The sequence below is a fragment of the Urocampus carinirostris genome, chromosome 3 (assembly GCF_059441175.1).
Source record: "Urocampus carinirostris isolate Australia breed hairy pipefish chromosome 3, RoL_Ucar_1.0, whole genome shotgun sequence".
In the NCBI taxonomy this organism is placed as follows: domain Eukaryota; kingdom Metazoa; phylum Chordata; class Actinopteri; order Syngnathiformes; family Syngnathidae; genus Urocampus; species Urocampus carinirostris.
The window spans coordinates 57,127,857-57,272,035 of record NC_142351.1 but is presented as its reverse complement, the minus strand read 5'-3'; the positions used below and the strand labels follow the sequence as shown (position 1 = coordinate 57,272,035).

Here is a 144,179-nt window from a genome sequence, read left to right as displayed (position 1 = left end):
GTCCATGGCAGCGAATGAGTTAAATAACACCCCCACAAATGTGCTGCTAAGGATAAGCCCAAAAAACAAAAACATTGTGAAAAACTGGGCAGTTTGGCACATTGAGTTTCTGTAGTTTGTGTTGTTCCTCATGCTTTCTAGCACTAATTTTTGGCTGTGATACACAAAACAGAGACATCTAGTGGTCTAATATTAAGGTGTCCCTCGTTGTGTCCCAAATATTACAGTGTCCTAGTGAATTCAATTCACTGCAGGTCTTGCTCAAATGGGTCTCTAATGTTTATACACATTGACATCAGGCTAGCTAAAATACATCTTTATAATGATAGCTGTCTGCAGCAATCGAACTAGAACGGATCTTTGATGTGTATAGCAGTCTATGGCAGCCTAGCGAAAGTAGATCTGTGATGGGTATACTGCCCATGGCAGCGAATAAGTTAAATATCCCTCCGCAAAATGTAAAAACCAAACCACTTGTTCACCAGCCACACTATTTTCTCCTAAGTAGTATTACAGCCACTTTAAATTGAAGATGAGTGTCATGACACAAATTTTAATTTGATAATCACTCACTCTTACTGTAGAGTGCAAGCTAAGCTATGAGCACGAGCCAAGCTAGCAGCGGGATTTAATGGAAGCTAAAATGATGCAATTATGGCATTAGAAGTTATATGGAATCGTTAATAGTCTAAAAAGGAAAACCTGTTCATTTCTAAGTACCAATGTGTACTTTTTCTACCTTCTATTCCTAAAATAGTCTCATCATGGTAAAATTGTTTTGGTGAATATTTTGAGAAAGAAAATATCTCTGATAAAGTTTGCAATATCGCCAAAATGTACAGTATGTCAGAAAGGTGAGTACACCCCTCACATTTATGCAGAGATTTCATCATAATGTTTAATTGAACATCACTGAAGAAACATAACTTTGACACAATAAAGGTAGTCTGTGTAAAGCTTATATAGGAGTGTAAATATATGTTTCCCCTCAAAAACTCAAATTATAGCCATTAGTACCGTATTTTCCGCACTATAAGGCGCACCTAAAAGCCTTTATTTTTTTCAAAAGCTGACCATGCGCCTTATAATACAATGCGCCTTATTTATGGATCAACATTAAGTTTTCCAACTAACTTGCAGCCGCCGACTCGATTTTCCCCCGAACGCCAAGTAGTACGCGGTGGATGGTGGGATTTATTTACCGGCGTTTCATTGGCTAACCAATGTGTCAATCATCAGTTGAATCGATCACTATTGGCTAAAGTTATTCGGAGGTCAAGAGGCGGATCCTTTTTATCATTTACAGACTGCCATTGGCTCAAACGGCAAACAAAGCCTGCAATTGGCCGAAAAAGATGTGTCAATCATCAGTTGAATCGATCACTATTGGCTTAAGTTATTCGGAGGTCAAGAGGCGGATCCTTTTTATAATGTACAGGCTGCCATTGGCTTAAACAGCGAAACAAAGCCTGCAATTGGCCGAAAAAGATGAATGCGTATAGCATGTGGCCGATGGCATAGAGAAAGCATTTTTTTCTATTCTGTATTTGTAAATATTGTATTCTCCTGGATTTACTACCCTCACGGATATAAGAGGACATTGCCTGCACATTATTATGAACACAATGACTTTGGTGAGCTATTCCCGGTTTTATATTGTCTTGTTTCAGACTGAACTCGATGTTTCTGTGATAAGCGGTGCAGCTAATGGATGGAATGGAGTGTCTATTTTTAAATTCAACTCAATTCCAAGTGTTTATTGTCATATGCACAGTAAAGTTGCGAGCGAAAAAGAAAATAGATACGAAGGAATGGTTATCATTTCTTGAATCCCAAGACTTTAACCTTCCGAATGATGGAACGATGCATTTGAGTGACATCTTACGGACACCGCATTCGCACGTGTTCTCGACACGTATTTGCGTCTTTGCAAGCTTTCGGAATGTTAAGGGGGTAATAAGTTGGACTGAACTATCTGACTGTTTTGTCCACGTTCCCATTGTAGCGCCTTATAATCCGGTGCGTCTTATATATGTCAAAAATAGGACCAAAAACTATTTTTTCGGGGTGCGCCCTATAACCCGGTGCGCCTTATAGTGCGGAAAATACGGTAGCTAAACCCCTGGTAACAAAAGTTAGTGTACCCTTAAGTAAAAGTTCCTGAAGCTCAATATTACCGGTAAGTGTGGCCACCATGATTTTGAAGAGCCACTTTTATCCTCCTGGCTCTTTCACCAGAGCCTCAAGGATTGCAACTGAAATAATCTTCCACTCCTCCATGACAACTTGACAGAGCTGGAAGATTTTCGATAACTTGTGCTTCTCCACCTTCCGCTTGAGGATGCCCCAAATATGTTCTATTGGATATATATCTGGAGAGGTGCTTGGCCAGTTCATCCCCTTTACCTTTAGCCCCTTTAGAAAACCATTTGTCATTTTAGAAGTGTTTTTAGAGTCATAATTAGGCTGAAATATGCCTTGTGACCCAGTTTCTGGCGGAATGGGATTACAGTACATGCTTGAGTTCATGGTTTTCCTCAATGAAATTCATTTCCCGAACTCCAGTTGCACTCATGCAGCCCCAAACCATGACATTCCAAAAACAATGCTCGACCTAAAGCACAACTCATACATGTTTGTACTCCTCACCTGGTCGCGCAACACATGCTTCACACAGTCTGAGCCAAATAAATTCATCTTTGTCTCATCAAACCAGAGAATGTCTTTCCAGTAAGTCGTTGCCTTTCTTGTCATACTTCTTTTTGTTGTCAAGGCAATGTTTCTTCAGTGATGTTTTATTCAACATTATAATTAAATCTGTAGAAATGTGAGGAGAGTACTCGCTTTTGTGTCATACTGTATATAATATTACTAGTGATGCGCAGTAAGGGCTGTGTCTGGTTAGGCACAGTCAGATTTACAAAGAAATGAACTTACATCTTATTCATCATCTGATTGGCATAGCAACAAATGTATAAACTGTAGCATACAAGAAACAATTTATTGTTCTACCTTTACTTATAAATAAGCTCAATGTTCTGCTCCTTTTGAATAAGAGCATCAAGTGATCCTTCTTTATAGAAAAAAGTCCACGCAACAAGAAATAAATTACTGGAGAGCTTCACTTGCTGATAGCCTTCTAATACTATTGCTAAATCGATTGTTTGGGGCTTAGGTGTCCACCCAATCAAAATTCCTAATCTTACTATTGCCCTCTGCCATAAGCCAAATTAAATCCCTGCCTTACTCTGCATCTGTAGTCACTCAGGACAGTAATCCGTTACATACTACTACTCCTACTAATGCTACTAATATTATTCGTAATGCATTAACTTAAACAGTTTTGATAAAGAAAACTTTAAAAATGTGAAGTTAAATAAGAAAGAACTTAAACATTGAATAAATACAACAAATTAATGTTTTATTGTATATTTCCATTAAGACAGTTGAGGCTGTGCCTCGCCTGACTCCCATGACTGAACATTACTGAATAGCAGGCCACAAACAAGCCCTCAGTTAGCAGTTTGGACACCCCTGCAGAATAAAAAGACAAAAACCTTTTTCTAGCATTTTTAACATCAGATGTTAAAAATGCTAGAAACATGTTTAAAAATGTAATTCAATGTGAATAGTGTGCAAACAAAACTGGTCAATCGATTGTGAGAAGCTTGTCAATATTGTGTCAGCTTCAGAAAACAAGTGAGACCTGCTTGAAGTCAACTTTGACCTCAATTATGAGGTGAATATTAAAGCGACTGCCTGGGGATGATTGGCCTTTGCTGCTTTGTTTGTGTTTTGCATATGCCGCATTACTCTGAATACAAAGTGGTTAAAACATGTCTGGGTTGACTTCCCGTTTAAGAGATTGCGTGACAGTGCGTTTATAAGTCGTCAGTCCAGTTTTTTAAAATGTGATTTTTTTTTTAAACGAGTTATTACAAAGACACACAGTACGTGTATTGTTTGTGCAGTAGCTTTAATGATACTGTGTTCACATTCTAATCTTCAGGTAACATTTGTAGTTACCCAGGTTTTCGAAATGTGTTAGCTTGACAAGATCTTTCCCTTTAAACCCATTTTTCGTTTTTAAAGATAAATACAATTGTGTTGGTTGTTTCCTAGGAGATGCACAATAGCAAAACATATTGTGATCTCCATAGGTTTGAATAAGAAATTCTACATGTAGGTGTTGATAAGGGATCCAAACAGAAGAAAATCCTGATCTTGATGATTGACTTTCTGAATAACCATGTATCATTTGTGTTGTGTAAATGATACTTTTGTTGTTTGTTAAATATAAATTAGGAAGTAAATGTACAAAATGTCATATAATGGTGTCAATAAATTAAAAGAATTATATCTTACAATTTCTGTTGAATGCACCACTCAAACACTTATCCAGAACATTGAATAAAAAGGTTTGAGTCATCAGTGTGACTGCAAGAGGTACTATCTTTCTACACTCAATTGAAGTAAGAATAACTCATCCCGGGATTTACGTTTGTTCTTCGTGACCTTTACAAGCCACTCATCCATACCACCTCTATCGCCCTGCAATCTACTACAAAGTGGTCTTGAAGGTCTCCTTCAGTGCACCAGCAAAGAAATCCCAGCACCATGCACCTGGACTTTTGAGTGTTGTTGGATAAGTTTGAGTTTGCTCTTCTGTGATATTATACACACAACAACACAAACAAATGCAAACAACTTTATTTGCGAAGAAGGCACAGACATATTGTTTCAATCATAAGAATTGCATTATAGGAAAATTGAAGCTAATGAGACTGACTTCTTTCCCGATCTGCAATATCAACAATGAAGCTGCTCAGTCCATGAGCAGTTCCCTTCCATTTTCTAATATTCTTCCCCGTCTTCGTCCTCTTGGTCCAGAGAGTCGACACCCACCTCTTCGTAGTCCTTCTCCAGGGCAGCCATGTCCTCCCTGGCTTCGGAGAATTCCCCCTCCTCCATGCCTTCGCCCACATACCAGTGCACAAAGGCTCTCTTGGCGTACATCAGGTCAAACTTGTGATCTAGGCGGGCCCAGGCCTCAGCGATGGCAGTGGTATTGCTAAGCATGCACACGGCTCTTTGGACCTTTGCCAGGTCCCCTCCCGGAACCACGGTGGGAGGCTGGTAGTTGATGCCCACCTTGAAGCCGGTGGGGCACCAGTCCACAAATTGGATGGAGCGCTTGGTTTTGATGGTGCTGATGGCTACGTTCACATCTTTGGGAACCACATCCCCGCGGTAAAGCAGGCAGCAGGCCATGTACTTGCCATGCCGAGGGTCGCATTTCACCATCTGATTAGATGGCTCGAAGCAAGAGCTGGTGATCTCGGCCACAGTGAGCTGCTCATGGTAGGCCTTCTCCGCCGAGATGACTGGGGCGTAGGTGGCCAGAGGGAAATGGATGCGGGGATAGGGCACCAAGTTGGTCTGAAATTCGGTCAGGTCCACATTCAGGGCTCCATCGAAGCGCAGAGAAGCGGTGATGGAGGAGACAATTTGGCTGATGAGTCGATTCAGGTTTGTGTACGACGGACGGTCTATGTCCAGGTTCCTGCGGCAGATGTCGTAGATGGCCTCGTTGTCAACCATGAAGGCACAGTCTGAATGCTCCAAGGTGGTGTGTGTGGTGAGGATGGAGTTATACGGCTCCACCACAGCCGTGGACACCTGAGGAGCCGGATAGATGGCGAACTCCAGCTTGGATTTCTTGCCAAAGTCCACTGATAGGCGCTCCATCAGCAGAGAAGTGAAACCAGAACCGGTACCCCCTCCAAAAGAATGGAACACCAGAAAACCTTGGAGGCCAGTGCACTGGTCGGACTGAAATACAACAATCGATGTCCTTTAGATATTTGTTAATGATAAGTTTATTTTCAGTAACAGGGACATACAATTGACTTTTGATGAATACTATAAAATCTAGGTATGTTCAATACCACATTTTTTCAGGTACCACAAACTGTGTTTGTGATGTGCAAGCTTATCTGGAAATTGAACTGTGAATGTGAAGTGCAATGGGTTTTATTTATTAGGACACACATTTGGACAAGCTGGTGATTTTGTTCCTTGGAACCAAAATGACTATCTGACTATATGTCGCTCTAGGCTACAAAACGCTCCAGTCTGTAAATCGTGTTTTTTTTTTTCATTTTCAAAAAAGATCATGTTGAGGGTAGACCAGAAGATGCTTGTATTAAGTGTAATGTAGGTTTGAGATCAGGGGCTGTTGTATCTACCATTGTAGGCTTGTGCAGCCTTTTGGGCCTCAAGAAATCACCAAGGATTTGAGGGCTCTTGAAGCACAGCGTAATGCAACACGCGTGAAAAATCTTTTATTCATGGTAGGCACAAGAAAAACTGAATGGAGCTTTGAAGTTCGAAGCCAGTGGTTCCTCCAACCAGGAAAAACAAATTGCTTTATTGGTACTTTTTTACTGTTTTACTGTAGGAATCTTTTGTCTGTTTTCAAAATGCATCACATACATCTTCAGAATATTGGTGTGAAACAATATTTTTTACTGTGTCTACATTGAAGAAACTACCAATCTAGGAAACAACTTTCGTTTGCAAAATACTGTAATTCCCCTTAGACAGATTTCTTTTTCAATTAATTTCCTTGGGATATTTAAATTCACCCTCTCATAATTATACCGCGGAAAAATGAGACAGTTAAAGTGCCAATGGCAGCAAATTAGGCCGTTATAGTCCGTGGAAAAATGGTTCAAATAAAACCATTAACAGGAAGTGCCTAATGCCGACCTAACAATCTTTTCTGCCGCTACTATTAATAGTAATTAATTGGATTTAGATTTCAATTTTCTGTAAAATCTCATCCAATGTTACACTCACTTGCCTACTAGCCTATTTTGATTCCCATATGCCAAACAACGTCGAGAATCATTCGCTATACCAGAAGTCACCAACGTGGTGGCCATGGGCACCAAGGAGCCCCTTGACAACACCGGAGATTCCTTTAGACCGGTTCTAAAAAAAGTAATTGGTCATTGTGATTTTTGAGGAAAATGTACATTTTGGTATCTGACTGATCATATTGGGTAACATAAAGTCTTGTATTAAAACACATATCCAACCTAGTAGCCCTTCAGTCTAATTAGTAACTAAAAGTAACTCTTCACTAAAAAAGATTGGCGACTTTTGGTCTGCGCAGAATCAATCACAGTTTTGGATACTATGTCGGATATTAAAGAAGGGAATTGTAAATTGGTTTCGAATAATATATGGTATACGATATATGGAAAAGTGAAAAATCATATACGGTACATGTATCCTTCTTTATGTCCATTATGAACAGAAAATATGTACAATTTAAAAGACACAGAGCCTTAGAAATATAGTGCAAAAAGTAACGGTCAGAACCCATTTGGAATTGCTTTGCCAGTTCTCACCAGCTTACGGATCCGGGCCAGCACATTGTCAATATGCTCTTTTCCAACCGTGTAATGGCCACGGGCGTAGTTGTTGGCAGCGTCCTCCTTCCCGGAGATGAGCTGCTCAGGATGGAAGAGCTGACGATATGTACCTGTGCGAACCTCATCTGCGAGGAGGTAGAGAAGCAGGAAAAGACATATTACAATAAAGCCACTCTGGGAACAACAAATACAGAATTTAGATGGTCAGGTGAAGAGAACGGCAGATTTGTTAATAGATCATAAGATGGTTGTGTGTTCTTCTTGATGGTGGGGGCTTTAGAGTTTCTGCATATTGGCATTGAACGGATATTTATGATGTGAATTTCGCGTTGGATGCCTCCTTTGTAAGATCTTCTGGGTACATACCTTATTGCAAGGTGTTGCCTCAGGACATTCCAGGAGAAACTAAAGGGGCTATGTCCGTTGGCTCTGCATTGCGTTAAAGGGTGGCATATGATGTGGCTTGGGATACTTAATACATTAATCCCTGGTGAGATATCCCACTGCAAGGTAGCCCTCAGAAGATCTCTCTTGGCTGTCCTGTGAACACTTTTGGAACCTCTTAGATACACTAAGGTTGAAGTGGCTTGGGAGATGAATATTTGCGATTCCCTGCTAAAATATAAGTGCGAGAAAATGATAGCTTACCAATGACGGTGGGCTCCAGGTCGACGAATATGGCCCGGGGCACATACTTGCCTGTCCCTGTCTCACTAAAAAAAGTGGTAAAAGAATCATCAGAGCCTCCCGCCTTCCTGCTTTCTGGCATTTGGCCATCGGGCTGGATGCCGTGCTCTAAGCAGTACAGTTCCCAGCAGGTGTTGCCCATTTGGACGCCAGCCTGGCCAACATGGATGGAGATACACTCGCGCTGCAAGAGATTTAAGATGGTAAACTTTTTAAAAGGTTCACAAATCAAAGCATAACAACGCGATGTGTAGCCTAGCAAGCCGGAAGTATATAAACAAGCAGCTAGTGAGGGTGACGCTTCCTTCCACACCCTGTTCTGGAATTTGGAAGTTTTTTGAAAGATAGTTTAGAGGAGCGAAGGGGAGGTCTGGGCATGCAAAGACATAACAAGTTAGTTCTCATTTGTAGTCTGGCCTCCAGCAGTCAACTAGAACTTCGCAAACAGTTTCGAAATCATCAACTGTAGCATTACATTTGAAAGCAACTTTCTGTCAAAATGAGGTGCTAACAACAACTTAGTGACGGTTTTGGTGCTGGACTTCATTCTCCTCTAGAGGGGGATGGGACATGGCGCATGGAAATGTTTGTGTTGTTGTGAAATTCCAATCTGTGAAATTCCAGGCTCTCTCTCTCTCTCTCTTTCTCTCGCTCTCTCTCTTTGTAGATAGCCAGGCCTCAAACGAGTTCACAACGAATCTCTTGTGTTTTTCCATTGAAGCCACAACTTGTAAGATGGCGTTTCAGTCTGCCTGCTGTGCATAAAAACTAGGAGAGAACTACCAAATCCCTTTCTGCCAATTTTATATATTTCCTAACATTGACAACTCGCTCGATCATGTACTGCTAATACATAAGTAAATCTAATTTCACATCCCATATGGATTCCATTATCACCAACAAAGACGCACAACATCTGACAAAATGAATCATCACTAAAGATATTATGAAGAATAAACTTGTAGATTATAATGTACACTGTTGTCACTTTAAAGTAGTCTTTTCCTTGAATATACTTAAAATTTTGTTATTTTGTTGAAAAAAATACAGTGACAAAATTAATATTTTTTTTTCTATGGAAAATATTCGGAAATAAAATCCTGTATTTAAATACCTTGAATTTGGGTTTTGTGTATTAGATATTATTTATTCTGAAAACTCCAACAACCCCACCTGAAGAATTGGTCATTTAATTGTAACGACCTATAAGATTGGGTCCGCACAACAACAACAAAATGGGTCATCAGTTAAAATCAACCCAAAAGGTGTTTTGCTGCACAACCCTAAAAATGGTTCTATTTTTACTAAAGAAAAAAAAAGTAAAGCTACAGTTTATTTAGTTTAAAACAACACAAAATATTGCACAAACACCAAATAAAATTGATCTAAATAGTAAAAGACACCACCTTTTACTTAATTTGGGTTTATTTTGACCCAAACTGATTTTAGAAGCCATGAAATTGCGCAATAAAATAGAAAGTACAGACTCATAGATTTGTTGATCCGAATTGGGTATGAACTTCGATCTAATGTCCGCTATGCTGAAAACAATGTTCTTGTCTCCACATCAGGCTGAAGTTTACAATTCCATGCCAAAAAGACATGAGGGTTGTTATCGTTCCCATGAATGTTATGTCTTGAATGGTTGAACAGGAAGTGTCATCCAATGAAGTTGTACTACGCACTGTAAATGTTTCAACACACCCATCCCGCCTGAATTTGAGGTCAATGCATTACTCAACTAATACGCAACAAAAAACTAAGACTCGACACAACTGACTACAACCGGATATACCACTTTAGCCAAGGTTCTTTCTATGAAACCAATTTTATCAGGTAAAAATCTCATATAGAAGTCGTCAAGGAAAGCTCATGGGCCTCCCCTGGGCAGGAAGGCAAACACGTAGGCCCTCCCGCCAAACAGGCCTCAAGCCCCCACATGGAAAGTGTTAACCTTCACTGAAGCCGCAGTCACATGCCTGGAGGCGCCTTTCCACCACTGTGCTTCCTCTCATTTCTGCTTTATGCACTCGCTTGCATTCCTTAGCCGAGCTGATGTGGCTCGATCACAAAAAAACAAACATCGATAATAGCAATCTTGAGAAGAAACTCACCATTTTTGTCCTTTATAGTGTTGAATGTCTTGCAAAAAGTTTCAACCGGATGGTCCTCACAGTGTACCTATGATGAGATCTCTGTGAGTGAAGTCCCATCAGAGTGTCTCACTTGTATACTTTTATGACTGACACAGTGGGAGGAGGCAGAGGTGGAGCCACCAGTCGTGTTTCCACCCATTTTGGCCAACAGTTTGAAACAACACTTCCTGGATTTACTCTTCCGACTTAAAGTGGCTAAATGTGTTGATTCATTTGATTAGGAAACCTTTAACTGTTTTGGCACCGTACTTGAATAGTAGTAGGCATATGCCAACATTGCGATACTGGGAATTGATATAGGCTTCGGACCGGGACATAGGGGCATATCAGATCTGAAAGATAAGAGGGAGCAAGTCCATGTATGATTTTGTATAATACTAAGAGAACCTTGAAATCACATCTAAGGCTAACTGGGAGCCAATGCAGGTTAGCCAAAATCGGTGTTATGTGATCGTACTTTTTTGTCCTAGTTAAAAGCCTCGCTGCGGCATTTTGTACCAGCTGAGGGCTCTTGATTTTGGACTTCGGGAGACCGGAGAGTAGTGCATTACAGTAATCGAGACGAGAGGTAACAAACGCATGAATTATAATTTCCGCATCCGACGGAGACAGTATTGAACGGATTTTAGCAATGTTATGAAGATGGAAGAAAGCGGTTCTAGTAATTTTCTTTACATGCATTTCAAAGGATAGATCAGGGTCAAATACAGGGGTGGCCAACCATTCAGCGACTAAGAGCCAATTTTTCGTCTGTGTTACTACAAAGAGCCACATCATAGTTGTTAACGGGGGCGAGTTGATTATTTTTTTTTCTTTGTTACTAAAAAGCCACATTATACACATAAACATCTTTTAATCATGTACGCACGCATACACAAATCTCTACTCGACTAGATCTGATGAAAATAACCACACCAACATGATAATATCAATAATTTTCAACAGTTAACATTGTGAGCACTGTTCCAGATCCATTATCGACTTGAGGTCTGAGAGCTTGGGATAGTCCTTGTCCTTCTCTTCCATGAAATTTCACTGGATCCAAAAGCTCAAAGAAGCGAGATAGTACCTGGCTTTTTGACAGCCACCTCACAGTGCAGTGCAGCGGCAGGTCACCTGGAAGTCCTTGGTCCAGTTCAGCGATGATATTCCTGAATATCCTCCGGTTAAGCGCATGTCACAGCATATCCCATGTTGTAACAATGACAATAAAGGCATATTCTATTCTATTCTATGCAGGGATCAGAATGGAGATTTTCATTTTCAGCTGAAATAGCCAGGGTCCAGGAATACAGCAGGGCGGAGCACGTTCAATAAAATAATATAAACTCTCCTATTCTGGCAAAAACGTCCTGTGTTCTTCTTCATATTTTAGTCTGGCTGTGCCTTTTTACCTGCCATTTCAAGAGGTAATTTCACATAAATTGACTACAATACATTTTGTCAAACAAATATTTTCTCGTCGCTCGTTTTACGTCACTAAAACAGACATTCATTGTCGGAGTGCCATCTAGCTGTAGGGAAGGCAAATTACAGTGCCGGCTAAACATTCTTGAGGTATGTCATGTTACAGCTTCGAAAGAGCCGCATTAAACTAGTTCAAGAGCCGCATGCGGCTCGAGAGCCGCGGGTTGGCCACCCCTGGTCAAATATGACACCTAAATGTTTAACTGAGTCACTCTGTGTGATGTGACATTTGTCAATGTTCACAGCAGTTTTTGAGAATAAGTCAAGGCATTTAGATGGACCAAAGACTAACATTTTGGTCTTTTCAGAGTTAAGACGCAAGAAATTGAGTGGCATCCACTCTTTTATCTCAATGAGGCAGGCCTCCAAATTTCCAGTTTCGACAGATTCCTCCAAGTAAATACAGTGTAGTATCGATCTATACTTATCCGATACCGATACTCATCAGGATCATAGAATAATTGAACCCCTCTCCCTTCGAGAGGATTTGGAATTATTTGCTAAGTATTGTTGGACACAATATAATTGCCATCATATGATTACAATATATTTCAGGTCAGCTGAGAAGGCCTTGCAGGACCTCACGGCCCACCACTGGAAATTAAAAATACTGCTTAGCAGGGGTCTCAAACTCCTGTCCCAGTGGCCAATAGCGGCCTTCAAGGATATAACTTGAGGCCCCCGCCTTAATATGAAAGTTAAAACGAGTGCTACAAACCACAGAGACTCTGTGACTTAACTGCACCATTTTCTTACTCATTTATTTGCCCAGCCTTTAAAAGAAAAAGCAAGCAAGAAAGAAGGGAATATAGTAGGAAAAAAGATAGGGTATTAAAAATATTTTAGAACAGTGCACAGCCCTTGGAGACTTCTTGTGATTAAGGGCTATTCAAATAAACATGATTTGACTTGGAATGTTTTTATCTGAACTGTTTTGTGGAAAACGAGGTTTCCTCCAACCTCAAACAGACCTTAGCCGAGGCGTCCCCTAGTCAATTGAGTTTAAGACCCTTGCTGTATAACAATGTGAACAAGACAACTAAAATACCTTCAAGTGCACAATTTTTTGAAAATAAAGTCAGGATTGCAAATACATTGGAAACATAATCGGATTGAATTTGAAAATTATTGTATAATCTAAAAAAACATAGTACTAATTGATCCAAGTGCTCGCTCACCATTGATAATTTTGATATTTTGATCGTCCACTCACCCTTAACATCTACCTCTGTCAGACATATCAATTCAGAACTGGAGGCTAGTTCAAGAAACAAGTTAATCATAAAACTGATTTAAATAACAGCATACAATAAACATGCGATTCGTAGCGCAGGTGTTGTCATAAAACCAGGAAATATCCGCCTAAAATGTAATCTCAGAACTACAAAGCAAACATATTGTTAATGATTTACCTGGTCCTATAAAAATTCAGCATTTGAAGTTCTCTAATTTGTATTTTGTATTATATTATATTATATTATATTATATTATGTTATATTATATCATATTATATATTTATGTAATATTGGGAGCATATCCACTTTGTTGGGAAAATCAATCCACCTCCAAGTGTGTAATATTACTGTAAAATGTTGGTAAAGTTTGACATTAAATTAACATTTATTATATATTACTAGAACAGCTTTCTTCCATCTTCGCAACATTGCTAAAATTCTTCCTATGCTGTCTCAGTCAGATGCGGAGATCATAATTCACGCGTTTGTTACCCCCCGTCTCGATTACTGTAATGCACTACTCTCTGGTCTCCCGAAGTCTAGAATCAAGTCTCTTCAGCTGGTACAAAATGCAGCAGCGAGGCTTTTAACTAGGACAAAAAAGTATGATCACATAACACCGAGTTTGGCTAACCTGCATTAGCTACCAGTTAGCCTTAGATGTGATTTCAAGGTTCTCTTAGTATTGTACAAAATCATACATGGACTTGCCCCCTCTTATCTTTCAGATCTGATTTGCCCCTACGTCCCGGTCCGAAGCCTACGATCTGAGAGTGCCGGTCTTCTGGTGATCCCAAGAGCAAAGAAGTGTTCTGCTGGTTCGAGAGCGTTCTCCATCCGGGCACCGGTGCTGTGGAATGCTCTTCCCCCTGAGATCCGATCTGCAACCTCAGTGGAAATGTTTAAATCTAAACTTAAAACTCACTTCTACTCCATAGCATATGAATAACCTACTCTTCTCGTCGGCTGAAAAATAGTCTGTGTAATATAGTGTAATAATCTGTGAAGCCCTTTGAGACTCTTTGTGATTTAGGGCTATACAAATAAAATTGACTTGACATGCACTACTCTCCGGTCTCCCGAAGTCCAAAATCAAGAGCCTTCAGCTGGTACAAAATGCTGCAGCGAGGCTTTTAACCAAGACAAGAAAGTTTGATCACATTACCCCGATTTTAGCTAACCTGCATTGGCTCCCTGTTAATGTAAGATGTGATTTTAAGGTTCTGTTGGTATTTTACAAAATCATTCATGGACTTGCTCCCTCATATCTTTCAGATTTAATTTCCCCCTATTTTCCGGTCTGGAGCCTTCGCTTTGAAAACGCTGGTCTACTAGTGATCCCAAGAGCCAAGAAGAGATCCGCAAGTTCGAGAGCGTTCTCCATCCGGGCCCCAGTGCTGTGGAATGCTCTTCCCCCTGAGATTCGATCTGCAACATCATTGGAAATGTTTAAATCTAATCTTCAAACACACTTCTACTCTATAGCACATGAATAACCTATACTTTATGTTGATAATATGTGTATCATTTGCCCTCATGTAGGTTTTAGATTAGGTGATGGTGTTAAAATAGTCTGCAATAATAGTTTGCTGTAGTCTTTCATCTGTGCAGCCCTTTGAGACTCTTTGTGATTAAGAGCTACAAATAAACATGACTTGACTAGACTTGACTTGACATTTTTAAATAGTATTACAATTGTGACTCTAGTGCACAGTATCAAACTGATGGCCCATGGTTCAACCATGGCCCACCACATCATTTTATGTGGTCCATGAGACAATGCCGAGATAAGCACAACTGCAATTTAAAATACGTCTACTGGATGTGACCAAAGACAAGCGCCACTCAGATAGCATCCAACGTAGCCGTATTTACTGACTACCACTGATCAACCAGAGAACATTGAGGAAACACATTGTGATATTATTTTACTTATGTAAAAGTCATGGACACACGGTTCAAGGGTCATACAAAAAAATACAAAATTATAAAACCAGTACCTCGGTGTCTTTGCAAAAGTTTTAAAGTAGCTTTAGCTCCTTTCTATAATTGTTATAAAATCAAGCTCCCTTATTCAGGTTAACATTTTTCATTAAAAAAAAAGTTTTTTTTTTTTTTTTTTTTACATATTTTTTTACACAGTCAATAAATATTAAAAAAATCTTTAAATTTCCAAAATAGAGTATAATAATACATGGTTCAACTTTTATCGTTCTCTTTTTAGCATTTACAAGTATATCCTAAAGCATTGAATGCAGTTTTTTGATTTAAATGCATTGAATGTAATGCTTCAGAATAGCGAATGGAAGTTTTTATCCTGACTACTCTAATGCGGTGTTTATATTGTCCATTGCCATTTGTAGAGGAGACACACAAGAAAAATCTGTTAAAGCAGTGTTTCTCAACTAGTCCAGCTTCAAGACCCACGATACCACCCTACTTGCAAGTTGCAACCAAATTCCGAATGAAAAAAAAGTCAAATTTATTGAATGGAAAGATTGTGAAGCTTGAAGCTGGCTACCATAACTTCAAAATATTGTATTTGCTGACGCTATCTTCTGGCTGAAATCATCATTGCAGTTGCTGTCAAGCCCCACTAGACGCTACAGCGGCATCTAGTGGAATAATAATACAGACATACTTTTTTATTGTAATCCCAAACGCTTCACTACAGTTGCTTCGTCTTCAATATAATAAAATCCATAGCACACGTATTTGCCACTGTATGTGCTTTTGGCCATGTTCAACATTTGCAAACCAACTTTAACAGTGTTTTTCTGCGATATGTAAACAGTGGGTGTCACCTCACATTTGCAGGGAAATATTGTTGTTTTGTTAAGGAGTTTAAATGACCTTCAGTTATTTTTTTTTCTTAGCATTATTTTGCCAAGGCAAATGCCTGCAACCCACTGAAAACCCACTAGTTAAGAACCACCGTGTTAAAGGATGTCTCAGTATATATATCAGTATCAGAAATTATTTCCCCCCCATTTTATTAACACTCCACTTATTGAAACATAAATATTTTGTTTGTTTGTTTGTACATGATTCAATTGTTTGTTTGTTTGTACATGATTCAAATTGAATCGTTTCTTGTACATGATTCAATTGTTTGTTTGTTTGTACATGATTCAAATTGAATCGTTTCTCCGGCGCCGTCACGAATGGCAGCCACTCCAGCAGCTCCCGTGTTATTTTCGATTGTTCTCAGCTCAGGGATGCTGCTGGAAAAGTGAATTTCCCTTCGGGGATGAATAAAGTATCTATCTATCTATCTATCTATCTATCTATCTATCTATCTATCTATCTATCTATCTATCTATCTATCTATCTATCTATCTATCTATCTATCTATATATATATATATATATATATATATATATATATATTATATATATATATATATATTATATATATATATATATATATAATATATATAATATATATATATATATATATATATATATATATATATATATATATATATATATATATATATATATATATATATATATATATATATATATCATACTTGATATAATCGCTTGTAGCAAAAAAAAAAAAAACAGCACAGAATCGATGCGAGACTGTTTTTTGTAATATTGCTCATAGCCAGCAGAGAGCGCCAACACTATTGTGTTCCGCTCTCCAATTGGCAGAACTGTAAGAGGAATTTAGAACAGGTTTACTGGGGTCTCTTAAAAGTTTTTTGTCTAGGTAAGAAGAAGTATTCCCTAATTAGTGTAGCAAAGTATTAATGATATCAAGTCGGCATGACGAGGTTCAGAAATGTAGGATTTGGCTTTTGACATTTTGTGGCCTGATGGAGCTTACTCAGATCTCCAGCTGTGAATGGAAACATCCTCATAATCCTCAAACAAAGTATGGTAGCCTCCAGACTTTATCCCCCGGATTCCTCTTCAGACGATTCCCGGGAAGCTCTTGGAAATAGCAGATGGTTTTGCGATAAGCACTTCGTTTGTTCCCCCTTATTTTTCAGATTCAGAGATTACTTTTCCCTTGTGAAGTATTTGTATCGCATCCTCCTTTAAAACGGTGAAGCAACAAATCCCTCCCGCACTGAAGTAATTACCACTCAGTGGTTTATTAGCTTGGGGTGTAAATTAAAGATTTGGGGATCTTGAGAGTCACTCTTGTGCATGCAGTTTATCTTTTGGGTGCTTGTGTGGATGTGTGTTTGCATAATGATCTGTTCTATTGATTGGAGTGTTTGGAACCCTGTTGACACACAGTTTCACGTGCGATTGAAATACTCTTTGAAGGATTATCCATTTAATATTTGGCCCTTATCAATTATTATTTCGGCATTCTTTGAGACACTTTACACTAGTGAGCTCTCAAAGAGAAATGCTACATTTTGATAACGAGATATCTTCCCTTGTTGTCAACTATGTTGGGGTACATGAGAAGCAGCGGCATGCAGTGAGGTTTGTGTCTGGAGAGGCAAAGTTAGATTTACAGCATTGTTGGAGATGGCATACCGAGGACCGAAAAAGAACTGTTCTAACAACATTAAACAATGGACTTGTGCCAAGTTTGCAGTCAAGGTTAAAACTTGAGATCGTATTAAAGTAAAGAAAGAAACACACTCTGAGACGGAGATTGATTTTGGGTAGCCCTTTCATCGGAGGCGCATTCCACCTGAGCTCTCCCCTAGATCTGCTTCCAAGATCGGCTCGGAGAGAAAAGACACCCATCCAATAACTACTAGCCCATTTATTCAAAACACAGGCGTAAAACAACACATCTGATTGGCTTAAACAAAATAAGATGAATACATGAAACAAATCTGATTGGCTTAAACAAAATCTCATGATTAAATGGAGCAATATAATGCTGGTCGCTAGATGGCTTCAGAGCATAATAAAATAACAGAAAGAAGGGAGGCAAGCTTGTGACTAGGCATCCCGGCACTAAAGTGAAGGACATCTTGATTAATAGTTAGCCGGCCCAAAGATGATACTATTGTTGTAAGAATACAAACTGCGCTTAGATATAATCTTTGGCTTCGTTAAGGTACTTTTGAGGATAAAATCATACGAAGGCACATTCAAACTATAATCAAACTATAATTTCCCTGACATTTGCCACGACCCAAAAAGAGACCAGGACCCGTAACAGTGGAGAAAGCTGTCCAGAGTTGCATCCAGGCGGTTAAGGGATCCGTGAAATTATATCTTATTGATCATTTGTCTGTGCTCTGCTACTTCTGAATAAAAGCACCAATAGATATGTAATGCTCCTTTATGAAAAATGAAATCCATTGAAAAATAAAAAAATACTGAATGGCTTGACGTGCTGTCAGCTCGCTTATTTTATCACTTATTCTATTGCTTGGAGCTGAGATTTGCTCTAAATCAGAATCCTTGGTCTCACTACTGCCCTCTGCCATGAGACAAGAGAATTGCATGCCTCACTCTGCAAACACTCAGCACAGTAGTATATTACAAACTAATTGTACTAATAATATTCATAATTAAATGTGAAAATTCCAAAATTACAGAGTTAAATGAAACATAACTTTTACACTAAATAAATACAACCATCTATTTGATTTTTTATTTACATGATGACTGGTGAGGCACAGCCTCACCTCCGCTGCCTGCAATTCACTTAATAGGAGAGGGCAATGCAGCCCAAAAATATGTCTTGATTCAAAAAATGTAGAAGTTATTATCGTTAATAAAATTAATGTATGGTAATCGCAACTTCAAACAAGATGAGAAAAATGCTATTCGAGATTTAAGTGTAAGACACCCACAACAAAAAAAAAATGGAGACACTTCCTTTTAGCAAGCAAGTGGTCTTCGGACCATGTCATTACCATAATGACGAGTCTCAACAAGTTAAGAAGATAATCATTTTTGCTCTCTTAATTACACGATTCCTCTTTGAAATTGGTAGTAGTTTTTGTATTAAAGATAATTTGCATGCATCTGAACTCATAATACAGGTTTTGCATGGCAGGGGTTATCCACGCAGATCCACCTGCTGCTGTGCAGTTGCAAGCATCCAATTAAGCAAAGCAAACCTCAAAGTAGACACCCTAATTGCTTATTTTCTTCACTCTCCACTATCAAAGCTATTGGACTTGCCTCTAGCTTGTTCAGATTCTAACATCTACTTCTCACCATGTTAAAAAATGACCTCCCATTTCCCTAATTTTACAATCATTTGGCTAACAGTTTGTTGTACAATTGACTGTATAATATGACTGATCGCTTCTAAAGAACAGTGTTAAATTTGGATAAGTCTGCCACAGCAGATATATACGGTAGGTGGCCGAATTATAGCCTGTTCCTAAGTTGTGGTTTAAAACTGAAGCTAACTGAATGATATGCACCTCTGCTTGGTAGATTACACTGACAAACAAAACAAAAATCAGCAACATAAATCCGTCCATCCATTATATGCAGCGCTTATCCTCAGTGGGGTCGCGGGGGTGCTGCAGCCGATCCCAGCTGTCTTCGGGCAGTGGGCAGGGGACACCCTGAACCAGTTGCCAGCCAGTCGCAGGGCACACAGAGACAGACAAGTCACTCGCTCATTCACACCGAGAGACAATTTGGACCGGCCAATTAACCTGACGTGCATGTTTTTGGAATGTGGGAGGAAACCGGAGTTCCCGGAGGAACCCCACGCAAGCACGGGGAGAACATGCAAACTCCACACAGGAGAACCGATCTCATGACCTCAGAACTGTGCTGCACACGCGCTAACCACTGCGCTGCCGTGCTGCCCATGCAACATAAATTAATTATATAAAATAACAATATATCCAATATTTTTTGATACTAATTCCTTCTTCAAATTCGATTGTTTTGGGTTTTTTATTTTTCTATTTTTATTTATTTATTTATTTTTGAATAATTTATCAGATGAACTAGATTTTATTGTAATCGCTGTATGTGAAGACCGAACATTATTTTTTTGTGAAAAACACACGTTTCAGAAAATAGAGAACAGATGATCCCTTCCAGAATAAGACAGATACCTGCCTTCAGGCAAAAAATAATACCTTTTAATGAAATCCTGACAGCAGTCAATCGTTTAACACCCAAAAGTGTGGGCTGAGCAATATCTACGATTTTAAATTGTGCCAATATTTGTGATTTTCATTTATCAAAAACGCAAAAAGTAATTGTTGAAATTTATTAAAATCTATGGATTTGAAGAGGATTTGTATTCCATATAAAAGGGATGTTCTATGTCTTCCTGTCTGAATTGTGAAGACTTACCAACAATTCAGTTTTTCCCTAAATCAGCATTGAATGACCTATGTAGAGTACGGTAAATTTAATTCAAAATCTAATTCAGTGGTTACTGATTTAGCCAGCGGGTAGTGCCAGCGGTTTTCCACCGGAGTTAATTCTACAAAGCCTCGTATTGGCTCTAACAATTATCATGAAGGAAGCAAAACTCTTAAACATATTTCGATTTTAGCTTAAATAATTTATTTTTTAGTTCATTCATATGGATAATGATTGATCAGTCGAGAAGGAAATTAGTAAAGACACACAAAGAAATAATGTACGTGTTTGATACTAACAAGCTCAATTTATTTACATGACAAAGGAGAACTGCTGTGGGCCTTGGCATGGGAGCTGGTGTTGAGCGTGATCGCCAGTCAGAAGCAAGAGAGAATTTGGAGCATGCGTGGTGTGTTATTGGTGGGAGGCGGGGGTCTGACTTCAACATAAGTGGTTGACCCTGGGCCAACTCATCCCTTGAGGAGGGTTGAGTCACCTTCTGTAAATGAAGTCGGCTGGCAGCATTTCTCTTACACCAACATTGTAATATGATTATCATTTGTAGAATAGAATAGAATATACCTTTATTATCATTGTTACAAAATGGGTTGAACATATTGTGACAACGAAATTGGACATGGCACTCCAGTGTGACATTTTACTGAGAGAATAAAAAAATAAAAAAAGATCAAATATAATTTAAACAATATTTACACAAGAAAGTGTGGGCATATAGAGGCAGAAGATATTTACATTAGGTGTTTACATTCAGTTTTTGGGATCGTATTAGTGCGAAGTAAGCATAGGCATGAATACAATTTTACATGTGTATGAGGTAGTGTGTTTGCAAGAGTTTCATTTTTTGTGCAGTGTGTGTTAAGGGTGGTGATGGCTTTGGGGAAGGAATAGAATAGAATAGAATAGAATAGAGTCTGTCTCCGAGTCTGTTTGCTTTTTATTTGTGTGACCTGTAGCGTCTGCCGGAAGGCAGCAGGTCAAAAAGGTGGTGGCCGGGGTGAAAAGAGTCCTTGATGATGTTTTTTGCTCTGCTGAGGTATCGAGAGCAGGCAATGTCCTCCAGACTGGGCAAGCACCTGTTTGTCAGTCAACATACTCAAGCATCTTTGCACCTGATCAGTAATTGGTTTTAATCTTTGAAAGATTACATGTTGGAAGTCAGTGGGGTTCCGAGCCTATTGACCTGTGGTGGAGGTGCTATGCTCGGGGGGCTCTGTGCCAGTGCTGATAAGGCTTAAAGCCGTATTGATGCCGGATGGGTGCAGAGATGAAAGTGAGCTCTTACAAACTGATGAAATATTTGATGTTAAATTGCGGCCACAGGGGGGCCTGGAAGCTGGGAGGACTCGAGCATCCCAGAGGTCAAGAAAAACTTTTTTCAGACTTCCTGGAAAGGGCGAGGTCTGGAAAGCGCATCAGTAGCACTCTGATGCAACCAGTACCCAAGAATGTGGTACACACAGGTAGGTAAATCCCTACCTAGGCCCAAGTTGACTCATATATACCAGCTCAGTAGCCTAGATGGTAGGGCGCCCGCTTTGAGACTGGGAGGTCGCTGGTTCGCGCCTCGGCCGAGTCATACCTAAGACTTATAACATTGGTAAAATGGCGGCGCCCTCTGTTGGCTGCGGCTGCATCGGCTCGCTACAACGGGTCAGGTGTATCGACATTTCGTTCTTACAAAGAATGACAATACAAAGGAAATTATTATTATTATTATTATCTTAATGGCCCAGCTTTCATATCACTCAAATATTATTCCTTAATAATAAGGGAAAAAGCCCACATTAAACACCCCCACACCCCCTACATTGCATATTACCGAATTTTATTGCAATATGTATTCTGTGTAGCACTATTTAGATATTCTATATAACACGCTGCAGCGGGCATTTGCACGTCACATTGGGTATTTTTATATTGTATTCTTTTTGCTTTATTATTGTATTGTTCTCAGCTCAGGGATGCTGCTGGAAATGTGAATTTCCCTGCGGGGATGAATAAAGTATCTATCTATCTATCTATCTATCTATCTATCTATCTATCTATCTATCTATCTATCTATCTATCTATCTATCTATCTATCTATCTATCTATCTATCTATCTATCTATCTATCTATCTATCTATCTATCTATCTATCTATCTATCTATCTATCTATCTATCTATCTATCTATCTATCTATCTATCTATCTATCTATCTATCTATCTATCTATCTATCTATCCATCCATCCACCTATCTATCTATCTATCTATCTATCTATCTATCTATCTATCTATCTATCTATCTATCTATCTATCTATCTATCTATCTATCTATCTATCTATCTATCTATCTATCTATCTATCTATCTATCTATCTATCTATCTATCTATCTATCTATCTATCTATCTATCTATCTATCTATCTATCTATCTATCTATCTATCTATCTATCTATCTATCTAATGAAAACAACACAACTTCAAGCTTTTGTGTCCTGCTCTTTTATATAACATGATACACATTTATTGGAAAATACCTTGCACAAACACATAAAACTAAATGATAGCACCTATACAGACAAATCACATTTGTTGGAAAATTTGCCGTATTTAAGGATTGCTATTTTTTATTTTACTATATTAAAAAAAAAATACTTTTTCTTATTTTTACTACATTTTTTCAATTTTTTTCCCCCAATTTTTCAGTTTTTTCCATTTTTTTACATGTAATCATTTTACATTATGGCGGGAAAATACAGTAAAATAATCACAAATAGTAAATGTATCAAAACAAGAAATAATTCTCGTAAGCAGTGATCACTTTTATTACTGATTAGCGCAAAGGGCCACCTGTTTGATATGTATTTCTAAAATAGCATACTACTACTATGTTGTTACTGTGTTATCACTAGGTTATTATCAGGTAGTAATTATTAGAGGTTAGGATCAGTCAACCACTAAACATCATACCACTAAGAGATCAATTTTTTTAGAAAATAACAATGACCTATGATATATTTTTATCCAATGAGGGCTACTCAGGTGGTTTTAGAAGCCCCACGTTGGAGACCCCAATTTTAAAAGGACACTGTATTTTTTTTACCAAAAGATGTCACTGTATTGTGTTGTGCATTTGAAAGCAAGTTTAAACTACAGAGACTCAAAGCGACCACACTTTTCTCATGTTTTTTGCTCGGCCTTTTATTTTTTGGGGGGTACTTGTAGCAGCAAGACGACATACAATGATGTCAGCTCCCTCTAGGCTCATAACATGTAAAACAAATGTACATTTATCAGCCTATGAGTAATAAAAAAAGATGTTTATATGATTCTAATGTATTTTTTTTTCTTATGTAAATCATTAGTGTTTTTTTAATGAAACTGTGTTTTGTCTGCCATAATGATACACAAAATAATACACTCGGTCCCTTTGGATCAGATAATCTGATAATTTATATATCAACAGAATTTAAACTGTCAGTTTTCATTTGATTTTACTATGGTTTTCATCCATCCATCCATCCATTTATCAGGCTTAAAAGGGAAGCCCAGACGTCCGTATCCCCAGCTACAACCTCCAGCTCATCCGACGGGATCCCAAGGCGTTCCCATGTCAGCCGAGAGACATAGTCCCCTGGGGCCTCCTGCCAGTGGGACATGCCCGGAACACCTCCCGAGGGAGGCGTCCAGGAGGCATCCTTATCAGATGCCCGAGCCACCTCAACTGGATCATCTCAATGCGGAGGAGCAGTGGCTCGACACAGAGTCCCTCCCGGATGACACCTCACCTTATCTCCAAGGGAGAACACTATGGTTTTCATGGCTTGTTTATTCTTTTCAGATTTTAAAGAAAATCTGCTTAATGATTGTGATAGTGAAGGGTACAGAGGGCTGAGTATTTTTGCCCTTAATAGTCAATCAGAGGATGGAAATATAGTGAAGACCTTGTAAGAATACGTAGCCCAAAAAACAAAGGCATAGTTGGACTACACTGGAAAACATGGATCCTGAAAGCCCTGGGCAGACTAAAACGATAGGCATTACTCATCTATAGCTAAAGCTGTCATTGACACTGAAATATTTAACTAGGAGGCCTAAAAAATTACTTGACTTTAATCTGTACTTATTTTTTAGATCACAAAAATCCAGTCAGCAATGTCCCCTTTTCAAAAACTATTTTAAAAGAAATTTGATCTGTTACTTAATCTGGCAACTAGCTTGGGTCCAAAACACAGGTGGGCAAAATGCATATATGAAGACAAAAAACAACCTGGCTTTGGTTAACAGATATTCTCTAATTGGCTTTGTGAAACGATGAGACATTGGCGTAATTTTAATGATGTCCCTCGTTGTAACATCAGAATAATGAAATGAAACCAACAGCTCTCAGAGTTTATTTATCCAATAAAACATGACACGACAATTACATATATAAACATTTCATCAACCTTGATGCTTACAATTCGGTCAACTGTGAATTAGCGAGTTCGGTCTTCCGATAAAAGAAGTTCCACCCAAAAACATCGCAATCAAATCAAAATTCACTTTAATAATAAGCCGTAAATTATATGTTTTTGTGTACTCAAATCCCCCAAACTATAATCAAGAGACCTGGAGAAAAAGCTTCTCAGAATGTCTTTGTATGTTTTCTTCAAAAGGGCAAGGTGTCTAGGAATAACTTATCTATTATCGCGGGTGGGGGCACCAGATCCTCCAACTTCAGATAAAAGATCCTCTGCAGGCCTTGGATGCACAGAGTGCGAAGTTCAGGGAGCTTCTCCACGACTAGGATAAAATGGTTCGACCAAGTGTCGGAATCGCTTTCCACCCATGGGCTGCTGTCCTTCAAACATTTGACAACACTTCTTTGCAGCTTCTCCACCTTCCTTGGTTCCTTTAGTCCATGCCGCTCTGTCAGAAGAACACTAGATTTTAGTTTGTATGGAGTGTGGCAGTGTTTTTGTTTTTATTTCATTAATGTAAAGGTTATTTTTTTGCCCCGATTACACATATATTTGACCCATATTTTTTCCTCATTTTATCCATAAAATAATTACAATTTACATTGCCCGCCATGAAAAAGAAGCTTATCGAGTAAAATAAGAAAATATATCTTAAAGGGTAAAAAATGCGAAGAAAATTTGTGCAGTCTGGTCAATTTGACTCTGTACTACGTAAAAATTTTAAGGGAACTCATTATCGATTGCAGATTACCATTGGGTCTCCGACTTTTTTCAAGCCGAGCGCTAGTTTCTGTAACTAAATAGCGCAAAAGCACCCAGTTTGATATGAATTTCTACAATCACTTATGTTTTTACAGTGTTGTTACCAGGTAAATTATAGGAAGTAGGGTAGAATAGACTCAGAAGAAAGGGAGAGAAAGAGAGTAAAGGAAAAAAAGAAGAAACGTGAATGAAAAAGAAAGTTAAAGTAGAAAATAAGCGAGAGAAAGAAAAAGGAGGGAAGGAAGGAAGGAAGAAAGGAAGAAAGGAAGGAAGGAAGGAAGGAAGGAAGGGAGGAAGGAAAGAAGGACAAGGGAAAGAAAGAAATAAAGAACGAAAGAAAGAAAGAAAAAAGAAAGAGAACAAAAAAAAGAAAGTAAAACAAAGAGAGAGAGAAAAAGAAAGTAAGAGTTAAAAAAAGAGAGAGAGACAAAAAAAGAAAGAAAGAAAGTAAAATAAAGAGAGAGAGAGAGAAAAAAGAAAGTAAGAGTAAGAAAAACGGAAAGAAAATGAAGCAGAGACGTCTGGGCTTCCCTTTTAAGGCTGCTGCCCCAGCGACCCGACCTTGGATAAGCGGAAGATAATGGATGGATGGATGGATGGAAATTGAAGGAGAGTGAGAAAAAGAAGGAGCGATAGAGAAAAAACAGAAAAAAGAAAAACTAAGAGTAACAGAAAGAGAGACAAAGAAAATAAAGAAAAGAAAAAGTGAGCAAGAAAGAGAAAATTATACAAACAGGAGGGGAAAAGAAGATAAAGAGAGAGCAAGAGAGAGAGAGAGAGAGAGAGATGGAGAGAGAGAGAGAAAGAAAGAGAGAGAGAGAGAGAGAGAGAGAGAGAGAGAGAGAGAGAGAGACAGAGACAGAGACAGAGACAGAGAGACAGACAGACAGACAGAGACAACAACTTCACTAGAAAATCCCAATGATCAAGCACTGTTGAGCTTCTTTCAAAACAGGTACGCAGGCAATTCAACTATCCTTACGGGGCATCCACGATGGAGACCCCTGCACTATACAATGCTGTGAAACCTAGTGGTCAAATATTACACTGTGTCCCTTTAAATAGTAGCGTAAAATTAGAAATAGAAATCGGCATCATTCTACCTGAAAGACAACAACGAATTTGCTCCTTTTGATAAGCGTTCTTGCTTCATCCATTAACGAAATAAAAAGTAGGAATTTTCTGTTCGCCTCTGCAACAAAATGGACATAAATGCGGAGCCCCTCACCGGTGACCAGGGCCAGAGCACATATGCAAGAGAAAGTGGCGACGTCCAGGTTCATCCCACGTAGATTGGCGGAGAACTCCACGATGCTGTCGATCCATTGGCCGAATCCCCGAAGACATTGAAAGCGGTGCCAGACCGAGCCGTCGCAGAATATCAGCTTGCCCTCGTCAGGGTTTGATCTTTACAAAAATATCGAAAAAATATTTGGCAAGTTGTTTTCTATTTATCCTTTTGATGATCAAAACGATTTAATGTCGTGGGAAGGTTTCTCGAGATTTCTTAATATTCTTCATGCTGCGCATGGTCGTTTTCCGTGCACTCTGTAGGTTTCAGATCAAGGGATCTTGTAAAGATGGTATCTGCAAAGCTTTTTGGTACTGAAGGCATTTCAAATGCACTAACGCTTAAAGGTTTGGGGTCTTCTAGAAATTTGGATTCTTTAATGTAAGCAAAAGTGGGGGTTTTTTGTCCGACAAGTCCTTATTTCTATCCTCTTGACTGTACTGTAGTTTTATTTTGCAACTCATTTGGTAAAAAGTGTGACTATTAATGGGAAACACACTCATTTTAGGTGACCCAAAACTTTTGAGCAGTAGCTTAACTTGGCTTACAAAATCAATCTTTGAATTCAAATTCTCCAAGTTTTCAATTTAAAAAAGGACGGAGAAGCATGTTTTTTTTTTGCATCCATCCATCCATTATCTGCACCATTTATCCCCAGTGGGGTCGCGGGGGTGCTGGAGCCCATCCCAGGTATTCAGGCAGTGGGCAGGGGAAACCCTGAACTGGTTGCCAGCCAATCCCAGGGCACATAGAGACAGACAACTCACTAGCTCCTAGGAACAATTTGGACCGGCCAATTAACCCGACATGCATGCTTTCAGAATGTGGGAGGAAACCGGAGTGCTCAGAGGGAACCCACGCAAGCACGGGGAGAACATGCAAACTACGCACAGGAAGATTCAACCTTTTTTTGCAGTTTTTTTTTATTTTTTATTTCTCTCTGTTTATTATGTTCAGTACAGAGTATAACAAAAGGGGAACAAACACTAAGGACATACCGGTAATCTGGATATGTGAACAAAAAAGTCTACACTACATAATTACTAACTCTAAGTTTCTGTTAGGTCAGGGGTTGGCAACCCATAATTTTGAGAGCGCCATGATGGACCAACAAACAAACAAAAATATGTCTCGATCTGCAAAAAAAAACACTTAGTAAAAACCTATTGTAAGAATAGAAGTAACAGTGATTTATAAATAAAAGTTAGTCATTCAGTATTTAATACATTTTCTAAAGAAATGCATCACACAATTAATACAAATATATTTAGAGCCGCAGGTTGCTGAGCCCTGTTTTAGGTACCGTATTTTCCGCACTATAAGGCGCACCGGGTTATAGGGCGCACCCCGAAAAAATAGTTTTTGGTCCTATTTTTGACATACGTAAGACGCACCGGATTATAAGGCGCTACAATGGGAACGTGGACAAAACAGTCAGATAGTTCAGTCCAACTTATTACCCCCTTAATATTCCCAAACCTTGCAAAGACGCAAAAACGTGTCGAGAACACGTGCGGATGCGGTGTCCGTACGATGTCACTCAAATGCATCATTTCAAATATCATTCGGAAGGTTAAAGTCTTGGGATTCAAGAAATGCCAACCATTCCTTAGTTTCTATTTTCTTTTTCGCTCGCAACTTTACTGTGCATAGGACAATAAACACTTGGAATTGAGTTTAATTTAAAAATAGACACTCCATTCCATCCATTATCTGCACCGCTTATCACAGAAACATCGAGTTCAGTCTGAAACTAGATATATAGCCGGAGTAGCTCACCGAAGTCGTTGTGTTCATAATATTGTGCATCCGTGGTCCTCTTATATCCGTGAGTGTAGTAAATCCAGGAGAATAAAATATTTACAAATATAGTATAGTAAAAAATGCTTTCTGTATGCCGTCAGCCTCGTGCTATACACATTCATCTTTTTCGGCCAATTGCAGGCTTTGTTTTGCCGTTCAAGCCAATGCCAGCCTGTAAATGATAAAAAGGATCCGCCTCTTGACCTCCGAATAACTTTAGCCAATAGTGATCGATTCAACTGATGGTTGACACATTGGTTAGCCAATGAAACGCCGGTAAATAAATCCCAGCATACACCGCGGACAATTTGGCGTTCGGGGGAAAATCTAGTTGGCGGCTGCAAGTTAGTTGCAAGACTTTGCGAATTAATATTGATCCATAAATAAGGCGCACTGTGTTATAAGGCGCATGGTCAGCTTTTGAAAAAAATAAAGGCTTTTAGGTGCGCCTTATAGTGCGGAAAATACGGTACTCAGTGACAATAGAAGCTAACACTATTGGCCATCTCGTGTCTGTTTTATAATGGATTGATTTAGTAAAATTTTTCACTGCACAACTGCTATTTAAGGTCAACAAAAACATAGTGCCAGAAAACATCCATAAATTATTCATTCGGAAAGAAGGAAATTATAACTTACTAACCCTAACCCTGACCCTAACCCTAACCACCAGGAGAAGTATGTGTGTGTCTGTGTGTGGAGTCAAGCTCTGGAACGGTCTGCAAGACGAGATCAAATGATGTCCAACTATTCACTTGTTCAAATTTAAATACAAAAAAACCATTCCTGGCGGAATACAGAGATGAAGAAAATGGGGTATGAGTGATACGAGACATTGGGAATATTGCGTCTAGAATTATGATTAACTTTGTGTTATTGTTGCTATTGTTATATCATAACTGTTATTATAATAGTATTACAATTGTTGTTATATAATTGGTGTGTTTAATAGGGAAGATGAAGGGTTAGGTAATATAAGCATTTGCTTCTGACTACCCCTTTTTGAACATATTATGTAATATTATTTTGTTGTTGAGTTCTTGTTTTTGTAAGTACCCTCATGTTATGTATCAAGGTAGTGCAGAAATACAGTATACTGGTATTTAACATCCCTGATTTAATTGATAATTCACTGAAGGTTATGGCACAAAATGTGTCCCCCTTGAATGAATGAATGAATGAAAACTTTATTTCGAACATTAAAATAAAAACAGGACAAAAACAATGAGTCAACAATGAAATAATGTCATATAACATGTTCGAAAAGGGGTAGTCAGAATCAGATGCTTATGTTTCTGATGTGTGTTTTCCAACTTAATGTATTGTCTATTAAGACCCCTAAAAACTTAATTTCTGATACAATGTCTTATGCATCGTTTACCTGTAGGACAGACGTAAGACAAAGAGCTCCAAGAACGATGAGTAGAACAGGAGATCTTGGTCATATTTGGTGAGAGAGACAAACCCTGGTATCTTTAGGGCCCATGTCCGAATCACTTCCATGGATCTGGTCAGGAGGTCGTAAAACTGCCGTACGTGTTGGGCGTCCTGTCCCGGGGGGCCATCTGGACCTTCTTTGAACTCCATAAAGCAACAACACATAAAAAGTAAGCACTATTTGGAATGAAAGCGTATTTCGAGGTTAAAAACCTTTCTCACTCTGCGGTAATCGAGACGGGAGGGCGAAGGGTTGGACTCCACGTGCGCTGTGACAAGGGACCTCAAAACAGTGTCTTCTGAGGAGCTTGGATCTGGAAGAACTTTGGCTTTAGAAGGCAGGCGGCCCCTGCGACCTTTCAGGCCATCCGTCCGTACCACTGCAGGAACAGCGGAAATATCTAAATACGATTTGGTGTTAGAGGAAGTCTGTTAGCAGCATTATCCACAATTACCTTCTTTGACCATTCCGACTGCAAGGCATTTCTGGAAGCGGCAGTACTGACAGCGGTTCCTCCGTCGTTTGTCAACTGGGCAATTCTTGGCTGCCAAACACACATATTTGGCATTTTTCTGGACTGTGCGCTGGGGGAAGATCACGACAAATTGTATGGCTGACGTTTTAGCCCCAGAAAAATATCTCAACATCATCAAAATGACATCACAAACATAATAGTTTTCAGCGTTTTGAGGGATTCGATTCTTATTACTGAACTCTAGGGATGCAAGAACAAGTCTACATTGTGGCATCATGTCATAAACATGCTTGATGAGGAACACCTGGAATATAAATATATTACTTTTTTCATTCGTAGGGATTTTAATTTTTAATAGCGTTTTTAAAAATAGTAAAACATCTCAATGAAACCGTGAATAAATAGCAAGTATAACTTTTCTATTGGTAGCACTGGTGCGGCGACTTTACTTAGGATGTCACATAGACCTGGATTTGGTTGCACTCCTATTGTCGGTAAACCGAAGAGAACGCAATACAACAGTGTTGGGTCGTCATGGCCTGCAAAATCTACTCTGCTGGACTAAAAATATATGACTGATGTGATGTTATTTTGCTTTATTCATTTTACTTTTTTCCCAAATTATGTGTCAGTTTGCTTTCATTGCTTTCCCTCTGGTTGTGCTGCTTCCATATGTTCCTTTCATATGCAAGCATTTAACCAATCACTTTTTAGCCATTATTTGTTTCCAGGGAGGCTTTCTTTCACAAAGACTTCTGAAGGCTGTGAGACACAACATCAGTGTTCGATAAAAGTGTTGGTTTAGCCTCTCAGATTTTGAGTTGACGTCTGAGCACCTACCAGCCTGCTGTGGGAAACATCGCCGGTTTTACAAACCCTGTTTGGCTAGGTGGTTGTAACCGAAATTTTACAAAGAAAACGTGAAGAAAAAGATCCCTGCGTCCTTTGCTTCTGTCGAACTGACCTTTTAAGCCCTAAATTGAATAAAACGTATGCCAAAAATGTGACAGGCCCGACTATCAGCATTAGCTTTGTGGGCGATAGAAAAGAACCTCTTGATGGAACTTGAACGCACAAAGCATCTGTACAACAGTGTAAATGAAATTGTTTTGAGAAAAGAATGAAGGATATATTTTGTGCAACGGTAAATAGGATTTTTGGTGAGTAAAACGTGTCTATATTCCTAAATAAAACTACACTTTCGTGAGGTTATTATTGATACTTTATAATATATGTCACAGCTGAAGCTGTAGTATTTTTTTAAAATTTCTTTATAACCACAAAATAATTATTGAGAGTTGTTTTAGTCTACTAAAGGCTCAGGTGTGAAAGGCACAGCCCGCCACTGCAATACCCTGGTATTGAAAAATAACAGAAATAAATACATATAAAGTGTTTGTTCTTTGGTTTAAATGTATAATAGTGTATAATAGTTGTTAGAATAAAGTGTTTTAACTTTGTAGAACATACCTCCTGTGAAAAACAAATGTTCTCTGTACACAACAGTAAATTTGACGATATCCGCAGGTAAATCGGTCGCATTGTCAATTTATGTCTTATCTTACAAATGTCTACAAAAAGTGAAAACTGAAAGCACCTTAAAAAATAAAAAGCAGTGATCTAAATCCTGTGGGATTGATGAGGTGCTGGATGGCATACAGTCCTTGGACAAGGTCCGTCTGGGTAAATACTAGTTCATGGGCATTCATAATTGAGCCAATCGTCCAGAGGGTCTTGATCAAAGAATGTTCCGTATTCTCAGCACGTCAATGGCAAGGTTAAATCAGGACATTTGCCCCTACGAATGCTGGGGGGGGTAAAAGGTCAAATGCAGGCATGCTAGGCAATACCTAGATTTTATATATATATATATATATATATATATATATATATATATATATATATATATATATATATATATATATATATATATATATATATATATATATTAAACTCTCCCAAAAAGGAGTGTGAAAAGAAAGGAGGCGATCAAACTCCTAACTAAGCACAGACTCAAAGATGCCTGTTACATCTCTGAAATATCAAACATTGTTCCTGTAGTTGTAAGTTCTCACATAGGCACAATTCTTGTTTCTTACTCAAACTTTGTTACTCAAACTGAAAGTGCATCTCTAATGAACTTAAACTAGGAACTAGCATATAGGGACACCCTGAACCGGTTGCCAGCCAATCGCAGGGCACACGGGAACAGACAACTCACTCGCTCATTCACAGGAAATAAATGCATGTTTTGTCAAGCAAAGGACAGAGCTACGGTTTTAATCTTTACACCTTTTCTGTCTCTCAAGTTCTTTGTGTCCTTTTACCACATTTATCTATTGTGGGTCGCAACATGGAACAAATTATAGAACAAAGCTATAATACCAAGCTGTGATTGCTAGAGAAGCTCCAGACCACTTCTTTCATCCTACGCTATAATGATACTATTTTTCTGGCGGGCTATTTCAGCACCAATTACTAAGAAAATCATCTTTGATTCAAGTACCGGATTCTCATATATCAAATGGGCCATCAACAAAAATACTCTTTTACTCTTCTCATCCTGGCCACCAGCCCTTCGACCTGTTTCCCTCTGGTAGCACTACAGGTCCCTTAAAACAAGGACTAACAGATCTTGGAGACAGTTTCTTCCCCATGGCCATCACCACCATAAAAAAGTGTACAAAACTCTGAAAATATTTATCTTGCGACTTTTGGGGAATTTCTTTTGTTGCTGAATGTTATTGCACTACTTTTCATTGCACTATTATTATAACTTAGGTCATTCTCTAAGCACTTCGTTGTATATATGTTTGCCTATTTATCCTGACAGGTTTTTTTAATCTCAGTCTTTATTACGCGTTTACCTAGGAGTGCCTATCAAATGTTGTAGCATGCAACGTTTTACTACGATTTATTTCAATTTGTACGTTTTCCATGTATTTGATAAGTTTTTTGATCATTTTAAATTGTGTACATGGTATAACAATTGTTTGTACGACTCTGACCAGATCGTCGCAGTCACTGAGACAACAATTGGGGATCGCTAATATTGTCAAGGTACACAGGCAAATGCTATCCTTTCTATGCTATCTTGCACTATTTGCGCTACTGTAAAATACTATACATAGCCATAATTATTTAGTATTTTATTAGCACTCAATACTACAACTCAATACAACATTTTATTTATATCTGTACATTCAAGGAAACTGTGCGGGTCAGATGTATCGACATTTCGTTCTGTATACACGTGTACTAGAATGACAATAAAGTAGATCTGAATCTGAATCTGAATCTCGATCAAGCATTTATTTTCAACTAAACTTTGACAGTTTTTGTGAGGGAGCAAAATCATCAGTAGAATGATGAAGTCTGCAAAATTATGCATTGCTATGTATATCTAGCAGCACTACATTTACGCAGAGTGGAGAAAGACCTGAGGCAGAGACTGAAAGAATTTGTTTGTGATGTCTATTTGGTAAATAAAATAACTTTAAACAAAATAATTCATTTTTTACTTCACAAAATGTCTTGCTGTGAATAAATAGGTGGAGTTTTATTTTTGTAAGGTTTATTGCTTAGTGTGGTTTTCTAGCTGCACTAATGCTGACCAGCAGGCGCTCCATCATGTGGTTAAAGCTGCCGGGAGAATTATAAGAACAACCATCAATGAGATCAGAGACCCATTACACCACTTGTTAAGAAGAGTGGGCAACATCATGACCGGTCAGCTCACCTTTTTAGTCTGCTGCCCTCAGGTAGAAGATACCAGTCCATACAGGCCAGAAGATCTAGACTGGCCAACAGTCAGTATCCAAAGGCTCTTAAACTCTTCCCTTCCACCCACTTATGACATAAATCACACCCACTGACAATAACTGAACTGGTTGCATTGATGTAGTAGTATATCCGGGGTCACCAAAGTACAGCCCGCAGGCCATTTCAGGCCTGCCAACAGATTAATCTGCTGAGAGAAGCATAAGAAGAAAATATGCCACTCCACTCATTGTAGCTGTATATGCTGATTGCCAATTATCAAACACATACAATCGTGTAAATACCCATTCAGATGTTATTTGATTTAAAACATAAGGCAATAGACTTGCACCCACCTGGATTTCCTGACCTCTGTCCCTGTGTACCTTTATAAAAAACGTTATATTTCAATGTGCTCAAGGCCAACATCAAACATTAAAACGATATTGTTGTGTAAATGCTTTTAAAATCAATTGTATTTATCAAGATATTAAATTCCATGCAATAAAACATTTCTGAAGTAGTCCTTTTGCATCGATCTTTTCATTGCAAATGATCAATTTTAGTGCTTGAATAGAGAGCTATAACTTTACCATTACTCTTATGGTTTTTATATGTTGATGTATTTGTTTGTATATTTTGTGTGTTTCAAAACCATTTGGATGAAATGGTCCCTTTATAGAACATGAAACACAAGCGCAGGATAGAATGGCATATGTTATCTATTTTCCTCAAATATTGCAGAGGCATCAGCTATAAGACGCTCTATTGGCATATTCAATATATTGATAACATCATTCAGCTGGTTTATTTCTCTGGCCAATGCAAACATTTTGGAGACCCCTGCAGAATATCATCAATACTCACCACTTTTTTACCCTTCTTTTCTAGAGAATAATGATGACTGTCAGACACGATTGCACTTTAACATTGACTTATGCTGCTTTCAAATTTTTATGGTAACATGTTACTTTTAAATGTGCTGTCCGGAATTTGAAACTAGTCTACTTGCTAACGCAATTTTCTGGCTCGAATCATCATTGTAGCCCCTGTCAAGCTACTTGTGTGGCGTGACTTCCTTATATACAATATAATAAACTCTTATTTTTTTCCATCTTTTTGGGGGGTTTCGGTTGACGTTTGGCCTGCATTTGAAACAGACATTTTCTGACTTTCACCATTTTAAACCTACACTAAAAGAAAACCAGAAGCACAAGCGTGAAATCACAGTCAAGCCCCCTAATGAATTGTGAGTCCCTAACAGCACAGATAAAAGTAAGATAAAAGCAGCTAGGTGTGGTGGATATTTGAACTATGTTGGGCATTGTTAACACATACTTCTACCGTCAACTTTTAAGGACACCTCAAGCGACGCACCCCACCTTCAATTTCTACAATGTGTTATTAATATTTTTTGCGTCTATGGGTATTTTATCTGGCTATTTATTTTATTTATCATGGGTTTTCTATTTTCTTTTAATTACTGGATGGATGGGTGCTCCGGGCAAAGTATCATTTGTCTTTTTTAACAATGACAATGAATATTCTGGACCTGAACATTGCTTAATACGGGGAATTGCACTTGGGAGCCATCGGCTGAGGTTGACAGGTATGCTCTGCGTTGCTATCAATGACCATAAAAACAATTCAATTCAATTTAAGTACATCAGCAAACGTTGACTCCCACCTTAAAGAATCCTTTGCATCCCTCGCAAGTGCGCACCCCGTAGTGCTGGCAGGCTGCGTTGTCCCCGCATACGGCGCACAATCCCTCTGTGTTCGGTCGCCCTCGGCTGGACGCGCAACTCGGAGGACCAAGGCTGTTCATTAAGTGCTGACCGACTTGCAGTTGGCGAAAAGCGGAACAAGACGGCTTTCCAAGACCGGCACAGCAAAAAAGACTGGGAGAGTCCAATGCATGGTCCAAACTGGTGGACATTTGGAATGGTCGGTCAAATTTCATCGCGCTGCCAGTGCAAACGTTGTGGCTGCCTTCGGGTGCGTGCTTGATAGAAAACAGTGAAAATCTGGAGAAGGCGTTTTTCCTCTGCGTGGAGACCAAATAATCTTGACGGAACCGAGACGCAGAGTCTTCCCACATCTGCGGGGTTTGAGAGTTGTGCGTAATGGGTGCGCGCGAGGATCCCGAGTGGTAATAGTAGATAGAATTGGTGGAGGGCAGTCGATCGACAGTATCCACGGTCTGGAATCTTGCTGCACAACCGTACGCATCCTCGGCCTTGACGTACGGAAGATCACGAAGCGGCATTTGGAACGGACACTGTGGCTTGGAGTTGGAGTTGTAGCTACATGCGTAAGTTTCTGCACCAAGTGATAAAGTCGAAGTTTCGCTGTTTGCAAGCTCCATGCTAAACTTGACAAACTCGGGAGTGAAGAGGTCACAATGGCGCTCTCCGATTGCGCTCTGATGAGACGCCGGGCTGGCTCCCGGAGAAGAGGAGTTGCACTGCGTCTGGATGCATGGCATGGTCACTAAAAATAAAAACTTTCATGAATGTATAATCGTTCCTCTTATTTAAAATACCTTGCATGCATGCAAACTGCAGTTCAAATTATATGTTAAATTGTACAAAATGAGTACTTGTCATTAATCTGCATACCTTGCACATCAATTTAAGCCGTTGGGAGTAAACCTGCAAATAATATTTTCACTCCTTCAGGGATCATCAAGTTCCTGCACATGTCTTGGATACAGCGATGCACCTGCCTTCCAAGATCGCTTCAAGATTCAATTCTGAAGTGCAATGAGCTTTTGTTTACGTGGGGCTTACTGGTGCAACAACCCAGGGGGAGGTCCTCTCTCTCTTTCTCTCTCTCCCTCTCCCCCCTCTCTCTCCCCCCTCTCTCTTTCTCTCTGTCTCTCTTCCTTTTCTCATACCGCGCTTCTTTTTTTACGTCCAAGCACTTACTAATAATTCAAGTAAGTAGGCTTTTTTTCCTCCCATTTTTCTAACACATTATTATTACGATTATTATTATTAAGTATTAAGTCATTATCATTATTATTATTATTATTATGATCGTTATTACTATGATTAAAATAATCATTATTATTGTCATCATTATTCTTATTGTTCTCGTTTTTATTACTATCTCATCTCATCTCATCTCATTAGCTGCACGGCTTATCCTCAGTAGGGTCGCGGGGGTGCTGGAGCCCATCCCAGCAATCATCGGGCAGTGGGCAGGGGACACCCTGAACTGGTTGCCAGCCAATTGCCAGCCAATTGCAGGGCACACAGGGACAGACAACTAATGATGTTTTTGGCTCGGGATAGTCAGCGCTTCTGGCCAATGTCCTCAATGAAGTCCCGATGATTTTCTCTGCTGTCCTCACCACCCTCCTCACACTACTCCAGTCGGAGGCCAGCCTCCACACCACACAGAGATACAGTTAGTCAGGATGCTCTCTGTGGTGCTTCTGTAGAATGTGATGAGGGTGTGTGGGGGCAGGTGGGCTCTCCTCATCTTCCGCATGAAGGACAAGCGCTGCTGTGCCTTCTTCACCAGTGATGCAGTGTTCACAGACCAGGTGAGTTTGTCTGTGATGTGCACCCCTAGGAACTTGGAGCTGCTGACAACCTCCACAGCCTTGTTTTTGATGAGAAGTGGGGCATGGTTGGGCTGTTTTTTTTCTGAAGTTGACAACGATCTCTTTAGTTTTGTCAACATTCAGGACCAGGCTGTTGACTCTGCACCAGCCCACCAACTGCTCCATCTCCTCTCTGTAGGCCAGGTCGTTGTCGTCCCTGATGAGGCCCACCACTGTTGTGTTGTCCGCAAACTTCACGATGTGGTTTGTGGCTGACCTAGGGACGCAGTCGTGTCTCATCAGGGTGAACAGCAGGGGGCTCAGGACACAGCCTTGGGGGAAGCCCGTGCTGAGGGTGAGGACATTGGAGATGTCTGACCAAGCCGCACTGACTGGGGTCTGTCAGTGAGGAAGTCCAGCAGCCAGTTCCGCAGGGGGGTGTTGAAGCCCAGGAGTCTCAGTTTGTCTACTAGGTGTTGTGGGATGATGGTGTTGAATGCTGAACTGAAGTCCAGGAACAGCATCCGCACATGGGTGTTCTTCTCCTCTAGGTGTGTCAGGCTCAGGTGAAGAGCAGAGGAGATGGCATCCCCGGTGGAGCGGTTTGTCCGGTAGGCAAACTGAAAGGGGTCAAGTGAGGAGGGGATACTGGAGGTGCTCTTTAACCAGTTTCTCAAAGCACTTAATTATGATAGGAGTCAGTGTAACGGGCGGGTAGTCGTTCAGTGATGAGATCTGGGGATTCTTTGGCACTGGGATGATGATGGCAATCTTAAAGCATGATGGTAACGTGGCTTGGTCTAGCGAGGTTGAAAATGTCTGTTAGGACACTAGCCAGCTGATCGGCGCACTCCCTAAGGATACGCCCTGAAATGTTGTCAGGGCCTGGAGCCTTCCATGTGTTGACCCTTTTCAAGGTCCTCCTCACGTCAGTTGAGTCCAGGAAGAGTGCTCTTTCATCCTGATGTGGAACCACTTTCACTGCAGGAGTGCCATTTTGTGCCTCATACCTCCCAAAGAATCGCTTTGCTAGTCTGATAGTACGGTTCAGGTTGGCCCTCGCTGATCTCAGTGCCTGAATTCATATTCAAATTCATAGTAAAGTTAGAACCATTCAATTCCCTGACGTTTTTGGCCAAGCTCTTTTTCTGTCTTCCTCTTCTCCTGCCCCATTGGACCGTGCCCAGGAGAATAATCTTGACAACAGTTCTTCTAGAAGAACTTCAATTTGCAATGTGCCCTCTGATGGTGTTTCATGTGTCACATGGGCTATGTATCTGATGACTAGAAGTTACCTGTAGCATCACATCTCCATGGCCTGGATTTTCATTTCCAATTTTGCGGTGAGTGTCCAGATAGAGCCACTAATTAAGACTTGTCATGATCCCTATGGTGATTTTTTGTGATTTTCAACGTTAATAGAATGATCTTTAGGATTACCGTCTTTGTGAATGCCTACATCTTTATTGTATAAAAAAAAGAATGACGGGAAGCAGGAATGCTGACAGAGTACGTAGCGATTGTAGTTTATACTTTCTATGCAAGAATTGCGTGCCGAAAGACGACAGCTGGTGTCACTTCTCTCTTTATTATTATCCCGAAGAAGGACGCTCAGGGACTTGTGCAAGGCGCCGCTCCTTTTACGTCACGTGACGGCATACTCTTCCACCGCTAGACGTGATTGGACATGGACATTAGACGCGCGTTATGTGATTGGCGCGGCCGCTCGTCGCTCCAACGGGACTCCACTTCCTGGTTGTAGATGTCAAAACTCAAGCTAGGACGGCGACCAATGCCGCGGTTCCGCCCTGCATCGCCCTCAGCGACTGTGCATCGCCCACAAAAAGCAAGGCAAGTGGAAATCAACTCAATTTATTCCTGTTCACTATATCAATGTGATAAATGTCGGCATTAAATGTTTATTAATGTGCGGCTCTTTACTTAGTATGTTACAACCTGCCGTGTTGTTACGCGCGAACATACACCTTCAAACTAAGACCGAAAATCAAACCGACGTCATCAAGGATGTTGTATCATTTGTTACATTATATAGACGCCTTTTTCATTGCTTTTACATCATGTTATTTGTCTGTGTCGGTCTTTCACGACAATGAAACGAGACGTCCGTCATTTTAATCCTGCGCGTCAGGTCAAGATGACGCTTCGGTCAAGGAATGATCCTTGCAATGGACGGTTTCTGGAAATTCCAACTTGGATTCACATGTTTGACATTGCAGCCAGGAAGACTCCTGAGATGCTGACTCATTATGAGTATGTTGGCTGATGTAAGAAGAAGTGGGGTGGGGAAGGGATATCCCAGCATTGCTGCGATGCACATACCTGGCAACCATGGGTGACCAAAGGAAACAACACAGTAATTGCACACCAATTACTGTTCAATACAATGATAAGAATACATAATCATGTGCTCAAAGGGAATAGTCTAAATCATTAGCCTTTAAGTGCCTACTAAGGGTGGGCGGATTGATCCAAATATCGATATAATCAATACTGAGCAAGTACTTGGCGTTCATTGATCCTTCATTATGACATTTCCAAGCAAAAAGTATCGGATAGCAATTCTTTTTTCTTTTGCTAATGAAAAATGACAGCACGACCCACCAGTTTAGAAACACTGATCTAAATTATTCCATAAATTATTACGTTTTCAGGCAGCACAATTTCTTTTTAATGTATGAGCATATTAAATCTTAACATTGCAGTTGCCCCTTAGATTATAAGTGTTAGCTCTGTAGAAAAATAACTTGAATTTTTCATTGGGAGTTGATGCTTACTTGCTTTTTATATAGTAATAATATAGATTTAAGTCTAACTTTATCTTCGATTATTAACCTGTTTGATTTTGAAAACAGTTTGTATGTTCTTTGTTCTGAGCGTTATTTGCAATCCTAACAGCTTTATTTCTAGTCAAATAAGCATTTCTGTATTGTCCCTACTTGCATTTCTATATGTAATGTGCACAAATCAAGCTTAAAAATTGTATTCTACCCCTCAAATTATATTTTTTCTGGTGGAGCGTGTATTCTTTTTTTAAACATGATCTTATTAAAAAAACCAAAGCCAACGAGGACCTTTTAGAGTACACAGTAAAATGAAAAGTGTTCATTTCACACCGTTTAAGAGGACCAAATATTCACTTAGGTAGAGTTAAAATTTACTCTTTAAGTGTTAAATCCCCATTTATCCCAAAATGGCGTTGATTATGGCCCCAAAATTAGCCATTAAATATGCTGGGGCATTTTGTTGTCCATCCTTAATATTGATGTTGCTAAAAACTAACAAATCCAACGTGAATCTTAGCAAGGGCAGTCAATTAGCACAGCAAAAGGTTAAAGAGGAAAGTTAAATAAATGCTATGGCACTTTTGGCACGACTTCTACAAGACTGAACAAGTCAGGAAACTATGGCATGCATTAAGTAACAGCAGTGAGATCATCAAGTTGTCTCTTAAATGTATTTCATGTTTAAGAGCTGGAAAATCTGCACGGTAGCCCAAAAATCCTATATGTTAAAAGAAAATCATATTTATTTATGAATATGATTAAAAAATACCATGAAATACGACAGCGACTTTGAGGAGAAGTGTAGAAGAGCCGGCTCATCCAGCTTTTGAGCAAGCTCCTCGGGCTTTTAAAAAAAATTATAATTACTTAGTATGACTGCGCAGATCGATGCAACTTTTTCAATGAGAAGCCTTGAAGAAGTGTAAAAGTAGAACATGTTGGCTCCACATCAGTGGTCAGCAACCTTTTCGGTGTGGAGAGCCAATTTCAAATTTCCTTGTAAATCAGTGTGCCACACCAAGATTAATGACTCGCACGATCATTTTTTTATATCCAACAGAGCTGTCATTTTACACCAGTCCAAATATACAACATGGATATACATTGAAATCATATAACTGACCAATTTTATCTTCCACTGTTCTTGTTCATCAACAAACTAAAAAATGAATGTGAGCAACATGTGGAAAGGCCTGTCGACATCCATGAATTCAACCATTCAACAATGAACTACAATAAAAAAGAAGTGATATGGACAGCTACCATACCATTCATCAATAAAATCTTATTTCAGAAACTATCAAAACTTGAAATACACACACACACACACAAACACTTTAAGACTTTTTATTCAGGAGTTAGCAGGTGCGGTGGGGAATTTGGCAAGCATTTTACCTGCCAAAATCTCACCCCCCTTGCTAATATGGACCCTGTTTGAGATATAAACTTGTGACTTCTAGGGTAACCTTCTGTGACATAAATATGTCAGCACAGGGATTTTGAAGAGCTTCAGAACGTTTCTCATAATATTACTATTATTGATGATAATAATAGTAGTAATGAAACAAACGAGATTTGTCGAACACCTATTCAGTAACACATCACAAAGTGGAAGTATTCCTCTGTAGTTGGATCCCGAAGCCAAAAAAACATTATAGGTTTAAAGTGTATCTTACTTTGCAATCAGTATAGGCAGGGAAGTCCGATTTTAAATGAAAAAAAAACAAAACGATTTGTTTACACCGCGGGATCCAATGCAACCAGGGTTTCATTCACAATAAAATACATTACATATGGCTATTATAGTTCATCAAATAAAAGCTATTCGTGTACAATTAGTTGTGATCGTAAATATCATAGCGTACATTGATTCGTCTCTGGTGTTGGTGTCAGTCACCAGAAACGTAGACAAAACGTTTCTTAGTTTTATTGAGAAGGAGGCAAATGCTGGCACCCACGATCCTGTGATCGTTGGTCGCGGGGAGCAGGTCGCTCAGGACGCGGAAGTGGCACTTCTGTGGCGAGCGATAGCGGTGTCGAAGATGGGAAAACAGGTCGGGTTGTCGGGGCGGAGAAGCAAACGTGGTCAAACACAAACTGGTCGAAGCCGGGAAACGTACGAGAGCCAAAAAACAGGAGGGAGTCAGGGTCGGAAAGCTTGCCTTAGCGGGAGCTGAAGGTTCACAACGATCGGACGCCGGTAACAGGGAGCCAATCAGCGACCAGGGCTGTTAGCACCTGCGGCTGCCCCGAATCAGTAATCATGACAGTTGGTGACTTTTTCTTCCACGTTAAAAAAAGCATTTTGTAGAATACGATCGTGCTTTATTGTTTTAATAAACGCGTTATATAGACTACGATTGCTTAATTGTTTTAGTTAGCTCGCTTTATTGTCTTAATAAACTTATTATATAGAATGCGATCGCATTTGTCGGAGCGCAGCAGAATGCGCGTTCATGCGAGGGGGGAGGATTGTTTTAATGTATCCACCTTTTCAGACTCGTTCTTGAATTCCTGTTCATGTTTCGTCTCGTAATGACGTTTAACACCTGAAGTGCGAGGTACAACAATCTCGAGGCATAATGCACAAACAGCACGATCATTTTTTGCACAAAGCCCCATTAGTTTGTGCACGCTGGTTGGAAAGAACGAGATTTTTCCGCTCGAGGACCCGTCATGATTTGGCAGTCGTGATTTGTTCATTTTTTTGCGTGCCGGTGTTTCTGTGGGAGGGTTAAAACACATATCTCTCCTCCTCTGTGAGACACTGCGCAGACCCACGCTCACCGTAAAGCCGCTAAACAATGAAAGCGCGCAATGAAAATGTCTAAATTTCAGGTAAAAATGCGCATTTTTAAAGAAAACATTACTTTGCTATGTGCTCGCGTGCCACTGGTTAACCCCTCGCGTGCCACTGCTGGCACATATGCCATAGGTTGCCGACCCCTTCTCTACTTATTCTTATATTAAGTATACCGTATATTTTTTACACTGCACATGTTGTGTATACAGTTAAAAATTCTTATCCTATTGATACTTTTTTATCTTTCCATTTTTAAAAACTTTTTAATCAGCCAAATAATTCAAATAATAATTTAAAAAAGCACACTCGTCACATAATTGCTTATTTTACGTATCTTTTTTTTCTCATTTTACTAGAAAAATGTTTTTGTAATACTTTGGAGTAAAATAGTAAAATTATGTTAAATCGAGCAGTTTTCCTCGAGGAAGGTAAGATTGTATTTCTTTTTTTATTGTTTATTACAAAAGACGCACAAATTCTCTCTCTCTCTCTTTCTCTCTCTGTCTGTCTTCTTTCTTGGACTGTCTGTCTCTCTGTGTCTCTCTTTCTCATACATCTCTCTCTCTCTCTCTCTCTCTCTCTCTCTCTCTCTCTCTCTCTCTCTCTCTCTATATATATATATATATATATATAGAGAGAGAGAGAGAGAGAGAGAGAGAGAGAGAGGGAAGAGGGAGAGATATTAATATATGTCTTTATTATTATTAGTATATTTACAGCACCATCGTAGGGCCTCCGGTAAACTTGCTACTTATTGCACGACATCTATTTTATTTTTATTTGAAGTCATAACAAATATATTTTTGTTTCTTTTTGCATTAGTAAAACATTCTTTCGCCATTGTTTAAGCTTTTACAGCAAATTGAGTATCAGCTCCAAATATCGGTTTTCGGCCTCCTTTCAATACTAATAATCGGTATTGGTATCGGCCCTGAAAAACCGGTCAATCCCTGGTTACAACTGCAACCACGTCTCAAGACCTGAAAGTAAATAAATCCCAGTCGCAGTATTTAATCAATGCTCTTACGTTACTGGTGGAAGGAGACAAACTTCAACCAGACTATTTTTTAAGGTATCAGCTTATGTGTAGGGAGCAGGTTCAGAAGTTTACTTGGATGATATGGCCCTTTGATTTTTTTTTTTTTTCATTTCATGGCTATCTTTTGTCAAAAAGTTTCCCTTCCCTAACCTAAGGCAGAATAAAGTAATGTATATTACACTTTTCAACCTAAAGAACCACACCCAAAGGTATTTTCACTTTAAAGCCAAAGGAGAGAACACATTTGACGGTACTATAATTCCTTCTTTATTGTGTTTAATGGACAAACCCCTGCGATATGTGAAAATTCTCGAAGTAGCCCCCTCCCATTTTTAACGCGCACTCGCATCAATAGTCGACCGTGGATAATGGAATGCGGCCACACTTGTGCCATTCATTTTTGGTGGACAGAACAGAAAAAAATACCCGGCATGCATGACACAGATATGCTCTTCTGGCCCCTGCTCACAGCAATAGTCGACCGGGGATAATGGATCACGGCCACAAACGTGCCTTATGTTGGACCCTGCTACCTGTAACGGGGGATAATTGGTGGCGGAATATTTTTCACCAGCGATGCACAATGGCTGCAAAGTACAAAGGGCAAAGTTGAGAGTGATTACAGTTTCTAACATTTAAAAACAAAGAATTTCAAAAGGTCAAAAAACAATGCATAGCAGTATTTATTGAATTGATTGTCTTTTTCTTATTTTACCAAATAATGTCAAACTCTACTCCAGCATTAAACATATTAGAAGTCAAATGTTTTTATGATTCAATTCAGAAGTCAACCCAACGGATTTTTTCAAAATAATATATATCATGATCCCATTAATGTCAAAACACTGTACCATGTTTATTATTATAATTACTTAGCAAAATCCAGATTTTTATTCACTATTTAGTGTGACAATTTTGTGATAATGGAATGTTTACACTGTAAAAAACGGGGGATTCACTTACTGTATCTCACATTCTACATACAGTGTTCTCGTTTTCCCTGCGTCCTAGACGCATTATTTTTGCTGGGGACGCATAGTGTCAAATCAACGTGCGTCCCCGGGACGCAACTTTTTTTGACACGAAATTGTCATCATTTTTTATCAAAGATTTACCGCACTCCAAACTGTTCGTGAGGCAGATCCCCCATTGTTGTTTTGGTCTTGCGGTTCGAGTTTTCGTCTGCACGCCGATCTCCAGTTCCAGTTGTGTAGTGAGTGTAGTTTTTAGAGAACCGGCTTTTTCGGCTCAACTCATTAAAGAGAGCCGGCTCTCAAACGGCTCACTTGCTTTGATGCATTGTATTACGAATGATTATGTTGTATAAAGAAGTTAAGAAAAAAAGGAAGTATAATAGGAGAAAAAAGACAGGTTTGTGGTGATCCCTTTTAATCAGTATATTACCAACAATAATTTAATGCAGAAAATGAATTAATAATTTGAATAAGAAAATGTATGATTCTACTTGATTATATTTGCATGTATTTTTTCCTTCTACAGTGAACGTCCAAGCGACTTCATTTTTGAACTTTTTTTATGATAAACCTCATTCATGTCGAGCAACTCTGTGTCTCACAACAAAATGTTCACTAACAATATATATTATATAAGGAAGCACATGTACAATATAACATGTTAAACTACATAAATAAACATGTTTGAAAAAAAAATATTTTTTTGTATTTTGTAAGGGAAAATACGACAGTTTCTAAGGGCATGGAGCACGCTAAATTTTGGGGACCCATAGATCTCTGTTGGGACCCATAGATTTTTGAGCATGCGAGTCCCCGGGACCCATCACTTTTCAGAGGTAAAATGAACACTGTACATACAGTAAATAATGTGTTTGTACTAGTAGAGACCAATACAATATAATACTTTGAGAACATTTTTCTAAGTTGACTTCCACTTTAAAGCAAATGAGTTTAGAAAAATGGAGCAAAGCATAAGGTAATACTATACCATCACACATTTTTACTGAAAAAAGCTTGATTGTACGTGAATGAATTCATCTGTTATGTAATACAGAAAAAAAATACTCCATTCGTCATCCTTGCCACTTCTCAGGAGCCGCCTTTAATCTATATAAAATGGACACGCCTCCGTACATACATTCCCTTATCCCAGTGTTGCCTCAAAGCATCTTGCTCTCTCTGCAGGGATAATGGCATTCAGGAAAGCCCTCAAACGGACAGCTTTTTTCGGCGGTGGGGCGGTCGCCACCATTCTCGGTCTGTCACAGCTCTTAGAGTATAGAAAGAAGCAGGTATGTTTCAAACTGAGATGCTTGTTATATATGTTTCTTACAGCGTGTCCTATCAAGAATTGGGAATGTATGTTGAGCCTTTAGGGCAAATTATGTTCATGTGCTTGCCAGATGCTGAAATGGAAGCTGCATTCACTTAAACTCTGTCATTTGCAATTTTTCTTTCATTAATATGACTTGGACTTAGTTATTTGTTATTGTGATGCGTTCACTCCATATTCTCCCACTGAAATGAAACCTTACTACACAACTTGTTTGTCAGGCTATTCGAGGTGTGGCAGCAAAGGCAGCAAATTGCTTGCAGGCTTTGCTCATGCCTGGCTTATGTCATCAACATACCATAAAATCCCAATGCAGGTATTTTAATCACATCCTGTTTACCTACACAGTATATTTTTACTTTTGAGAATTGGGAACTGTCTGCTTCTCCACTGGTTCTGAAGGTTGTATGTTGTGTACCGTTTCGGCAAGGAAGCATAGATTGGTGCTGCTTAATCATCCTTGGATCAATCCATGAATCATTACAAGGACAGCTTAAACTAGTCCTAAAGATGTCTGCTAGAAAGCTGCTTGAACTTAGCATAAATGAGCGGAGAGATCTGATTTGCACATTCCCAAGTGTGCCAATCTTTGGTGCCAATTGAAGTACATTACTAGAATCCCTTGTTTATCTCTGTTAATTGAGGCCAGAAACCCTTGTGATATGTGGAAATCCACCGAGAAGCCCCTCTCTGATTGGCCAGCCCATTCCCCCTGCAATAGTTGACCAGGGATAATGACTCGCAGCAGCACATGTGCTGTTCATTTTAGGCAAAAAGAAAAGAAAAAAAGAGCCCCCACACATGACTCAAATTTGCTCCCTCTGCCCCAGCTATCAGTAAAACTTGACCGGGGATAATGTATCAGTACGTGACACAAACTGAAAAAAGTGCTCTGTTGGCCCCTGGTCTCAGCTGGGCATCAATGATAGTGGCTACAACTGTTCACTTTATGCGGGCCAGAATGGCACACCTCCCAACTAATGTGTCTCTTGTCGGTCCCAACTTGCAGCATTATGGGATTGAGGATAAAGGATTTCGGCTGCAAGAGTCCAATTCATTTTATTCAAAAATACTGGCAGAAAAAAAAGATTAAGGCTTGACAAAAATGCTCCCTATGTCCCTAATTAAAGCAATATGCGATCTGGGATAACGAATCATGGCCGCATAAATGCAGTTCACTTTTATGGTGGACGAAACGGCAAAGAGCAGCCAGGCCCAACAAAAATGCGCTATGTCGGCCTCCGCCAGCAGCAACAGTTGATTAGGCATATTGTATCACAGCCACTCAATGCAATTTATTTTAGGTGGTACACATTGGCATTATTCAGTGCGCCAAACCGAAAAAAATGCGGTCTGTAATCCTGCCTCCAGTACACAAGCAACAGGGCTTTAACATTTGTTGAATAGTGGTTGCAATCCAGCTGGCAAAAAATATATAATATAAAGATGAATACATAAAAAAAATAAAGTGTTCTCCTCGATTATTAAGTATTAAAATCTAAAATCAAAACTATACACACATATTGCACTTAGAACCGAGATATTTTCACTGTAATAAGTCAACTTGACTAATGAGATACCTTCCATTTGCACAATGCTATGGACATGAGGTCAAGTGCAGATAAAGTGAACAGTACGATGTAAAAACATTTAACAGTATAAAAATGAAATAAAAGTACTTCTACTGCAAAAAAAGTAATACTTCTGCAAATAAGATACTGTAACTGTTTAGACCCAAAGTACAACTTTTTTGAACCATAAATATAGTCAAGAACATCTCAATACAAACCACACAACCAGAATATTGCACTTAACCAGGATATTGCACTTAAAAATCGGGGTATTGCACTAAAAAACAGGGACATTTCACTTTAAATCTGTGTTTCCTGACTGCAGTTTTGTGTTCTTTCGGGAAGAAGCGATCCCTCAGTCTAATTGTTCAGGCCATGTGGGATCTCAAGGCCGCGGAGTACGAAGTGTGAAGTAGTGAATTACAGTACAGTCTATTTGTTATTTGTGTTGCTTTTGATTCAAAGGGAAAGTTGCTGCAGGTATAGTGTATAGCATGTGTCGGATTCCGGCCCTCGGCGGCCAGAGGCCTGCCTGTGTTGGATATTTCCCCCATTAAAGATGAGTAAGTCACAAGCTTTCTACTTAGGTTTCTACAGAGCTTGCTAATGAATCCAATGTACTGTATGTGACAAAGAAACTTCTAAAACATAAAAAAGTGTATAGGAAGACTACAGTCATCCTTTTACATGTTGCTCTTTATGAACTATTACACTAATGACCGTATAAACAACTTATTTTTAACACATTTTACTCAATGTCATAGTATTCCCCTATAAAATGTTAGTTTAATAAAAAAATAAAATCCAAATGTACGTAAACATTCCAAGTAGTATCAATAAATTTCTTATTTTTCAAATGCTTCCAAAAAGTGAGACAAGCGGTCTAGAACCACATAGTATCTTTAAGTGCAGGGTTGGAATTGTCCTCAATGTAATTTTTAACAACAACAACAAATTACATGTGGCACTCCTGGATAAAGATGTAATAAAAGGCATAAAAGACAAAAATAAGTTATAAAGAATGCTAGGATAAATATGCAAATATTTACAAAGTAGTTTCTAGGTTGTAAGTGCATCAGAACATTAGTGCAATGAAAATATTGAAATTACATTAGAAACTACATATGTACAAAAATAAAAACAAAAGTATAAATCCTCATTTTTTTTCATACAGTGGCATGATGTGTACATATATATATATATATATATATATATATATATATATTCACAGTCTTGTATGCTTGTTTAGCGTTGTGACGGCCCAAGGGTTGAAACTGTCGCTGAGACGGTTAGTCCTTGTTTTAAGTGAAAGCAGGTCAAAGAGGTGGTTGGGGGCAGAGGAGTCTTTTATAATGTTGTTGCCTCTGCAAGCCAGTAATGTTCTCCAAACTGGTCAGTGTAGAGCCAATGATTTTGATGAGTTTCTGTAAGGTTTTTCTGTCTGCAGTATTCTCCCAGCAGAAAACACTGTGATGCTAACCTAAGCCAAAAAGGTGAATGTGTGTATTTCGTTACATACAGTAAAAATGTGTTTTCTTGAATATTCTGCTCTGTGATAAAACATACTTGGAAGATTTTAAATTCTTAAAACTGTGTGCGAACCATGCACCGGTGGCCTTAAAACAGTACCACTATAAGCTTAAGTCAAAGTTTATGATTGATGAAATATTATCAATTTCTGTTATGACAGAGTTGGTTTTCACAATGTTATATAGTGTACTTCTTTTTGATCACAAGTTAATAAAAAATGGGCACTTTACATAATACGTTGTGTCATATCTTCAACACTTTTCACTTTTCTCATTCTGTTCATCTGAAAAAAATACACTGTGCTTCTTTTATCTCATTTGCCGTTTTCACTTTTTGTCCATTCTATACATTGGAGCGCTATAACCCCCTTTTGCGTATGTATTTCTAAAATGCTGTCAAAGCATCTTCCTGTTGTATAAACAAACATGGCCTCTGTTGTCGAGATAGGGGCATCTCATGGCAAAGAAAGTAGAAAAATACGGATTTTTTCATGTCCATCTTTGAGACTTAAGCCGTTTTCATCTGATTCATTCGAGAGGGACTAGCAGCTGTGCCTCCCCAGATCTTTGACCCTACATGGACCTACATTTTAACACTCTCAAAGTTACATACCAGCCTTTATTTAACTGTCCCTGCTAATATGAACTTTGTTTGTGTCCTGTTGCAATAATGTCTTCTCTTGCCTGTTGCCGCCCGCCCAACCAAACAAGAATGGATTGGTAAGCAAGAAGCCGATTGCTGAAAAATATAATCATTTCCACAATAGTGTGTAATCATGCATGCCTCTAATCCCAGTAATACTAAAATCCAACATTTAGCTCTGTGGCGGTATTTTTCTATGTATCATCACAGATAGACAATGATTTCAATGGCAAATTGCAAACACCGGCTCGCATTTGCAAGTCAAATGCTGCATGTGCTCTCAAGCAGCTTGATGCAATCATTAAGCTGAAGCAAAGAAAAAAAATACCCCCCAAAATATTTCATTAGTGGTGAAATGGCACGTCCTGGTGTCAAAGGGGGATTGTTCTTGTGATTATGACTTCAAATCATTCCTTAATCAAATGCGAGACATGATTCGTGTTGTGAGTTTTTCCAAGGGGAGGAGCATGTTGGAGCAGATCGGACCACCCGTCAAACCCGCCAACTCTACAGTGCACGCCTTTTTTAAAAGCAAATTATTTCAGGAATTGCACCGGTTCACCTAAAAATTATAGAAGTGATATATTGCACCCCAAAACTGTACACAAGGTTAACACTTGTCTGCTTCATTATGAATATGCAAAATACAGATTTTTTTTTCTCGACACTACATTCTGTAAAATGGGTGAGCAGTGAGCACACACATGCGGCTTATAAATACGACCTGCCAAACGAAAAAACATATAATGGTAAATAAAGTACTACTAATATAAAGATGTGTCTGTTTTGATGCCACTCTTGTTCACAGTGTCTTTTCATTTTTCTTCATGTATTTCTGAGGTATAGGGTTAAAGACTATGTAGCTGCAGAAAATCACATCAATCATTTTTTTCTTCTATTTGCGGCCCATCTGCATTTTTTTTCTCAAGGCGGCCCATGATGTTTTTCCCACCCCTGTTCTTCACTGCAAAAAAAAATCTCCCATTGTCAGATATTTTTCACCAATTAATTTACAATTTTCCTTTTTTGCAATGTTTTTAAAGACAAATAATATTAAGTGCTGTGAAAAAGTCTTTGCCCCTTATCTGATTTCTGTGGTTTTTTTGTTTGTTTGTTTTTTGCATATTTATCACTCACAAAAGGTTTCAGGACATCACACCATTTTTAATATCACACAGAAACAACCCAAAGAAACACAAAAGGCTGTTTTGAATTGTTGATTCTATTCATTAGGTTGCGAAAGAAAAAAATAAATTAAAACCTATCTGGCCCTATGTGATAAAGTAATTGCCCCCTGACCTACTAGGGAGTTGGGTCACCTTTGGCAGCAATAACAGAAATCAAACGTTTACAATAATTGGTAATGAGTCTTCCACAACGTTGTGGAGGAATTTTCTCCCACCATTCTTTGCAATTTTTTTTTACCTGTGTTGTATCAGAGGGTTTTCTAGCATGAACTGTCCGTTTAAGATCTTACCACAGCATCTCAATGTGATTTGCCTTGGCCACGCCAGAACCTTCTTTTTTTTGGGAGCCATTTAGGGGAGGCCTTTCTGGGGTGTTTTGGATTGTTGTCCTCCTGCATGATCCAAGAGTGCTTGTTTTTGACGACACATACTGATGGCCGAACATCCTCTGGAAAACACCAGAATTCATTAGTCCATCAACTACAGCAAGTTGTCCTGGTCCTGAGGCAGCAAAGGGGTCCCAGACTATCACACTGCGACAACCATGCTTTACTGTTGGCATCATGTCCTTTTTTGTCAAATGCGGTGCCAATTTTACGCCAGATGTAACACCTCTCGAAAAGTTCAACTTTTGACTCATAAGTCTACAGAATGTTTCTCCAAATGTCTTGAGGAACATCAAGATGCTACTTGACAAATGTTAGACGACTCTTTGTGTTCTTTTGTGACGGCAGTGGTTTTCGCCTGGGAACCCTCCCATTGATGCAATTTTTGGCCATTGTCTTTCTTACAGTAAAGCAACTGACCTCTTAACTCAGGGAGTGAGGCTTTCAGTTTATTTGATGCTTTTCAAGGTTCTTTTATAACTTCCTGGATGAGCAGTTGTCGCACTTTTGGAGATATCTTCGTTGGTCGACCACTCCTGGTAAGGTTTCCACAGTTTTCAGTTTTCTCGTATTTATTGATAATGGTTCTGACAGTGATTCACTGGAACCCTACAGCCTTGGAAAGGGCTTTATGACCTTTTTGCACAGTGGATTTTTCATTTCTTTTTTGTATTTCGTTGGATCGTGGCTTCTCAATTGTGTTCTTGAGATTTTGTAGCCTACCTCGTTTTGTCTAAGAGATTCAATTTAAGTCAACACAGGTGGTGGCATTCAATTTTAGTCATGGCCTTGGAACTCGACTTAGCTTTCCCAAAACTGTGGTTAGGCACACTTACTTTGTGATTTAACAAGGTGGGGCAATAACTTTTCACAAAGGGCCAGATATGTTTAGATTTTTTTGTGCCTCCATGAACGGAAACAACGTTTCAAAAGTGCATTTTGCATATCCTTGGGTTGTCGCTGTGTGATATTAAAATTGGTTTAATGATCTAAAACGGTTGTGACTGATAACTATGCAAAAAAACACAGAATTCAGGAAGGGGACAAATACTTTTTTACGGCACTGTAAGCACAACTGACAGGTATATGGTACATCATTTTCATATTTTTCAATCATTACTTTTTTTGACCACACTTCATTTTTATCTCCAAAAGCCTCTCATAACACCATCTAAGTGGTTAAAATGATTTTATGTTTCCATGTATCTAGGTCTAACAGGGTAAAGTATTTTCCTTAATTTTACCAAGACAAAAATAAATAATATAGTGCAATTAAAGAAAACATATTAAAATGAACAGTTTTATGCCAGTGGGGAAAGAATATATTATTTTACAGTGTTCTCAATAGCAAAAACACACAAAATCATTTTATTTTTTGTATGTTTTTTTTTTTACATTCACAACATCGTACTACTCTTGTAAACACATTGCTTGTAGCATGGCTTGGAGTGATGCATTTTTTTTGTGCCATTATCTGATTCATCTGTCCAATAATTATCGTGCATCTTAAGCTTTTTTTTAACAGTTACTTGGAAACTAAGAAAAGAATCATTTGCACATCAAGGTTACTTTCTCACATCCCACTGGTGCAGGGGTCGGGAACCTTTCTGACTCAAAGAGCCACTAATTAAAAATATTTAGATTTTTTTGTATTCAGTGAGAGTCACACCATATATTTAAAGACAAGCAGATTTCCTTTGTAAAAATGTCACAAAATACTCTATTTACCTTTTGATATGTGACATGGTCGCAGTTCTAACTTTTGGAATCAAGCGGTCTTATTTGTCCTACATTTTTTATCATACACGTAAATCTTTAACATCTTTGACATCTTTGACACTTGGCTCACGAGCCTTACTTTCCCGACCCCTGTACAATGGGAAAACATTTTAAGGTCCTAACTTGTAAAAAAGGTAAAGGTCAAAGATTTGCTTTTTTCTTCAGATACCTTGAAAGTAGTACAAGAAGATAAATGCAACTTAGTGTTTATGGTGTCTAACATAGTAACCTCGAGCAAAACGCTGCTATAATATACAGGGTGTTCCAAAAGTCTTGGGCTCATTTTGACATTGGCATTATATATATATATATATATATATATATATATATATATATATATATATATATATATATATATATATATATATATATATATATATATATATATAGTATTATATAGTATATATAATATCTCAGAAACTATGGAGAATATAAAAACACATCTGGTAAATTCAGAAAGCTTGTAATCTCCATTTTTACATAGGTTTTTCAAAAGTGTCCAATGTCAGCACTATTGGTCGCATGACACACATCAAGCCGATAGTGAAATTCCTGTGAAACGCGTCCCGGGTTGTCAACGGTTGCAACAGCTTCTGTTATCTATACTTCAACTCATCTATGTCTCTTAGAGAAGGAGGAGTATGTAAAAGGAAGTTTGTTTAGGGACCATTCTTCTTTGATAGAGTGACTTTCCAACATGTTGGGGTGCTACCAAACTGAAGTCCAAGGGTTAGACTGTTTCTGAAAACAACACTGCCAGACTGATGGTTTGGGCGTTTTAGGCAGAATGATCATGATCTCATGTCCTAGACACCCTGATCTCCAGTGGTTTCTTTTTATGGGTATTTCTAAAAGTATTGGTCCATGTGCCACCCATTCCAAGAGAGGTGGAGGAGCTGAAGACACAATGAACAGCCAAAGTCGACAAAATGCTGAGACCTGTTTGAATTTGACTATTGGCTTGATGTCTGTCATGTGACAAATAATGCTCACATTAAACATCTTTGAACATTCTCCGTAAAACATTGAGTTTACAAGCCTTCTGAATTTACCAGATGTGCTTTTATATCCTTCATAGTTTCAGAGATATTCAATGTCAAAATGTGCCCAAGATTTTTGAACACCCTGTATAATAACCAGCCCTCAGATGTTTAAAAACCCTTCAAAAAAAGAGTGTGGGTTTAATTGCATGTGTGTGTACATTACATCCAGGCCCGGTTAGCACACGTGGCGGCAGAAGCAGAGCTGAAGGCTCCCTTCGCTCACGAGCTTCCCACCAGACAGGCACAGCTTGCAACGCTGAAAAGTAAAGAGTTTGACGTTCTGGTAATCGGAGGTGGAGCCACAGGCGTCGGATGTGCCTTAGATGCTGTCACGCGCAGTAAGACAAATCATACACTGAATTAGTGTGATTTTTTCCCCCCTCAATATTATTTACTTTCCTTTAAGACCTTAACACTGCTCTTGTTGAGAGAAATGACTTCTCTTCCGGGACGAGCAGCCGGAGCACCAAACTTATTCACGGTGGAGTACGCTACCTCCAAAAGGCCATAATGAAACTGGATTATGAGCAGGTTTTGCATCCGTTTAGTCATTTTTCCCTGCTTACTCTGGAAAGTTGTTTTGAAGTGATGGATTTTTTTTTGCCTGCAACAGTACATGATGGTTAAAGAAGCCCTCTATGAGCGAGCCAACCTCTTGGAGATTGCACCTCACTTGTCTGCCCCTCTTCCCATCATGCTTCCTGTTTACAAGTAGGTTATCATCTTTCACTTGATCATGTGTTTATTTACTAACTCCATTTGGTCCCTGTTAATGCCATCTACTAAAACAAGTCAAAAATTGAACTTTTTAAAAATGATACTTTTATATTGTCTTTGCCATTTAAAAAAAAGCATATTTCTTTTTTTGCCCTGACATAAGTTGCACTAAACATTACATAAAAGTGACAAAAACTGAGATACAGATTTTTTCACATAACTGCAATGATGGGTTATTCAGGAGTATTTGATGTATTTGTCTTTATAATGTTTTGAGGTAAAAATAGAATAGAATACAACAGAATAAAATAGAAGCGAATTACTTTATTTTTATTGCACAGAGTGTCATTAAAATTCAAAGCTGCCTTGTACCATCTACCTACCTACCTACCTACCTACCTACCTACCTACCTACCTACCTACCTACCTACCTACCTACCTACCTACCTACCTCATATTCCTCAAGAGGGGTGACCGACAGCAAGACAAACACATACAATAACAAACAAAATAAAAAGGGAAAAAAATAACAAAAATACACACAAACATTTTCTGACCATGGCCATCCCAAATGCCCAAACACCCAAACAAGTTAGGCACCTCGGCACCTAAGTTGGTCATGCTTTAGTCTCTCCAGATGAAACGGGACACAAGAAAGCGGCCATGTCACTCGGGTCAGGGTGACACAACACACTCTTTTGCTCAACAGCAGGGCCCGATAGCTTTCACTGGTTTACCCCTGCCGCATCATACAGGTGCCCTGCCCATTCCTTAGAACGCGTCCACACATCCCACTATCCTTTTACAACCCCTCTCCACTCATTCCTATCACCAACAGTAGCTCTAGCTTCCACTAGATTTAGACCTCTTTCCTGCAGTGCACTCATAACACTATCCATCCACGTCAATCGCGGCCTTCCTCTTGGTCTCCTTCCATTGACTTCTGCTCTGTAGATCCTCTTCAACATTCGCGCCTCATCCATCCTCTCGATGTGTCCAAACCAACCGAGTACTCTCTAATCCACACGCTTGCTCAGTTCTACTACTACTCCAGTTCTGTTTCCCAGAATTTCATTTCTCAATCTAGCCAATCTTGTCACTCCTAACATACTCCTCAAACAATTCATCTTAAAAACATTTAATTTCCTTTTCAAATCTGCTATCAGGCTCCAAGTCTCTGCACCATAGAACACAGTCGGCACAATCACACTCTCATACAGTCCCCTCTTAACATCCATACTCATACTCTTGTTGCTCATCACTCTCCTCAGAGCACCCAAAACCTTGCTTCCTTGATTAACTCTGTGCAATATCTCGCACTCCATTCCGACTGCAGCCACATTACAACCACTTGGCACTTGGCCTTAAGCTTTTAACTTCTAAAATCAACAGATTCCTGAGAAATTAGTTGTCTTTCGGTAACTAATCTAGGCTGTAATTTCAAAATTTGAACACATGGTCGCTGCAAAAAAGTTAGAAAATTGAAAAACCAAAAATATTTAATCCAATAAGTTTTTCTCAATAACTTTTTTGTTGCACTAACATTCTTGGTTGTAGGGAAGCTTATTTTTTTAACATTGCAATTGTTTAGTGTTGCCAAGAGCTACAGTAAGTCTAGAATGGTGTGCAATTTTCAGGAAACAAATAACACTCAGAATTAAATGTTCTTGTATCACTATTTACAAGAAGTAAAGAAGTTGGACAAGTATTAGTACTTTTTCTAGTATTTTTTTTTAATATAGTGCCAAATATGAATTATCCTCTCATGGAATTTCTCAAATCTTATAAGGTTGAACCTCCAAAAAACAACCATTTGCTTGTTTTAACATGCCATTGGTGTAGTTTTAGCACTAGTATTCTTCTTTTGTTGTAGATGGTGGCAACTTCCGTACTATTGGGCGGGCATCAAGATGTACGACCTGGTGGCCGGAATCCAGTGTTTAAAGGCCAGTTACGTCCTTACTAAGACTAAAGCTCTGGAGCTTTTCCCCATGCTGAAAAAGGACAAACTTGTCGGAGCCATCGTCTATTACGATGGTAAGCATCTAGCCTTTTTTGTGGATTCTTTAATTTCTTTTCTGTAAACACAGCTAAAGTATTTGAACCTGAGATGAACATTCCCTGCAAAGCAAATTTAAAGGCAGCCGGATTATTGTTGGCAACTGGCGGATGGTTATTTGACGTGTTTTCAGACATTACCACGGTGTTTTGTGTTATGGAAAGAAGCGGCTTGCTGTGCCCTGCACACGAGAGGAATTTGGTGATTGATCGCAAAACAATCAAACATGAGTGATACTTAACGGCCTAGACATTGCACCATTCTCCTTCCAAAAGTGACTCCGCACACCTAACAGAAAAAATAAGATGTCAATTGGCCAATGGCATCACGCGCGGTTGAGGCCTCGTGTGAGCAAGACTTGAAAAATAATGGAGCCCTGATCTTTTGCAAGGGCTGCATCTTTTTCCCCATCAATTTATAACATCTGCTACAATCACGTTTGTGACATTTTCACGTCTGACCTTCTCTCTGTTGGTGTAATGTTGCACACAAGCACCGCAATTGGTTGAACTGTCTCAGCACTGTCTTCGGCATTTTGGCTATCTCATTTACCGTACAACAAAACGGTGTCCATATTTTATTTGCTTAAACAATACATTTTTCATCCAACATGTGTATCCAATCCATATTTTTGTCAAGTCAAGTCATATTGATTTGTATATCCCTTTATTCACAAAGTCTCAAAAGGCTGCACAGACAACCATTAAAACATCCCCTGATCTGAAACCTACAAGAGGGCAAGGAAAAACTCAATGGATAATGCACGGGTATCAACAGACAATACTAATGCGCAGCTTCCTGTCGGAAAATCCTAACCCAAAATCTATTCTTGTAATATTCTTAACGTGTAACTGAAACGAAAGATTAAAATCAAATGTGAAACAAAAGTTTCTGACCGAGTCACTCTGGGTGATATTACATTTTCCAAGGTTTTAAGCAATGTTCAAGAAGAAGTCATTTTTACCACTTTAGTTTTTTTCAGGGTTAAGACACAAAACACTAAGAGACATCCTTTTTTTTATCTCAATGACTTAGGCTTTCAGATTTCCAGACATAACAGCGGTTTCCTTTATTGGTAGATACAGTTGAGTGTTTATCGTGTAGCAATGGAAACTATTATTATACTTGTAAATAATATCCAAGCAGAAGCATATAAACACTGAAAAAGAGAGGGCCAAGTACTCAGCTCTGCGGAAAGCCACAGGTAATTCCAAAAGTTCAGAGATCATGTCACTGTATCTAATCATGCATCCTATCTGACAGGTAGGACCTAAACCATGGGAAGACAGTACCATTGAGACCAAACCAATCTAGTGTGTGTTCGTCTCTGTTTTGCATGCCACAAACTTTCCCCCCTTACCCTACAGGGCAGCACAATGATGCCCGTATGAACTTGGCCATTGGGTTGTCAGCTGCCCGTTACGGTGCTGCCATGGCCAACTACACTGAGGTGGTTCACCTGCTGAAGAAAAAAAATGAGCAGACCGGTACTGAGCAGGTGTGTGGGGCACACTGCCGGGACGTGCTCACAGGTAGAAGATTACCACCTTTAAGGACAACTATTCTCCTGTTTACATTTAAATGACATCAGTTGCTGATCACCTGTTTAAGGCGAGGAATTCGACGTCAAAGCCAAATGTGTCATCAACGCCACTGGGCCTTTCACAGACTCTGTGAGGAAAATGGATAGCCAGGAAACCTCAAACATCTGCCAGCCCAGTGCTGGTGTGCATATCGTCATTCCCGGCTACTACAGGTACGCGACCTGATCTGTGCTTAACCACACAATTGTTCTTCAATTCATCCTACTACTGAGTTTATTATACCAAAAAATGTATATAAATTAGGAGTGAGTTTCAATGGTTGTTCACAGGCCCCTTAACTTTATTAAAAAAAAATCGTTAAAAAAAGTAAGTACATGATAAAAAACCATTGTACAAACAGAAAAATGCTTCATGATTTTTTTAATGCACCTGCACAAAGAGAGACTTTGTACAACAGTTGAACAAAAACACATTTTTTTTCTAACCTTATTGTCACACAAATAACATAATCGCCCAAGCCATTTTAAGCACTTTTGAGAGAAAATGCCTCCAAAAAATATTTTTCTTTGTCAAGTTCATGGATTAGGAAGAAATGCTGTTTGTTTGGCAATTTGCAATTTAATTGATTGACCAAATTTAGCACTTTTGCAGATAGTGCCGATTTTTATGGGAAGCTTAATTTTAATTAACTTAATCTTCCCCCCAAAAGTTTGCATACACAGGTTTGAGAAATATTATGAATGCATTTTTATCTATTTCCGTTTGTCTGGCCGGATGAAAAAGGCTTACCAGTCATTTGTGGTCTGTGGTCCATAATTTTCCCACCACTGCCCCAGGCTGACTGATTCACCCCAGTATTACATAGAATAGGTTGATTATGAGAAACCAAAAGCATTGCTTAATTACTGCTCTGAAATTGCACGCGTAAAGAATATTTTAGAAAATACTTCTAGATGCTTCATGCTCTCCTTGGGAGTAACTTCTATAGTATCAGTAGGTACCATGTTATTATTTTCTTTGATTAGCAACACCTTGCCTCTCATGCTTCCTGTGGGCAACTGTTCTCTCCTATTTTCTCATTCATTTCCAGCTCATTGTTTAGGGTTGAAGATTTTACCAGTGATTCAAACCTTAATTCTGTTGAATACCTTGATAAATTACAAAACTGCAAGTTGGGCCATGCCCTTTGAACCATAATTTTAGCAGCTCATATTCACTAGAAATTAAGGATATTTTATCGGGTTTCTGCACACAGTCCTGATAACATGGGCCTGCTGGATCCAGCAACAAGCGATGGCCGCATCATTTTTTTCCTTCCCTGGGAGAAGATGACCATTGCCGGAACCACGGACACTCCCACCAACGTAACAGCCCACCCCATCCCTGGAGAGGATGACATCAATTTCATCCTAAGAGAGGTCCGCAACTACCTTAGCCCAGATGTGGAAGGTAGGGACGACAGTTTAGCAGAATGTGAGCATAAAATAGAATCGAAACTTTCAATTTTGTTTCCTTAAGTGAGACGAGGAGACGTTTTGGCAGCGTGGAGTGGAATCCGTCCTCTGGTGACAGACCCAAACTCCAAAGACACTCAGTCCATCTGCCGTAACCACATTGTCAGCATCAGCGACAGTGGACTGGTCACCATTGCAGGTCGGCTTTTTTGTCTTTTTGAAACAGAATAGGACAGTTTTTTTCAGTGCCAGTAATGTCTGGTGGGTCTAGGTGGCAAGTGGACAACCTATAGATCGATGGCAGAAGAGACTCTTGACGCTGCCATCAAAAGACACGCCCTCCCAGCTGAGGAATGCAAAACTGTGGGCCTGATGTTAGAAGGGGCAAAGGGCTGGACGCCAACTCTTTACATCCGTCTGGTGCAAGACTATGGCTTGGAGCAGGAAGTATGAAACTTTTTTGATCACTGATGTTAAGCATGAAGCCACAAAGACTTTTTATGACAATTTAAATTGCTTCTATTTGCAACTCGGGTCTCAAACTTGCAGCCCTCAGGATCATAATTTTGGGGCCCCTACTATAAAATCAAAGCTTAAATGAGCTGTACGGAATTTGGACTTTATTTACTCGGCTGACTTCCCCTGGCTTGTGTCATCATTGCAGTCTCTGTCAGCTTGTTTATGATGAACGTGCAAGTATGTCCATTTCTTGGCACGTGCTCCAATAACACGTTTTTGGGGATAGAGTGGGCGTTTGGACTACACTAAAAACCCTACACTATCAAAAAAAACAAATAAACAAAATGCTTCTCCTTTACAAGCATGACTTAACTCTCCAGCACTCCCTTCCAACCCCCATTCCTATAATGTCTTTTGCCCTGAACAGCTTTGCCAAAAGTAAGATAACAGCGGATAAGCGTGGTGGTAGGGCGCCACGGCAGTTGAGTGGTTAAAGCATCCGCGGTACACTTCTGAGTTAATGGATTCAAATTGAGTTACAGTCTTCCTGGGCAGAGTTTATATGTTCTCCCCGTGCTTGCGTGGGTTTCCTGAGGGCACTCCGGTGTCGCTCGCACATTCCAAAGACATGTATGTCAGGTTAGTTGCCCGTTCAAAATTGTCCCTTGTTGTGAGTGAGCAAATTTTCTGTTTCTGTGTGCCCTGTGATTGTCTGAGTGTCTCCTGCCCACTGCTCGAAGATAGCTGGGACCCCCACGACCCTACTGTGACTAAGCGGTGCAAATAATGGATGGATGGAGGGGTGGTGATAAACAAATGATAGGGCCTCTTTAAACTCAGTTGGGCATTATTAACACATAATAAGAACCCAATGCAACCCAACCTTACTGAGAACCTTGCTCCGGCGGCCCCAAGTGAATTGAGTTTGAGACCCCTGGTTTACACCGTTTGCAAAAGAGACAAAAGAAGCCCTAAGCAGATACCTGGATTCTTTCCATGAGGATGTTGGCATTTCCGCTCAATTAAAGGACTGACACTCAATATTTCGTATTTATTAAAATGAAGTCTATCAGATCCATTAATTTACATCTGTTACTTGCAGCAGTTAGCTTCCCTTCTCCCGTTAATTTTATTAGAACATTGTTCCAGTTGAGGGAGGTGCTACCACCTTCCTTATTTAAAAGGGCTCGAATATTTTCCAAAGGTCACTACGCATATTTGGACAGTGTTTGCCCTTTGGCATGATGGGTAAGCCAATGATCTGAATAGCGAAAAGCTATTGTGTATTCTGAGAGCGTAACGACCTCAACAACCAATTCCCCAAAAATCATTTATTCTGCGTCCATAAGACCAAAAGAAAATTGAATCAGCAAGCTAAACTAAAAAAATTTTGTGTGTGTGATCAGGTGGCGCAGCATTTAGCCTCTACGTATGGAGGCAAGGCATATGACGTGGCCAAGATTGCGCAGGTCACGGGGAAAAGATGGCCAATAGTGGGAAAAAGGCTTGTGTCCGAGTTTCCCTACATCGAGGCTGAGGTAAATTGAGATCTTTGCTGATCATGCCTCCGCCCTTGAAATTCTAATCCGCTTTCCCACAGGTGCTGTATGCCATAAAGGAATATGCATGTACCGCTATTGACCTGATCGCCCGGCGGACGCGTCTCGGGTTCCTGAATGTGCAGGCGGCCGACGAGGCCCTCCCGCGCATTGTGCAGATCATGGCCAAGGAGTTAGGCTGGAGCCAGGAGCGCAAAACGGTAAAAAGTATCTGGAATTAATGTTTGAAAAAACTGCTTTATCTTATTTGACTTTAATGTGAATGTAATCTACTATTCCACATACTGTATTTTCACTACCATAAGGCACATTGTGTAAAAAGGTGCAGTCTTTGTTGTTGGTTCTATTTCTGTATTTAACACATACATACAGCACACGTAGTTATTGGGCGGGGGTCTCCTCTGTTACGTCCACATTCCAACAACACAGACAAGCATACAAGTGTGCGTATTTAAAAATACAGCGGGAGCAAAACTGAGTTTGGTTGTGGTTTAACACATGGATAGAACGAGTTTTTAAAAAAGAGCTGGCGAGAAACTCAGTTTGGTACTCCCATTTTTTTTACCGGTAATGATTATCAATCAAAGCCATCAAAGTCTTCATCCTCTGTTTCTGCGTCACATCTCCATTAAACATGACAAGTTCACTTTCTTAACCGTAAGAGTCACTTTCCTGAATCAGTCACGTGGTACACTAGCTTCGCGGGTGTATGAAGATTCCATATTTACCTTTTTTCTGTTCTTTCCACCTAAAATGAACTGCACCCGTGCGGGCAGGAATAATTGTGCTGTATATATGTTAAGAAATACTAATTGGTTTCAACTATCTATAAAAATATACAGGACTGTCTCAGAAAATTAGAATATTGTGATAAAGTTCTTTATTTTCTGTAATGCAATTAAAAAAACAAAAATGTCATACATTCTGGATTCATTACACATCAACTGAACTATTTCAAGCCTTTTGTTATTTTAATATTACTGAATTTGGCCTACAGCTTAAGAAAACTCAAAAACCCTATCTCAAAATATTAGAATACTTCCTCAGACCAAGTAAAAAAATAATTTTATAACAGCAAAACTAAATCAAACATTTGAAAATGTCCATTGATGCACTCAGTACTTGGTTGGGAATCCTTTTGCACGGATTACTGCATCAATCCGGCGTGGCATGGAGGCAATCAGCCTGTGGCATTGCTGAGGTGTTATTGATGCCCAGGATGCTTCGATAGCGGCCTTCAGCTCATTTGCATTTGTAGGTCTGGTGTCTTTCATCTTCTTCTTAACTATACCCCACAAATTCTCGATGGGGTTCAGGTCAGGGGAATTAGCAGGCCAATCAAGGACAATGATGCCATGGTCAGTGCACCAGTTACTGGTGGTTTTGGCACTGTGGGCAGGTGCCAAATCATGCTGGAAAATGAAATCCTCATCTCCATAGAGCTTTTCAGCAGATGGAAGCATGTAGTGCTCTAAAATCTCTTGGTACACAGTTGCATTTACTCTGGACTTGATGAAACACAGTGGACCAACACCAGCAGCTGACATGGCTCCCCAAACCATTGCTGACTGTAGGAACTTCACACTGGATTTCAAGCAACTTGGATTTTGCTCCTCTCCAGCCTTTCTCCAGACTCTGGCGCCTTGACTTCCAAATGAAATGCAAAACTTGCTTTCGTCTGAAAAGAGGACTTTGGACCACTCTGCAACTGTCCAGTGCTTCTTCTCCATAGCCCAAGTCAGACGCTTCTTCAGTTGTCTTGAGTTCAGAAGTGGCTTGACCATGGGAATACGGCTATTGTAGCCCATTTCCCGGACACGTCTGTGAACTGTGGCTTTTGATACCTGGACTCCAGCTTCAGCCCACTGTCTTTGAAGCTCCCCCAAATTCTGGAAGCGGCTCTTCTTCACAATTTTGTTAAGGCTGCGGTCATCTCTCTTGGTTGTGCAGCGTTTCCGGCCACATTTTTCCCTTCCAACAGACTTTTTGTGGATATGCTTTGAAACTGCACTCTGTGAACAGCCTGCTCTTTGAGAAATTTCTTTTTGTGTCTTACCCTCCTGATGGAGGGTATCAATGATGGTCCTCTGGACAGCAGTCAGATCAGCAGTCTTCCCCATACTTGTGATTTAGTTTACTGAACCAAGCTGAGTGTTTTTAAGGCTCAGGAAACCCTCGCAAGGTGTTTCGAGTTAATTAGATGATTCAGGTGATTAGTTGAATAGCCTACTTTTATACAGTACTTTTTCATGATATTCTAATATTTTGAGATAGGATTTTTGAGTTTTCTTAAGCTGTAAGCTAAATTCAGCAATATTAAAATAATAAAAGGCTTGAAATAGTTCAGTTGATGTGTAATGAATCCAGAATGTATGACATTTTTGTCTTTTTAATTGCATTACAGAAAATAAAGAACTTTATCACAATATTCTAATTTTCTGAGACAGTCCTGTATGTACACGTGTCTAAAATATATTTTTCTATAACTGAGATCAAATAATGATAAAGATTTTTGTTAAAAAATGTGATAGAATATTTTTACCATGTCACCGACCACCACCACTGGCTTTTTCTCTCACAACATGAAATAATAGTCCATGCCCATTTAGCTATTTAGAATTTGAGTTGCCATTATTGTCATTGATTACATTGTAGTGAACATTGTTTTAAATGAGATTCGAGAGCCTGTTTTATAGCTTGTGTAAAATGAGCTAATAAATGTGGGAACTCACTTGTTAACCCCAAAACAAAACCGGCTTTATCAACTTGGGTTCTCTTACTATCGCATTTTTTTTTTCAATTCTAGGCTGAGCTGGAAGCAGCCAAGAAATTTTTATACCAAGAAATGGGCTACCGCTCTCGCTCAGAGCAGTTAACCAAGACTTCTGAAATGACCTTGGACAACCAGGAAATAGCCAGGTAGAGATTTGAGGGCCAAAGTTCTACCATAAAATTGGACTCAACCATGAGTATTAATGCGTCATCTTGAATCATTGTTTTTTTGCCAGGTACAAGAATCGCTTTCAAAAGTTTGACAAAGAGCGCAAAGGATTCATAACCACGGTTGATGTTCAGCAAGTCCTCAATGTCAGTTGCCTCTTTCCCGATTGTGATCGTTTTTCATTGTTATGGGGCAAAGATTTTAATCCGTCTTGTTCTGCTCTTACAGAGTATTAACGTCCACATTGATGAAAACGCCCTACATGAAATTCTCAGTGAGGTGGATGTTAACAAAAATGGACAGATTGAGATTGATGAATTTCTACAGGTACGTAATTGTGCTTCCATAGGTTAGTAATGTAATTTGTAGATTTCTGGGGATGTGTATGAAGATTCCATATTTACCGTATTTTCCGCACTATAAAGCGCACCATATTAAATGGCGTAACCTCAAAAATAGTCTTTTGTCATTTATATTTCATATATTAATGCCTTTGTGCATTTTATACACCTACGGTAAACATTAGGGTAGTGATTGATCAGTCAAAAGATGTGGCTGGCCAAAATGGCAAAACATTGTTACAACTCGAATCGAACCCAGGTCGCGCTAGTGAGAACGCCAAACCCAACCACTATTCATAGAGATGACATATAAAAAGGTGTCATATTTTATTGTATCATCACACCCTTGTGACTTACGATGCCTGAAACGAATATTAGAGAATGGAAAAAACATAAAAGTCTGCCTTGGAAGATATAAATAAACGCTAAAAGGCACGATGGAGGTAACAACTCCTTGGTGTATCTGATGATGAAAACGACTTTGCTTTTATTTAAATCTTCCAGGACGAAATTTGTGTTTCTTCCATTCTCTAACTATTGTTTTTGGCTCCATAAATATAGTTTGATAATGAGATCCAATCAAATACCTTTTTGTATGTCGTCTGAATGACTGGTCGTATAGTGATTAGGTTACAGCGCTCTCACTGCTACGAATTGGGTTTGATCCCATTGCACACAACGCTTTGCGATTATGGTCAGCGATGTAAGTACATTATAGTAGAAAGTAATGCACACGTATAAATACGGTATGCATTTTCAATCTTATTTACCGTACATTGCGGCCTATAAGTCACACTGGGTTATTAAGCGCACTTTCATATTACTGGCCAATTTGAGGTTTTTAGGTGCGCCTTATAGTCTGGAAAATATGGTATCTTTGTGAACAAGAACAGACAAAACCAGGAGAAGGTGTGTTTCTGCATTGGTATTTCTTCCCAGAAGGTGTCAACTCTCCTTGACTTTGAAGCTAATTAGAATAAAAATTGTGCGACAGGTATAATGAGGGCTGAGCTCTTTCCTCTGTCTTTTGCTGGATTATGTTCTCATTTTGAGGAAAGACAGCCAATGTGATGCCAGTTGACGGTTTTGCCTTTATTAGCTGCTTTTAAGAACCTATCCGGTCGGACTCTCCAGAGGATAGGCATATTTTGTAGTTATAGTTTCCCTTTTTTGAGAAAATCCCTTTGAGTGTGAAATATGTTCTCAAATGTCAATGTTTTTTTTTTCGCTCATGTGTCCATCCTGCTCATGGCCGATTTCAGAGACTGCAAACAGGTAGTGTATGCAAGGTGCCGGTAGATTTGAAATACTGTAATCCCTCGCCACTTTACGCTTAGTAGGTCGCTGCCTCCGATCATTTGGGGGTAAAAAATATTCCGCGATCGTTTATCCCCGATTGCATTTTCGCTGGGACAGGACATTTATGTCAGGCTAACGTCTCTTTTTTACCAATCACCCAAAAGTGAACTGCACTTGTGTAGCCACGATCCGTTACTCCCGATAGCATATTTTTTCCATCCATTATTCCTGTCTGTGGATTCCTGCAAGCAGGGTAGAGTGCACCTTTGTTAGGACTGCCGGCTCTTTTTTGCCGTTTTCCACCTAAAATGAAGTTCGCTCGTGCAGCCTTAACCCAATTATCCCCAAACCCATAATGCTTCGAGTGGGGACCAGCATAGCGCATTTTATTTTGTTCTGTCCACCAAAATGTGAACTGCACTTGTGTGGCCGCGGTCTATTATTCCTGTCTGTAATATTGCTGTGAGGGGGGAGCAGCAGTGTGCCCTTTTTTTGACCTAGCGTCTCTTTTTTGCATTTACTGAATTTTCACCTTTAAAAAAAACTGCACTTGTGCAGCCACAATCTGTTATCCCAAATCCCATATTTCTGCGAGTAAGTACTGGCAGAAAGCACTTTTAGCAGGAGGTGTGCTTGTCTGGCCCTCCTAAAATCAAATGCACTGTTTTGGGAGCAGTCAATTATCCCGGGGGTACTATTGCTGAGAGCAGCAGCTGGTAAACTGCATTTTTTTTTCATCAGACTGCTGGAAGTTAACCTGCACTGTTTTGGCCCTGATCCGTTATCTTTCTGTACTATTTCTGAGAACAGGTGCTGATTAGACCAAATTTGTGTAGTGGTTATTTATTTTGTTATTTCCTTCTAAAATGAACAGCACCCATGCGACTGCAACCCATTATCTTCGGGGGTCTACATCATGAATTTTCGCATATAGTGGGGGATTATGGTCTCAATTAATAAACGAGGGATTACAGTAAGCCTATAAATCCTTACATAACTTTAACACCTGGTGGCTAAAAAGGATGGAGGGAAGTACTGAATAGGAAGATGTCTTTAGTTGTTTTTAAGATGCACTGGGCATGGTATTAACCACATAGCTGCTGTAAAGACTGATATGATTGCTGGGAAAACCCACCATCAGACAGAATTGAAATGAAAAAGAAACACACAACCCAGTTAGAAATACAGTAAAATAATAATCATTATTCGAATGTTCTTGCGGTCTTGTTCCACCGGAAGATACTTTCACTCATAATTAATATTTTTCTTTAATTAAGGATTTTTTTCAAATTATTTTTTGTATGTTATAATTTTCTTATTTTGCATTTTATTTATGTATTAAAGGTTTTTGAACATTTGTTTTAATTAATTATTTTTAGTATTTTATAATTTTCTTATTTCACATTTGATTTCATTAAATAAAGAAAAATGCATTTGGGAATGTGAATAATTATAGAGAAATTTAATTTTTTTTTTTAGATAATTAGCTCATTTGAAAATCCCCCTTAATTTACAAATAATTTGAATTATTTTTGACATTTGAAAAATGGTGTCTTAATTTGTCCAAAGTACCTGAAATTTAAAATGCAATTTTACTTCATAATAAGATTACTTTTTATGATACTTGTAAAACAATTTAAAAACAGTAAAATGGGAAAAACTCAATTATTCTTATTTCACCAGGTAAAAATTAAAATAGAGTAAAATATAAATAAACGCATATAAATTTAACAGGACGATTTAGTTGAAGCACGTGTTTTAAATATAGAAAAGTAGAAAAAAAATAATCAACAACAATCAACAACAAATCAACAAAAATAAAATATCCAAAATAACTGCCAGAGTTGGTCATCTCTTTCCTTTATGTTTGAATATACAGTCTGAAAGTATCAAACAACTTTGATTATTTGTATTTTCAAATATATTTCTTAAATTAATTTCTGCTAACAATGATTTGAATGCAAATCAAATTCATTGAGATGTCTAAGAAGCGCTTGGAATCATTTACTTATTTTTGGAGAGAGTATTCAGAGATTGTGTATTACAAATCGGTGGAGTTGTGACAGCTTACCTACCCAGTTCGCCTTTAAAACATGAGAAAAACCTAACTGGTGTTGGGTTTACTGGAGCATGTGAACGGGGACGGACATCTTTTTCAAACGCCGTGCATCGACCGGATCCTTTTGCACTCTCCGGTGTCATGAGTGCACACTCACTTTTCTTGTTTTGTGGTCTGCCGTGCAGCTGATGAGCGCCGTCAAGAAGGGCCACGTGTCGGATAGTCGCCTGGCCATCTTGATGAAGTCCGCCGAGGAGACTCTCAATAAGAGGGGCCCCGTGACGGTAGACCGGAGCGGGGGCGGAGTCTGAGTCCGCCGGCTCTTCACCGCCAATCTTGTTTGAATGACAATGCAATCAGGGACGTCGGGAATTTGGACGAATCAAGAACAAACGGGCGCTGCTTCCGAGTGTGTTTTGGGTGAAATACAATGCAATGATTGAGATTTGTTTTCCTCATTAGGTGCCTCCGCCGTTTCACAGCGCACAATGTGACTATTTATAGCGTCTTATGATATTTTTTCAATCAAATCGTTGCTATATCCACCTTCATAGTTCTTAACCCCTCCTTTTTTAAAGTCAACACTGATTGCTTTGCATTTTCTGCTCATCTTATTGAAATGAAATCCTTTTTTGTCCACAATCTCTTAGATTTCTAACATCTGATTTGATGCTAATTACAAAGGAAACACGGGCAAAGGCGCTGATTACGTAGAATTATTAGCATAGGCTTCTCAAACAACAAGGTCAAAAAGTAACTCGAATTGGGTAAAATACTGTAAAAACTGACTATTTTCTGTACCCATTACTTTTGTCAAGGAAAACCATTTTTTAAGTTACTAAGCTACATCAGACTATTATCTGCAGTGCCCCATATTGTTAAATTATATCTTTATCGTGAGAAACTGTACGTGAAAAGAGATTTTAAAGTTTTAATGATATATTTTATCTAGTATACCTTTTTTTACCAAACAGTGGCAGTAAAACTATGCAACCCGGCAGTAAAACATCACTAACGGCGTTGTTAAAAATGTTAGGTTGAATTTTGTTTTTCATTACTTTCGTAAAAAGCTCCAGGTGCCCACATTGCCGAATGATATATTTACCATATAAAACTGTACGTGAAAAGAGTTCTCAAGGGTTTAATAACATACCTTAACTTTTCCTTACAAACTGTGCCTGTAACGTGGCAGTAACGCAGCAGCAACATTGAAGTAAAATATCACTAACTGGGCACTTCAAGTTGTTAAATGAACAGGTTAAAGTTTATTTGTGTAGTTGAAGAGCCCTCTGGTGGTTGATGTGTTCATGATGTTCCATTTTAACAGGCGTAGTTTACGGCCACTTATGAATGTTTCTCACGACTGGGCGAGTCCACGAAATGACTAAATTATTCATGAAACGCTCCAATTTCCCTACCAAATTATATTGCTTTGTGCGTAGTATTTTTTGTAGTTGTAAATGATGTATATTTGGAATATTTATTGTGGTTCAAGTCCCTCGGTGCTAAACCTAAGAAAAAGTAATGGTTTATAGTCCGGATTTTACAGTATCTAACCTCACGTTTCAAAAGATACAAACAAGCGCGTTGTTCTCGATACAAATTCCTTAAGTTCCGGTAGTAAAACTGCAAATGTCATCGACTGTACAGAAGATTTGTTACGGTTTTCAATGTGTGGGGTCTGAATCAAATCAAGGACCCTTTGATTAGAAAAAGAAACAATTTGATTGGTTTGATTCAGTGGCATTACGATTAAATTCAATATGGTCAGCTTTGATGTAGTTACATTTTTTTTATAGTTTTATTTAAAATGTATAACTTTTAATTATAGAGAATTTCAGAAATATACTTAATATATTTTAAAGTTTAAAAAATCTATTTTTACCCATTTGATGCACTCCCTTCTTTTTTTCTTTACTTCACAGACTTTTGCAAGCACCTCACCATATTTTATTAGTCTAGTTGTGTGAAATATTCTCCAAAAAGATGAATATGTGCAGTTATTGCAAACTCCAACTGATACTGATGTTTACAGGTGTCTTGCTTTAAAGGCAAAGTGTGTATCTAGTGCCTCCTAGTGGTACAAAATACTTCATTCAGTAAAAAACATTTATTTGAATATTAAGCAAAAATACCTGAACTAACATACCAATGTTAAAAAAAATATAGGTCAAGACATTTGTATTTTTCTTTACATAGTGGAAACCATAGCTAAGGATGCAGGTACGTTTGTCAGGGAACTTGTCGCTACGCTGTGCTCTGTAGCACTGGTTTTCATTTGCATTAGACATTACAGTGCCATCTAGTGGTTAAATTCTACACAATGGGGCTTTAAAGGTGTGTCTTATTTAACTACGAAATGTTACGTATTGGTTCACGGAGTTTTGTATTTGCTCCCCCACATGAAAACATGGTTACCTCTAGCAGGAGAAGCTTCGTGACCTGACTCAGGTACAGCACCTTCATTATCTGGTCACTGTTGTTTCTCTATGTGTAAAGCGTCATTCCGTTCTTCATTGACGTTTGACAATATTAATGCTAGATCCTAAATCACAATGTAGTGCAACTGAAAACGAGTGCTGAAAGCACAATGGATAAGGCAAACTACTGAGGCTTTGAATTACCATAAAGCAAAATTTCCCTTCTCTTTTTTTGCCCAGCCTTTCGTGACTCGGCCACCCCAGAATCAAGATTTTTGCTTTAGCAGCAAGATCGAAAACCATTATGTCAGCTACGTTTGGGTTAGGTCTATGTTATATAAATTAAATAAAAATTTCAAGTATTTTAAAAAAATACATGTTTTTCTTATCCTTATTGCATTCTTCTTATGATTTAAATCAATATAGTTTTCTTCAAGGAATGACATTTTATATCACCAACAGGCTCTAAACAATACACGCTGTCCCTTTTATGCTACTCTCGGATTTTATTTAAAGATATTTTATTGAGAGGTTTTGAAAGTTGTATTGATATTCATTTTGTTGCAGTCATTTTAATAGCATGGTTATAAGGGATTGTATTTTAAACGATTTTATATGAATGCACGCTTATATACTCTAAATACTTTGCATTTGGGGCGTTCTTTTTCTCGGTGTGAAAAACCCCAAAAAGGTGCTATACTTCAACAATTTCAACATCGTTCATCATAGGATAAGAAATAATGTTGGACGCGTGCCTTCTCAGGTTGAGACAAAACCAATTTGATGGTTACTGCCATAACGTTTGACTACTTTTACAAGGGCTAGAGCGAGCTTTACGGACTAGAATGTGCAGAATTAAATCCACGTGCTTGCAAAATGTGTGTTTTCACTAAACTGGTCCATGAAAACTGATGTCAACACGTGCCTCTATGTACAAATTGTGACCATCCTATTGAGCGTTTTGAGTGTGTCGTCACTTTGGTGTTTTCTTTCCATATTTTGACAGCCAGTACTGTCAAGCTGCCAACGTTGCCTGTCAACAATAGCTCATAGCAAAATTGTCTTAAATGTGTTTTTATTGTCTCCTATTGGATGAAATTACAGCTTTATCTAGGCTCAAAGAGAATCATGTTCCGGGTTTTTTTTTTCTCTTGGACTGTGAGAGTTGTTCTGAGCTGTTTTTTTGAAAATACAACACAATTATCTAATAAAATGTATCTTGTTGCGCAAAAAAAAAAGCTTTGTGAGTTCTTGGGTCACATGTTATGTCACATTATTCCCCCGAGACAGGACATCACGTGAACAACATACAGTATAGTAGAGGAAAAGGCTGCCTCTAAAAATGTTTTTTACATTTTCTAACGAGTAGTATTCTCAATCTAATTCTTGTAATTAGTACTGAAATCGACATATTAGTTGAATCCAACATTAAATTCAAGGTATTACAAAAAAAATATTTTAAAATACACCTTATTTTACAACGGTGAAAAAAGCATTGAAAAGACAAATAAATATATGCCCTATTCTGAAAAAAAATATCTATCCTTCCTTTAATATATTATTTCTAATTTTTAGATAGTAGAATAAGAAAAAAATATTATTTGTCTTTTATAATATTTCTGTCATAAAATAAGACAAATAAATCTGAAAATGTACTAAATGATCTGATTTGCCAAGTGCTTGATATGTTTTCCTTTATCAGAAATCTAAGTACTGTAAGTTTGGAGTACTGAAATCAATATATATATAATATTAACCTATATCCTATATATATATATATATATATATATATATATATATATACATTTTTTTTAAATTCAACTTTATATTTAAAATATTACAAAACAAGGAATAATATAGAATATAATACACACCTTTTTTAACAGCAGAAAATAAGCAGTGAAAATCAAAATTAATTGCCCTATTTTAAAATGTATATCTTTCTGATTCTTTAAATAAGGCATTGTTTATTTCTCTTACAACATATTTGCCACAAAACAAGATAAATAAGCCTGAAAATGTGCTAAATTATTTGATTTGTCAATCGCAGAAAGTTTCTTGATTAAAATCTTAGTTTTACCATGATAACGGTTTGAATAATTGATAAAAAAATAATACCAAAAAAGAGTAAATTTTCTCTTTTTGTTGTTTTCATATTACATTAGTTTTTCTCATTTTATTCAAAAACAGTGTCCCGAACAAATAATTAAAAGAATACCTAAAATAAGATAAATCATTTCAATTAAAAATACATCATATATCAATGTAATACCATATACCCACAATTGAAAAAAATATCTGAACTAATAATAAAATGTATTATGACAGTAAGAGAGGTAAATAAAAAAAACACATTAAATAAGCAAGATTATCCCATCAAGAAAAAGGAGTTGAAAAAAAAGTAAAATATGAAACGAAAATCCTTAAAATGAGAAAAATTAGCCAAATGTGGCATTTTCTTTACAGTCGATATAATGTTGACGAATACAGGAGGATTTTGTTTCCTATGGGTTTTACAAGGTGTCAGAAGACACCCGATCAGGTTCTTGCTGAACAAAATGTCCTGATCATCAATTCTTTGGAGGATACCACGACAGGAACATACTCACCAAACAGCCGGCCCATTCTTGCAAAAGGTCACGCCGAGATTTGATGGACAGCTTTAAGTCTTCCGATTACAATTTGCTGCAGAGGCGTCTGTGGCTTGCCTGCTCTTCCTGGGAAAGGCCAACAGTTGAGTGTGCGTGTAAGCCATGAATTGAAATGAATCCTGGGAAAAATGTGCATGACATGTAGTCGCAGATGAAGCTCCTTTTTCATACTGAATAGGAAGACAAAAAGGAAAGATTATGATACGAGTGAGGTTTGTAGACTGTGCCGTGAATTTATTTTTTTTTGGTCCCCCCTGCCTGATCTCTGTTTTTTGCATATTTATGAGTCACAAAGGTTGCAAATCATCAGACCAATTGTAATATAACACAGAGAAAAGCCAAGGAAATACAAAATGCAGTTTTGAAATGTTCAGTCCATGTATTAACTCACAAAAGGAAAATAAAACCTTTCCCTATGAGAAAAAATAATTGCCTTTTGAACGTAATAGTGAGTTGGGCCACCTTTGGCAGCAATAACAGAAATCAAACATCTACAATAATTGGTAATGAGACTTTCACAATGCTGTGGAGGAATTTTTCGCCAACTCTTTTGCTAAATTGTTTTTGAAATCTACCATCTTGGAAGGTTTTCGAGCATGAACTGTCAGTTTAAGGTCACATCACAGCATTTCATTTGGATTTAAATCCGTACTTTGACTCAGCCACCCGAGAACCTTCATTTTGTTTTGTTTTTGAGCAAATCAGAGGTGGACTTGCTGGTGTGTTTCGGATTACCATGATCCAAAAGTTCTTAGGTTTGACGGCACAAACCGATGGCCGGGCATTCTCCTTTAGGACCTTATGGAAAACACCAAAATTCATTATGGCATTAGCCACAGCAAAATGTCCAGGTCCTGAGGCAGCAAAAGAGCCCCAGACCATCACACTGACCACCACATGTTCTTTTTGTCAAATGCTGTGCCATTTTTACACCAGCTAAAATGGGCTTCACACAATCCAAAAAGTTCCATTTTGGACTCTTAAGTCCACAGAAAGTCTCTCCAAAAGATAATAAAAACACTTGGCAAATGTGAGATGACTATTCGTGCACTTTTGTGGCAGCAGCCTGGGAATTCCCAATGATGCCATTTAGCAAATACTTTTTCAAATAGGCCCAGATAGTCATCTAGGCCTAGGTCTTTGTGCTTTAATAAATGGAATCAATATTTCCAAACTGCATTTCTTATTTTATTGGGTTGTCTCTGTGTGGTATCAAGATGGGTTAGATTATTGGAAACCTTTGTGAGTAATACAATTACAAAAACACATAAAATTCAGGAAGCAGGCAAATAATTTTTCACTGCACTGTATGTTATTGGTGTGGACCAAATCATAAAACAATACCCACTCCCTTCCCACCCCCATAGACACAACTGCCACAGATTAAATACCGTATTAGATTGGCCTGGAGAAGGATGGGCGTCGCCATGCTGTTCTTGCCCAAAACACGCCACGTAAAATGGGGCCCCTACAACCTTGTGGTCAAGGGATCCAAGATATGCTCAAATATAACCCTACATTGCATTAAAGCAGACACGCTTATACTACTTTAAAGTAGCCACATACTGAAAGAAATTGAAGAAAACATGTACACTGACCTGTAATAGCATATTTGTTGGCTTGCGCAATCTTCAGAGCTAGTAAGCTTTGCCAAGACACTACATATCCATTTTGTCTCTGTTCTTCAACTCAAACTTTATTGTCAAATGTGCTATAGGTACAACATACGGCACAGAGAAAATTACTTCTTTCCTGCATGCAAACCCTTGCACAATAAAGATAACACAGAGCAGCAAGGTAAAAAAAACAAAAAAAATAAGTATGCATATGGAGTATTTAAGTTTTCAAAAAATTACTAAGTATTGCCGGAATCTAAATAAAACAGTTTTGCATTGATTTGGCAGAAGGCACAGGGGGTCTAAGGGGTTAGTTTAGGAAGAGAGTCCTGACAGCCTTATGGAAGAAGTTGTCCATGAGCTTGCTAGTATTTTCTCTGATACCCCCTGTCAGGCAGGACGGAAGGAAAACTGAGATTACTTGCACTCGTTTCTTGGTTTTTATTGGAAGGAAGGAATGACAAGACGTGATTCTTCGATCCGTTGTTTGACGGATGGACGAAGCTTGACAGGCGGGCGAAGGCTTGGCGGGAATGGTCGCGGACAGGCGGTATCGTCCTGTTGTTGGTCAGAGCTGGAGAAGAAGGGCGTTTGTGTTCGGAAATGTGGTCAGGAATCAGACGGGCAGGGCAGGTCGAAGGCAAATTCGGAAACGGGTCGGCAACAGAGATCAAGTAGAAAAACAGGAGGCAGGCAAAGGTTCGGAGGTACGGGCTTTCAGAGCAGATGGCAACAGGTAGCATAGTACAATCAGACAAGTTGTTTCCGGAAGCTGAGGATTTAAATGGACAGGGTGCGCCGATCAGCTGTCCTGGCTGTTGGCGCCAAATCCTGAGCACAGGTGTTCCGGATCCGCGTGATTGTGACACCCCCTAGTCTTTTCCCTGACAGTAGCAGGTTGAAAAGGTTCATCAAACCACCTGGAGATGTCGTTCTCCATTTCTGGGTACCATTATGATCTGTTTGCACGTTTGTGTAATTTCAGTGCAATATCCAATGAGGTATCTTTTTTCCATCGTCTGACATTGTTCTTATCTCCACCAAACTGTCTTGCTGCTTACAGATTGCTTATTTCTTCAACAATATATTTGCTTATATTCAGCAATCAAGAAGATATGTTTTGTTTTTACTCCAGGCATGGCATATTGCAGAAATTATTTTACAAATAAAACCATCCAATTTTTTCTGTGGCTGTGGTCTCATCCACACCCCTGTTGGTTTGTTGTTCCTCTATGAGCCACGCCCCTTACCCCACGTACAGGCTATAGTTTGCAACAAGTGACATATAACTAAATAAGCACATTGAGCTGACCGATTAACCAATCAAAAGTCTTGTGACATAAAGGAAAGGCACAGCCATTGGTCATATACTGTACATACATGCATCAGCATAGAACCCAATTTAACCCTTTTTGCTTTGCTAGATGAACAAGTAGTTGATCAATAGATCCTTTTTTGAGGTGATTACATACTCTTGGTAGGGACAAGAGTATTAGTGGGGACATGTCCCTCTTCGTCCATGCCAAAACTACACCCTTCATCTGATCATACTCAGATTCAAATTGAGATTGTTGAGGAACGGCTTTTCTTATTTGTCTTTCTATCGGGTTTATGAGACGAAAGGTCAGTCAAAATAAGAGCTGCTGATGAGCACGTCCTTTGAAGGTTTTACTACAGAACATTCTGGGCACAAATCAGCTCCACAACAATGGCTGCAAGAATGATCTTGAGCAATGACTGAAGTGGTTTACCATCATTGTTATACAAAAAGGACTGTCCATAAACTGCTTTTAAATGTGTTACAAAATTTAACATTGAATGAATCACCCCGTTGGATAGCCCCATCCATGAGCAAATCTGGCTTAAGCTAGTCTGCTTTTGTATCCTGTGAACAGGGACTAAAGCTTTAGTTACAAAAGGCGGAAAACGCCTTAGGGTGTGGGTATCAAAAGAAAATCAACATTATTGGCTGACAGTGATAATGATGTAATGCTAAATAGTCAAAATAACGAACAACAGATCATTCATCAAGTATATAGATATCTTAGATGCGCTTCATCATTTCTGGGCATTGGGTTTGAATTTTAACTGTATTTAAAACCGAACTTTTCTTCCTGAGTCTCACAAGGACAGACCTTTTCAGACTCCTCCGTAATTTTTTTTCTTCTCTTCACTCCCTTTCTATTGCTTTTGGAATTTTTTGTTTTTATCTGCTGCTGTGTTTTTTTTCTTCTCTCTTATAAACCTACAATAGACAAATACGAAAGATGTCCAAAACAAGGAAAGAGGATGTCATGGACTCGATACAATAAGCTATAAGAAATGGACTACAAAATGCTGAACGAATTGATGGAATGTAACATATCCTGGGGTGCGCCCTGTGTACTGTTAAATAAAGAAATAGAACCAGGGACTGATTCAAAATGTTGCCATTTTTATTGGATTAACAAATGATTGTTATAATGATGTGATCATTTGTTCACATGATTGATTGAAGAAGTTATTTTGTGGACGGGTCTCTTGTAAGCTTCTAGCTTCAACCTGTCATCCCTTTTTTCTTTTCAGGTGATTTTTTCCTGTGTGATATTTGTTGCAACATGACTAAAAAGAGAAAAACAAATGAGAAAAATACAAAATACAAAAAACACTTTTGCCATTTTCATGCTAGACTAAAAAAAAAAAAAATGCTAAAATGAGGGTGAGATCCCCCTACACCCCCCCCCCCTTCACCCATGCTTTCTAAAGCGTTGCGTGTCCTGAAACAACTTTGATAAAATAAGAAGATAGGTGCAGTGGGAAAAAAATACAAAGGCTCTTTGAACTTAGTCGGGCCTTGTTAACACATACTTAAAGAGACACTTTGAACTTTTTAAGGGGACCTCACCTTTAAGTTAAAACAAATCAAGTACAGATATTACGTCGGGCTGATACAGGGGCGTATTCTAAGGTATAGATACCATGACTGAGGATGCTTTTATCGGCAGATTCATTTCCCTTGTCTAACCGGAACAGGAGGAGGACCCAGATGCGTAAAATTTCTCACACAAGCTTTATTTTATGGGAATGGGGCAGTCATGCACGTTAACACAAACGGCAGTGATTCGGCGACCGCTAGGCGGAAGAAGTAAGGCAGAAGTCCGGCGTGGAACAACAGGAAGCCAGAGGCCGACAAGACCGATACCAGATACACGAGCAGATACCAGACAGACGGGGTTGATACCGGACAGGACGGGACAGACAGTATCAATATCAGATACAGGATACTGGGGACTGATATCAGACAAGACGAGACAGACGGGATTGAGCCCGGATAGCGGAGATAGTAGCAAGGTATCAGACAGGAGGAGACAGATGGGATAGATACCAGACACTGGAGACTGGAGTCCGATAAGAAACAGGATGAGATAGACGGGAACGATACCTGATACTGGAGATTATAGCAATGTATCAGACAGGACGACACAGACGGGAACGATACCAGACACTGGAGACTGGAGTCCAATATCAAACAGGTAGACGGGATCGAGCAGATACCGTACAGAGTGAAAACACATGTCTTGTGGGTGCAGAGGTTTGTTGACAGACTGACAAAGGGTGAGTGAGAGCACTGATCTTAAATAGGAGGGAAGCCAATCAGGGAACGAGCCGCGTCGCTGGCGCCAAACGAGTGGGCCCAGGTGAGGGCAATGGGCAACCGTGACATCCCTGCAAAAAAAATAATAGAAAAAAAAGCCCCTACAAATTGTCAGAAAATTATATTCATCTTGCTATCTTTTCTTTTTTATTATACAAAAAGGACAGTGAAATGCAAACTCGTAGCGGGTTTCAAAAGAATTTGCTAATACAGGCAGCTTGTCTTACTGGTGTAAAATGTAAAAAAATGATGCTCAGGATGGACAAGATGTTCTGCCAAGGGGTGAGAATGTATTTTATGCTGTGCATTGAGCCACAGTGGTGTAGGATTTATGTTTTGAACTTTACCGGAAGAAAACTGCGTTCCATTCCGCAAGGTGTCCTGACATTTAGCTGCATCTCAACGTGGGCTTCACCTCGTTGCACGAGAGCGCTTTCCAGTCTTCAAAATGGCTAAGCGCACATAAATCCCAGACAAAAGAACTTTGAGAGTGAAACAGTGACAGGTACCAAATTGCAGATGCGAATCCGGACCTTTCTTTTGTGCTTATTCTACTTGATAAGAATTCCTCCAGACATTCTTGGTCATATTGTATAACATGTCGTGACTGGAAGCTTGGGGACAAAGCTCCTTTTCATGATGGAATGTGGGCCATTTCATTGAATTCAAGAGAGTTTTTAGAAGTCGTTTTTGAAATATTCATATGAAGAAAATTGGATGCCCCGATCATTTTCAAGATTTTCTTTTGAACATTTTTGGTTGTTTGGATCAGCAATTTGAGTTGAGTATAATATATAGCCAGTGTTGGGTGTGTCAGGAACCAGGACGGAATCTCGGACCCAATTGCGTTTGTTTTAAAGGAATCTTGGATTGAGCAGACAGAGCTTGCTTTGGAAGCCGATGGTTGTTGGTCGCTAGCAGCATTGGACGGAATGGTAGTTCCGTGACAGGTAGGCAGAATCGATACGGCTTAGCGGGTGGGTCGATGGCCAGGGCAGGTGAGCAGGTCGTAAACATGGGACAGAAACAGGTCGAAACCGAAGGCAGGCAGGAATCAAACAGGAGCGGTCTTTGATACTGGAATCTGCCAAAACACACAGAGAGACACAAGTACGGTCTGACACTCTCCTCTGGGTGCTGACAGCTTAAGAGGAGAGTGCCAGCCAATCAGAGAGCGCGCTCCTGCGCGCTAAACGATAGTCCCATGTGTCTTCATTTTGGTAATCATGACAGGGTGTGACTAAAATACAGTCATTAGTTACTAATTATTTCTTTTAAAAAGTAATTACCCATTACACCCATTACCCATACCAATTTTGTCACCGAGACGGCGCCACCATAACTGTATTTAGTTTCAGTTTTAGGTAAATGTTAACATCCTTCAGGTGCCACGTCCTGGAATGTGAGACGGTTGCCAATTGGCCCCGCCCGATTGGGCTCATTGACTGATTGGCTTCCCTCCTATTTAAGCTCAGCGCTCTCACTTACCCTTTGTCAGTCCGTCAAAGCACCTCTGCACCCGCAAGACGTGTGTCATGACTCTGTCCAAATTCCTGCTTGTGTATTCTGTCTGGTATTGTTCCTGTCTATCTCGTCCTGCTTGCTATCGGACTGAAGTCTCCAGTGTCTGGTATCGATCTCGTCTGTCTCGCCCTGTCTTTTACCTTGCTAAAATCTCCAGTATCGGGTATCAACCCCGTCTTTCTCATCCTCTGTCATATCGCACTCTAGTCTCCTGTGTCTGTGTCCTTTGTCGATCCTGCTGTCCTGTCCTGTCCGGTATCGACCACATCAGTCGGGTTTTTCAAAGGAAGCGAACATAGTAACGCATCAAGTCTTAACGACAGTACGAAGTGTGTTAGTAATGTGTTACAGTCTTGTTACCGAGAACAGTATTTGCATTCCTGTTGATTATTATTGCTGTGAGTTCATTCATCTTACCCTAATTGGGCAGTGTGTGTCTTTAGCACCTGCTAGTGAAAAAAAAACACTTAATGTAAATAATTGAAAATCATAGGGTCCGAAATGAGCATTTATCTTATGTAACATGACCCTCACCTAGAGAGTGAACATAACTGTAAGCTATCTTGCTGCAACTGGCACCTAAAAACCTTACTAAACCTTTAACAAAAAAATTGGAAGACAAATAATGACCTATGGTCACTCTAAGCATGCGTAGTTTTTAGTCCTTCTTGTGCTTTTTAGCACAGGAACACAAATTGGATCATTTTCCATGGCAGACTATGCGACACACTTCCACAGTTGTTGAAAAATGATCTCCTAGATGTAAACAATATCCAAAAATGGTTTTGTTGAATCTAGAATTTTTCCCATAAAGACATTCTTTCCCAGGGCAACACAACATTGAACATCGACACAATTTCAGGATTTTAGTCTCCATCTGGACTTCCTCTTAATCTTTGGGTTTTCCATTCTCAAAAAGGAAAACGCCATCCAAAAATAGTTTCATGTCTCAACGTGGATCATGCTCCAATGGTGCACAACCATTCTGGTTCACAAATGTTTTTACATTTGATTAAATGACATGACCCATGAATCTCAAATTTTAGTAGCAGACTTTGGTTTTAGTACCTTTTTGTCGGACGTTTAAAAATGGATGGCGTATTTTCGACACTAATGATTTTCTTAAGCGTGTCACGTGGGAGTCTTCTTTATGTGGTGTTAAGGTACGATTCAGTCTCTAGATCTGTCTTTGTTGGTCCTTCGTATTCTTGCTGACATATTCCCTCCAAGCATCACTGAAGATGCTAAGCCCCGGGCAGGAAGTGATCTTTTCGGGCGTGTGTGCCGGAAGTGACCTTTTGCCACCCTCACACAAAGCCCCCTTTTCCTGTTCTTTGTCTTCCATCAAGTGAGAGAAGCCAAGCTGTAAGGCAGCGGTGAGGGAAAAAAAGGGCAAAATAGAGCGGTAACAAATCTGGTGTTTAAGGAGAAAGGTTGTCGAGTGCCGGCGGTGTTTGATCTTCTGCTGAACTTCGACCAGGTGCTGGTATTTGCCATTATTCAAATGAACCGGAACCAAGGACTTGCAGCCAGGGGAGGTAGATGAGGCACAGCATGGAAATAAAATGGAAAATAGCTAAATGGGTATCTTTATTTACTATTATAATTCTTCCTCGTTTACTTAACAATACTTGGAGTTTTTACATCATAAACTAAATACTGTGGCAATTTCAACATTGACCTGATAAATCCAAACAAACACAAAAACACTGATGGCTGTATTAACAGAATGTACACCAAACTATATTAAGACCTAATAAAATTACTTTACACTTATTGAAATATCTTTACATGTTACAACCCAAACAGACGGTGGACCCAGACGCGTAACATTTTCACACAAGCTTTATTTTACGGGAACAGAGCAGTCATGCGCGGGAACTCAAACGCCAGCGATTCGGCAATCGCTGGGCAGAAGAGATGGAAACCGGACGGGACATATGGGATCGATACCAAATATAGGATACCTGACAGGACCGATCCTGGATACAACAGCAAGATATCGGAAAGGACGGGACAGACGGCATCAATACCGGATACTGGTCGCACGGGCAGGATAGCGGACCGGACAGGACAGACGGGATTGATACCGGATACTGGATACACGAGCAGGAAACCGGACAGGACGGGACAGACAGGATCGATACCGGATACTGGATACCGGAGCAAGATACCTGGCAGGACAAGACAGGCGGGATCGATACTGGATACTGAAGACTGGAGCAAGATACCGAACAGGACGAGACAGGCAATATCAATACCGGATACTGGAGACTGGAGCAAGATACTGGACAGGACGTGACAGGCGGGATCAATACCAGATACTGGATACTGGAGCAAGATACCGGAAAAGACGGGACGGATGGGATTGATACCGGATACTGGATACATGAGCAAGAGACCGGACAGGGCAGGATAGACAGAATCGATACAGGATACTGGAGCAAGATACCGGACAGGACAAGACAGACGGGATCGATACAGGATACTGGGGACTGGAGCAAGATACCGGACAGGACGAGACAGGCAAGATCGATACCGGATACTGGAGACTGGAGCAAGATACCGGACAAGACGAGAAAGGCGGGATGAACACCGGATACTGGATACACGACAGAGTCAAAAATACAAGTCTTGCAAGTGCAGAGGTCCGTAGACGGACTGACAAGATGTGAATGAGAGCACTGAGTTTAAATAGGAAGGAAGCCAATCAGGCAACGAGCATCAGCTGGCAGCTGGAGTGAGCCCAAGTGAGGGCAATGGGCGATCGTGACAATAACAAATAATATTGAATTTGCAAACGTGGATTATTGGTTTGTGATATTTCTGACCACCTGCCAGTCTTTACAGTGTGTGATCAAAATCAACTATATATTATATTTACAAACAAATAAGTACTGGAGAGACAATTAAAACACTTCATGAGGACTTAATTAAACAAAACTGGAATACTATTTGTGGTACAGACAATGTGGATTGGGCCTCTGATATATGTGTGGAGATATTCACTAGAGGGTATAATCACCAATGAGACAAATTGATATCAACAATAAATCAGTAAAACATTTGTGGATAACTAAGGGTGTATACAATGTTTGGAAGAAGAAAAACACTTTATAAAGAAAATTCATTATATCAAGAACCAAGGAAGCTGAATCCTAATATATGATGTATAAAAACAAATTGACGGGCATGTTAAGAGCTAGTAATAAATCATATTATACTAATTTATTGCATGAGGACAAAAGCAATATTACAGGAATTTGGGGAATATTAAATTCTATGATAAAAGGTTATAAAGTAAGTAATCCATATCCAAACTCTGTCATTGATAAGAACGGTGACAAGTAAAATTGAAATCAAAGTGTGGGAGATTTGAATAGTTTTTCTTAAATGTGGGACCAAAACTAGCTGCGAATATTCTAGAGTTCAGTAGTAAACGATTCCAGTCACTGATAAAAATAAATTCAAAGACCATTAGTTTGTGTGGAGTAATAGAGATAATAGACACGGTAAACAACTGTAAGAATGAACATCAACCGATTGTTTTGACACAGATATAATAGTAGTAGTTAAGTAAACTATACGTATCATTAAAAACCCATTAACCTACATATAGTATGTAATCAATAATTTTCTTACAGGGAATTTTTTAGATAAAATGAAAATAGCCAAAGTTATACCAATATACAAAAATGGAACAAACACATCTTTGTTACAGACAGATATTTCTGCTCTCTTGGTTCTCCAAAAATTACCAAAATCGTTAACTAATAAACTTGACAAATTCATAGATAAACATAAATTAAATAACGAAAGTCAATTGGGTTTTAAGGCAAAGAAGAAATTACCAATAGCAAAACCATTTAATATCATTCATCATTTTATACTATTCACAAAATTGGACTGATGTGGCAGCAGGGGAGTGGCTTTGGGATGGATTAAAAGTTATTTGACTGCGAGGAAACAATATGTGCAGAAGTCTGGGGCAATAATTATAAAAGTTCAATCCATTCCTTTTTTTTATACTCAAAAACATGCAATAAGAACTGTGCACGGGGCAGGATGCAGTGAACACAAAAATATTTTATTTCTGCAGACTAAATTATTAAAACTGTTTTATGTAGTGGAGTTTTCCAGTTCATAACTACTATTTGAAGTGAACAAAGATGTACTGCCAGGGAACATCCCAAAATTATTCACATGAAAAGAAGGAAGCTTTAACTTGAGAGGATGTGATAAATTCAAGATCCAACAGGCGAGAACCACCAGGAAAGTATGTGAGTGTCTGTATGTGGAGTAAAACGTTGGAGCATATTACAGGATGAGCGCAAACAATGTTTACATATTCACCTGTTGAAATACAAATACAAAAAACAATACTGTCAAAGTACAGAGAGGGAAAAAAATCCGGTCTGAATGATATTTAGCGATTAGAACTCCGGTATTACATAGCAAATTGATGGCTTTAGCCAATAATTACCCTAGTTATTATCATCAATATTATCGTAATTATTATGATCATAACTGTTATTATTGTTATTGCTATTATTGGCATTATTATTAGTGCCTTAATGGTATTTAGTGATACGTAGGATTGCAGAGTTAATCGATGGGTAAAACTTATAACTAATCTGGTATTTTTACAACTATTACGATGATGATGATGATGATTATTATTATTATCATTATAACTGTTATGTGACTATTATTATTATTAGTAGTAATAGAATTATTTATATCCAAATTATGTTGGAAAAGAAGCCTTATACGGTCCATAGATGGGTCAATGTAATAATTAAGCTTATAATTTTATAACTATTATCAGGATTCTTATTTTTGTGGTTGTTGTTGCTGTTATTGTTATTATTATCAACTATAACGATGCTTATTGATATTGTTGAATGTTGTAATTGTTATTATATTGTTGTCACCATTATATCATGCAAATTAGTTACAATCTAGATCTATATATATAAACAAAACAATAAGGTGAATAAATGTGTTGGTGATTATGGTAGGTGGGGAGTTTGACTGGGGCGGTACACCTGTCAAACAGTAACGCAGGTGTCCTAAGGCGAGCTCAGGGAGGAGAGAAACCTCCCGTGGAGCAGAAGGGCAAAAGCTCGCTTGATCTTCGATTAAAAATTGTCACTTCCCGTTTCAGTTTTATATATATATATATATATATATATATATATATATATATATATATATATATATATATATATATATATATATATATATATATATATATATATATATATATATATATATATATATATATATATATATATATATATATATATATTTATATATATATTTATATATATATATACCACAGCCATATCCCCCTAGTGGGAGGTGGCTAGAGTCATTTCTGACTCTTTTTGGGAGATTGATTCAGAGGAGGGGATTCCCAGCCCCCTCGCTCAACCCAAATGAGGTGTTGGGAGTCATTAGGTGACGAAACCCCCCAATTTCAACCCCTAATGCTGAACGCCAAGCAGGGAGGCAACGGGTACCAATGTTTAAGTCTTAGGTATGACTCGGCCGATGCTTGAACCACAACCTCCCAGTCTCGTGGGTCCCCTGCCCACTGCCCGATGAATGTTGGGATGGGCTCCAATACCCCCGTGACCCTACTGAGGAGAAGCGGTGCAGCTAATGAGATGAGATGAGATATATATATATATATATATATATATATATATATATATATATATATATATATATATATATATATATGCGCCCACGTCTAGTTTCTCCTGTATGTATATGTATGTATATATATTTTATTATAATTTTTTTTTAATCAAATATTTTTTTTATTGTTTTTTTTTTACCTTCTCCTTTCATTCTTTTATTACATGTTGATCCTGGAGTTCCACGTATAATTCCTTCGTAAGCAATTTGTCCCAAGTTGTTAACAGTGGGGGACCACACTTGTATATAGTTTCTTGAAAACCTCTCTGCATTTTCTATTTAGAATATTCAATAATCCTTCAAACGGCTTTCCATACACTTTTATTTAACATTATTTTCTCTCTAGGGCTTGCAAGCGTCAGTACGGAGCTCAAGCGTCATCTGCTGTTCAGATTTGTTATTGCACAAATCGTCAAAATTCAAAACTTCAAATACTTTTTCATGAGACGAGTACAAAAGTACAATGCAGCTTATATTTATATCTGACGTCACTGATGCGCCCCCTCGCCTCCACATCAAAATTTGAACTTCATAAAGTCCCCACAAAGACCAGACTCAAATGGAGGTTCAAAATATGTGTTTTGTTTCCTGAGCTTTACCTCGTAAAATTATTTTTTGAACGGTCCAAGTTATCAAATAAACAAAATTTCCAAATAAATCAAACAAGTCGCATGATACCTTGAAAAACAACCCTTTGTGTCCCCAAAAATAATTTTCCTTTGTATGAAAACTCGGATTTCAGGTAATACAAAATATAAATCAATAAATCACATTTTATTTTTTCTTTAAATTACAAAAATCAACTGAAATAGAATTAAATAAAACCGGTCTTCGTGAGATGTTGAGGGATCCTTGGAAACCTCAATGTCATCTCCTTTCAAACTTCTACAATTACCCGGCTTTCTTCTTTTCTTCCTCTTTTTTCTTTACTGTTTACATTGTTAGATTATTGAAATGTGTCTCTGCATATATAGTTACATTTCCCCCCTCACTCTTTCGCCGCAGTGGTTAGCGCGTGTGCGGCACAGTTCTGAGGTCGTGGGAACCTCCTGAGTGGGTTCAAATCCAGCTCCTGGCCTTACTGTGCGGAGTTTGTATGTTCTCCCCGTTCTTGCGTGGGTTTCCTCCGGGCACTCCGGTTTCCTCCCACATTCAAAAAACATGCATTTCAGGTGAATTGGCCGGTCCAAATTGTCCCTAGGTGTGACTGAGCGAGTGAGTTGTCTGTCCCCGTGTGCCCTGCGATTGGCTGGCAACCAGTCCAGGGTGTCCTCTTCCCACTGCCCGATGATTGCTGGGATGGGCTCCAGCATCCCCGCGACCCTACTGAGGATAAGCGGTGCAGCTGATGAGATGAGATGAATCATTATTTTAATAACTATTTACTTATATACTTTGCAAAGTGTTTACTCGATGTCTCAATGCATTCATTTGTTCAGTTCTTATCCAGTATCTATCTACATTGTTCCAAGTGATATCGGGTTTGTTGAGAGGAATAACTTACAAATCACCTGCAAAATCCAGCAAGATCCGGTCTGAACAGCACTAGGGTGAGAATGGGGTTTTGAGCACCACCAATGCTTATTTTTTGTTCAAACTACGCCCATTTTCAATAAAAACAATGGTCAGACATTTTGTTGACGCTCTCCGGTCAAGCTCACAGGCTTTATTAGATTTGTTTTATTGTAACAAAACCCCCAATGGAACTGCTTTGCTCCAGAGTTCTTTTTACCCGTCCAGTCTCGCGACCCGGATGTGGATTTGAACACACACAGGACAAAAAAAAACTTAGTCATTCAACATCCATAGCATAAAAGTGTTTTTTCTATTCAAAAATATTTACTGCAATCAAGTTTTAGAAACTGCGTAAGCATAGGTTAGTGGGAGCGTACAATGCACATTCGTAGTCATGGAAACAGAATGCCTTATTCATTCGAATAGCATTAGATTGTTTCAGTTGGTGTCATTAAAAGGACATTACAGTAGGTATTATTGAGTGCCTCCTGGTGGTAACAAAAACCCTTTTTCATTAAAGAATATATATTCATTTTAAAAGTAATCAAAAAACGTAAATTATCATACAAACTTGCATTTGTAAATGACATGAGGACGACTTAGAGGGATCTGACATTTTGCTGCTAAGAGGACCACTTTTCGTGTTTTTCCCATTTCCTTTTTATCTCTTCTTTTTATCTTTTTTCTCCATTTTGTTTCTTTTTCGTTGCTTTTATCTACTTGTTTTTCTATCTCTTCAAAAAAAAATTCTTTATTTTCTTTTCCTTCTTTTTCTTTCTTTACTCTTTATATGTTGTTGATTTTTGTTTGTTTTTCTTTTCCTTCTCTTCTGACTTTTTGCCCATTTTTCTTTAATGTTCTCTTGTTTCTCTTCTTTTTACTTTCCTGTTTTCCCTGTTTTCCTTCATTTGCAAAATGCTTGGCAGAAAAATAAAGTGAAAGGGTGCAATTTTGTCACTTTGAGTCTCAGTAGTTTTTTACTTTTCCTTGCGCTTTGTAGCACTATTGTTTGGGGTTGCACTACACAATAAAGTGACATCTAGTGGTCAACACAGCAAGTATCTTTGCTCTTTTGGGGATTTTCTTAAACTCAACATAGTGTTTTTAAATCCCAAGATACACTGCATTGTTATTTTTTGAAAAATTATGTATTTTTGTGTTGTTATTTTTCTGTTTAAAGCCCGAGTGTGTAATATATGACCACTAGGTGGCACTATATTGTTTAATGCAAACGAAAACTGGAGCCGAGTGCAGAGTAGCAGCAAAATGCCAGAACAAGATGGCTGGGATTTCTAAATAGGGATTCCACTATGTAAAAACATACACATTTCATGACCTATGATTTATTTTTCAATTAAAAATTAGCATTGGTTGGACGATTCATGTATTTTTGCCTGGTATTCAAATCAATGATGTTTTTTTTCAACCAAAAATATTTTTTTTTGTACTACGACATCATGGTAACAAGCATTTAAACTCTTGCATCTTCTTAGCCTCGTGTGCAAAAAGAAGACCAGGCGCCCTTCGATATGAAGCATCATCATCCACAACAACACGACATTCCTGTTTAGTCTTTTCCTGCACGAGGCCCATCCACTCGTGACCCTTGAACTCCTCTTGGGAAGCTTTTTCTCTGAAGGCGGCTTTCAATCGCGCCCAATTCATCTTGCTTTTCTCGTATGGTGTCCTTCAGTCTTTGAGTGTATTTCGATCACATCTCGGGGAGTTTCTTCAATCTTAGACTTCAAACTCGGATGATGCTGATAGACGACGAGGCTCTGTGAAGCTAGAAGGGGTGCACATAGAAAGAGGTGCGATTACAGTCATCACTCTATTATTCCCTACTCCCCTTTACAAACATACACAAAATAATTGGTAACATTCAACATGTTTTTCCTTTAAAGGTGCGTAATTTGAAAACCTCAGGCTGCGATCATGACTTTAGGCCAGCAGTTAGCGGCTCAGTAACACATAATGTGTGTGCTCGAATAAACCCTTCATCTTTGGGGGTGTTTGTTCCGCCCGAGACAGGCCTTATATAAGTGATATGGGAGCGACGGGGGGTCTTTGAACTCAGTTGGGGATTCTTATCCTATTCGGACTCCATCTTTTCAAAGACACCTCAAACTATGCACCCCACATTAAACATGCCAGTGTAAACGACACGATACAATTTGGTAGACAAATATTTAAATGGCAGGGACTCCTTACATCCAGCAGAGAGCGGTAAAATACCACAAGGGACAGTTATAGAAAGTATTTTTTTTCTTTTATTATTACCGCTTATCCCCAGTAGGGTCGCGGGGGTGCTGGAGCCCATCCCAGAAACCATCGGGCAGTGGGCAGGGGACACCCTGGACTGGTTGCCAGCCAATCGCAGGGCACTCAGGGACAGACAACTCGCTCGCTCATTCACACCTAGGGACAATTTGGACTGGCCAATCCACCTGAAATGCATGTCTTTGGAATGTGGGAGGAAACCGGAGTGCCCGGAGGAAACCCACGCAAGCACGGGGAGAACATACAAACTCCGCACAGTAAGTCCGGTTGCTGGATTTGAACCCACACAGGAGGTTCCCAAGACCTTAGAACTGTGCCGCACACGCGCTAACCACTGCGCCGCCGTGCTGCCCCATTTTATCATTACTATTACCTTTTTTTTTAATTGTATCATTATTATTTTAATCTTGTTGCCCTTGTGATGGTTCTGAAAGGTTGAGCTCAAATAATTGAAATGAGTGTTTCAACTTTGCGTAATGATAGTTTGAGGTGGTGTCTGTAACTTCAAAATGGTCTACTTGCTGACCCCATCTTTTGGCTGAAATAATCCTTGCAGTCTCAGTCAAACTCCTTTTGACCCGCTCGACTAAACTCTTCCTTTTTTGTCTTTTTGGGGATTTGGGTTTACATTTGTACAGTATTTGAACCATTCATTTTCTTACTTTCAACATTTCTATTCTTGAATAAAAGAAAACTGCAGGCATGCGCTTGAAATCACTCTCAAACCCCCCATAACCCTTTACTTTAGCGCAATGTGCTGTGTGACCAAAAAACGGAATGAATAAGTGAGATAAAAGAAGATAAGCGCAGTGAGAAAAATATGGGGCTCTCTGAACTCAGTTGGGTATTGTTAACACATACTTGAAAGAGAAAATATTTGATTTTAAACTTTTTAGGGACACCTCAATCTACAAACCCCTCATTCAAGTTGGCAATGACTGCTTACATCCAGCAGAGAGCAGTATACTACCACAAAGGACAGTTGTGAAAAGTGATTTTTTTCCCCTTCTTTTATTATTCCCATTTACTTTTTTTGATTTCTTTTAAAAACATTATTATTTTAATCAACGCACTCGTTGCCCATAAAACGGACAGACGGATTGAGCTCAAACAATTGAAATGAGTGTTTGTCTAATTAGTTTATTTTACAGTTATTTCATAACTGTTTTGGTTAGTTGAAAACATAGTTTATTACATTTGAATTTAGTTTCTTTGAATGTGCTCAACACGATGTGTACGTAGGGTTTTGATAATGGATTTGAATGCGTTGGAAAGCAGGACGACGCCTTACACCGAAAAACAGCGCCCAAATGATGAAGGTGCTGCATCTGAGTCAGATCAGGAGGCTTCTCCTGCTACTGGTAACCATGGAAACCCCTGCAAACGGTCTCATATGAGGGCGCAAACTCCTACCCAAAGAAACAGCCTGGAATGGATTGGTGCCTCCAGGAAGAACTTGCCCAAGACACACCACAGGAAGTGGTGCCCCGGAAACCCTGACGATTAAAGGCATGTGAACAGGAACTTTTCACGTAGGAGCTCTTGACGCATTTTGCAATATATCAGGAATGAACAGAACTTCCGGTTTCAATCATCCAATGCGACCAAAAATCTTCTAGTGGAGATAGTCTAGCGCGCTGTTATGTAAAATATTGAAGAAATTATGATTCTGTAGCATTGCAGAGCGATTATGTAGACTTTGCGTTTCTACTGAAATTTGTGTTTTAAAAAAAAAAAATGGTGATTGTGTTTTTTGCTATGTCCTGTGTTATACAGCATTAGCTTGGAAACACTTTTATTATTTCTGGAATAGATTAAGGTATTTTAATGTTCTTCCAATAACACTATTCCATTGTTCTATGCAGCAGTTATCTCAATTAAAATATACCATGTCACAATTTATACTGCTTTAACGACAACAACTACTACGATTTAATATTCATAATAAACTTTTGATATACAGTATACACTCATATCACTATTAGTTTATTGGGCAATATCACACAAATAATATAACTTCTTAATCACCTGTTAACATAAATTATGCATTTTATCTTATTTTGAGATGGTGTTTTTCATTTTATACTATATTTTGAATAGTCTTGCATGAATGGAGATGCTCTTCATCTCATTGTATTGGTAATGTCAATAAAGCTATTCTATTCTATTGTAAATCTAAATGGTCTGCATTTATATAGCACTTTTTGAGTCAATGAAGACCTCCAAAAGCGCTTCATAATGTGCTTCACACTTTCCTTTTTTTACACAAACTAACAAACTGATAGCAGTGTCAGCAATCCAAGGTAACTAGCTGCTCATTGGGGGTATTTGAGACTCAGCGTCTTGCCCATGGACATTTCGATATATAACACGGAGGAGCCGGGAATCGAACCTACGACTTTGAGATCCCAAGACGAGCGCTCTACCTCCTGAGTTTTTGGGCAGACTCCCGCTCCCACCTCCGACCTGAAGAAGTGTTGGATTTCTGTGTTCACCCACTATCACTCACGCACTGACAGGTTCTATTCTATTCTATTCTATTCTATTCTATTCTATCGGCTGCCCCCTAGTGACCATTTTACAATCAGGAACTAAACAATAGACATGGCAGAATTAACTACGAATTTTATTCCTTTTCAACAAAATTACTGTGCTTGGCTTGAAGTGGTCAGTGTGTGATATCCCAAACAATTCAGGGGTTGAATATTGGTCTGAAAAGTGGTATCAATTATTTTCCTGTTTACTCAAGTCAAATTAAATGTCTGAAAATATGTGAAAAATTGCCAAAATTTGTGTTTCTTCTGCATGGATATAACCCCTAAGCATATGAATTCACCAAAACGAAAATTTTAAAAGACAACTGTTTACATATTTTAGATATTAGAAATACACCTACTATACATATTCTTATAACACCATAAACAAGTTTCCATGGAATGTAATTGCAACAGGAAGACAGTAAAAATGTCACTCTAAATGTATTGGAAATGGCCTAATTCTAAAAATTGTAGACGCCGTTTCCAGCTTTCTTGTTTTATTTTTAGTCCTTGTGAGAGAACCTGTGGTTGCTAAGAGATCTGTGAAGCAGCCAGAGACTTGCGTGATTTTTAGCTGCCTGTCTCGCGCCTTTAAAAAGAAGGCAGTTAGAAAACTAGAATGGCTGTGCACCATTATAGAATCACCCATGTCGAGGCTTTTTTAGGTGGAATTTCCCTTATTGGCAGGGTTATTCGCCTGTCCTACTTGATAACTTGTAAAATATTTTGATCCTGGACAAACTTGTTCTGGCTTGAGAGAATAAAATTTCAAATGATTTTGCAAAAAAAAAAAAAAAAAAGCTGGGTTAGCTTATTTGGGTAGTTCTCACACCCGGGGTAACCTCCCTGACGGCCGGTGTTCAGCGATGTTCTGGCCTGGGAGGGTGGAATGTCTTTTTGGAAAAATAAATTGAGTCAGCAAAGCCAAAAGTGCTGTCACGGTTGCTTTGGCGCCCAATTGGCCCCGCCCTTGTGGCGCCAGCAGCGGCCCGTTGACAAATTGGCTTTCAGTCTATTTACGCTCAGTGCTCTCACTCTTCCTTTGTCAGTTCGTCAACGAACTTCTGCCCCGCAAGACGTGAGTTTTGACTCGGCCCTGTTTCCTGTTGGTATTTCCTGTCCGGTACTGTTCCCGTTTGTTTTGCCCTGTTTAATATCGGTTTCCAGTATTGTTGCCGTCTAGTTTGTCCTGTTTAATTTTGATATCCTGTTTTGATGTCAATCCTGTCCGTCCCGTTGTTTAATATCAGTTTCCAGTTTCGTTCCTGTCGAGTTTGTCCTGTTTAATTTAGATATCCTGTTTTGATATCAATCCTGTCTGTCATGTCCTGTCTGGTATCGACCAAATCTGTCCGATATCTGCTCGGGCAATTGGTATCGATCTCGTCGGCCTCTGGTTTCCTATAATTGCACGCCAGACTGCTGCCTTACGTGCATGACTCCCCATTTCCCGTAAAATAAAAGGCTTGTGTGAGAAACATCACGCATTTGGGTCCTGATCCTGTTCCGTTTCATGACAAGTGCTGAGTTAACCCTTCTGACTAACAAGACATTGTGTTCAAATTGAATATAGTTCTGGCCCGAAAGAGGGAAATGTCTTCCTGTAAAAACTGTAGGGTCAGCAAAACCAAGAGTGCTGAGCCGGTTTTGAGGGGGTTATTTTCACCTCTAGAGTGACTGACTTGTGATCCTAGCCAGACTTGTTCTGGCTTGTGAGAGTAGAATGTCTTTCTCGGAACGCTGCTTTTTTAGAAAAAAAGGCAAATCAGCTAATTCTGGTGTTTTTCACATCTGGGGTAAACTACCTGACGGTACCTGATGGTAGACAGACACACACAATCTAACAGACAAACAAACGGGTATAATACAGCCATTCATCCATTATCTGCGCCGCTTATCCTCAGGGGTGCTGGAGCCCGTCCCAGCTATCTTCAGGCAGTGGGCAGGGGACACCCTGAACTGGTTGCCAGACAGTCGCAGAGCACACAGAGACAGACAACTCACTCGCTCATTCACACCTAGGGACAATTTGGACCGGCCAGTTAACCTGTCATGCGTGTTTTTGGAATGTGGGGGGGACCTGATTGCCCAGAGGAAACCTGAGTGCCTGGAGGAAACCCAAGCATGGGGAGAACATGCAAACTCCGCCCAGGAAGGCTGGTAGCTGGATTTGAACCCATGATCTCAGAATATATATATATATATATATATATATATATATATATATACACATACACACATATATTAATATGGTTGGTTGAATCCCTTAACCACTATGGTCCTAAGAGCACAGTTTTCTGTGGTGTGTCTTATTTTGGGCAAGTACTGCCTGGTGGCGCCCATCCCTCTCCAGGTCAGCATACACTTATTTTCAAAAGCCCTTCGCTTAGATCGCATGTGAGAAAAAGACAAGTGGATGATTGTTCACCCTGCCACTGTGCACGGCGCCGTTGTGGTAGATGGGCGAGCCGGCAGGAGATGCGTCGTAGTACGGGGAAGCCACCGGGACTAGCGGCCTCTTGGCCTTTTCTCGGGTCCCGTTGGAGTCGTTGTCTTTGATAATTTCATATTGCCGGCAGAACAAAGCGATGACAGCTGAGAGACATTAAAAAAAAAAAAAAAAAAAAAGGATGACATTACATGTGGACATGACACAATGAAATAGCTTTGTGGACAAGTGAAGCCGACCTGCCCACAGAAGCAGCACGGTGGTGATGATGAGCAACTCTCCAGTCTGCAGGTGGGGCGACATTCCCAAACCCTCCATTGCAGGCTCATCTGGTCACACACACAAATCACAAGAATTGCTGTTATCGAACATCGAGTCCATTTCACGAAAGAAGGTGTAACAAGCACTCCGACAAGGGACACTAAGTTTACGGCTAGAGGACCACAGATTTGAGTCAATAAAATCTAGTCGAAGCATTATCACCTGCCTCACAGACTCTAAAAAGACAACAAAAAAACAACCGGGAAAACCCACGATTCGACAAGTCACCATGGCAACAGGATAGCTGAGGGCTAAAAGGAAGGTAGGAACAAAGGTAGGTACAGAAGGAATTAACAGAGGAAGTGACAAAGGAAGTAACAAAGGGTGTAGTGGCAAAGAAAGGCAGAAAGAAAAAAATAAGCAAGGGCAGAAAGCCGGAACGTACGGGGAAGGAAGGTACAAAGGAATGAAGGAATAAAGGAGGCGAAGATGAAAGAAAGAAAAAGTAAGGACTAAAAGAAGAAATAAGGAAGGAGGTAAAGCAGGGGTAAAGAAAGAACAAACAAAGGAAGCAAAAATTAAACAAAGGCAGAAAGGAAGAAAAAATGGGAGGAAGAAACAAAAAGGAACAAAGGAAAAAAGGAAAGGATGAAGGAATGAAAAAGGAGGGAGGGAAGAAAGAGAGGAAGGAAGAAAGAGAGGAAGGAAGGAAGAAAGTTGGAAAGTATGAATGAACAAAATAATTACCAAAGGAAGAAAGTCAGAAGGGAAATAAAACATTATAGAAAGAAAAGAAGGAAGGAAGGGGGGAGTTGTAAGATTAAAAGGAAGTAACAAAGGAAGGAAGGCAAAAAAATAACCGACGGAAGGAAGGAAGGAAGGAAAAATACAAAGAAAGGACAGATAGGTGAAAGAAGGAAAGAAAGTAAGAGCAATTAAAGGAACTAAGGTAGGGGGAAAGAAACAAGAAAACATAGGAAAGGAGGAAGGAAGGACAGAAAAAGGGAAAGCAATCAGGATTCAGCGCTAACCACTCTACTGAGACAGCCCTGGTTAAGGTAATCCATGATCTTCCACTGGCAATGGACTCCGGCGCTTCATCACTCTTGCTGCTGCTGGACCTTAGTGCTGCTTTTGACACTGTGGACCATAATATCTTACTAGAAAGGTTGGAAAAATTGATTGGTCTCTCAGGAACCGTCCTCTTATGGTTCAGATCCTACCTCTCAGATAGGACGCACTGTGTTAAATGTGGTGCAATGACATCTGAGCCCTTTAGTGTTACCTGTGGTGTTCCGCAGGGTTCAGTACTTGGCCCCCTTCTTTTCAGCATTTACATGCTTCCATTAGGTGATATTATTTGCAAGTATAATATCGGTTTCCATTTCTACGCAGATGACACTCAACTATATCTTCCGATGGAGGAATCTGCCACACTAAATTGTGGACATTTGGAGGCCTGCCTCACTGAGATAAAAAAGTTGATGTCACTCAACTTCTTGCGCCTTAACTCTGAAAAGACCGAAATGTTAGTTATTGGTCCATCTCAGTAGCCTAGATGGTAGTGTGCCCGCTTTGAGACTGGGAGGTCGCTGGTTCGCGCCTCGGCCGAGTCATACCTAATTGGTAAAATGGCGGCGCCCTCTGTTGGCTGCGGCTGCACCGGCTCGCTACAACGGGTCAGGTGTATCGACATTTCGTTCTGTGTACATTGTTACAAAGAATGACAATACAAAGGAAATTATTATTATTATTATTATCTAAATGCCGTGACTTGTTCTCAAAAACTGCTCTGAACATTGACAAATGTAAGATCACCCAGAGTGATTCCGTTAAAATTGTAGGTGTCATATTTGACCCCGATCTGTCCTTACAAACACACGCAAATAATATTACTAGAACAGCTTTTTTACACCTTGGCAATGAAATGAAATGAAATGATCTGCATTTCTCTAGCGCTTTTCAAGTCAATGACTTCCCAAAGCGCTGTACAATGTGCTCCACATTTCCCAATAGCGGCCTTGCAGCCATGTAAGGCGCTAACCTGCTTATTGGGGGTATTAGGGGTTCAGTGTCTTACCCAAGGACACTTCGACATGCAACACGGACGAGCCGGGATTTGAACTGGGATCCCTTGATCCCAAGACGAGCGCTCTACCTCCTGACCTACTGCCACCGCAACATTGCTAAAATTTGTCCTATGCTGTCTCAGTCAAATGCGAAGCTTCTAATTCACGCGTTTGTTACCTCCCTTCTTGATTACTGTAATGCACTACTCTCCGGTCTCCCGAAGTCCAAAATCAAGAGCCTTCAGCTGGTACAAAATGCTGCAGCGAGGCTTTTAACTCAGACAAGAAAGTTTGATCACATTACCCCGATTTTAGCTAGCCTGCATTGGCTCCCTGTTAGCTTAATAATAATAATAATAATAATAATAATTTCCTTTGTATTGTCATTCTTTGTAACAATGTACACAGAACGAAATGTCGATACACCTGACCCGTTGTAGCGAGCCGATGCAGCCGCAGCCAACAGAGGGCGCCGCCATTTTACCAATGTTATAAGTCTTAGGTATGATTTTAAGGTTCTGTTGGTATTATACAAAATCATGCATGGACTTGCTCCCTCATATCTTTCAGATTTAATTTCCCTCTATGATCCGGTCTTTGCTCTGAAAACGCTGGTCTACTAGTGATCCCAAGAGCCAAGAAGAGATTTGCAAGTTCGAGAGCGTTCTCCATCCGGGCCCAGGTGCTGTGGAATGCTCTTCCCCCTGAGATTCGATCGGCAACCTCAGTGGAAATGTTTAAATCTAAGCTTAAAACACACTTCTACTCTATAGCATATGAATAACTTATATTTTATGTTGATAGTATGTGTATCATTTGCCCTCATGTAGGTTTTAGATGATGGGATGGTGTCATAATAGTTTGTAAAAATAGTTTGCAATAGTGTTTGATCCGTGCAGCCCTTTGAGACTCTTTGTGATTAAGGGCTATATAAATAAACATGACTTGACTTGACAGGTGCAATGGAAGTCACAAAGGAAGTACAGATGAAAGGAAAAACAGGAAGGAAAGAAGAAAGGAATGAAAGAAGCAAAAATTAAACGAAGGCAAAAATGACAAACACATAGAAAGAGTAAAAATAAAGAAAGGAAGCGGGTTATTGGGTTATTAATGTGAGCTAAAAGGAGCATATCTTGTTTACCGTGTGAAAGAGAAAGTTTTATTTTTGCTTGAAAGTGATGTCCGCAACTTGAAATTTTGCTGTTTGTCCACATCTCTTAGCTTAAAGTCATGATCGCAGCCTCAGTCAGCTGATTTCTCATGTGCTCTATTTTGTTATCATTCTGGGGGTCTGTGTTGGTGCTCGGACTGTATTTGAAACAGACCTTTTCTTACGTTTACCGTTTTCAGGCTACACTAACAAAAAAACCCCCAAAAAACAGTGATGAGCATGAAATCACTTTCCACCCCTCTCCCCCTTTTCAGCTTCCTAATGTGTCGCGATTCCCAGAACAGCGGTGCTAGAAGATTAAAGCAGATAGGTGTGGTGGATAAACAACTACAAAAGTCAATTCCATTGAAGTTGGGAAAAAGTTTAAAATGTCAGTAAAATTAGAATAGAATGACTTGCAAACCTTTTCTAACCCATATTTAAATGAATACACCACAAAGACAAGATTATCCATGTTCAAACTCATAAACTTTATTTCCATAAGCAAATAATGATAAACTTAGAATTTTATAATTGCAACAAGTGCCAAAGTAGTTGGGAAAGGGGCTTCTTCACCATTGTGTTACATCACCTTTCCTTTTAATAACACTCAATAAACGTTTAGGAAGTGAGGAGACTAGTTGTTGAATCGTTGATAGTGGAATCCTTTCCCATTCTTGCTTTATGTACAGCTTTAGCTGTTCAACAGTCCGGGGTCTCCTTTGTCTTATTCTGCGCTTTATAATGCGCCACACATTTTCAATGGGAGACAGGTCAGGACTGCAGGCAGGCCAGTCAAGCACCCGCACCCTCTTACTACGAAGCCACGCTGTCGTGAGACGTGCAGTGTGTGGCTTGGCATTATCCTGCTGGAAGAAGCAAGGGCGCCCATGGTAAAGATTCTGTTTGGATGGCAACATACTTTGTTCCAAAACCTGAATGTACTTTTCTGCATTAATGGTGCCTTCACAGATGTGCAGGTTACCCATTCCTTGGCCACTCATGCACCCCCATACCATCACAGATGCTGGCTTTTGCACTTTGCGTGCATAACAGTCTGGGTGGTTCTGTTCTTCTTTGGACCGGAGGACACGACGTCCACAATTTCCAAACACAATTTGGAAAACTGACTCATCAGACCACAGAACACTTTTCCACTTTGTATCAGTCCATTTTAGATGGGCTCGGGCCCAGAGAACCCTGCGGCGTTTCTGGATGTTGTTGATGAATGGCTTACGCTTTGCAACATAAAGTTTTAACCCACACTTACGGATATAGCGTCGAACTGTATTGACTGACAGTGGTTTTCCAAAGTGTTCCTGAGCCCATGTGGTGATGTCCTTGACACATTGATGTCGGTTCTTAATGCAGTACCGCTTGAGGGCTCGGAGGTCACGGGCATTCAATAATGGTTTACGGCCATGCCGTTTACGCACAGTGATTTCTCCAGATTCCCTGAACCTTTTCACAATATTATGGACTGTAGATGATGATATCCCTAAATTCCTTGCAATTGTACTTTGAGGAATGTTGTTTTTAAACTGTACAACAATTTGCTCACGCAGTTGTTCACAAAGAGGTGAACCTCGCCCCATCCTTGCATGTGAATGACTTAGCTTGTTCGGGTCTCCCTTTTTTATACCCAGTAACAACTCTCACCTGTTGCTAATTCATCTGTTCACCTGCAAATAGTTGGTTGATTTCCATTCATCCACTTTCTGAGTAGTTATTGACACCTGTCCCAACTATTTTGGCACGTGTTGCTGTCATCAAATTACAGAGTTGATGATTTTCTCCCAAAACAATAAAGTTTATGAGTGAAGACAATAAATATGTTGTCTTTGCTGTGCATTCATTTAAATATGGGTTGAAAAGAATTTGCAATTTACTTGGATCAATTTTTATTTGCAATTAACACACTTTCCCAACTTCATTGGAATTGAGTTTTGTATAAAGGGTCTTTGAACTCAGTTAGGCATTATTAACACTTACTTGTTAAAGAAAATATTCTACTTTTAACTTTTTAAGGAGACCTCAAATGACACACCGCGCCTGTAATAAACTTTACGACATGGACACGGTTAATATTTGAGAACTTCTTTGAGAACTACAAGCAACTGCCTGACCTTGTTTTCCTCCAATTCTTTTTCAAGGTTACATTGTTTTGTTTTTTTATCTTAAAGTGGGGTGTGTAATTTGAGGTGTTCTTAAAAAGGTGAAAGTAGATTTTTTTCTCTATTAAGTATGTGGTAACAATGCCGAGGTGAGGACGAGCACTCCTGCTTTTCTTTTATTCTAAGATGAAAATGGTGAAAGTACGAAAAGTTTACATTTTTAAAGTAACTCTCCAACCCTTCTCTCAAATTACCGTTATACATTATCTGGTTTGAGTTATCTCTGCTTTGTGAAGCCAACAAATCAACACTTTGAGGTTAACACACTCAATGTTTTCACCAAACCGGTTTTGTGGAATGGACTCCCACAATATTTATAAAACTTATATTATAAGTAATATAAGTTTTCGAGCGTAGCTTGCGCATCGCGAAAGACGACGCTGACATACGGTGGTCGAGCACTCCAGCAGGATAATGGTCGCTCCTTTCCAAGGTTCGGAAGTGGATTGCACGGCTAGGTTGGCTGTCGCCATGAAGTCCCACCGACTTGACCTGAACACAAAAACATTTAGAAGCCAGAAAGAAGGTCATTACAATCATTTGTCACCAAATCAGATTTGTTTATTTAGTTTTGTGTTTGGTGGCATACATTAAAGGTGGTTTCTGTAAACCCAAAATATTCGGCATTTGGGCTTTATTGGTCCTTTTCTTACTTTCACCATTTTCATTCTAGAACAAAGGAAACTGCAGCCAAGCACAAGAAATCACTCTTATCACTCCATCCCCTGCCTGCTTTCCTCCACCCTAATGCGCTCGAAGACCAGAACACCGATGATGGAAGTAAGATAAAAACTTAAAGGCTCTTTGAACTCAGTTGATTGACTTTTAGCACATACTGTACTTAATGGAGAGAACATTTATTTTAAACTTTTGAGGGACACCTCAAACTACACATCCCATCTTTAGCCCTCTTATGACAATGGGTTGACCGTGTGATGGGTTTTGGATACAACCCCTGAGTTCAATGAAATTTAATCAAAGTAGTTTTCCGAAACAACCACAAGGTGGAAGAAACTTCCCACAATGGATTATCTCTCAGGCATTGGTATCACAGGCATCCACGAGTGGCAACCGTCAAATCACAGGCGAGAAATGACACATACGGAGGCAAAGCAAAGCAGAGACGGTTAGCCGTCAGCCATTTTTTTCACCGATCAATTTATGAGAGAGGAAAATAAGTGAGAAGAACATGTCTAGAAAATAACTGAGAATGACAAACCCTTCAAAAAGATTGATAGAGGATATTGGAGAGTGGGATGAAGGAACAAGTTTGTCTGGAGCAGATCAATCTCAACCAGAGTAATCAAAAAATTCCAAGCAGCCTGTATGATACTTGGTTAATAAAGGGTTAACAATGTCTTAATAATGCTAATGCTAACTCCTCTGCATGATCCTAAGGCAAGCAGAATGTGTCAACACAAAAGTACGAATAAAGTCCAATAACATAAAATGAAAACAAATAAGGAAGTTTCTAAGGATTATTTTTCTCATTTTATTAAAAAAAAAACAAGGTACCGTATTTTCCGCACTATAAGGCGCACCGGGTTATAGGGCGCACCCCGAAAAAATAGTTTTTGGTCCTATATTTTCCATACATAAGACGCAGCGGATTATAAGGCGCTACAATGGGAACGTGGACAAAACAGTCAGATAGTTCAGCCAAACTTATTACCCCCTTAACATTCCAAAAGCTTGCAAAGAAGCAAATAGGTGTCGAAAACACGTGCGGATGCGGTGTCCGTACGATGTCACTCAAATGCATCGTTCCATCATTCGGAAGGTTAAAGTCTTGGGATTCAAGAAATGCCAACCATTCCTTAGTTTCTATTTACTTTTTCGCTCGCAACTTTACTGTGCATGTGACAATAAACACTTGGAATTGAGTTTAATTTAAAAATAGACACTGCATTCCATCCATTATCCGCACCGCTTATCACAGAAACATCGAGTTCAGTCTGAAACAAGATACAGGGAAAATATATAGTGTAGCTGACCGAAGTCGTTGTGTTCAATAATAATGTGCAGCCATGGTCTTCTTATATCCGTGAGTGTAGTAAATCCAGGAGAATAAAATATTTACAAATACAGAATAGTAAAAAATGCTTTCTGTATGCCGTCAACCACGTGCTATACACATTCATCTTTTTCGGCCAGTTGCAGGCTTTGTTTTGCCGCTTCAGCCTATGCCAGCCTGTAAATGATAAAAAGGATCCGCCCCTTGACCTCCGAATAACTTTAGCCAATAGTGATCGATTCAAATGATGATTGACACATTGGTTAGCCAATGAAACCCCGGTAAATAAATCCCAGCATACACCGCGGACTATTTGGCGTTCGGGGGAAAATCTAGTCGGCGGCTGCAAGTTACTTCGAAGACTTTGCGACTTAATATTGATCCATAAGTAAGGCGCACTGTATTATAAGGCGCATGGTCAGCTTTTGAAAAAAATAAAGGCTTTTAGGTCCGCCTTATAGTGCGGAAAATACGGTATGTTAAACTTTGAAAAATACCTTTCCTGTCATTGGAAAAAAACATGATAGTTTGCTTATTTTGAATTGTATTGTCTTTGTTTTCTTTGATATCAACGTATCACGCATTGAGTTCTGCAGTAGATCACAGGTGCAGGTTGTGTCTGTGAGTGTTGGGTGGGCCTTACTGACTGTGTGCTCGACTGTGATAGGCTGGTGTATGCTGTCAGTCAAACAGCATGCATGGGCGGGTCCACAATTTAATTGTACTTTAGTACAATTAAGGCTACCAGCTCGGTAGCCTAGATGTTAGGGCGCCCGCTCTGAGACTGGGAGGTCGTGGTTCAAGCCTCGGCCGAGTCATACCTAAGACTTATAACATTGGTACTCATTGCCTCCCTGCTTGGCGCTCGGCATTAAGGGTTGGAATTGGGGGGTTTGGTCACCTAATGACTAAAATGGCTGCGCCCTGTTTGGCTGCGGCTGCATGGGCTCGCTACAGTTTAACTGTACGTGTCAGTTGTATCGACATTTCGTTCTGTGTGCATTGTTACAAAGAATGACAATAAAAGTAAATTCTATTCTATTCTATCATGGCAATAAACATCATTCATTTAACTGCAATTCTGTATCCTGTTCTATTTTTAGATTTTGTTATTTTGGTAAAGTAATACACAGAGACCCCTCGCTACTTTGCACTCCAGTTATTGCTGGTCCAGTCTTTCACAGGAATTAAAAATAAATAAATAAAAATGAATGCTTCCTGCACCATTACGGAATGTTTCAGACAGCTAAGATTTACGCCAATTGGCCAGCACCCCTTGACTTGTGATCTCTTCTGCCAGATGGCTAACTCATATTGTAGTGTGTTTCATACTTTACTTACTCTGACGGGACACCTGCTCTGTGTTGTTCTGCATCTCGCTGAGAAGAGTTTCTGACCCGCTCCTTTTGCCATGGCACCTAAACAACACATCTCTCTCTCTTTCTTTCACTCTCTTTCTCACCCTGTCTCTGTCTCTATCTCTGTTTCTCTCTTTCTCACCCTGTCTCTGTCTCTGTCTCCGTCTCTCTCTTTATCTCCCTATCACTGTCTCTCTCTGTGTCTCTCCCTTTAGCTCCCTGTCTCTGTCTGTCTCTCTTACCTCTCTCTCACTATCGCTGCAGCTGCATCGGCTCGCTACAACGGGTCAGGTGCAATCGACATTTCGTTCTGTGTACATTGTTACACAGAATGACAATACAAGGAAATTATTATTATTATTATTTTATCTCGCTCACTCTGTGTTTTTCTCTCTGTATCATTCCATTTCTCTTTATCTCCCTGGCTCTGTATCTCTCTTTATCTCTTTGTCTCTTTATCTCTCTCTCATGATTGACGCCCAAAAAAACCCCCAATGCAAGACTACTTTGTGGATTTTCACATTTTGGAGACGCTTCTGGTCCCCATTAACACACAGATACCGAGGAATCTCTGTACAGGACTCTCAGTCGAGGTAGGTTTGACCCCTTGGAGACTTTTATGAAGGGGAGTCTCTACTTCACAAATGTTCTGCCCTCCATTAACCAATGTATTACTGTACTTTGTCCTCAAACATGGACGAGTGCTGAAGTCCTCCACGTTTTGATTCCATTTTATGCGTGCGAGTCACCTGAACACTGTAGTGCGTGTCCTCGTCTAGATCCCACAGCACACACCAGCGACTGGAGGTGTTCACCTCCCGAATGGAGCGTTGCATCAGGCCGTCTTGCCTCTGAGGGGGAAGAGCAATGTCGATTAAAACCCGAGGAAGAAAAGCCCTTCGCGTCAATATAAATAGGAGGAGGGCGGTTTTATCTGTCAGCATGACAATGATTGGCAACAAAAAGTAATTCGTAGCGTCCAGGCCTGACCTTCAAATCCAAAGTGACCTGCCACTGAAGATTTACTGTGCCGCAACAATAACAAAGAGTGGAGTAAGGCATGCTCATGCCGGTTACATACCTGTCAAGCTCCAGGGCTCCATGCCCTTACAAACTGTCGTATTTTCCCTTATGAAATACTAAATAATCTTACACCATATTTATTTTTTTTCAAACGTGTTTATTTATGTAGTTTAACATGTTATATTGTACATCTGTTTCGTTATATCATATATATTGTTAATCAACATTTTGTTGTGAGATACTGAGTTGCTCGACATGAGGTTTATTATAAAAAAAGTTCAAAAATGAAGTAGCTTGGACGTTCACTGTACAAGGAAAAAATACATGCAAATATATCTAGGTAGAATAATACATTTTCTTATTCATATTATGAATTCATTTTCTGCATTAAATTTTTGTTGGTAATATACTGATTATAGGGATAACCACACACCTGTCTTTTTTCATTTTCTCATTTTATACTTCCCTTTTTTCTTAACTTCTTTATACAACACAATAATTCGTAATATAATGCATCAAAGCAAGTGAGACGTTTGAGAGCCGGCTCTCTTTAATGAGTTGAGCCAAAAAGCTGGTTCTCTAAAAAGAGACGGACTTCCTTTCACTACACAAATCGAACTCGTTAGACTTGATTAATTTGCCGATTTGTGATAGTTAGTGTAAACCGGATGGCACCCATAATTGACAAATTCAATGCAATTAATGCAAAAAGATCCTGCAGGCTCGACCTGGTGTGTTCCTATAAAATAGTCATCTGATTTTTAATAAAAGAACAAATAAATATATGAAAATGATATTTGAAAAAAAAATCGTACCTCACTTAATTTTGCTCATTTTATGTACACTCAAATCAATCACATTCTTTTGTTTTATGACCAATATGCAGTATTTTTATCTGTTTATACAATGTTTTTGAGATAATGATAAAGTTTTTTTAGCAAACAAACTTTCAGCACTTTATATTTACTGTTCTCATTTGTATATTGTTTAAACTTGTTTTTATAACAAGAAAATTAATTCTTATAATAAACACATCTTTTATGAATATTTTTTTTTATATTTAGAACTTTTTTTGTGGTGTAATGAGTATAAAGAGAATAAACTTCAAACGATGATCTCACTTTTAATTTTGATTTTAACTTATTTTAGCAAGAAAAATAGTACTTAAAAACATCAGACCGTGTGTACAGTAGGATCCGGCCATCTCTGTCTGTCCCTCACCCCCTCATACACCCCCATCCGGAGGATAAAAAAAGCCTATGCAACAAGGACAGTACAAACATCTTCTTTGTACCTTTATCTCTTTGTCCTCACTGTAAAATGTGGTTCTGGAGTGCCATGTCCAATTTCGTTGTCACATCATATTCAACCCATAGATAGATAGATAGATAGATAGATAGATAGATAGATAGATAGATAGATAGATAGATAGATAGATAGATAGATAGATAGATAGATAGATAGATAGATAGATAGATAGATAGATAGATAGATAGATAGATAGATAGATAGATAGATAGATAGATAGATAGATAGATAGATAGATAGATAGATAGATAGATAGATAGATAGATAGATAGATAGATAGATAGATAGATAGATAGATAGATAGATAGATAGATAGATAGATAGATAGATAGATAGATAGATAGATAGATAGATAGATAGATAGATAGATAGATAGATAGATAGATAGATAGATAGATAGATAGATAGATAGATAGATAGATAGATAGATAGATAGATAGATAGATAGATAGATAGATAGATAGATAGATAGATAGATAGATAGATAGATAGATAGATAGATAGATAGATAGATAGATAGATAGATAGATAGATAGATAGATAGATAGATAGATAGATAGATAGATAGATAGATAGATAGATAGATAGATAGATAGATAGATAGATAGATAGATAGATAGATAGATAGATAGATAGATAGATAGATAGATAGATAGATAGATAGATAGATAGATAGATAGATAGATAGATAGATAGATAGATAGATAGATAGATAGATAGATAGATAGATAGATAGATAGATAGATAGATAGATAGATAGATAGATAGATAGATAGATAGATAGATAGATAGATAGATAGATAGATAGATAGATAGATAGATAGATAGATAGATAGATAGATAGATAGATAGATAGATAGATAGATAGATAGATAGATAGATAGATAGATAGATAGATAGATAGATAGATAGATAGATAGATAGATAGATAGATAGATAGATAGATAGATAGATAGATAGATAGATAGATAGATAGATAGATAGATAGATAGATAGATAGATAGATAGATAGATAGATAGATAGATAGATAGATAGATAGATAGATAGATAGATAGATAGATAGATAGATAGATAGATAGATAGATAGATAGATAGATAGATAGATAGATAGATAGATAGATAGATAGATAGATAGATAGATAGATAGATAGATAGATAGATAGATAGATAGATAGATAGATAGATAGATAGATAGATAGATAGATAGATAGATAGATAGATAGATAGATAGATAGATAGATAGATAGATAGATAGATAGATAGATAGATAGATAGATAGATAGATAGATAGATAGATAGATAGATAGATAGATAGATAGATAGATAGATAGATAGATAGATAGATAGATAGATAGATAGATAGATAGATAGATAGATAGATAGATAGATAGATAGATAGATAGATAGATAGATAGATAGATAGATAGATAGATAGATAGATAGATAGATAGATAGATAGATAGATAGATAGATAGATAGATAGATAGATAGATAGATAGATAGATAGATAGATAGATAGATAGATAGATAGATAGATAGATAGATAGATAGATAGATAGATAGATAGATAGATAGATAGATAGATAGATAGATAGATAGATAGATAGATAGATAGATAGATAGATAGATAGATAGATAGATAGATAGATACTTTGTTCATCCCCGAAGGGAAATTCACATTTCCAGCAGCATCCCTGAGCTGAGAACAATCGAGAACAATCGAAAATAACACGGGAGCTGCTGGAGTGGCTGCCATTCGTGACGGCGCCGGAAGAAAAGATTCAATTTGAATCATGTACAAACAAACAAACAATTGAATCATGTACAAACAAACAAACAAACAAAATATTCATGTTTCAATAAGTGGAGTTGTTGAAACAATGACAATAAAGGTATATTCTATTCCATTCTATTCTATTATTTTCATTTTAACACCCCCCCCCCCCCCCTTTTTTTTTTTCCCTTATTTTTCTCTACATGTACGTGCTACTCTGCATCCCTCAAATTGAATTGAAAACAGTGTTGCGTAAGATCGGGTGCTTTGGGATTCGAGACGTTTGGCAAAGCAACTCTTTGTTTGCAGATTTTCCCGTCTTGCTTCTTCTTCTCGCTCAGCATGCTGCAGCGTGTGAAAGCAAAAATTGATTTTCTGCTCCTTGAAAATCCCAATTTTACTCCAGAGGAGAGAAGTGAAGGCTTTTTGACCTAAGCTGATAAAAAACTCACCTCTTTACCACCTCTTGAACTGATGGCTGCCATGAAAAGAGGCTGAGAAACCCTCGGAAAAAAAACATGGAAAAAAAACCTCCAAAGAAGGGCTGAGCCAAGTGCACGAGAAAAACTGTTGTTATCATAAATTGCACTCACAGGTCAGCTCAGTCCAAGCGCGTCCAAACTTTTCTCTGATTACAATTTATGATGCACGCTAAAAAACAATCCATCAACAAATTAGATATTGTTTGTGAATTATGCTTGCTGCCCTTTGAAAAACTGCTGTCACAGCTTTCTTGTGAAGGGTGATAAAGCAAACCCTTTGGATTTATTTCCTCAATGCAGAGCAGCCTCACTTTAATTGCACTCACATTTTTAGCGTCCAGCCACACTAAATTGAACAAAAGCATTGACTGCAACTGTCATTTGGTAAAAACCAGAGATGCTCACAAAATTGTTGGGAATTTTGAGGGAAAGACATTTTTTTCGAACTCTACTGCAGAAGAGTTTCGTTTGCAAACTAAAAAGATAATCTGACCTTCAACTGTTGAAATATGGGAATGGATATTGCGAGTCCTCCGAACGTCCATCCATAGACGTAGTGATTCTCTGTAACATGTTGATAAGCATGGCGGCCAAGAAGAAAAAGCGAAATTCTGTTATTTAGATTTCGGGCCATTCTGAACTTTTCCAATTGCTCTCCGAGCCCTAGCAGGCGTTCGTTAAAAAATGTGGTAACATTTGACTACCCCCTCACCAGAGGTGGGTAGTAATGAGTTACATTTACTCAATACATTTACTTGAGTACGTTTTGATGTCATGATTACTCATTGCCCTCACCTGTGCCCGCTCGTTTGGCGCCAACTGCTGCTTGTTGCCTGATTATTTCCCCTCCTGTTTATACCTAGTCCGCCAGTCACGCTTTGTCAGTCTGTCAGCGAACCTCTGCACATTGACTCTCCTTTTGTCGTTTACAAGTCATTTAGCACCCGGGTCTCCACAACAAGTGGTGAGCGGTTCATTGGAAAGGGGGCTGCGTCCCAACACCCTGAATGTTGGGCTCCATTCTAACACCCTGAATGTTTACCTTGAATGTTTAACGTAAACATGAAGCTATCCCAGGCTAATCGTACATTCGCGTTATCGTAATCTTCAGTACAAAAGATTACGCTAACATGAATGTGTAAAAATGAAAAAATCAGGTCGTTTACAAGTCATTTAGCACCCGGGTCTCCACAACAAGTGGTGAGCGGTTCATTGGAAAGGGGGCTGCGTCCCAACACCCTGAATGTTGGGCTCCATTCTAACACCCTGAATGTTTACCTTGAATGTTTAACGTAAACATGAAGCTATCCCAGGCTAATCGTACATTCGCGTTATCGTAATCTTCAGTACAAAAGATTACGCTAACATGAATGTGTAAAAATGAAAAAATCAGGTCGTTTACAAGTCATTTAGCACCCGGGTCTCCACAACAAGTGGTGAGCGGTTCATTGGAAATGAATGTTGGGCTCCGTTCCAACACCCTGAATGTTTACCTTGAATGTTTAACGTAAACATAAAGCTAACCCAGGTTAATCGTACGTTCGCGTTATCGTAATCTTTCGGACGAAAAATTACGCTAACCTGAACGTGTAAAAATAAAAAAAAAAGGATAAAGGAAAGAATTATGAATAGGATTTCTTACCTTTGTGGTGGTCAGCAGAAGGCGCAGGTGGACGGTGGAGAGAGGATCGGACACTTCCTACATATTTTGCTATTATTTCTTTCTTAAATGCAATAGTTGTACGCACTACTTGTCATTTTTCACCTGTAGCAACTTTGCTGCTTGCACTGACTTTCTTCGGAGGCATAATTAGGGGCTAAAATACTTCGTACACCTATATTAAAAGCGAAAGCAAAACGAAGCACGTCCACACGCGATAACAGTTGGTCACGAAAAGAGCGATCTACACCCGTACGCTGCTCAGCATCGCACCCTAATGTACGCACTCACGCATTACTGGCGTTCAAACTCTGATTTTTTGACCGAACAGCGAAGCAAGAATTTTTCTAAATTTTTGGTCGGACTCCGATTTGTTCGAACAGAGAGGCGTTCGAAAACCGAGGTTCCACTGTATATACAGTATATATATATATATATATATATATATATATATATATATATATATATATATATATATATATATATATATATAGATATATATATATATATATATATATATATATATATATAGATATAGATGAACAATAGACTTTTATATGTATTTTAGATTCATTACACATAACTGATGTTGCATTTTATTGTTTTAATGTTGTATATTTTGGCAAAAATAGGAAGGAAAAACCCCAAATCTCTGTTTCAAATAATAGTGTTGTTCATCCAACTAATAATGAAGTGTTTGTATTTTTTTTAAGTCTACTCTCAAATTAATATATTCAGTTGTGCACTCAATACTTGGTCGGGAATCCTTTTGCAGAAATACTGCTTAAATGCGCCGCGCCATGGAGGCAATCAGCCTGTGGCACTGCTGAGGCGTTATGGAGGCCCAGAATGCTTCTGGTGTAACTCAATTTCATCTTTACATTATCCCACAGGTTCTCTGTAGGGTTCATGTTAAGAGAGTTGGCAGGTCAATTGAGCACAGTAACACCATGGTCAGTTAACCATTTACCAGTGGCTTTGGCACTGTGAGCAGGTGCCAGGTCATGCTAAAAAAATAAAATCTTCATCTCCATAAAGTTTTTTAACTGATGGAAGTAAAAGGTGCTTCAAAATCTCCTGATGGCAAGCTGCATTGACCCTGCCCTTGTTAAAACCCAGTGCACCAACATCAGCAGCTGGCATGGTGCCCCAGACCATGTCTGGTTGTGAATACTTGACACTGGACTTAGGGCATTTCGGCATTTCTTTCTGCCCAGTCTTACTTTCGGACTCTGGCGCCTTGATTTCTGGAGGACATGCAAGTATTGCTTTGATCCGAAAAAAGTACTTTGCTCCACTGAGCAACAGTCCAGTGTTGCCTCTCTGTCACCCAGGTCTGGTTCAAAAGTGGCTTGACCTGGGGAATGCGGCACCTGTAGCACATTTCCTGCACAGACCTGTGCACTGTAGCTCTGGATGCTTCTAGTTCAGATTCAGTCCAATGCTTCCTCAGGTCCACCAAGGTCTGGAATTGGCTGTTCTCCACAATTTCCCTCAGGATCCGGTCACATCTTCGGGTTGTGCAGCGTTTTCTGCCACACTTTTGTCTTCAAAGACTCTCACTAAGGTGCCTTGATACAGCTCTCGGGTAACCGCCTATTCGCTCAGAGATTTATTTTTGTGTCAATGGTGGCCTTCTGGACCGCAGTCAGGTCAGCAGTCTTACCCATGATTGCGGTTTTGAGTAATGAACCAGGCTGGGAGTTTTGAACCGCCTCAGGAATCATTTGCAGGTTTGTAGACTTAACTCGTTGACTCGGATAATTAGGTCTGTGGCACGTTTGGAGCACCTTTTTATGATATGCAATTTTTTCACCTGTAGCAAGAAAACCCAAAAGAGATTTAGGGTTTTCATGAGCTTTATGCCAAAATCATTAATATTAAAACAATAAAAGACCTGAAATATTTTAGTTGGTGTGAAATGAATCTAAATATACTGTATATGAAAGTAACACAAGCAACACTTGACAAACTATCACGAACCAGGAACGGAGATGGGACCCAATTGCCTTTGTTTTACTCAGCTTTATTTAGAATGAGAAAAGGGCTTACACCCACGGTCCGGTGATCGTCGGTCACGGGTAGCAGATCGCTTGGAATGCGGAAGTGGCACTTCCATGTCGAGCGAAGGCAACGTCGAGAGCAAGGAAAAAACAGGTCAATGGAGCAAAAACGGAGACGGGTTCAGAAAAAGGTAGGCAACGGGAATCGGACGGAAAACAGGGCAGGATAGAGTCAGGAGTCAAAAGAGCTGGCCTTGCATGTAGCTAAGGTTCACAGACGATCCGACAAATGTTGACAGTAAGGCGGGGGTTTAAACCAGAGGAAGCAGCCAATCAGCGTCCGCGGCTGTTGGCGCCAAAGGAGCACACCCAGGTGCCCCGCACCAGTAATCATGACAAAAACTGGTGCTAAATTTTGTGTGTGAGGCCATACAACAATTTTGGGTGGTTGAGGGAACATCTTTTCATGCTTTAATTAATACCTTGCAACTTCTCTCCAGTAATGACGAGGCAAAACATTGTGCACTGGAATACAGTACTTAAATTGACCTTGATTATTTCAATGTATTTTTTAAATTAAATGTTAAATTAAATGTAATTTACTGTTGATTGGGTGGAATTTAATGATTTGATAATCTGATAGAATGGTAGTTTAAAAAAAAACAAAAATAAAGACATAGCTAAAGTTGTGAGTGAGTAGTTTTTCCACAAGTACTTGTTTATTTTCCGTCAAGTAATTATTTGGATGACTACTTTTTACTTCTTTTTGAGCCATATTAACTTGAAGTAATAGTACTTTTAGTGGATTGCATTTTTTGGCTACTGTACCTCTGCCCCTGTCCCAGCTCCTACTCCCTTGTTTTTGATAAACTGTGATGATACAGTAAAATCCCTCGCTATAACATGGTTCATCCTTTCACAGTCATGATGGTTCACAGATTTTAATTTAGCATTGTTTTATGTGTTGTGATTGTCTTAACAGTTCCCAAGAGAGTAGGTCTGAATTAGTCATAGCCGGTTTGTTCGCAAATAAAACATTTAGATTGTGATTCCTGTGGTTTTCATTCAAAGTGTTTTACATTATAATAGCAAAGTTTATTCTTTAGTTGATTTTTTGTTCCAAGGAATAGTCAAAACGAATATGAATAGTCAGCACACGCTAGCACCCTCACACCAATTCAACAAAATGAGTGCTACATTGAAGGAGAAATCAAATACAAAAAGAGAAGTGCTTTTACCTGCAGCAAACATGCAGTGGTGGATAAGGTGTCGGTTTGTTCAATCTTCACAATAAATACGGCCGCACATGTCTTGTGTAAACCTAATCCCTCTCTGTCTCTCTCGGGTCAGTTGATGAAATTATGACACCATTCGTCCATTAAGTTTCCCAAAGTATAGTTATTAAAAAAAAATCCTGCGAAGTAATCCTTATTTTAACTAAAAGTAACTGTAATTTGAATGTATCTTTTTTTATGTAACAGTAACGGAATACAATTATGTTTTTTTTTTTTGTCTCCTGATTAGGTAGCCGTTAAATGTATTGCGTTACTCTTCAACCGTGCCGGAACTAATGACAAAAATGTGCTCTCTCACCCCCTGCTCACAGAAATAGTCAACTGGGGATAATGAATCACAGCCACACAGTGCAGTTCATTTTGGCAGGGGCAAGAATGACACACTTTAGAGGCCCAAACTCCCAACAAAACATTCTGCCGACCCCTGTTTTCAGCAATAGTCGACCAGGGATAATGGGTCACGGCAACACAGTGCATTTCATTTAAGGCGGGCCAGACCCCCATTCCTCCCAAACAAAGTGCCTTCTGCCAAGCCCTGCTTGCAGCAATATGCAATCAGAGACTTATGATTGCAGCTTCACGAGTGCAGTTCACTTTTTGGTGGACAGATCGGCAAAAGAAAGCTGCCAGGCACAACAAAAATAAGCTCTGATGGCCCCCCGCAAAATAAATACAAAGTTCTAAATAGCGAGGGATTACAGTATATTTTTTATACAAGCCATTGCTATTGCTCATCTACAGCTGAGCAAGGCTCACCGGGTCTTTTCCTTTGTGTCTTTGCCGTCAACTCATCAGGAATGAGAACAGACAAAGTTGACTATAATTACGGACTGATTGAGATAAACGAGGTGTGTAAGAACGATTATCCCTCATTTTGTTTGCTTAGCAAGAAACGGCGTCCGACCTTGACAAGTGGTCAATAAATCAAAGGAAGGTTCACAACACCAGTGTGCGTAGAAGTTGTTCTAAAATCGAAAATCAATTATTCTAACAAAGTGTGAAAAGGCATACCTGCTGCGAGATAGCGTATCCAATGACGGTGTCTCCGACAGGAACGTTCCAGGTCACTCTGGCCGAGTTGGCTCGGAGCTGGGTCACCGACACGTTCACTGGGGCTGCTGGCACAGCTGTCGCCATAGTAAATTACATACAAAATATTAGGTGAGTGTGAATGTAATCTGGGACAAAGAGATTGCAATAGAAAGATAAATGGGTTGATATTTTTGAGCTTGTTTCTTAACTAAAAAAATAAAATTAATAATCAAAATGATCATCCTTTATACAGGCAGGGTTCAGGGAGGGAAGGAACACCACAGAACGGATTGTATGGCCAAAGCCTACAAATATCATCCTGAAGGCGCCTGGGTAGGTTTCTGAGCCTAGCACCAAGTAATGGCGGAAAAGTGATTGGTAAATTGCTTGAATATAAAAACACACATCTGGAGGCTGTGTAACTAGATAGAAGCAATGAAAGGAAGCTGACAGGCAATAATCCATTCATCCATTATCTGCACCTCTTCTCATCAGTACTGTCGCGGGGGTGCTGGAGCCCATCACAGTTGTCTTCTGGCAGTGGGCAGGGGAGACCCTGAACTGGTTGCCAACCAGTCGCAGGGCACAAAGAGACTCACTCGCTCAATCACACAAGGAGACAATTTGAACCGGCCAATTAACCTGACATGCATGTTTTGGAATGTGGGAGGAACCGGCCCGCCCGGAGGAAACCCACACAAGCAAGGGGAGAACATGCAAACTCCACACAAGGAGGTTCGATCTCATGACCTCAGAACTGTGCGGCACACGCACTAACCACTGCTCTGCCGTGCGGACAGGCAATAATGATTTTTTTTAATAAGCATTGATGGCCAAAATATAATAAACGTCACAATTCAGATGGCCAGCATGGCGGCTAAGTTAGAGCTTCTGCGGCATTGGTCTGAGGTCATGGGTTCAGCACCAGCTACCACTCTCCCTCCCTGTTTGCATGTTTTCTCCGTGCCTGTGTGGGTTTTCTCCGGGAACTCCAGGTTTCCTCTTGCATTAGCTGGTTAGTTGTTGACTCATAACTGTCCCTGGTGAGCCTGTGAATAGTTGTCTGTCTCTGTGTGCCTTGAAATTGCCTGGCAAACAGTTCAGGGTGTCCCCTGTTCACTGCTCGAAGATAGCTGGGATGGGCTTCAGCACCCCGCCGACCCTAGTGAGGAAAAGTGGTGCAGATGATGGATGGATGGATGACTCAGATATTTTTTGGGCCAGCTGAAAAAAACTTGCAGGCCCTCACGGCCCACCACTATATTAGCATTATATTTGTATGTGGCCCCTGGGGTGTACAGTGCATCCGGAAAATATTCACAGCGCTTCACTTTTTCCACATTTTTTTATGTTACAGCCTCATTCCAAATTGTATTAATTTAATCTCTTGTCTCAAAATTCTACACAAAATACTCCATTATGACAATGTGAAAACGTTTTTTTTTCCTTTTTTTGAATTTATTAAGAATAGAAAACTAAGAAATCACATTTACATAAGTATTCACAGCCTTTGCTTAATACTTTGTTGATCCACCTTTGGCAGCAAATACAGCCTCAAGTCTTTTTGAATATGATCCCACAAGTTTAGCACACCTATCTTTAGGCAGTTTTGCCCATTCTTCTTTGCAATAAGTCTCAAGCTCAATCAGGTTGAATGGGAGATGTTTGTGCGCAGCCATTTTAAGATCTCTCCAGATATGTCCGATCGGATTCAAGTCTGGACTCTGGCTGGGCCACTCCAGGACATTCACGGAGTGGTTCTGAAGCCAATCTTTTGAGATCTTGGCTGTGTGCTTTGGGACATTGTCCTGCTGAAAAATGAACCTTCGCCCCAGCCTGAGGTTAAGAGCGCTCTGGAGCAGGTTTTCATCCAGGATATCTCTATATATTGCTGCATTCGGGGCGGCAGTGGCTCAGGAGGTAGAGCGATCGTTTTAGGATTAAGGGATCCCAGTTCGAATCCTGGCTTGTCCGTGTTACATGCCGAAGTGTCCTTGGGTAAGACACTGAAACCCCAATACCCCCAATAAGCAGGTTGGCGCCTTACATGGCTGCACAGATCACGGCCGCTATTGGGAAATGTGAAGCACAATGTAAAGCGCTTTGGGAAGTCATTGACTTGAAAAGCGCTATATAAATGCAGATCATTTCATTTCATTTCATTCATTTTTCCTTCTATCCTGACTAGTCTGCCAGTTCCTGCTGCTGAAAAACATCCCCACAGCATGATGGTGCCACCACCATGCTTCACTGTAGGGATGGTATTGGCCTGGTGATGAGCGGTGCCTGGTTTCCTTCAAACATGGCGCCTGGCATTCACACCAAAGAGTTCAATCTTTGTCTCATCAGACCAGAGAATTTTGTTTCTCATGGTCTGAGAGTCATTCAGGTGCTTTTTGGCAAATTCCAGACAGGCTTCCATGTTCCTTTTACTAAGGAGTGGCTTTTGTCTGGCCACTCACCATACAGGCCTGTTTGGTGGATTTCTGCAGAGATGGTTGTCCTTCTGGAAAGCTCTCCTCTCTCCACAAAGGAACGCTGGAGCTCTGACAGAGTGACCATGGGGTTCTTGGTCACCTCCCTGACTAAGGCCCTTCTTCCTCGATCGCTCAGTTTAGAAGGCCGGCCAGTCTAGGAAGAGTCCTAGTGGTTACAAATGTCTTCCATTTACGAATAATGGAGGCCACTGTGCTCATTGGGACCTTCAAAGCAGCAGAATTTTTTCTGTATCCTTCCCCAGATTTGTGCCTCAAGACAATCCTGTCTTGCTGGTCTACAGACAGTTATTTTGACTTCATGCTTGGTGTTTGTGCTCTGACAAGCACACTCAACTGTGGGACCTCATTTAGACAGGTGTGTGCCTTTCCAAATCATGTCCAATCAACTGAATTTACTGCAGGTGGACTCCAATTAAGCTGTAGAAAGATCTCAAGGATGATCAGTGGAAAAAAGATGCACCTGAGGTCAATTTTGAGCTTCATGGCAAAGGCTGTGAATACTTATGTAAATGTGATTTCTTAGTTTTCTATTTTTAATACATTCAAAAAAAGTAAAAAAAAAAACGTTTTCACATTGTCATAATGGAGTATTTTGTGTAGAATTTTGAGATAAGAGATTAAATTAATACAATTTGGAATGAGGCTGTAACATAACAAAATGTGGAAAAAGTGAAGCGCTGTGAATACTTTCCGGATGCACTGTATGTTGCCCACCCCTGCTATATATCAAGTGACACATTTTTATATTGCGACAGTACTTAACTTACATGTTGTGTTACAAATTTACATTATTAACCTTTGTTAGCCAGGCAATTTAGACCCAGGATCTAACTCAGTCCAGACAACCAAAAATATATAGATATAGTTTATCCAACTTCATAACAAACATTATATGCACCCATATCCATACATTCCCTTTGTCAAGTGAAGTCATGTTTACTTGTATAGCCCTTAATCACAAAAAGTCTCAAAGGGCTGCACAGACCACAGATTATTGCAAACCACAGATTATTATGACACCATCCCTTGATCTAAAACCTACATGAGGGCAAATAATACACAGAACCTTAAAATCACATCTTAAGCTAACAGGGAGCCAATGCGGGTTAGCTAAAATCAGGGTAATGTGATCAACCTTTCTTGTCTTAGTTAAAAGCCTGGCTGCAGCATTTTGTACCAGCTGAAGGCTCTTGATTTTGGACCTCGGGAGACCGCTGAGTAGTGCATTACAGTAATCGACACAGGAGGTAACAAACGCATGAATTATGATTTCCGCATCCGAGTGAGACAGCATAGGGCGAATTTTAGCAATGCTGCGAAGATGGAAAAAAGCTGTTCTAGTAATATTCTTAACGTGTGTTTAAAAGGACCGATCAGGGTCAAATATGACACCTAAATTTTTTACTGAGTCACTCTGGGTGATATTACATTTCTCAATGTTCAGAGCCATTTTTGAGAACAGGTCACGGCATTTAGATGGACCAATAACTAACATTTCGGTCTTTTCAGAGCTAAGGTGCAAGAAGTTGAGTGACATCCATTCTTTAATCTTAGTGAGACAGACCTCCAAATTTCCACAGTTTAGTGTGGCATATTCCTCTATCGGAAGATAGATTGAGTTTCATCTGCGTAGCAATGAAAACTGATATTATACTTGCGAATGATATCACCTAATTGAAGCATGTAAATGCTGAAAAGAAGGGGGCCAAGTACTGAACCCTGCGGAACACCACAGGTAACACTAAAGTGCTCAGATGTCATTTCACCATATTTAACACAGTGTGTCCTATCTGAAAGGTAGGGTCTGAAACATGAGAGGACGGTTCCTGTGAGACCAATCCATTTTTCCAACCGTTCTAGTAAGATATTATGGTCCACAGTGTCAGTGGCTTCTGAAACACACTCATTTTCTAACCTAGAAACTGGTGACTGGAGACCCTAAAAACATGACTAAAACTACTTTAAAAATTCCGATCTGTGTATGTTTGCATGGGTATTTGGCTTAAAGGCTTCAAAATGGCTGTACAATTTTTCATAAAAATGTAAACAGTCGTACTTTAAGCCTTTGCAATGGTTATCAGTTAGGTTTCATGTCAATGCGCCACCAAAAAATTAATAGCAAAAGCCATCAACGTTTTTTGTACAGGCAGCTGTGTAGCTGCATGTGGCTCTTTGGCTCTCCCTAGTGGCTCCCCTTTCAACAAACCGTGGCCCAATAACCTCACCTCGGTAGAATACCCAGCAGCAACCCTGCCATTATGCTAGTAGAGGTTAAAAGAAATGTATAATCATCCACTCAGTCACACTTTATCTTTTTATGTCCTCATGCACGATAAGGTCTTGAACGTCACATTAGCGTGACATAACAGGAACAAAGAGGACTGTTAATCTGACAATCCAAGTTTTACTGACAGTTGACTTACAGCCAGTAGTTTTAGATAGCAGACGTTCCACTGAATTCTTGCAATATTTCATTTCTGCACTTGTGCCATGTTTGATTTAAGGCTTCTCGTTGAATTTATAAAAGAGAGCCCGAAGTATCACAAGCAAGTGGACATTCATCATTTTTGTCCTAGTAATTACAAAGCCTGGAAAACAATCAACAAGCGGATTCGAGACTCTCAGCCAGAGTTTATACGAGCTCGTCTTTTTTTAAAACGCTTCGGCTTGTTTGCTGTGCCACTTATGATTATGATGCTTCATTCAAATGATAGATGTTATTTACAAGTTTGCACTACATCCTTGTCGCCTTGACGGAAGATGTTTGGAGGTACGAGACAGGAATCGGACATTTTGAGGTGTCAACTTTTGTGAGGTTTAAATAAACCAATTTAAGCACACATCAAAGTCAGGGTCAAGGCCCAGGGGGCAGATGTGGCCCCGTGAGAAGGTGTTCTACAACCCCTGAGATAATTGTGACACAATATTGTGTCATACACAAGTAATCGTTGAGTAGTTTTTTATTTGTACGATACCTAGTCAAGTTTATTTGTACAGCCCTTTATCACAAGGAGTCTCAAAGGGCTGCACAGACCACAGATTATTGCTAACTACAGACAACACCACCCTGTGATTCAAGACCTACATGAGGGTAAAGAAAAACTCAAAACCTTAAACTGAGTTAATAAAGAAACCTTGAGGAGGGACCCCACATTAGGTAACCCCCCTACCAGGATGACAATGAAGAAAGTTTGTCACGGGATGTCGGACAGGCCGGACAAAAGGAGACATTTATTTTTAAAATATTATTTTTGAAAGGACAGATTTGTAGATTGCTCATATGTTTTTCAAAGTGTGTTTTTTTGGTTATTTAAGAAAACATCGTAATTCATGGCTGGCTTAACATGCTAAATTAAAAACAAACGTATTAGAGACAGTTTTATTAACTTGAATTAAAGCTAGTAACTTGATTACCGTATTTTCTCGGATTTTCTTCAGAATTGTGCGGCGCGCCCAATCGTGCAGTTAGGTGTGGCCATGTATATTCACACTGCTGGGCTTAATGCTCAATTCCGATGTTTGACATTTTTCATTTGGCCCTCCATCCATTGACACCCCTGAATGGAAGAACGTTTTATTTCTACTCCTATTTGTATTGCCTACTTAAAAACAACTGAATAAGAATACAAATTGTCTTCATTTGTCCATCTAAATGCAGTAATTTGTTCTCAAAAACTGCTCTGAAAATTGACAAATGTAATATCACCCTGTGTGACTCAGTCAAACATTTAGGTGTTATATTTGACCCCGATCTGTCCCTTCAAACACACATTAAGAATATTACTAAAACAGCTTTTTTCCATCTTTGCAACATTGCTAAAATTTGCCCTACGCTGTCTCAGTCGGATGCGCAGATTATAATTCATGCGTTTGTTACCTCCCGTCTCGATTACTGTAATGCACTACTCTCCGGTCTCCCGAAGTCCAAAATCAAGAACCTTCAGTTGGTACAAAATGCTGCAGCGAGGCTTTTAACTAAGACAAGAAAGTTTGATCACATTAACCTGATTTTAGCTAACTTGCATTGGCTCCCAGTTAGCTTAGGATGTGGTTTTAAGGTTCTGTTGGTACTGTACAAATGCATGCATGGACTTGCTCTCTCATATCTTTCAGATATAATTTCCCTCTATGTTCAGGTCCGGAGCCTTCGCTCTGAAAATCATGGTCTAGTAGTGATCCCAAGACCCAACCCTAACCCTAACCCTAACCCTAACCTAGGAGAGACAGGAAATTCAATCAGATGTAGATTAGCACAACACATTTACAACATCAGGAACAGTAGGGAAACTAACACACACCTTGTAGCCCACTTCATACAACATGGACTACAGGCACTAGAAATATGGGGCCTACAAACAAACAGCAATTGGACGCAAGAAGAAAGACGCAAGGCAGAAAAACACTGGATAATAAAACTCAACACTCTCTTTCCAGATGGACTAAACAAACGCAGGTAAGACAAGAAACGCTCCAGTTTCCTGAATGGCCAGTGCAAAGACTTACTTTCTCAAGGGCCTCCAATTTTGGGGGACCTTGAGAAAGAAAGATTGCTTCCTAACCTAACCCTAACCCTAACCCTAACCCTACCCTAACCGTAACCGTAACCCTAACCCTAACCCTACCCTACCCTACCCTACCCTACCCTACCCTACCCTAACCCTAACCCTAACACAGGCGAGATATGTCTATATTTTCAGTCTTATGTGCTCTTGTAGCGTGGTGACAGCTCAAGGAAAGAGACTTTCTCTGAGCCTTTATTGCCCTATTACTGCAACTCTCACTGGAAAGAAAATATTCTTATCTGTGTGTAGCACTTACGTTTTATTTTCTTATTATTATTGTTGTACTGTTTTTTACTGAATTGTATACTTGTTCAATTATATATTTTTATATTCCTAATTGACTGTTTTTTAACACTGATATTCAACTCAACCGGTCACTGATAGAGATAATGGATTACATAGGTACCAGTCTCTGGTATCAGTACTTGCGTATTCATCCTCATACAGGATTTTACTATATAATTTGTATTTTTAATTTCCTTTGGATCTTTTTGAAGGAAAACTGTCATGCAAAATAATACAAATTTTGCAATGAGCAAGTACGTTTTCTTAATTTTAATTCATCTGTTTTAGTTTACTGTTTTTTCTTTGCCTGTCGCCATCTCTGGCAGAAAAACTAGAGCACCCTACACTTGTTCCTCATGACACGCACTTGACTCTGATCAGTAACATGGTACTTAAGGACTTTGCGGACAGCAAAAGATGTTGGAAAGTTGTTTGCCCTTGAAGTCCTTGATCTCCTGCCTGGGGTACCTGTAGTCAATTTATTTAGGATGTCCTGAACTTTTTCAACCATGGGTGATATCCGGATTGTGTTTTTGGTGCTCATTTTTTCCTCCATTCCATGAACACCTTTTGTAATTCCTTTCACCCCCAATCAAACTTTTGTCATTCAACTAGTGTGTCTGCGCTTGGGTCTGCCTCACTAAAATCGAAAAATACTTATTATTTTCTTATCATTTATCCTGTCTTACATGCTTAATAGTATATATCCTTTAACATTTTCCCCTGGTAAAATAAGGGAAATCATTTTTAGCCAGGGGGAAAGCAGTCAGGTTTGACTTGACTCAGGGTCAAGAATGCCCCTGCCATGCATTGTCCCATAAGAGGTTCATTTAAAATAAATACAATTATCTGAAGTGGCATATTATTGTTTTTTTTTTTTTTTGCAATATTATTAATGTTTCTTGAAACTATATTTCAGCATTTTTTTGTACTTTAGCACATGTTCAAGTTGTTTCTTTCTTTTCTTAAAATTAATAACATAATGCTTAGAAACAGCTAAGCTAACAAGGACGGGTACCAAGAGGTCATTTTTAAAATTTTATTTATCAGATAACTTGAAATAATTCTCAAAATAATACTTTGAAATATCCTTTTTGATTATCATATAAAATAAAAAAAATCTGCAGACAATAATTTACTTTCAAAACTTTACTGTACTTTAATTATTTGCTACTTTTTCCGGCTGAATTGTTTTAGTGCTTCCAGTCCCTTCAACTGAAAATCGAAAAAATTAATATGAGTGCACCGATTCGTCTAACCTCTATAATTAGTTATTACAAATTTACTTTGACTCCAATAATAAAAAAGACAAACATAATAGAATAAGTCACTCGACAGATGTATTGATTAAGAGCACAGAAAGATGGTGGAATAATTCAATTTACATTGCTTTTGGAAGCATGGGACCAAGAAAAATATGAATAACTTAAGAGATTAAATCAATATTGGAAAAGAAAGATATGGAAATGTCGTCGGGGTAAAATGAAAAAAAAGCTCTCATATCGATTGATGAGACGTTATCTAAACAGCCAGGTGGATCTTGTAGCCAAAATTACAAATTATTCATGCTCAGTTCTAATTTGTAAAGGTCTTAATAGCAAACATGAGCTAATTCAATAGTCAAGGGGAAAACAAGAATGAAAGAAAAAAAGAAAGAGAGAGAGAGGGGGCAAATCAGAAAGAAAGAAAGAAAGAAAGAAAGAAAGAAAGAAAGAAAGAAAGAAAGAAACAAAGAGAGAAAGAAAGAAAGAGAGAAAGAAAAAAGAAAGAAAGGAAAAAGAGAAAGAAAGAAAAAGAGAAAAAGAGAAATTAAGAGAGAAAGTGAGAAAGAAAAAAAAGAAATGAAAAAGGGAAAGAGAAAGAAAGAATGAGAAATGTGTTTGCCTATCCTAACATTCATTGATCTAATTTTTCTCGTATAAGTCTTTATTATGCTACATGTTTATTATAGAGTGCCGCGTCTAATCTCAATGCAAAATATGTTTGGAATATTGTCAAAGGGCGCAGTACAGCGGCGCAGTACGGCGGCGCAGTACGGCGGCGCAGTACGGCGGCGCAGTACGGCGGCGCAGTACGGCGACGCAGTACGGCGGCACAGTGGTTAGCGCGTGTGCGGCACAGTTCTGAGGTTGTGAGATCAAACCTCCTGTGTGGAGTTTGCATGTTCTCCCCATGCTTGCGTGGGTTTCCTCCGGGCACTCAGGTTTCCTACGTGCAATCAGGTCTCCTCCCAAATTCCAAAAACATGCATGTCAGGTTAATTGGCCTGTCCAAATTGTCCCTAGGTATCAATGAGCGAGCGAATTGTCTGTGCCTGTGTGCCCTGCGATTGGCTGGCAACCAGTTCAGGGTGTCCCCTGCCCACTGCCCGAAGATAGCTGGGATGGGCTCCAGCACCCCCGCGATCCTACTGAGGATAAGCGGTGCAGATAATGGATGGATGGATGGATGGATATTGTCAAAGGCAAAGAAGACAAATCAATGTCTTTATTGAGAGTGTGACTACACACAACTTGAATTGATTCCCTTTGTGGGCTCTGTCATGATTTTTCTCAGCTGACCAATAGGGTGATGGCATTCTTTGCGCCCATTTTGCCAGGGAGCGAAGACCAGCCAGAGCCCCTTTTGAGCCGCTGTACAAGAAAAAAAAAAAGAGAAAGGGAAGCGTTGGCGCCTGGCCATTTATAAAACACTGTCCCTTTACGAACAGCAGAATGATGTTATCAGCGCTCTTTTTGTGGAAAACCCCATTTGGCCCAACCTCACCCGGTCCCTCACTTCAACAGCCCTCAACTCAATTCAGTTTGAGACCCCTGTTCTATTCAGATCATTATTCTGTTCAATCACAGCGGTCTAACCTAAATGACGGACCGGGAGGGGATTTTTAATGCAGAAATCTCCCAAAGAAAAATCCCTTTTTTTGGTCAGACAATTGCAGATCACTATGGGATGTCTGAGACCAGAATCACAGAGTTTTTTCAGTTGATGCTTATATGTCACAAACATTTTGTCCCCCTGAAAACGTATCCTAAACTAGCATATTCCTTTCAAGTCACAATGAAGAAAACTTCTTTTCTCCTGGCACGGAAAAACAGATACAAGCATTTTGGGAGTTTTTGTGCGGTCCGCCGCTAAATCGCGGGGAACAAACATTTTGCTGATGGCCTCGGACAGCCTCATCTGGCTAATGGCCGCCTCTGATGGATGAATGCGCGTGCCCCTCTTGTCGTAAAAACAATGAAAACTGTGCATGCTGATGTAGCTACGCTATATCAAAGAATGAGATTGGATTTTTATGAAGTGCTTGACAGCTGACAGCGAGTTCGTCAGGAGTCCGTTTCAGATGTTTTCCTGCATCACATTTTTGTTGTTGTGTAAATTTGAAAAGGCTGGACATTTTTATTAAAATCGGTAGGAGCTTCTCAAGGGAGGGGAGTGGTAGAAAGACCAGAGAATCGTATCTGATACGATGTCAAAAGTCTCGGGGATTAGAAGAAAAAGTCCAGATAATTTAGCTATTTTAAAGTAATATATTTTTTAAAAATGATTCTCAAAAAAAGTTAAGAGCAAAAAAAAAATATTAAAGAAATTGTAAATTAAATCATAAAAATTCCATTAAAAAAAGATCTCCCTCCTGATGGGGTGGAATCTTTGTCATCCTCGGGAAGTTCTGCACAGTACTTAAGCTGTTCCCAGGACTGCACTCTTCTGCACTGAGGCTTAAGATGTCCCCCCTTCTCAGAGTTCGGGGGTTACTACCCCAAGTCCCCCTTCTACCACAGGGACCAGGCTGACCTTGACCTTTCAATTTTGCTGGTCTTTCAACCATTGTTTCTCGTGTTCATTCCTCCTTCGATTACCATATCCATTATCACCGCCCTCTTCTGCTCTTTGTCCATCAATTCTAAGTCCGATTGGTAAGCCAGGGGATACTTGTGATTACGGAGGCTGAAATCTTACAGGATCCTACAGCCCTGTTGTTCTTAGCGACCTTCTGTGGTATGGACCGTCAGGATTTGGGTGGGTCTATACCATACTGGTTGTCGATACTCCTGTATACTATCCCAGCTACTTGGTTGTGCCTCTCTATGAAATGAAATGAAATGAAATGAAATGAAATGATCTGCATTTTATATAGCGCTTTTCAAGTCAATGACTTCCCAAAGCGCTTTACCTCGTGCTTCACATTTCCCAATAGCGGCCTTGCAGCCATGTAAGGCGCTAACCTGCTTATTGGGGGTATTAGGGGTTCAGTGTCTTACCCAAGGACACTTCGCCATGTAACACGGACGAGCCGGGATTCGAACTGGGATCCCTTGAGCCCAAGACGAGCGCTCTACCCCCTGAGCTACTGCTGATCCAGCTAGCAGCTTTCACCCTGTAAAAATGTGCTTGACTATTCCAGGGGCGTCTTTGTGCAAAATGCATCTTGGGTCTGATCCATTGTGGTAGATCTTTTCCTCTATGCCTCTTGTGCTTCTGGCTAGTACTTGTGCTGCCATGATCCTGCATTTTCAGCCATTGGTAGGGTTTCTTCATTTCTGCCACCTCTATTTGGCGGTGGTACATTCCATGTAGGGTCTTGACCCTCTAAGATGTCCTCCTCTACACTCTCATCAGGGTTCTGCTGGCTGATACATTCACTCAGCAGAAGGGCTTTGCATCGATAACCGCTTCTATTTTGGAACCTGTTCCGCAGTTAACCGATTCCTTGGAATCGGTGGTAAAACATTTTGGTTCCAGTTTCGATCCTGCCCAAGCTGCGGTGATAACATAGCAAACGAACGCAACTCAATGCAGGGTCAGGTGACGTCGTTCCACATGCTATTTGGTGTCGCTGCTTGACCAATCACATCAGCTGCAGCGATGTCGCCGCCTCGCAGTAAACGGTCAAAGGTGTGGCTGTATTTCACTCCAAAAGACAATGCAGGAATATGCCATTCTTGCCAAAAAGGAGGGTAACACTACCAACATGCTTAAACACCTGGCTGGGCAACATGGTATTCAACTCAAATCCACCGTGTTTGAGGCGTTTCAAAGACAGCAGGACAGTATAGCCACATTCTACACAACCTATGTAGCGTGCTAACAGTTAGCTCGCTACGTGAGCTAAGTTTTTAGTCGTGACATGAGGTTAATTTAGTGCCCCTGTGTGTATCCAGCTGTCACTTCTGAATACATCTTTTATCCATGTAATTGATGTGACCTGATCGGCTGTCAGAATCAGGCGGCAGGTAGCCAGTGTGCAGCCGCAGGCACAGCCAGTCCAGCCTATCTTTCAATTATTTTTTATATTAATAAAAAAAATGGTACTATATCTGTAGTCACATAGTACCTATTTATCCGCAGTGAAAATCGATAGGGGAATCGATAAGGAATAGGATCGATAAGCAGGGATCGATTAGGAATCTGAATCGCTAAAACCCAATCAATACACAGCCCTACTCAGCAGGTTTTTCTTTTGGGCCATTTCTTGGATCTTGAAATTTCCATGTTTCATTTTGGACTCTGGCATTGACGCTTACCATCCTTTGGCCTCCCTTTTCCTGCTTAGCGTGAAGCCTCGGGGTACTGATAGCCTCTGTGCATGGTTTTAAAAAATTAACATCTAATCTAGCGATTGCAAATACATTTTAGAAGCAAATTATCCATCTGTCTAGCCATCAATACATTATCTGCACCGCTTATCCTCAGCAGGGTCGCGGGCATGCTGGAACCCAGCTCAGCTATCTCCGGGCAGCGGGCAGAGGACCTCTCAACTGCTAAATGTAATATATTCTTTTGAAATCTAGTTCACACATGTGGCCTTTACTTTTTTACTTAAAAAAAGTAAAAGTAAATTATAAAAATGCCAAGTGGAACTTAAAACAATGATTCGGTAAGTCTTATTAACAGTGAACATTTTTCCATCATTTCCGACATATTACGAAAACCAAAATCATTATGAATTAACTATTATGCCGGAATCTGAAGTTGGATAGACTGTCGGGTAAATTTAAGGCTGACTGGATGAATGGTGCCCTGTGACTGGCAAGCAACCAGTTCGGGGTGTCCCCTGCCCACTGCCCGATGATTGCTGGGATGGGCTCCGGCACCCCCACGACCCTACTGAGGATAAGCGGAGCAGATAATGATGGATGGATGAATGGAACCTGTAGAGCTGCACTGCAGCTAATGAAACAGGTTAGCGGCATGCTCAGCGAGAGATGCGGCTTTTGGAACGTGATCGATTCGGCTTTGACAGCTTTACAACAGCTGTTTTTCCACTTACCCAAGCATAAAGGATACATTCGTACCAAAGAAGAAGCATCCTTAAAACACTGCAAACCTAAATTCTCACAAATAAACATTTGTGCATTTCCCTGACTAGCGAGCAAAAACCTGAATATTCGATGCTCACCCATAATAGCAGTTGCACGTCATTTACGGCTTATTGTTTCTTTCATTTCTGCGATTTTGTTATTGAGCTGTAGCGACCACGTTATTGAAGTCATGTAAAACATTTATGACTTGTTTAAATCACTAAAGGACGGCCTTTGAAGAAGGGTGTGTAGAGTTTTTTTAAATCCCGCGCCGAGTTTTAAATCCAACACCCACGACAGCGGAGGAGCGTATTCCATGTGAGCTGTATTGTATTGAAATTTGAATTCAATTGAATTGTATTTGTCCGTATTGTCATTGATATCAACTTTGTGAAAAACATTGTATGCAATGACAGTCGACATGTTCACCGTGTTGTTTTTTGCAATCAAATATCAAGTCATGCTGTGAAATTTCACGCCATAATGGCAAAATAGAGATGAACCTTTATTTTTGCATTTTCTTAGAATGTGCATGTGTAAAAGCATTTTTTTTCCAAATGACAAAAAATAGCGATCGAATATTCCATTGAGGCACAAAAGTCATTAAAATGAGAACAAAATGGAGATGTTTTTTTTCACATGATGGCGACGAGAAATTAGAACTCGACAGAAATACATCCAAATGTCTATGCTTGATACTGAGCGAGTTCTTGGATCGGATCAATACTATCATCTCAAAATTCAAACTGTTTAACTGTCACTATATACATGTTGTTAGTATGTCGTAGGATTATACAATATTATAACTTTAAAATTTGGTCCAATTGCGGTTACACTTTATTTGCATTATTAATCTTATTTTCCAAATATTGTCCAATGAACTGTATTTTATTGACTATAAGGTGCATCTGATTATAAGAAGTAATACAAACAGAATAAAAACGTATTAGATAGAACATTAAAAGTGGACTCTCGGTTTTCTTTTTGTGTACGATGAAAATGGTGAAAGTAAGAGAAGGATTGTTTGAAATACGGTCAAAATGGTAATCCAAACACCTAAAAAAGCGCTTCTAAGAATTTCCCAAACCAAAGGAACAGCAAAGAGGATTTCTGCCAAAAATGACAAAATTTTGAAGCTACGGACAATCCCTTTAATGACAAAAATAGACAATTTTAGGAAGATTTGATCAACGTTACAAAAAAGACAATTGATTATTGATAATGAGATTATGAAGAAAAAAAGTATCGGTATCGAATCGTTTTCAATAAATTACCCTGTATTTACTTCGATTGGATCTTTGCCCAAAAAATCCCAGTATCCCCCTACCCTTATTGGATAGGTTTGGATTTTTCTATTTTGATATTGTTTAAATATTGTTCAACTCATGCAAAAAGACAAAATAAACATGAGGTTATTTTCACAGGGTGAAAAATCACAACCTCCACCCAACACAGAACAAACGTCTACACACCAAACTGTTGATGCGAAAGCGGGCTCAGTGTTTGGTTCTCTCTTTTTCACATAGCACATTGCAATCTCCTAAAACAATTTCTGACACTGTCATTTCAGTTTTCACTTACTTCCATCCACAGAGATGCATCCCATCATCAACATGACGAGAAGAAGGATCTCCAGGTAAAAGTAGGCGATCATCACCTTCCGTGGGTGTTTGCGCGGACTCCTCAACGCGCAACTTCCAACACTGTCAAGGACGTTTTTTTTTCTCAAGGTCACCACTAAGATAAAAAGGCATACAATTTCGATCTCGTTTCCTCTTGTGCTCAAATATTTCTTCTTATTTTTGCTTTTTCTGCGTCTCTTTCTCTGTTTTAAACGCTAACAGGTAGTTGGAGCTTCGCGCTGATAAGCGGCGCGGCTAAAAATAGAATTGCAGTGTGTTGGCGTTAAAAATCGGATCTCGGTGTAGGAAAGAGCAGAGGATTCGATTCAGCGAGAAGACGAGGATGCTTCTGGCACATGGCTGCTTCGGATGTGACACTTTAAAGGAAATGTATGCGGATGATGGAGGATGCAAGCTGGATGAATGGGCGGGAGGCGTGCGGGTGTTTGTGCGCGCACACGTCAGCGTGGGCACTCAAGCAGCGGATGATGGATGCCATCAGAGAGCTTTTATTCAGCCATCACCCCCCCAAAAAAATCGTCGAGGTCCACATTCGGTTGTTTGTCAAGATAAATTGTAGCCTCCACAAAAATGCATTCTGAAGGCAGGAGGGCGGTATGAATAATTTATAATGACCCGGGTGACTCACACCCCCTCCTCCATTCCCGTCTTGTTTGTAAACACCCGCAGGTCTGCAGCACAATATATTAAAAAATAAATAAAAAGTCCTCCTGAGCTATTGATTTGTTGCGAGCGGGGATAAGAAGGATAATTGGTCGACGTTTATCGATGGTTGAGTCTTGACTGGAAAATAAAAATGATCTCAAGTGTGTTTCTTGCAGGAGCTTAACCTTGTTGAGCATTTGAGGGGAATTAAATGCCCTTGTTACACTCTGCACAACATTTAGGCAACTTTAAAATATCCCTTGACTATGATAATGAGCAGAATTCGTCAAAGGGAACACTATGAGGGTCTTGACTTGAGGAATAAAGATTTCATGATAATAAAGAAATGATTGCTTTCCGTGGGACCCTGGTAAGGAAAATGGTTATATGGATGGTAATTTTGTCTTTGGTGTGTTTTGGTTCTCAATTGGTCTGACTTCAGGTCCGACCACCCTACCCTAATTGCAGGTTACGACCCGAATCCAGAAAATTGTTTTACTTCTAATTCATTTAATGAAGAGATTGAAAGCAAAAACAGTATAATACATTCCCTTTAATTAAAAAAAAAAACTAACAAAATAACTATACATTCGCAAATCTACATTTGTGACAAGCCAGAAACGGAGACAGGACCCAATAGCGTTCGTTTTACTCAGTTTTATTGAGAAAGAGAGCAGTGCTTGCTTCCACGATCCGATGATCGTCGGTCACGGGTAGCTGATGGCGGGAACGCAGAAGTGGCACTCGTGTCGAGCGAGAGTAGTCGTAGGGAGCGGGAAAACAGGTTGATGGGCGGTGGAGGAGCAAGGCAGAAACGGGTCCAGAAACAGGTCGGCAACAGGTATCAGGCAGGAGAAAACAGGGCAGGAGATTGTCGGAAGGTACAGAGCTTGCCTAGCTGAAAGCGTAGGTTCACAGGATGGTCTGACAGCTTCCTCTTGGAAGCCGGGGGTTTAAAAAGAGTCAGGGAACCAATGAGCGACCAGGGCTGTTGGCGCCAACGGGGCAGTCGCAGGTGCCCCGAATCAGCAATCATGACAACTCTGCCTAAAAGGGACCCCATAAAGCAGCTTTAAAAATAAAGCGTAAACAATTTTAATCAGGGAGTAAAAAAGCCTGAAAATATAACGTTTTCAAACCATTCACTGTACCTTCTAGCAGCGCTTCAATGGCAGACACCATTTTCGTATTTTGGGAAAATATCCATTATCGACTGGAGTGTTATTGACACAGTTTTCTACTTTTACTTCTCCTTACCATTCTCTCGGGACCCGTTATAATAGGCATATGAGTTAAACAAAACTACAAAATCACAATAAAATGAGATGTGGTCCCTCTCAAAGGCGCCAATTGACTGAGACTGAAGAAGAGAATAAAGCAGGGCATCATTGTCATCTACTGTTAAAAAGTGTAATTGACCCGGTGTTTTTTCTTCTTCTTAGTATTGTTTTGCTAATGCAAAGACCCACTAAAAACGGGTCCGCAACCCACGAGTTAAGAAATACTGCCTTGGAGATATTTTACGTATACCAGCAGGAAATCTTTAAACTCAAAGGAATTAACAGATTTCAAGTGAATAAATTTTTCCTCTGAATGCATGATGGTCTTAAAGGAACACTGTGTAATATTTTTAGATGTTGCTCTATTGCATAGTGCAACAGAAAATGAGTGCTACAATAACACCAACTACAGAGACTCAAAGTGACCATAAAGCACGATTTTTGTTTGATTTTTTTCGTGATAATAATTTTCCTAAAGCCTGACAATAAAGAACATTGATTCTGTCTTGCAGTGTTTAGCAGAGTGTTATTTTCTTTCTTATCAATAGATGGCCATAGATTTGAGGTGCTGATCTTCATCCCAGCCGCTTCACACTCTGCCATGAATCGCTCCAGTGAGAGCTGAAGATCACACCCTGTGGAAGCCAACAGCACCACATCATCAGTAAAACGCAGAGATGTGATGCTGAGGCCACATTCAGCGCCACAGCTGCACCAAGAAATTCTGACTATAAAAGTTATGAACAGAAACAGTGACAAAAGGCAACCTTGGCAGAGTCCAACTCCCACTGGAAACAACTCCGACTTACTGACAGCAATGCAGACCAAAGGCAAATTTTGCACGGTCAGCAGATACCTGCACGCACCTTCCGGAGTCCCACAGGCCAGAAAGGCCCGACAAGACTCCTTCTTCAGCTGGATGGAATCCCTTACCGCCAGTGATCACTAAACGGGTATGAGGTTTGCAGGCAGCGACTACCTGGCCACAGCGCTAATCAAACAGTGTCCACTCGTGCCCGATGTACCCTGTCTCTCTCGGGACAAGCGTGAAGTTCTGCTGGAAGTAAGAATGGAGACTCATTCTGACAAGAGAATTTACTAGCCATTCCCAACAGACCCTCACATCTTGCTTGGGTCTTCCAGGTCTGTCCGTCATCTTCCCTCATCATCGGAGCCAACTCACCACAACGATGATCAGTTGACAGCTCCACCCATCTCTTCATCCGAGTGTACAAAGCATTTGGCCGCAAATCCGATGAAACAGAAAGTCACTGCCTCTGCCACCTGGCTCTCTAGGCATCCGACCCCTTTGGCCCCACAAAGTGTTGGTGAGCCGATGGGATGGGGGACTCAGGCTGTCCCTATGGACTAAGCCCAGCCAGACGCAGTGAGCGAAGGCTTGGTTTACCAGGCACTTGCCAGCGGAAGCCAGCTCCAGGCCTGGCTCCAGAGGGGGCCCCCAGGAATATGCATCTGGGCAAGGGAAATCACGTCCCAAAGTTTTTTTCTCATCACATGGTTCCTATGAGCTGGGTGTTGTCTGGAACCTGTATGTTATAGGTGACTCGACCAGGGGTTTGAAGCCCCCCATGCAACATAAGTGAGCCTCATGTTATGTAAAAAAGGAACCAATTTCATGACCTACAAGTATTTCAGTAAATGCATGTCTATATATTTCATGCATTTTTGCCTGATATTCAAATGGTTATTATTATTATTATAATGATCATTATTATTTAATTCATGATTTTGTTTGCAATTTTGAAGAGCTGAATTATACGCAATGTCCCTTTAAAGAGATTTCCCATGTACCTGTAGCAAACGTTTCTTGGTGAACTCAAAGAAATTAAGAGATTTCACTCGAATCGGTTTTTGCACTGCATGCAAAATTTGTGAAGTTTATCTTGATCCCATGTCGACAATATTCCGACTCCCAAAACAATCGAACAAATGCAGCATCATGATTCTCTCCAAAATGACATTAAATCAGTTTTTCTTTGGTCCGAACAGTGGCAACTGCAACTGTCATCTCTTAAATGCTTAGCACAGTCGTTTTTTCATGGTTTTGTTCCGCTGTATAACATTAATGATCATGATTTGCATGTTGTTACTGAACATAAGGATCTGGGTGTCACTCTTACTTCAAACTTAAAGTTTATCACGCATATCGCCAAAAAACCAACAAAGCCAATAAAACATCAAACATTTACAGACACTTTTACAACAAGAACCCAGCATTCTTAGTTCGAATGTTTTGCGTTTATGTTAGACCCGGGTTAGAATATAATAGCGTTGTGTGGAACCCTTACTTACTCAAGGACATTAACCTACTGGAAGGAGTTCAACGTCGGTATACGAAGCAGATACATGGGATGCACAACTTGTCATATCCGGAAAGACTACAAACACTGAACTTGGACTTTTTGGAGCTCCGTAGAATTCGATTTGATTTAATTTTTGTGTACAAAGTACTGCATGGAATGATCGATGTGCCTTTTGATCAATTTTTTTGAGTTCTGTCGTGTTGATGGTTTACGTGGTCACAGATATAAGTTACGGGTGCCTAGACCTACCAGCAACTTGCATGGAAACTTTATTTCTTTCAGGATACCAAAAATTTTGAAATTTTTGCCTGACCGGGTTATTAGTGCAAATACGGTGCAAACCTTTAAGCAAAGGTTGGCAGAAATAGATCTGTCAAATTTCCTTAGGGGAGGGGGCGTAAGGTGACCATATTTGGCCATGCTCACTCTCAGCATTAGTTTTTTTTTTTTTGTGTGTGTCATGTTTTGATTAATGTATCCAACAATACCTTGAATAAACATTTCATGAAATTGAAACGTTGTTGCTGTTGTCGGAAATCATCCACCAGGAGGCGCTGGTAACCTACGCAAGCTGATCCGACCTTTGGTGATGTAAATGCGAGGCTCCTGCGTGAGTCAAGCGACTTCACAACGAGTCTTGTTACCGTTACAGCGCGACGCACGCATGCAGTGCGGGCACGGTTGATAAAAGCTACCTAATTCGAGTTGTGACATTTTTACATTTATATTCAGCAATATTTGCGTATTTATAGAATTTGAGGCCAAAAAAGATTTGCATCAGACAAAGCAAAAAAGGAACTGCAGGGGGGTGCTTGGTCCAGATTGAAAAGAGGAGTGCTGAGAAAGATGCACATGCCATTTTTATTTGCATTTTCTCTTATATTGGAGAGGTTTTGTTCCAAATATGTCCCCAGCCCTCTGCCCAAAGTAAGCTGGGATGGAGTCCATCAACCCTGTGACCCTCATGAGGAAAAAAGCTGTAAAATAAATGGTTGAATGAATGAAAGGTTGAATGAATAAACGAAGGAAAGAAAGAAAGAAGGAAGGAGGAAAAGGACAAAAGGATGAAGGGAAGAAAAGTTAATGAAAACGAAATATATCTCATTTTTTAAACAAAAAAGAAGGTGTCATGCCTCATTAACTGAAAAACACGCATATTCATTCTTAAAAGATAAGAGCAAAATGAGCCTGACAAGACATCCACCCTTTCTTCCCTTTTCTTTTTTTTTGGAGTTGCGTATTTCAGAGCAAATCCTTTTCTCAACTCAGAGGGGGATCTCAAAACACCAGGGCCAAATTTGATTTGTTTTATTCTGTGCTAATTAGGGGAGGCAGCCATGCGTCGACCAAACAACGAGCTCCACATATGGCGTCGGCTGTAGCCGCTGCTGCTGCAAAGCTGTGGCCGTGAGGTAAGTCACTTTTGGTTGGCGGCCGTCCAGACCAGATACAAATATATATATATATATATATATATATATATATATATATATATATATATATATATATATATATATATATATATATATATATATATATATATATATATATATATATATATATATATATATATATATATATATATATATATATATATATATACTTTTTTTTAAAATGCATGTTTATATGACTTATTTTTAAAAACAATATTGTTTGATTGAATGATGGCAAAAAGTAACACACATTGTCTCTTTGTCATTTATTACACGTTTATTATGGAATGTTATGTCTTAACTTGTTGTAAACTATGTTGTTATCAATGACAATAAAGACGATTGTATTCTATTGTGTGTATTTATCAGTTGACAAGGCCTTCTCTGCTGGCCTAAAAAATCTTGTTATCTTAAGATGTTAACTATATCTTATCCATACATACTTATGAAATCATTTCAAACTCTCTGTCGGCTTCTTTTCATTGCTTATCCATGAATTCGCTGCTTCCAAATGTGTGGTTTCATATTTAAGAATTTAATTAAACACACATCATCCATTAGTTATTACAAGGCTCAGAAATTTACCCAGAGGCCTCCACAAAAAATCTTGAAGGCCATGACCGTAACATCACTCTTCAAGAAACCTGTCCGCTGAAAGGTTGGTCAACCCTAAAGCAAGCAAGCCTTTCGCAAGCGGGAATATGTTTTGTCTGCCACTCTCAGCCTACAGGTAAACTCTTAAACCCGAACTCAAGCCTGACCAAATTTCAGCTCGGGTGATGCCAAAAATGTCAATTGATATGTTTGTGTAAAGTCGAGCTTATCTTTTGCTGACTTTTTAAATTATCCACCCGTCATTGTTCTTCTTTGTCTCTGTTTACATAGTCTTGTTTGACTTAGATTTAAAACAGGCTTTATGTGTCGCCTCTTCCCCCCACCCCCTTTGCGCACTACGCGTTGCCGGCTCCCCAAGCAGACAGCGCTCAGGAACGGGGGCCGTCAGACCCAGAGAACCGGTTGCGCGGCAGTGGTCCAGATCACTTCTCCACCACCCTAGTCCGAGTTCATGTAGATAATACAACTAATTCATACTGGAGCTGAAAACCTAGCAAAAATCTACAGTCTGGCACTGGTGTACACACACAGACACACACATTTATAAATATATATATATATATATATATATATATATATATATATATATATATATATATATATATATATATATATATATATATATATATATATATATATATACAGTGGAACCTCGGTTTTCGACCATGATCCATTCCAGAACCCTGTTCGAAAACCGATTTGGTCGATCACCGAAAATCGTTTTTCCCATTAAAAGTAATGTAAAATCGTTTGAATCCGTTCCAACACCCCTGAATGTTTACCATGACCGTAAACATGAAGCTAACCCAGGCTAATCATACATTCGTGAATGTGTAAAAATAAAAAAAAAATTATGAATAAGATTTCTTACCTTTGTGGTGGACCCGGTGGGGAGAGAAAAATCATCGGAAGTTTTTCAATCTCTTCCAAAACTTGCGGCAGTTGCTTGCTTATGGCGCATCACCCGATTTCACAGCCTCCTTATTCTTTACTATCGTACTGATAGTAGATTTAGCCATGCTGTATTCACTAGCAAGATCTGAAATTCGAAATTTTTTTTTTTCACCTGTCCTGCTTGCACCGACCTTCTTCCGAGGCATAATTAGGGGCTAAAACACCCGTACGCCGCTCAGCATCGCACCCTAGCGTACCGGCGTTTGAACTCCGATTTTGTGACCGAACAGCGAAGCAAGAATTTCTCGAACTGAGAGGCGCTCGAAAACCGAGGTCCCACTGTATATATATATATATATATATATATATATATATATATATATATATCGTATTTTCCGCACTATAGAGCGCCCCGGGTTATAGGGCGCACCCCCAAAAAATAGTTTTTGGTCCTATATCTTCCATAGATAAGGCGCACCGGATTATAAGGCGCTACAATGGGAACGTGGACAAAAAAGTCAGATAGTTCAGCCAAACTTATTACCCCCTTAACATTCCCAAAGCTTGCAAAAACGCAAATACGTGTCGAGAACACGTGAGGATGCGGTGTCCGTACGATGTCACTCAACTGCATCATTTCAAATATCATTCGGAAGGTTAAAGTCTTGGGATTCAAGAAATGCCAACCATTCCTTAGTTTCTATTTTCTTTTTCGCTCGCAACTTTACTGTGCATATGACCATAAACACTTGGAATTGAGTGTAATTCACTCAACTCATCACAGCAACATCAAGATCGTTCTAAAACAAGATACCGGGAAAATATAAAGCCGCATAGCTCACCTAAGTTCTCACGTTCAATAATGATACGCAATCATGGTCTTCTTACAACCGTGAGTGTAGTAAATCCAGGAGAGTCAAATATTTACAAATACAGACTAATGAAACATGTTTCTTTATGGCATAGTTTAGCGAGCTTGCTATTCAGTCATCTTTTTCGGCCAATTGCAGGGTTTGTTTCGGCCCTCTAGCCTATCCGAGGTTCCGAATAACTTCAGCCAATAGCGATCGATTTAACGGATGATTGACACATCTTTTTCGGCCAATTGCAGGGTTTGTTTTGGCCCTCTAGCCAATCCGAGGCTCCGAATAACTTCAGCCAATAGCGATCGATTTAACAGATGATTGACACATCTTTTTCGTCCAATTGCAGGGTTTGTTTTGGCCCTCTAGCCAATCCGAGGCTCCGAATAACTTCAGCCAATAGCGATCGATTTAACGGATGATTGACACATCTTTTTCGGCCAATTGCAGGGTTTGTTTTGGCCCTCTAGCCAATCCGAGGCTCCGAATAACTTCAGCCAATAGCGATCGATTTAACGGATGATTGACACATTTTTTTCGGCCAATTGCAGCGTTTGTTTCGGCCCTCTAGCCTATCCGAGGCTCCGAATAACTTTAGCCAATAGCGATCGATTCAAATGATGATTGACACATTAGTTAGCCAATGAAACGCCGGTATATAAATCCCAGCATACACCGCGGACTACTCCACGTTCGGGGGAAAATCGAGTGGGCGGCTGTTGCGTAAATTGCGAGACCTTGCGATTTAATATTGAGCCACATACAAGGCGCACTGTATTATAAGGCGCATGGTCAGCTTTTGAAAAAAATTAAGACTTTTAGGTGCGCCTTATAGTGCAGAAAATACGGTGTGTGTATATATATATATACAGTAAACCTCGGATAAGTCGGATCCAGATGGACCGGTCATTTTCATCCGACTTATCCGAGGATCCGACTTATCCGAGGTCGCAAAATTTCGAACTAAGAAGAAATTTAACTCTTAGAAAAGTGCATACTTGTATATGTAAAATGAAATACCAAGCAATGATATCTTGTAACATGAACGTGATTTATTATCAAAAAAGTTCTTAAAATGAACATGAACATGGTTGATATGAACTATGGTTAATAATACACTGTATATGAACTGGTTATGTAATTTTATCCGTACGATTCATCGTCCGTTAGATTCGTAAGTCTGTTAGGTTCGGAGTTACATTGTACTCATTTGAAAAAGTCTGTAATTTTGGTTTGTTGCATAGATAACTGGGATTGTTTCAGCAGCAACGTCTCCATCTGATCGGCAAGGTCTTCGAGTTCTGGGCATGCAGCAAGGCCGTAATACCTCAAAGTGCGCAGTGCACTGTAGGCGTCGTTGAGTTTCGGGGGCGGTCTTTCAACGTCCATTTGCTCATCCTCCTCCTCGTCACGAAGGAGACCTTCCTCCGCTGAAGGATCACGAACGACTTCAACAATTTGTTCATCTGTTAATTCCTGGACAGTTTCTACATTGTCGTCTACGCAGAGATAATCATCAGGGTTACTTGGAACTGCCTCTCCAAACAAGTCTCGTAGTCGCGACCATATGTTCCGGAAGTTTGTCACTTCCTCTTCTGAAGTGTCCTCCACGACCTCTGGTGATTCGTCACGGACTTGATCGTCGGTTCCTACATCGTCAGCGATCTCTGCAGGTCTCTCAAAACCAGCTTTTCGGTAACAGTTTTCGATGGTCTTGGCAGTCACTCGCTTCCACGCAGACTTAAGTGCGATTACTGCGTCCAAAATCGTCCATGAGAACGGAGGAGCGTTATCATCTGTTGCCTCAAGTCTTCGCAATGCCAGTGTACGTCTGTAGAAATACTTCAGGTTTTTTATGATACCCGAGTCCATCGGCTGGGTGTGCGAAGTGGTATTTGGTGGTAAAAACACCAATTCGATATTGTTCAGTTCAATGGTTGGATGCGCCGGACAATTATCCACCACCATAACGATCTTCCTCTTTTCGAACGCCATCCTCCTGTCCAACTTTTTCAGCCAAGCTTCAAACAACGACGACAGCATCCAAGCCTTCTTGTTGGCCTCATACAGCACCGGAACTTCTACGTTTTTAAAGGCTCTCGGTTTTTTACTTTTTCCGATAACCAGCAACGGCAACTTATCAGTACCGTCCATATTGGAACCCACAAGCACTGTCAGTCGAGATTTTGGTTGTTTCGCACCGTGATGAGATTGTCCAATAAAACCGATGGAATTATCCGGCAAAAGCAGCCAAAAGAGGCCCGTCTCGTCCGCGTTATAAATATCCTTTGGCTCATAATTCTTGAGTATTTCTCGCAGTTTTCCGCTTTTCCATTCTTCAACAACCTCTGTATCCACTCCGCCCGACTCCCCGGCTTTAGTAATCCGCCCAAGTCCATATCGTTTTTTGAACCTGTCGATCCACGCTGGTGCAAGTTCAGCCGATTCCGGTGAAAACTGTTGGCGAAATTTGTTAGCTTGCATTAGCATCATTCCACAGTCAATTCTGATTTCAGGCCTCGATGATTTTTGACGGAACCACAAAATCAGTGCTTTGTCGACATCTGGATGATCATTTACCCTCTGCCTTTTAGCGGTCGGAGCTCTAAAATCTGTCGCACACATATCTTTTATCTTCTTCTGGCTTTTCAGAATGTCGCTCAAAGTTTGAGGGCTCATTCCAAACTTCGCCGCGATGTCTTTTTGCTTCATGTGCTGATTCTTTTCTTGGAATTCAATGATAGCGAGCTTTTCTTCATACGTTCTAGTCTTGAGACTCCTGCCTTTGGTTTTAGAACTTGAGGCCATCGCCACACCGTAGACCGCACAGACCGCAAGGAAGTCCAAAGAAATTCACACAAATTCAATTTGAATGCTAGCACTACTGTAATAAGAAACAATGGGATTATGATTACGAGGCTTTGTTCTATGACCGCGTGCTGTGATTGAGAGTGCTATCATTCAACACTGAGGAGGAGTTTGATGAATAGCCTCTGCCAATCACGGAACGCCACGTCACATCAAGAAATCTTCCCGGAAAATCTGGGAGGGGTGAAAATCTTCCCGGAAAATCTGTGAGGAGTGAAAATCTTCCCGGAAAATTCCATCGCTTACTGCCACTGGAGGCTGAAATTTAGAGCATTTGGGAGATGTCCTAGGCGACCTGATACCGATCCGACTTATCAGAGGCGAAAACCATTAAAAAGGGTCAATTGTACGGAAAAATCCATCCGACTTAGGCGAGGATCCGACTTATAAAATCCGACTTATGCGAGGTGTAATACTACAGAAAAGCCTAGAGAACAAACGTTCCACGCAATTTGTCCGACTTATCCGAGAATCCGACTTATGCGAGTCCGACTTATCCGAGGTTTACTGTATATATATATATATATGTGTGTGTGTGTATATATATATATATATATATATATATATATATATATATATATATATATATATATATATATATATATATATATATATATATATACCAGTATATATATATACCAGTATATATATATATATATATATATATATATATATATATATATATATATATATATATATGTATTTGTCAGTCGAAAGCATGACAGTTTTGACACCCAGGGTAGCTTGTGTCCTTGGTCAAAGCAACTGGTCGTGCCACAATGGCAGCTTGGGCTAGAAGGCAAAAGGGAGGAGGGGGGTGGGGTTATACAGGGAGTGCAGAATTATTAGGCAAGTTGTATTTTTGAGGATTAATTTTATTATTGAACAACAACCATGTTCTTAATGAACCCAAAAGTCTCATTAATATCAAAGCTGAATATATATAAGTTGGAGTGGGGCTTTTTTAGTTTTAGCTATTTTAGGAGGATATCTGTGTGTGCAGGTGACTATTACTGTGCATAATTATTAGGCAACTTAACAAAAAACAAATGTATACCCATTTCAATTATTTATTTTCATCAGGGAAACCAATATAACAGCTCAACATTCACAAAAATACATTTCTGACATTCAAAAACAAAACAAAAACAAATCAGTGACCAATATAGCCACCTTTCTTTGCAAGGACACTCAAAAGCCTGCCATCCATGGATTCTGTCAGTGCTTTGATCTGTTCACGATCAACATTGCGTGCAGCAGCAACCACAGCGTCCCAGACACTGTTCAGAGAGGTGTACTGTTTTCCCTCCTTGTAAATCTCACATTTGATGAGGGACCACAGGTTCTCTATGGGGTTCAGATCAGGTGAACAAGGAGGCCATGTCATTAGTTTTTCTTCTTTTAGACCCTTTCTTGCCAGCCACGCTGTGGAGTACTTGGATGCGTGTGATGGAGCGTTGTCCTGCATGAAAATCATGTTTTTCTTGAAGGATGCGGACTTCTTCCTGTACCACTGCTTGAAGAAGGTGTCTTCCAGAAACTGGCAGTAGGACTGGGAGTTGAGCTTGAGTCCATCCTCAACCCGAAAAGGCCCCACAAGCTCATCTTTGATGATACCAGCCCATACCAGTACCCCACCTCCACCTTGCTGGCGTCTGAGGCGGACTGGAGCTCTCTGCCCTTTACCGATCCAGCCACGGGCCCATCCATCTGGCCCATCAAGACTCACTCTCATTTCATCAGTCCATAAAACCTTAGAAAAATCCGTCTTGAGATTTTTCTTGGCCCAGTCTTGACGTTTCAGCTTGTGTGTCTTGTTCAGTGGTGGTCGTTTTTCAGCCTTTCTTATCTTGGCCATGTCTCTGAGTATTGCACACCTTGTGCTTTTGGGCACTCCAGTGATGTTGCAGCTCTGAAATATGGCAAAAATGGTGGCAAGTGGCATCTTGGCAGTTGTACGCTTGACTTTTCTCAGTTCACGGGCAGTTATTTTGCGCCTTGGTTTTTCTACACGCTTCTTGCGACCCTGTTGACTATTTTGAATGTAACGCTTGATTGTTTGATGATCACGCTTCAGAAGCTTGGCAATTTTAAGAGTGCTGCATCCCTCTGCAAGATATCTCACTATTTTTGACTTTTCAGAGCCTGTCAAGTCCCTCTTATGACCCATTTTGCCAAAGGAAAGGAAGTTGCCTAATAATTATGCACACCTGATATAGGGTGTTGATGTCATTAGACCACACCCTTTCTCATTACAGAGATGCACATTACCTGATATGCTTAATTGGTAGTAGGCTTTCGAGCCTATACAGCTTGGAGTAAGACAACATGCATAAAGAGGATGATGTGGTCAAAATACTCATTTGCCTAATAATTCTGCACTCCCTGTAGGCTGGCTCCGAATGTGATCTGAAAGATTATCTTGCAAACGGGTCCGCCAAGCTGGATAAACAATGGGACGCTTACAGTGCCTCCGTCGATCATTTCATGGATTTTAAACATAAACCTGCTGTGTTTAGCAAATGTGGATGAACACCCTCAAGGGGGCTGCTCATTTTTGCAACAATTCATTGACAGTATCTTGTTTTGCCTCACTGGTGAAAGCATGCCCTGGTTGAAGTTTTCCCCAATAGAGGCCGCAAAATCCGCCAAGACATTGTGTTACCCAGGTTTTCTTTTTTAAAAAATCCTGAGGCACACCGT

At 39.5% G+C, this 144,179-nt stretch overlaps 5 protein-coding genes across 17 annotated transcripts in view; 2 read left to right on the top strand and 3 right to left on the bottom strand.

Moving 5' to 3' along the window:
- Window positions 1–4,359, top strand: part of LOC148370230 (inactive dipeptidyl peptidase 10-like) — a 61,694-nt gene extending 57,335 nt beyond the window's left edge. For all 4 annotated transcript variants that reach the window (XM_088332636.1, XM_088332638.1, XM_088332637.1 and 1 more), the window contains one exon: window positions 1–4,359. This exon is cut by the window's left edge and continues 518 nt beyond it. The gene's annotated coding sequence lies outside the window, so the exon portion shown is untranslated.
- A 335-nt stretch (window positions 4,360–4,694) lies between these two features.
- Window positions 4,695–10,370, bottom strand: LOC148370229 (tubulin alpha chain-like). The gene is made up of 4 exons (XM_088332640.1): window positions 10,244–10,370; window positions 8,091–8,313; window positions 7,419–7,567; window positions 4,695–5,832 (listed from the first exon to the last, which is right to left on the bottom strand). The coding sequence occupies exons 1-4, from the start codon at window positions 10,244–10,246 to the stop codon at window positions 4,855–4,857; spliced, it is 1,353 nt and encodes a 450-aa protein (XP_088188766.1). The 5' UTR covers window positions 10,247–10,370; the 3' UTR covers window positions 4,695–4,854.
- Window positions 10,371–24,638: 14,268 nt separating this feature from the next.
- On the bottom strand, window positions 24,639–39,569 carry LOC148370228 (nuclear receptor subfamily 4 group A member 2-like). Of its 6 annotated transcripts, none has more exons than XM_088332630.1 (7): window positions 39,101–39,569; window positions 35,940–36,745; window positions 30,473–30,602; window positions 30,231–30,418; window positions 29,962–30,161; window positions 26,715–26,893; window positions 24,639–25,172 (listed from the first exon to the last, which is right to left on the bottom strand). In XM_088332630.1, exons 2-7 carry the CDS (start codon window positions 36,738–36,740, stop codon window positions 24,913–24,915), a joined length of 1,758 nt encoding a protein of 585 aa, XP_088188756.1. In that variant the 5' UTR covers window positions 36,741–36,745; window positions 39,101–39,569; the 3' UTR covers window positions 24,639–24,912. The 6 variants fall into 6 exon arrangements, with proteins under 6 accessions (XP_088188756.1, XP_088188761.1, XP_088188755.1 ...); XM_088332635.1 differs by lacking the exon at window positions 39,101–39,569 and adding an exon at window positions 36,874–38,168 and having other exon boundaries at window positions 30,046–30,161; XM_088332629.1 differs by lacking the exon at window positions 39,101–39,569 and adding an exon at window positions 36,874–38,167.
- A 407-nt stretch (window positions 39,570–39,976) lies between these two features.
- gpd2 (glycerol-3-phosphate dehydrogenase 2 (mitochondrial)) lies at window positions 39,977–72,980 on the top strand. Of its 3 annotated transcripts, XM_088332625.1 has the most exons (18): window positions 40,076–40,090; window positions 46,143–46,261; window positions 46,611–46,717; window positions 55,066–55,234; window positions 55,303–55,427; window positions 55,510–55,607; window positions 57,487–57,650; window positions 59,040–59,204; window positions 59,284–59,428; window positions 60,472–60,665; window positions 60,735–60,869; window positions 60,942–61,117; window positions 62,536–62,667; window positions 62,730–62,888; window positions 65,495–65,607; window positions 65,697–65,775; window positions 65,858–65,956; window positions 69,514–72,980. In XM_088332625.1, the coding sequence occupies exons 3-18, from the start codon at window positions 46,616–46,618 to the stop codon at window positions 69,637–69,639; spliced, it is 2,181 nt and encodes a 726-aa protein (XP_088188751.1). In that variant the 5' UTR covers window positions 40,076–40,090; window positions 46,143–46,261; window positions 46,611–46,615; the 3' UTR covers window positions 69,640–72,980. The 3 variants fall into 3 exon arrangements, with proteins under 3 accessions (XP_088188750.1, XP_088188747.1, XP_088188751.1); XM_088332624.1 differs by lacking the exon at window positions 46,143–46,261 and having other exon boundaries at window positions 39,977–40,090; XM_088332621.1 differs by lacking the exon at window positions 46,143–46,261 and having other exon boundaries at window positions 39,982–40,076.
- A 14,044-nt stretch (window positions 72,981–87,024) lies between these two features.
- On the bottom strand, window positions 87,025–131,074 carry LOC148370226 (fibronectin type III domain-containing protein 4-like). Of its 3 annotated transcripts, XM_088332626.1 has the most exons (8): window positions 130,493–131,074; window positions 115,244–115,359; window positions 112,987–113,046; window positions 105,436–105,537; window positions 101,704–101,806; window positions 95,900–95,989; window positions 95,640–95,806; window positions 87,025–90,180 (listed from the first exon to the last, which is right to left on the bottom strand). In XM_088332626.1, the coding sequence occupies exons 1-8, from the start codon at window positions 130,563–130,565 to the stop codon at window positions 90,139–90,141; spliced, it is 753 nt and encodes a 250-aa protein (XP_088188752.1). In that variant the 5' UTR covers window positions 130,566–131,074; the 3' UTR covers window positions 87,025–90,138. The 3 variants fall into 3 exon arrangements, with proteins under 3 accessions (XP_088188752.1, XP_088188754.1, XP_088188753.1); XM_088332627.1 differs by lacking the exon at window positions 112,987–113,046 and having other exon boundaries at window positions 87,026–90,180; window positions 130,493–131,067; XM_088332628.1 differs by lacking the exons at window positions 112,987–113,046; window positions 115,244–115,359; window positions 130,493–131,074 and adding an exon at window positions 109,768–110,039.
- Window positions 131,075–144,179: the final 13,105 nt, after the last annotated feature.

Bases quoted from the DNA above. Each gene is read 5' to 3' on its own strand.
- LOC148370228 (XM_088332630.1), bottom strand. From the start codon at position 36,740: ATGCCATGCATCCAGACGCAGTGCAACTCCTCTTCTCCGGGAGCCAGC. The intron at 30,419-30,472 runs GTAATTGTGGAT...AATCGTATTTAG, and splicing joins AGTCGGAATGGTCAAAGAAG to ATATTTCCGCTGTTCCTGCA. The intron at 30,162-30,230 runs GTTTTTAACCTC...TGCTTTATGGAG, and splicing joins ATTACCGCAGAGTGAGAAAG to TTCAAAGAAGGTCCAGATGG.
- LOC148370229 (XM_088332640.1), bottom strand. The intron at 7,568-8,090 runs GTAAGCTATCAT...ACCTCCTCGCAG, and splicing joins CCTGGAGCCCACCGTCATTG to ATGAGGTTCGCACAGGTACA. The intron at 5,833-7,418 runs GTGAGAACTGGC...GTTGTATTTCAG, and splicing joins TGGCCCGGATCCGTAAGCTG to TCCGACCAGTGCACTGGCCT.
- gpd2 (XM_088332621.1), top strand. The intron at 57,651-59,039 runs GTAAGCATCTAG...CTTACCCTACAG, and splicing joins AGCCATCGTCTATTACGATG to GGCAGCACAATGATGCCCGT. The intron at 61,118-62,535 runs GTATGAAACTTT...GTGTGTGATCAG, and splicing joins ACTATGGCTTGGAGCAGGAA to GTGGCGCAGCATTTAGCCTC.
- LOC148370226 (XM_088332626.1), bottom strand. From the start codon at position 130,565: ATGATCGCCTACTTTTACCTGGAGATCCTTCTTCTCGTCATGTTGATG. The intron at 115,360-130,492 runs GTAAGTGAAAAC...CTATGGCGACAG, and splicing joins ATGCATCTCTGTGGATGGAA to CTGTGCCAGCAGCCCCAGTG. The intron at 90,181-95,639 runs GTGAACAATCAT...CACCCCTTCTAG, and splicing joins GCGCCGTGCACAGTGGCAGG to CTTCACAGAGCCTCGTCGTC.